The sequence below is a fragment of the Hydra vulgaris genome, chromosome 09, assembly GCF_038396675.1.
Source record: "Hydra vulgaris chromosome 09, alternate assembly HydraT2T_AEP".
In the NCBI taxonomy this organism is placed as follows: Eukaryota; Metazoa; Cnidaria; class Hydrozoa; order Anthoathecata; family Hydridae; genus Hydra; species Hydra vulgaris.
In genome coordinates this window covers 24,676,804-24,814,267 of record NC_088928.1, presented here as the reverse complement: position 1 = coordinate 24,814,267, position 137,464 = coordinate 24,676,804, and the positions used below count along the sequence as shown (strand labels likewise).

Genomic DNA, 137,464 nt, shown 5'->3' with positions numbered 1-137,464 from the left:
GCAATGGCAACTATAGTTGGTGATCGAAAAGGTGTTTTGATCACCAACTGATGAAGAAGAACGTGCTCGTTGGATTTCTATAATACCATGGGATAATTATTTGATAGTAACAATACTGTTGTATGTGAGCGTCATTTTCCACCCAATTATATAACAATAATTAGGCTTGGTAAAAAGAGACCTCGTGACTTCCTTCAGTATTTTCTTGTGTAAAACCCAGTCTTGTTCCTATAGAACTTGGTCCGTCTCGAATAAATAAAACTTTGTCTGAAGTGCGTAATAAAGTTCCAGATAAACTCCAACTTTTCAATCAACAAGACAAGGTAGTCAATTTTAAGCATCTTAAAAATAAGGATGAAACTACTAGTCTTGACTTTTTAACCCACTCTGTTTGGTACTTCACCAACAATTATGCATACATGATTCTACTGATTTTGAAGAAAATACATCAACACCTAGAGTTTTGATAAAAATTAAGAATGATTTGACTTTAGAAGGATTTTTTAGTGGTATAAAGTATGTGTTATTTACACGATCCAAAATTTATCAAAAACAAAGTAACCAAGTTTAAGTCATATTTACAACTTGAAAAATGTTGGAGATACCTTAATACTTTAATAAATAGCAACAAAATTAATGTACTTCAGGAACATTTTGATGCAATGAGTCCTGTTATCATTGGAAAAAAAAAGTATAATCCTGAAATAATTATTTGTGGTTTTGAGTATTATACTTTATCTAAATCCCTACATGACTGATTTTTTATTTTAGCAGACAAATCATTTGAATGATTGAATTCATAAATCTGATGGAGAGTTAATTGCTCTAACTTGTCACAACAATCTTATCAATTAATCTTATCAACTAGTCTTATCAACTAATCTTATCAACTAATCTTATCAACTAGTCTTTTTATTCTAAGTTTACTTGCAGAGAGCCATGGATAACGGAAAGAAATATATTTTTACTTTATGATTTTGTCCATTTGATAAAGACAGCGCAAAACAACTTGCTAACTGAGAAAACAAAAACTCTAAAGTTAGAAGATGGTGGTGAAATGAAATCAGCTTTTTGGTTTGATTTAAAACATTTACATGAAAGTTAAGTTAAGCTTTCAAAACTAAACGATGTCGGTAGCCTCAAAACCCATTGACAAACAAAAAGTATCTACTTGTCTCGACATATTTTGTGATGAAACATTAGCTGCGCTGAAGACATGTTCTTACATTGGTAATTCAGGTGGTACCATACGATTTATTGAATATGTTAAAGGACCATATGCAGACTTACGTTATCATGATGATGATAGAGCTGTTATATTTTCGGAAAATGATGAAAGATTAACTTTTATTAAGCAAAATTGCTTGTATAGCTCAGAAATTAACCAGTAGTCAAGGAAAAAGACTGTCAGCTCACACATGATACATGATCCAGAGTTAATATGGTAATTGCTCTTGCAAGTACCTTATTAACTCTGGATTTCGATACATGGTACTTTAGAAAAAATGTTTAGGAAGCTTCAACAAGGGTCTTATGGGATTTATCTTATAAACACACTGTAAATTTTAGAAAAAGTCAGAGTATTTAAAACCAAATTAATTTTGCAAGTGGGTATAAATATAGATGAAGTTTTTTATGATTGTGAAAAGTGTAAATATTTTCTGCTAATTAAGGTTTTATAAACTTGGTTTTTACTAAAGTAATGATAAATCAGTGTTTACACATTCAAAAAAACTTATTGAGTTGAGTTTATTAAATATAAGACTTAAAATAGCTATATTCTTCAATAGCCCCCAGTTTATCGGAAATTTTGTCCATTTACACGGCCTGTTAGTATAAAAATGGCCATCCCTTTTCCCAATTCCATTTGCGCACGCGAACGTGAGCACTTTTTTTTTTTTGCGCTGTTCAACCTTTATAGCCATGAACGTAAGCAGCGTTCACTTTTTATTAATGGGCAAGTGAACGCGAACTGCCACATCAATCCGTCAACACCTTTGCGTTTGCGCACATACATTTGTTGGGCTCCCTCCCCCTCCCCTTCCCTACTCCTCGCATACGCAATCGTATGCAAATTACTTAACTTGGGATACCCCTTCCCCCTCGGTGCGTACGCAATATATGAATGGACCCTAATAGCGGTTATACCAGTGAATGATCAACAGTTTATTCCTGCACTTTGCCCGTTGAAAGATTCCGCATTTTATCAATGTATTGTTATTTTTAATAAATCGAGCAAATCTGAAATCCACATATTTGAACTCTGTTTTGAAATATTTTTTCTGTTGAGAAAAAAAAGTTCGCTGATTGTGAAGTCATTGCTTTTTTTTTTTTGTTGAAGCAAGCAGCAAGTTATCGTTTCATTCAAACAGCTCCATCATCGCAGTTTGCGCAACATCACGACATCCTATTTCCCACTTAATAAAATTTTATTATTTATGAATAAATGCAGTTTGTTTTTATTTTTTAGATATAAATAAATAAACATTTGCTCTCTATTTGAAGTGCTAGTCAAGATTATTATTAAAGCTGAAAAATAATCTGGAAAAAAGTTTGAGTTTCTTAGCTATATAATAATAGCCCAAAGTGTTAATGTTGATATGTTTATATACATGCATATTATTTTTTACAGTGACAACTTTTTGGATTTATCTTTCAAAAGTTGGTCATCTCTGGGCCCTCCAGCGGCTGTGGGACCATTGCTACGCTACTGATTTAATTATGTTTTACTCAACAACATAATTAAACCCGTTATTTCGACAAGACCACAAGTCCATTAATTAACTCTTTTAATTCAAAAATGTAAATGTTTTTTACTAATCTAGTCCAATGTTTAGTCTCTCTTGCACATGTTTTTGTTGATCCTGAAATATTTTGAATAATATTTTGACTTAAGTCCTTTTTGAAATGACGGGTTCAATTGAATAAGTAGACTGATTGAATTTGTAGATTGATTCGATGGATGAGTTATTAAACAAAAAATACTACTTATAATTTCCAAATAGATGTTATGTGTATATTGTTTGACTATATGTAGACGAATTGATAAGTAAATATTTTTTAATAGATCAAAAATAAAAATAAAATTTATTTGTATTGTGTAACTACTCTTAAGTACAGACGGAGTGGTATTGTAATTAGGCGACTAAATGACACACAAAAAAATTAACTTGATGCATCTTTCACTGAGTCTCAATATTTTTATCATCGTCAGCAAAAAAAACAACTATTGTTTTGTTATCTTTTTTATATACAAGTTGTCAATTTAATTATTTTATTAGGCATTTGATCATTAATAGAGTTTCTGAAAATCTGGTATTTTAATATACGACGGATTAGGTTTTTGGATTTATGAAAACCCGCCAAATATCGGATAACCGATCAATAAAATTTCTAATATGATAAAAACAGCAAATAATGTTTAACATTACTTTTTATAAATCTTCATTCAATTTTAAATAAAACGACTTAAGCATTTCAGTGTTCAGTGCATTCAGATTAGCGCATTCAGTGATCAGATAACCATAATCTGATTTCGATGCAGAAATAACCTAATATTGAAAATACGCGCTCATAACGGTAGATATTGGTTTGATTGAACAAATAGCATCAAATAGGTTTTCCAAATTTTCGGTTCGTTTTCCAGTATTGTGAAATAATGTAAGTTCTTGTTTAAATTCTTAATATGGAATTGGTTATCCCTGATTTGTGGTTCTCTTGACAATGAGTTTTTTATAACCTTATCAAATTCTTCTTCTATAGTCTATTTCTTTAACAGAAACAATTTCACTGTTATTTTCTGTTTCGTAAAAATTATTAAAAAAATTCTTTGCATTATTTCGTTTACCAAATGTAATTCATTTTTTGATAGAGTATGCGATGAATCATTTAATGATTTTAGTAGGACTCATTAAATTCTTATTTGTTCTTCTTTTCAAGTTTTGCATTAACGTTCTACTTATTTTACTTTCAGCACGGCAAAGTTTATTCATCATAAACTCGATTATTGCATTTGCTGATGACAAAGAAGCATCTTATCTACTTAGAGAATCTAGATCTCATTTTATTGGTTTGAGAGCATTAATCAAATAAAAGGGTAAAGTTAACTTCTGTCAGCATATCTATTTTACTTAACTTAAGAAGAGACTCAGTAATATATTCTCGATCATTTATAAAACGTTTAATCATATTAATTAACAAGTTCCATTTAATTTTTACGTCTAGATTGAACCCAAAATAATGTCTTTATCTAAGCTAAATGTATGCCATGGCCGAAACATAACTGGTAAATTTCTGGGCTCTCTCCACCATACTTAATCATCATAGGAGCACCATCACAAGTTGACGCAACAATATCTCAAAAGAAATGTTACAGTTTTTCAAATGAATTTTAACTAGATCAACAAAGTCATATGCAGAAAAAGATAATAAAAAAAAATACAGTAACAAAATACAATAGTAATAAATATAACATTTTTAGTAAAATATAATAATATTAACAAAAGATAACAAAATATAATATTAATAAATAATAAAAATAAGATATAATAATAGTAATGGTTTAAAGTATACTAAAATATACTAAAAGTATACTAAAAATAGTAAAAAATGCTGATAATTTAAAATTTTTGAAAAAAAAAATTTATAAAAAATAATAAATCCAACATATTATACACCAAATAAAAAATTTTCATGTTTACTGTTTATGGTTTCGGTAGCCGATTTTCATGTTTATTGTTATGTTTTGAAATAATATCGGTAATATAAGTAATTTACTTTATTTGATTTGAAAATTAATGATTTTAAATGAGCTCAAAAATTTGCGGCATACTGAAGCATTTCATATTTTCCCCCAAAAATTACTACTTTATTGATGTTGTAAACAAATATTTTGTGGAAAATGCTTGATTTGTAAATGATTGAGGTCACGGGGTATAAGAAAAGTGTAATATCACCAGTAAAAAAGTTGACAGCGAGATCAGTTTAAATGGAAGTTCGTGTTGTAAGACAGCGCAATTTTATGGAGCCGGTGAGTCTGCCAATAGACAAGTTATGAAGAGATATGAACTTACGGGATCCACAAAGAATCGAAAAAAATTAGGAAGACCACACAAAACAACATATCGTCAGGATGAAACGCTCGAGATAATAAGCAACATAACCCCCATTTGTCAGCTACTGATTTAAATGAACAAATAAAACGTTTTTATGGAATGAATTGTAATATTTCTACTGCAAAACGTTGCTTGTGACATGCAAATGTGTTGGAAAACGCCTAAAAACCACTTACTATTACTTATTTTATAAACTGAAACGCTTGAGAAGAATTAGCATCACAGCATCTAAACTGGAGTAGTCAACATTGATCAAAGATTCTTTTTCGGGATGAAAACAAGTGTACGCAGTTTGGATCAAATGGAATCAAGTTTATATGACATCCAGTAGATACAAAATATGATCCCAAATCCTTACTGTTTACTGTAAAACATGGTGGAGATAAGATAAGACTTAAAATTCTTTCATTCAATTTAACTTTTTAATCTTTGATTTTTGTTTTTTCATTTAATATCAATTACTATTGATATTAAATTGTGCTACTACCTAGCTTTTTGTTTACTCGCTTAAAATTTTATCTAATTCATAGCATGTTAGCATTATTTATACCTAATTAAACTTTAGATTACGTATTTTATCAATTTTTTTTATTTTTCTTTACTCGATGTTTATGATTTTCATAAATAATTTCAAACAGGGACGCGCCAAGCTGGCTCGGAGCCCTGGGACAAAACTAAATTGTGAAACTCCTAAATGTCATCTATACAATCACATTGTAAATATGATTGTAATAACTTTTTGATATATAGTCACAGTGTCAAGAAATAACTTTTAATTCGAACCTCTTTTCCCAAGAAAAACCTTTGAGAGTATGATTGTACAAGTATGTAGGAGTATATTAGAGTTGGTTTTGAAATCTTTTATCATCGTCCGTGAAAGAACAATGGATTTGAAATTTTTGATTTTATTGTTCTGAACAAATAATAACTCATTTGTTCAGAGCAATATTTTCTATTGAAAACATTTGAATCTTGTTCTAACATATTTATTCTATAAACAAATTGTGTACTTACAACTATTTATTTATAGAATAAATATGTTAAATAGTTAAAGAAATAACAACAAACAAAAAAGCATTCAATTTCTTCAGAAAACTAAAAAAACGGAAGTGCTAAAAGAAGAAGCATGCTTTTATGCAAGTTGTTGAAGCAAGTTAACATTTTGTAAAAGTTTTCTGCACTCATTGTCTGAAAATTGTCCTCCGTGAAAAGGTTGTTGTCAAAAGTTCATCATTTTTGCCTTTTTTTGTTTGGGTACCTGCTACTTGGAAGCCTGTATAATCAGTTTGAATCGAGCCAAATTCTCAGAGCTCACCACTTTGATGAAGATTCTTTGACTCAATGTCACACCAGGTACAAATGTGAACACATAAGTGAAACTGCAAACACAAATAACGTTTGCAAGCTTTATATCACATGACAACACAAAAGGAAATCTCTCAATGCTTAATTTGTCCATGATCTGCTTTACATTGTCATAAATTTTAGAGAGGTTTTTTGCAATAGCCACTTGAAATTGATGCTTAACTCATGAGTCCTTGAATAGATGTTTCTTAGTCGGGGAAGAAGCATATAGTTCTATGTCAAGAACCCCTCGAGAGACACTTTCAGGAACCCCCTTCCTCCACTAATTTTCACCTTGATAGGTTTATTTGACTGAGGACCTCTGATCTGAACTAAAGTGTTTCTTAGAGCTTCAAAATCTTTGCAGTACACCAATAGACGTTTGGATTCTTTGCTACGACTTTTGGATTTGTCTGAAATTTCTGAGGTGACAAACAATTCAGAAAGGTGCTTTCCATGAACTTTTTTTCAACTACTCGCTGGGGAGCAACTTTTTTAAGTGTTTGAAAGCACAGTCTGGTTTTGAACTTGTAAAATTTGTTGAGCAGTCAAGGTGGGTGTAGATGCTATAGAAGTTTTTTTTGTCTTGATGACCCTGTTTATATTAATATAACAATGTTTCTAATATTATAAAGTTTTCTGTTGTAATAAAAGTCACTTTAACAAAAAGCATATTAGGCATATTTGATAAAAAGAAAATATTTTTCACCTAGAGTAACTGAAAGATGTCTTCCTATTCCTTGACTAAGACGCACAGTGCCATTTTGCTGCAACTTCAAGCAGGGCCTGTCGAAGCATTCCTTTTGTACAATAATGTGGAATCCATCTTTCAATTAGTGAAAAGCATACTGAACAACGTTTCTCAACAACTGGCTGTTCTTTCGGCTGAATGGTTGTGTTTGTTGTTCCAATCGGCTGAGGGCTTACACAGTTGGCTTTTCCCACATAATAAATCGTTCAATCACATGGGGATTCTCTTATTGCAGATCTTTATTGTTTTGGTGATTCAGTCAGGAAAATTGAATATCTTTACTATTGTCTCTTTTTTTAAGGCCTACTCCAAAGTTTTCGCAGATACCGATTGGGACTCTTTGATCTCCAAAGTTGATAACTTAACTAAAAGCTTCTTGACAGCGTTTAACAATAAAGTCAGTTAGTTGCCTTTTAGCTTTTTTCAATCAGAAAAAACAGACAGTTTTTCTGTTGTCATCATAAGTTTTTACTTGATTCTACATTTTAAATAGTTTTGCACTTGTATTTTGCTCAAAAGACACAATGAATCTGTTCGCAGACCTTTCTCGGAATTTGAATATTAATAAAGGGCCTAGGAACTCTTACTTAAACAAGTTGCTTATCTTTGTTAGTAACTTATGTGACAAAAATATACAATTACTTATGTGACAAAAATATACAATTTCTATGTAAAAAATGGTTTATTTCATTTGATTAATAAACTTGTTAATAGACTAAAATATCAAAGTTTTCAAATCGATTTTTACTTTCACGGACGATGATGAAAACAAAGTCTGATGCACTTCTACATACTTGTACTATTATATCCATGATGGTTTTTCCTTGGAAATAGAGGTTCGAATTAAAAGTTCATTTGTGACACAGTGATAGCAAGTATTTGAAACAGTCTCTATATCATAGGGATCTGGAAATAGATTGTCCCGTTGTTGGAGCAGCCCTTCTCTCATATTGTTTTGCACCATTATTATTTAAATAATATTAATATTATAATACAGAAATGACTTTACTGTCAGTTCAGGTTATTCTGCTACTAGTAACATGTAGCCCAGTACAATCTACTTTATGTCCTGCTGCCTTGTAGGATACGGCTTTTTAGGCAAAGGCTAGGAAATGCCAACTCTGACTTAAAACACCCCATGCCTTAGGACTCTTAGTTGAGTAAAGACTAGAGATGGTGTCTCGATAAAAATACTCATCTTGAGCAAATGTTAAACGCATCCGGCTACTGTCTTGTAGAAGGCCTCCTAAGCAAAGACTTAAAGGGTAAACAGATTTTATCTGTTGACCAGCCTCGCACCCCTTTTCAGTTTAGGATGTTGAATGCTGGATCTTCTTAACTCAATGCATGGGTTTTGCTTGTGTCTCTGTTTTTATGACTAGGCAACTGATACTATTATCTCCTAATGAGGGTACAGCTCTAAAACTCAGATTTATGGTTCTGAGGCCGACTGGTAGTCAGGTTTCCCGAACTCTGTGGTAGCGTTTTAGAGAAGCTGATTCCATCGACAGCCGAAAAATATCTAAGTATTAACAGTGCCATGTTGCGCATGGATGGTTCCCCTGTTTGTACTTTTGGTGTGCATTGCTGAGGCCACATTTGGTAATAGTAATGTGACAATTGCTTGGGCTATTAAACAGTGTTCTGAGTACTATCTATGCTTTGAGTCAAGTTCTTCAAAAACTTTAAAAATGAATATAGTACCAAAAACTATAAAACACAAAAAACCATCATCATCACCAAGTTCTCTAAACTTATCATTCACTAATATTCGCGGTCTTCAAAGTAACTTTTCTTTTGTTGAGTCTTATCTCTTGCAAAGTTCACCAGACCTACTTGCTCTTTGTGAGACTAATTTGAGTTCCGCTGTCTCATCTTGTGATCTTAGTGTTGATGGTTATCTTCCTCTGATTCGTAAAGACTCCAATAGTCACATGCTTGGCCTGGGCATTTACATTCGTAAGAATTCCCCCATTTGTCGTGAAACTAGGTTTGAATCCACAGACTATTCTTTCATGTGCTCATTCTTCTTTATCACCTGAATCCCCCTATTATTGTACCTCTTACAACTACCTTAAAGCTGACTGGGATTCTTTCAGCGATTTTCTTCGTGATGGCCCTTGAGTAGAAATTTTTCGTCTTCCTGTCGACAAATGGGCTTCTTACATAACTTTGTGGATTCGGGCTGGCATAGAATCTTTTGTTCCCTCTCGACAATTCCAGGTTAAGCCTCACTCTCCTTCATGGTTTTCAGCACATTGTGCTGCTACAATTGTCAATCGGAACCATTACTTCCATATCAATCAACAAAAAAATTCTCCAAAAAACAAACGTCTGTTTATTACTGCTAGAAATCATTGTAAAAAGGTTTTGTCTAACGCCAAAGTCCGCTACTCTCAGGTCATAAAATATCGTATTTCATCACAAAAATCAGGCTCTCGTGACTTCTGGAGAATCTTTAATAGTATTAATAATAAGGGCAAATCTTTAATTTCACCTCTCTTGTATGGTTCAGACTTTGTCACCTCACCTAAAGACAAAGCTGAATTGTTTGCTAAAAAATTTTCATCAATATCATCTCTTGATTATAATAGTTGCACTCTACCTGATTTTGCCAACAAACAGGTTGATTCATTGCTTGACATTTCTGTATCTAAAGTGATTTCCTGCTTAGACTCTTCTACAGCTTGTGGCCCGGACAGTATACCTATCATTGTCTTGTAGAAGTGTTCTCCGGAGCCGTCGTCTTTACTTTCAAAACTATTCAACAAGCGCTTATCAGAGTCTTGTTTTCTATCCAGCTGGAAAGCGACATCCGTTATCCGTTTTTTCAAAAATTTTGTAGAGCGATCTGATTCGTCTAACTACCGTCCCGTTAGTCTTCTTCCTATCATAATCAAGGTTTTTAAATCTTTAATTAACAAACACTTAATCTCTCATCTTAAATCGATTAACTTACTTTCTGACCATCAATATGGATTTCGATTTTCTCGTTCTACAGCTGATTTGCTAACAGTAATAACTGACAGGTTTTATCGTGCATTAGATGAAGGTGGAGAGGTTAAGGCCATCGCTCTTGACATTTCAAAAGTGTTTGATAAAGTTTGGCATGCTGGTCTTCTCCATAAGCTTTCTTATTATGGTGTATCCGGCAACATCTTTAAGATCATTGAATCCTTCCTTTCCAATCGTTGCATAAAAGTTGTCCTCGATAGACAGCACTCTTCTTCTTATTCTGTAACTTCAAAGTTCTATCCTTGGTTCTATACTCTTTTTAATTTACATTAACGATCTTCCAAATATTCTCACATCTGATCACAGGTGGCATTGATGTTTGTTGATGATACTACCAGTTATTCCTGTCATAATAAGAAGCCAACACTCTCTAATTGTTTGGAAGGAGCATTTGAGTTTGAAAAGGATCTCACTTCTGCTACAGTATAGGGCTTACAGTGGCTGGTGAACTTCAATATAGATAAAACTCAATTTTTTTCAGCCTATTGTTATCGCAATAATTTAGATCTTCCTATATTTATGAACAGTAATGTATTCGATGAGTCATCTACCCTTCATCTTCTAGGATTAACTTTTACTTCCAACTTTTCTTGGAAACAATTTATCAAATTTGTTGCAAAATTAGCATCTGCTAAGGTTGCATCTCTTTATCGAGCTCGACACTTTCTTACTCTGGATTCTATTCTCTATCTCTATAAATCTCCAATCCAGCCGTGTATAGAATACTGTTGCCATATCTGGGGCGGATCTTCTAATGATAGCCTTTCTCTTTTAGACAAGGTGCAAAAATGCATTGTAAACATAGTGGGACCTGCTCTTGCAGCCAACCTCCAACCATTATCACATTGTCGTAATGTTGCTTCTCTTTCTCTTTTCAACAAATACTGTAATGGGGACTGCTCAAAAGAGCTAGCGTCTCTTGTGCTATCTACTAAAATTTATTATCGTGCTACTCGTCATTCAATTAAGTCTCATCCTTTTTCTGTGACTGTTTCTAAGTGCTCCAAAAACTCTTATTCGTCTAGTTTTCTTCCTCGAACATCAGTTCCTTGGAATTCGCTTCCTTCATCTTGCTTTCCTGATTCATATAATTTGAAATCCTTTAAGTCGTCTGTCAGTTGTTATCTTGCTCTACAATCTTCATCTTTTCTTTCCCAGTAACTTCTAACTTTAATAAGTGGTTGCTTGCAGCCTTGTTGGAAGCAAAGATGTTTAAAAAAAAAAAAGTAATTGTTATTTAAATAAAAATTTAATTTAAATAAAAATAATACTAAAAAATAGAAAGCAAATATAAATTACTTCATTATTTTAATTACTATTTATTTCATAATAAATTATTCACATACTTTGACTAAATCGACTTTTAGTCGAGATATCGACTTGTATCGGTAACATAGATGTTTGTAGAATAGTGTCTTTCGTAACTTCTAACTAACACAAACAAATATATATTTTACAAGAGAAACGAGCAACTTTACATTGCCTAAAATACAACAAAATTCTCGCTACTCTTTTTTTCATATTTATAAATTACCTCAAAATACAACAAAATTCTCGCTACTCTTTTTTTCATATTTATAAATTACCTCAAAATACAACAAAATTCTCGCTACTCTTTTTTTCATATTTATAAATTACCTCAAAAAAAAAAGTAATAATACTAATAATAAAAATACGAATATCGAGATTTTAAACCATAAAATATGTCAACTTGAAAACACCTCATACTTAATACTAGCAATTTTATTGACATGTATTAAGATATATAATTATAAACACACACACACACACAAACACACACACACATACACACACACACACACACACACACACACACACACACACACACACACACATATATATATATACATATATATATAAAGATATAATAATACATACAATAAACAGTACAAAATAAAGATAGAAAAATTAGATTTATGCCGCTCTCAACGGTGTACTATATTTAACTAAAGAAAATCATTTACTAAAATATTTGTGTATCATTAACTGCATTTTATTTTCCACTTATGACTTAAATACCACTAAAAAATACATTATAATAATTATTAACCATTCAAAGAGGTAATTGATGATAAGACTAGTCTTCTACGAGTTTTTTTACAACCAGATATTTAGATTTAAAGAAACAGTTATTTTTAAAGAAACTGTTAATTATCATAATAAGAAATATTGTTATTCATTATGCGTTATTATGTGTTGTTTAATGTGCCAGTGCCGACAACACCAGAAGGGCAGAAGTACTTACTTCCCACTTTTTATCTAAAGGACCTTTATTATTATTATTATTTTTTTTTTAAGAAAGTTATTGATATAAGGGACTTTTTTTTAGAAATTCACAATTGTGCGTCTCCACTTCGATATCCGTGTTGTCGGCCCTGTATGCTGAATTGCGTTATACTATGTTATTTTTTATATTTTACATATTTATTATGTCATGAAATTGTAACGTAATGAACTGTAAGTAAAATGAAGTGGAGATAAAGTGAAAAAAAATAAATAAAGGATATATATTAAAAAAAAATTAAAAAGACTGACTGAAAGTAGGCCATATATCCAAGCACCGCTTCTCCAATAAGGTCCGACAAAATTTTAAGCTCGGCCTGTTGCTAAAATGTTGCAGGAAAAGAGGGTAATAAATCACACTTTAACAGAAATTGTTTCAAGTTGCTTAATCTATTATATAGTGTTCAAGGTTCATTTAGCTTAAAAATAGATTTCTAGATTGTTTTGGTTTGTAACCAATATTTAACCGTTGTTAATTCAACTTTAAAGATCTTAATCCACATTGTTAATTCCACTTAAAAGATTTGAGTTTTTCATGCAATTTTCCGATATTGCCAAAGTTATTGAAAAACTTTGTAATATTCATTATTTGTTTTTAATTTAAACGATTGGTTTAATATTGATATTTTAAATTTTCTTTTCGAGTTAAGTTGAAACAAACGTTGTAAGTATTTTTGTTTACTTATCTATTTCAGAGTCTCATTTAATGATTAAGTTTAAAAATAGATATTTGAAAACCATATGCAAGCGATTCTACAGCGTAACGATAAAATATTTAACATTTGAAAAAAAATAGGTAATTTTTATGAACTTTACTCTCTTTTATCTGTTTTTATAATTAAGCAAGAACCTTAAGCTCTTTTGCATCAATTAGTTTGACTCAACCTCTTTTTAACCAGGTATAGAAAGTACTAAGTTTTATATGGCTTTACATATATATTATTTATGTCTTAAAACCAATATTGATAAAAAAACTTGCAGCAGCAACGTTTTTTTAAAAACAGTTTTTGAAGTTAAGGATTCCTAAATACAAAATAGATAAAGGATCTAATGGAATGGGGAACCTTCTTACCATTTATACACGATTTCTTAGTTCTCAGCATTTAAAAACTTTAAGGTTGGTTTAATATAGCCATTCTTCTATTCAAGTATAGTCATTCCTCTATTTAAATCATGTGTTTATTTATGTTTTTCTTGAAAAAATGGTACTTAAGATTTTTGTTTTAGAAATTATGTATATTATGCTTTTTTTCCTTCGTGTGTTTTTTGTTTTGATTTTTGTGCTTGATTTTAGATTTTATTTCAGTGCCATTACACAGCTAATTTTTAATACTTAAGTACAAAGCGTTTTGTCAGAAAATAATCAGTTTTCCCAGCACAAAAAGTGCAATAACTTTAGAATTACCTAAATTCTAAAGTTTAAAAACAACTTATTTTTTAAGTTTTTTTGGGCTTTATACAATCATGTTAATCATATATAAATATGATGACAAAAAAAAGTCCTGTGGAATGGCTACATATGTAGCCAGGCTTTATTTGTCATATCAAACAATTGTTGAAAGGGTTTTAAGATTTGATAAATATTAATTTAACAGAAAAAAATTTAATATTTAAAGACTCGAGATATTAAAAGTTTTTAAATAAGGTTATTACTTTGAAAAACTCTGAAATTTTATAAAACTAGAAATCAAAAAATAGATTCAATATATTTATTTTTAACCAATTTAAAATTGGGATATAAAACAATGTCTATAAATATTTGAGCAGTTGAAACAGTATAAATTTCATCATTGGCCATAACTAAACCATGCTGCACCGTTGTTTAGTAAAAAGGTCAACATAATAGTAATAATAGTTATGATAATAACAGATTTTGGTTATACACATGCCAAAAGTGAGTCCAACAAATGTAGATGTTAAATTTTGACAACCTCTGCAAAATAAAGCTTGTTTTGTTAAATTTTTATTTCTTTGTTTGTTTTCAAAAAAATCCAACTTGTTCTTAAAGTTGTTTACATTATTTGATTTGATCAATTCTCCAGTTAAAGTACTCTATTTGTTAACATTTTGTTTTTAAAGAAGTTAAATCTCATAATAGAGCGTGTAAATTGCTTTCATATTTTCTATGTATGGTATTTTGTTATTGGGCATTTCTATTCTAGAAGAATGATTCCATTTAACTTTATCCCTATTTTTACTTATTTTATAATATTGAATTGTATTATGTCTTTTTGTTTTTAAAGTAGTCAAGTTAAATGTTTTCAGTCTGCCTTTATTGCCAACACTAAACACTTGTGTAGCTCTGCGGTGTTTTCAAGTTTATCAATGTCCTTTGGTAATAAGGATTCCAAATAGGTAGTAAGTGACTGGGGTTGATATTTGACCGGGGCCGGCTTTGATAAAATATAGCCGGGGTCAGGTTTTTTACCAGGGCTGCATAAACATTTACAAATCCTTAAGTATATATTTTTTATTCAAAATTCATGTTCTATTTTGTCAATGTGATCTTATAATCAACATTATTATTAGTAATATGATGATGATAATGATGATGATGATGATGATGATGATGATGATGATGATGATGATGATGATGATGATGATGATGATGATGATAACGATCATCATCATCAACAGCGTAAAAGAGGAACGCTAAAGCCTAATAATGATGATCATGATCATCATCATGATCATTATCATGATGATAATGATGATCATCATTATCATCATCATTATCATTTAGCCTTTCTCTATTATGCTGTTTCTTTAATATAAACAATCTAGAGCATTTTTTTTTCTTAACTAAAGCTCATTCATACAATATGTAAGGCTCAATACAATATGTAAAGCTTTCATACAATATGTAAAGCTCATTCATACAATATGTATTCATACAATATGTACTCTTTTTAAGTTTTCTTACTACTACCACTACCATTTTCTGCTGAAATTGTAATTCTTTTTTTTTTTAATCATTTTATTTTTCTACTTGTAAGATATTTAGACAGCATTTAGCATAAATATTTTGCTGAAATATTTCTATACAAAAAATAGATTTGTTTGTTTATGCGATATAATGATCGCAAAAAGTGACCAACGGAGTCGTCCAGTTACGTAGACCTGGTAGATGTGAATGTAGAAGTAGATTGTAAATGATGTCATTGGGTAAGAATTATGAATGAATGTAAAGACTATTTTGTAGGAGGAATAAAACTAGGGGCTGCAAGGAGAGGGTGAACAATAACTCATACTCTAGTCATCCTAAGCAATTGATAAAACACTGACCTTTTTTTTGTTGATTGTTAGTTGGTAAAAAAATAAACACTTTGCCCCCCTCCCCACACACACACACCAGTGAGACCCTTTCAGGACACCCCTGTTACCATTCTATCAGTTTTGATAAAATCTCTTTTAGGTTTAATACTGAACAATAAACAAAAAGATGAAAAAGTGGAAGAAAGAATCTTAAAAATGTTTTGGATGGAAAAGTCAGATATCTCTACATGCTTATACCTAAATTACTTTGATCTTTTCTAACAGACGTTGTTTGATACAGCATTTTTTCTAATCTGTCTAAGAATATGCCTCTTTTTCTTGTCTTGCTAGAGTCACACCACACATCCATCTGATTATCTTCTCTTCAACAAGTACTACACCATACAAAAACTAAAGTTTGTATAACAATGAAAGGATATTGTATGTCAGCATCTAAATAAATAGCAAACATATATGTTTATATCCATAACATGTATAAATAAAGTGCATCACGGAAACTTTTATTCCTTCTGGAATAAATGTTTGGAAGCTTTTATTACTTCTCTTCAGTTTTAAGTCAAGTGTCATTCTACTCCACATTTTTCACTATCTTGAGAAGTTGCTTTATTCATTAATCATTTTTTTTCATCTTTATTACAAGAACATTTCTTTATACTCTTGTCTTGACTAAAAATCTTCACTTTTTAATTGCTTAGAACAAGCAGCCAATTTTTAATCTGATCTCTCTTCTGTAACAGCCTAAGGCTTGCAGTGGCTGGTGGATTTAAGTTCTGTGCTTAAAATCCACAATTTTTGTTAGACAACAAAACTCATTTATTTACTGCAAAAAAGTATTGCAATATTGTTGGCATTCCTATATTGACGAATAACTAATCTCAGACAAAGTCTAAAAGCGCATTGTTAATGTAATTATGCCTGCTTTTTCAGCCAAGCTTGAGCCACTCTCCCATTGTTGTAAGGTTACATTTCTTTCTTTTTTCTACAAATACAATCATAGTCAATGCTCAAACGAGCTATCATCTCTATTACGATAAACCAAAACTCATTCTTGCTTGGCTTTTTATTCAACAAGTTGCATCCTTTTACTATATCTGTCCCTTAATGCTAAAAGACTTTTATTAATCCAGTTTTTTTTCTTGAACATCAAGAAAACCTTATAACTCTTACCCATCTTCATGTTTTCCTTTTTTATTTAACTTTTTAAGTCTTCAGTTATACTTTTCCTAGTATTTTAACTTATTCTCTATTTTAAAGTAACACATAACTTAATAGTGGTTGCTTGCAATTTTTTTGGAAATAAATTAGAGTTTAAAAATATATAAATGTGCGCCAGTATTTAATAAATAGTAAATGTAAGTATAAAATTATAATGTATTAAGTATTATAGATTTTTCTAGCCTTGACTATCAACCCCTGCTAAATCTTATAATTTTGTCGGGCTGGGTTTGCAAAAATTCACATTACCTGGCCCCAAAAATTCACATTTTAGCTGGGACCGGGCCCCTGGTCACTTACTACATATAGATGCTGGAAACAAGAGTGGACAAACTAATGACTTACTGATATCATTAGTTTGTTCGCACTTGTTTCAATGAATTTTTATTTAATTGACAAAAAGTACTCTTTATCTGACCAAATTTTTTATCAGTACTTTCTGGAATTATATTGATGTTTTTTCCCTATTATTTGTTGTTCAATATCGTTATACTAAAATCTCTATATCATGGTTTCTTGCTTAACTGAAACATTTTGCTGAATCATATCGAGTGTACTGCACATAACATGATTACAGTCAAGTTTCTTTTGCCGATATGCATAATTTTACATTTTTCTTTATTGATGTTGCATAGCCATTTTTGTTCCATTCAACCAGCTTATGTCTTGCTCTAAAGTTTGACTATCTTTGGCTGTATTAATATATCTTAGTTAAATAAAGAAATAGTTTAGTTTTACGTTTTAAATCCTTCATGTTTTTCAATGAACTACTTCTTTTAAAGATATGATCTGGGTCCTATTTAAAATTTAGTTTAATTAAATTAAAAGGCCTTTTTAATTATTTGTTTAATTATTGATATTGAACATTTGAAATAAGTATGAAGTTTCCACATTGCTTTTATGTTTCTCTAATCACACATGGTATTATTGTGAAAAAAAGGTTCAAATCACTTTGTGCATTGCTTTCACATATGTAAAATTTTATTTTTATTTTATTTTAGAAATAGTTTAGCTTTACGTTTTAAATCCTTCATGTTTTTCAATGAACCACTTCTTTTAAAGATATGATCTGGGCCCTATTTAAAATTTAGTTTAATTAAATTAAAGGGCCTTTTTAATTATTTGTTTAATTATTGATATTGAAAATTTGAAATAAATATGAAGTTTCCACATTGCTTTTATGTTTCATTTTTCTGTGACAATTAGTTTAATATTATTAAGGTAAGTATTACACTAATTAAAAAATATTAGTTTGAAGTAAAATGTTATTTTTATCAATTTTTATCCACTTTCATTTAATATAACCATCTTGTATTGTTTGATAACATTAAACATTTAAAAATTGCATTTTTCAAGAGTTACTAAAAATTATTGATCTTAAAAATGCCTTAGCAACAAAACAAAACCCCTTATTTTACCCCTTCAGTCTATGTTAAAGTGGCTTTTAAAACAAAGCAGTATATACCACTAAACTTAATTCCAGTATAGATTAAAAACCTGTTAATGCTAATTTATAAGACTTTGAAAGACAATCAACTACTATTGAAATGTCTCCTTGGTAAGTCACATAATCTGAATGTGTCGTTGAATGCCATCATATTGTTTAGAGTTCCAAAAAATACTTTTGTCAGAAAAAAAATAGTTGAAATAAGAACTTTATTTGCTTTCTTTATTTTAATGATGGAAGTAAAAGGTAAACGTTTAGGCATAATATATATAGCAGTTATAACATCTATTCAGCTTGATAAATCTTATTATTGTATAGAAAGTCCATACAAAAGTGTGTAAAGCAAAGTAGAAAGTTAAAATCAGAGCTTCACTCATCAAGTTCACTGATAAACAAAAATCAAATGAATCTTTCATGTTTCTCGTGGACATTAGACAAGATTTTATTTAAAAAAAATCTTTTAATGTATTTTTTACAACTTTTGATTTTTGTAATTCTAGGGTATCTTCGAAATGTAATTTTTACTTTACATTTAATCTTTTACTATTAATCTTTACATTAACTAATGATTTTTGACTGAAAGTTTCAGGGTATATTCAGTATACTACAAAAATAGGATTTTAAAAATTCCTGTTTACTTTTTTTTAATAAGGAAAATAGTTCACATGTCACATCACTTAGTTTTTCAAGCATATTTTCAATAATTTGTGATTAAATTTAAAATAAGACCTTAAATTAAAAATCCAGAATAAAACATAATCTACATAGTTTGAACGAGAGAAAAATTATATAATGGAAGATATTACATCACAAAGTTGTTTAATTTTAGGCATTTTTTAGACAGTTTTTCCCCCATAAAAGATGTAAAAAAAAAATTTGGAAAATTTTTTTTATTTTTTATCAGAAAAATATTTTTTTTGGCTTTATTCCAATTTTTATTATAAAAGTGTTTTTTAGTAGTTTGCCACCTTTAATTTAATTACAAGTTATTCGTTTTTTAAAAACACACAAAAAAGCAAATTTAATTGACCAGTATGTTTTTAAAAACATTCTGAATGTTTTTAATAATATAAACAATGTTTTTATTATTATTTTTTTTGATAAAATATTTTTATTTTTTTAATAAAATGTTTTTATTTTTATTTCTTTTACTGTAAATCATGCACGGAGTGTTGCTATATCAACTATCTTACAGCCTGACTTGCAACAGAGTGCTGCTACATCGACTGACAAATAGCCTGACTCGCAACAGAGTTCTGCTACATCAACTGACAAATAGCCTGACTTGCAACAGAGTGCTGCTACATCGACTATCTTTTAGCCTGACTCGCAAGGGAGTGGTGCTACATCGACTGAGGGTTTGGTTGGGGCAGGCAGTCTATCAAGTAATAAAAAAAAAATTCCTGTCTTGCATTTTAATTTTTACTTTTTTCAACAAAATATGGAAAAACTTTCTGACAACCAGTTAGGAGTTATATATATATATATATATATATATATATATATATATATATATATATATATATATATATATATATATATATATATATATATATATATATATATATATTTTTTTTTTTTTTTTTTATCCAGATTTTCTTGTTTAAAAAAAAGAGTTTTATTTTTCAATAACACTTTTATTAAACCAGTACATTAAAAAGTACACAGTACTTTTCAATGTACTGGTTTGATCTTTAAGATGGTACTATATAGCATACCATATAAATGCACAGTTATCAGGACAAGCCCCTCATAATGAGTTATATCCATACTATCTTTAACTTAGCCTTAGCTAAAAGTTAAATTCTGAGGCCACAAGCTTGATATTCACTCTGAGTTAGTATTCTTCCAATATATTTGCAATAGTCTTAAGTCTTTTTCTTATCAACATTTTGTTTGAAGCTTTTGTCATCAATCTAGATTTTTCAGTTAGTGCGTTGGTAACCCAATAAAATACAGCTTTTAAATCATTACATATATGCAAAATTTCCATTTTCTAATTAAGGTCCATTTTTAGTCCTTTGATTACTACATCAAGTTCAGACATTTTGTATGCATTGTGTCATCTTTTTTTAACTAACAAGCGTCTTCAATTATATTGCTGTCAACCTTGACAATCATGTCTAGTGTTACTGAGCTTGCATCCACCCAAATAATGTCTTCTTACCAAAAACACTCCAAATTCCTTTTTCAGGATTGTTATCATATATACTTTTGATCATATAGTTAAGCGTTTTTTCAATATAATTGTATTTTATTTTTTCATCTGTTTTTGTCAGGGTGTTTGCTGTACTTTTCAATCAACCGCAAACTGTAAGATTCCCTGTCGTTTTTCTGCACAAACAAAAGATGTTATGTCTTATTAGTGAGTTTGGAATTTCACCCTAATCATTATCTATTCTCCAACATAACTTTTTATTTTTAATTCCAACTTATAAAACCTTAAAACTCTTGCTCCTTCTCACACACTACCAGCTTACAGATGTAGATATTTCCAAATGGTCAAGTATGAAAATGTTTCTATTCTATTCATATATATATTCACAAAAATATCATCAATGTATGATGATGTTGCTTTCCAGATCTTTTTGTCTTGTGATAAAACATTGTCCAACACCGCTTTTGTGACTAAAGAATTATGCCACTTTTGTATTTATAAATAATTATCCATAATAATGAGTCCAATCTTTTTGGCTGTAATTGTAGTTCATATTGTAAGAAATCTTCAACTACTAATTTCAAAGTATTTATATTTTGCTTCGTAATCCCTCTTTTTTTGTTTGTTTTCATTATCTTTAATTTAAAAAAAATATATATTCCAAATATTCAGTTTTAAAAAACAGTTGATTTTGTCTTAATAAATACATTAAAAAGAAAGAAAAAATATATATTATTTTTGTATTTTTATTTTTTCAGATATTTAAATTTGATGTTCTAATAAAAATAGTTTTTTTTATGTTTATTTTTTGTATTTTTCTTATATATATTGTATAAAAATAAATGTTCTATTTTAAAAAGCTCTATATACATATTTGAATTTAAAAGAATACCCAAATATATAACAAAAAAAACCTAAATCAAACCAATCAATTGATGTATATACATTTTACTGCAAAGTTCCCTATTGTCAGTTAATACATGTATTTTTTTGTTTGCATAAAAGTTGCTTAGGGAGATAAATGAAAGGTAATAAATTGTATTTGGGCTGATGGTTACAAGGAAAAAAAGTTTACAAGGTCATAAAAATGTCCTTGTAAATACAAATATCCTTACGCCTGAACACATGAACAATTGCCAAGAAATATTATGATCATGAATTTATTTAAATATTATATTAAACATAAGTTTTTTATATAGAACAAAACATAAAGTGAATATTTTATGAATGATTCCCTTGCAATATCAATCATGGTCATAACCAGTTGGGCTATGTGTAGATGGTTGATTTAAATTATGGACCGTAGATCTGTTATAATAGTTCAAGATAATGTTAAGGTTTGATTAAAATCATGAATTTTTTAATTTATTATAAATTGAGAAGAAATTATAAAATGTTAATCATATTTTATTATTATTCAGAGTAAAATTCCATTCCTTGAAGTAGATTCATCTCCGAGTCCACCAAAGCGAACAAAGCATACTGGTATATTTATTGTTGTTATTAGTGTTAAATGAGTTTTTATTTATTTTTTATTAACAATCAGATCATTTTAGTAATTTTCTTTACTAAAACAACTGAATATTTTAGTGGGTAAAAAAAATTATTTGGAGGCCTATACCCACTTGTTTATAAATATCAAATAAATCTATAGGCCAATTCAGAAAAATATTCATGAAAAAAAAAATATATATATTTTGATTTTTCATGAATAAAAAAATAAATTAAAAAAATAAATCAATGATAACATTAATGAGGTATTTAAAAAATACAAAATAGTTTAACATTTTTTTATTGGGATTACTGTCGGTTAAAAGTAAGTTGTTAAAATGTAATAAATTCAATTTCAATTAATAGTAGTTTATTATAAATTACATATAAATACTTAAACTGATTTTTTTTTAAAATTTTTGAAATGATGTTCAAACCTTTTTTAAAATTATATTTTTTATTTAGTTGAACTTTTATCATTTAAAATTTCATTTAATATTTCTTTATATATATATATATATAAAAAATTAGGCTTGGACTATTTTTCTAGTTTAGTTTTGTTAATATGATAAAAACTCAGTAGAATCAAATAAAAAGTTGATAAACAAATGTTCAAAAACCATGATTGACATAATTTTAGTTATAATTTGGTGTAGTTTTTAATCTTTTACAAATGATTGATTAACTTGCTTTTAATGAGACTAATTTAAATTTAGTTTTATCTTCAGATTCTAGAGTTGCTAACTAATATCTTTAGATTTGCAAAGACACCAATAGCCACATGTTTTCATGGGTATATTAATTCATCTATTTGTCACAAAATGTGATTTAAATTCAGTTCATGATTTACTTCATGATGGTCTTTAGGTCAATATCTTTTACCTTAACAACTCTTGATTTAGACAGGCATAAAATCTTTTATTCTTTCTTGTTAGTTTTAAATCTAGCCTCTCTCTACTTCATTGTTTTCTCCTTTTTGTGCAGCTGCTAGTTGTAATCTTTTTTTGTATTTTTTCCACATGAAAAACTTTCTGGAGAACAAATATCTTTTTATTATGGCAAAAAGTTGATGCAATAAGGTACTGCCTGTTGCTAAGGTATTGTCTGTTACTAAGAAGTTGAGTTCTAGAGATTTATTGAAAATCTTCAACAAGTTTAACATTCCATCTGTAATACATGGGTCTGATCTTATAACCACTACCAAGGGCATGGCAGAGGTATTTGCAAAGAACATTTCCTATAACTTATCTCTTGAATCCAATGGCCACATTTTTCCTATCATCTCCCAATAAATAGGTTAATGCATTGTTAGACATCCAAATCACTCCTGATTCTGTTGCTTTAGTTATTTCCAACTTAAACTCTTCTACAGCTTTCTGGTCTAGACAATATTCCTGCCACAGTCTCACAAAAGTGTGTTCCAAAACCCTCTTCATTAATTTATTAGCTGAATCAAGTAAACAAGTGCTTAACTAGATTTTGTTTTTTATCCTGCTTGAAAATGGCATCTGTGGTTCCTATTTCTAAATACTCTTTTGAAATTGGTCAGACTCCTCTAATTATCGCCCAATCAGTATTCTCACTACTATCAGCAATATCTTTGAATCCTTGATTAACAAACTTCTAACATCTTATCTTGAGGTTAGCAATTTACTTTGAATTAACAAACTTCTAACATCTTATCTTAAGATTTTACTCTTGGGCGATCAATGCAGATTTTGATTTTCGTATTTTACTGCAGACTTGTTAGCCATTATAGCAGAAATATTCTATTGTGTATGAAATGGAATTTGTGAAACTATTGCTCTTACTATATCAAAGGTTTTCAATAGGGTTTGCAGGCTCTATTTTAAATAAAGAATACTTAATGTATTAGCTTAATGTGAATTTGACATCATCAAATTGTCTTTATTAATTTTTTTAAAAAACATTATCTTTTTTAAACTACTGCAATATAATAAATTATGGCAAAACAAGTTTAATTGAAAAATTAACTCAATTAACAAACAGTTAAGAAATGTTGTGTAAATGTATTATGGAATGTTTTTTTTTTAGCATTAAATAACTAAATTCAATATTAGATTCTTTTTAATATTTAATGTAAACTTTTGGGAGTATGCATTGAAAATAGAGTTTCCAAAAAACTACATTTATAAAAAACCGCATTTTTGGTTTTAATTTAAAAAAAATGTGGTTAACTGTGGTTATCGGTTTTTCTTGTTAAATTATAAAACTTATATAAGTTTATCTTGCATTGTTTGTTAAGAAAGTTATTTAAGCAAAGTGTTCTGACATTTTGTTTATATTTTTGAATTAAAACTTATGACTTATTTTTATTGTAAAAAAATTTCAAGAAAACTAAAAATTTAAACAATTCATCAGATAATTGTGATCTGATTTTTGTGCGGAAGCTAGTGCAGCTCGCAAAATGCGTTCGACATCTGTTGATGTGGGCTTTATAGAGAGAATTCCATTGTAAATTTTTTCAAGATTTTCTGTTCTTTTGCCTGTATTTTGATACAACAAAAACTCTTGTTTAAGCCATTTAAATTGATCAGTAGATTTGGCGATGCTATCTTTATTGTGTGTGATGCTATCTTTATTGAGAAGTGCATTTAATTAAAGCTTAAGAAAAGCAGGTGAACTTTCCGATGTTTTACATTGTGCTTCAGCTAGTAGTGGTTCCTCATCATTAGAAGTAAATTTAAAAAGCTTAAACACAAGTTTTCCAGCAAAATTTAAAGTATTTTTTAGTGGAACAACTAAAGAATCCTTTAGACATCTTAACAACTGCATAACATTTCTGTTAACTTTTTCATTGACGCGCTTTTTTAAATTTGAATACAATAAAGATGCGATTTCTGTATTGCGAATTCAAGTGCAGTATCTGCTGTCAATAATGTTGCATCTTCTCTGCTAAGGAATTCCACTGCTAGTTTTGCTGACTCTAAAGCTCTACCTTCTGTGCCTCATAGGTGTGTATTCATCATGTGTTAAGTTGAATTTATGTGCCATTTGAATTTTTTCGATAATTTCTTGTTTCATCACTTCCCTTTTATCAGAAAAATCTTGATGGATTAAATTCATCACAATTGTTGGATTTTATGAAGATGATTTTCTCTTTGTTGAATCGATGAGCAAATATATTTTTTGTTAGTTATTGGATTAATCAAAATACCATCCGTTGCTAGATCAGCTACAATTTCTTTAAGGGTCGTTTTTTGTAAATAACTGTCCATGGTTTTAATTTTTTTTTTCGGTAGTGGGTTTGAGCTACTTTTTGATTCTTCAGTCGAAGGACTATTGATAGTAATTTCATGACACAAAATATGATTCTCCAATGTAGTTGTGGATCCAATGGAGCATGTTACAACAAAACCGCATCTATTACAGATACCTTCAACATCTCTTGAATTTGAAATTTTATGCCGGGCAGCGAGTTTCCAACCTGATGACTAATGTTTTTGCGGGGGAAACACATCAAATGTAAAATTTCAGCCCGATCAGATAAATACCTGCCAAATTGTGAGTCTTAATACAAAATGCTCATTTTAAATTCATACTTTCAAAAATTCCTTTTTTTTCTTGCCATTTGTATAAATGAATTAAGAAATATTGAATTTTTTAATCAAATTACTTTAGATTTTCAAATGCCAATTAAAAATATATATCATTGAGCTTTCACTTGCCTTATGAAAAAAAGTTTAATGTACGTTTTGTACAAATTTTTGATGCAGCCTTGGATCACATTTGCAAGAAATTTATTATTTGCTGTAGTGGTGTAATGGTAGAGTGCTTGCTTCATAAGTGAGAAGTTCTGAGTTTGATACCCACCATGTCCCTGGTAGTACTGCTCTCAACTCGTTTCTCAGTGCAGTGGCCTTGTTTGTCAACATTCTTTTTTTTGGAGTTAAAGAGTTGAGAGAGGGTTGTAACCACAATAAAGCAACTTGACTGTAGTGGCCTTCTTGGCCAAGGGTGAAAAGAAGGAAAACTGAAAAAGATTTGCTAATAAAAATAAGTTTTTTTTTTAAGAAAAAACAAAATTTAATTATTGAACAATATTTAGTAATATTTTATAATAATATTGATATAGAAATTAAATTTCATTTTTAATTTTATTTGAATTTATTTCATTTGCAAATAGTGCTTATATTGAATATAATTCTCATTCAAACTTTTGTAACAAATATTTTATATAATTGTCATTCAAATGTTTAAGCAGTTTTTATAACATTAATTACTTTTTTTATCTTATTGCTTCAACCCTCGGAATTAGGGTCGGCATTCGGCAATGCCGACCTAACTGCTGACCTAAAGGTGTTTGAGGTCAGCAAAAAATTGCTGATCTCGTTTCTATGTTTTATGGTAAGACTTTTGTATCAAATTTCTCTAAAATATTGAGGTTGGAAAATTATTGCCAACCTCAATTTTCTTAATTCTGAGGGCTGCTGCTTAAAAGATATCTTAAGGTGAATTTGAATAAAATTTATAAAAATTGTACATAAAATTGCGTGCTGGGTAACACTTTAAAACAAGGCCTGGCACTTCCATCTAATTCACACAAGAGAACTTTTTATTAATTACGTTTAATAAGTCAGCAGTAGAACAAGTTGTAATTTGAAAAAATACATATTAATTGCCAAGAGTTTTTGCTGAGTTTTTGAAATGTGATGATGCTATTAAAAGTTCGTTCAACTTTAAAACCTTACTAATAATAAGAAAACTGGTGATAGGAAGACTGCGTCTAAAGTTTTTAAAATTGGACTTTATTATATCAACATTAACTTTCATGTTTCTAGGTCATTTAAAGTCCACAATCCAGCGTCCTTTTAAAAAAGATTTAGCAGAAGAAGGTGAAATTCTTTCAAGTCCAGAGCCAACGGAAGCTGAAGTGGTTATCAATCCCATAATGAGTAGTCCAGAGGATATTTTTGCAAGTTAGAAATTTTTTATTTAGTGGTGTGGTAAGGTCAATTGTATATTGTTTTTTTTTGTATAATAATGTACAAAACATTTTTTGTATTTTTAACAGTGATTAATATTATATAAACAAATGCTTTATATAATATAACCAATATATTTAATAAATATTCAAATGAAAAAATACAATAATAATCAAATTTTTATGCCTGGCGGTAATCATCAACCATATAATTTTAAATAAAAAATTAGAAAGCATGTTGCTTGTGTTTTTTTAATTCCTTGATTTGAAAATTAAATTTAGAAATTAGTTCTAATAAGTGATTATTTCAAATTTTTCTTGCAAATATAGCATACATTTTTTGTAAAACATTGTAGCCCAAAGCGGTTTTTAGAAGAGTTCAATTTAATCCAAAATTAATATTGTTTTATTTAAGATCCTAACTAATTTTGATAGCATGGTGTCTTTTGAGTATTTTTTGTATTTAAAAGACAGTTTGCAAGCCTTCTCGGGAAGTGTATCGCACGCCTTGTTTGTCCATGTTTAAAGTAGTTTTTTTAGACGCACTGACCACTGTAGTTCGCATCTTTTAGCATTTAAAGCGTTGTAACAATTCATGGCAAAAAAAATAAACTTATCTACTGAGGAAAAAAAAACCAATACAAAAAAAGAAAAAGAAAACAAAATTGTAATAAAATAACAAATTTTAATTAAATAAACTAGAAAAGTTTAATAATTATAAAAAAAATTTAAAATTATAATTTTTTTTTTTTTATAAAATGTTTATACAACTTTTGTATTCTTTTTTAGGGTGATTTTTAGCTACCAAATTTAATGCAAGCTGAGGCAAAAAAACATACTTTATAACAATTTTAAAACAATTGAAAGTTTTTATTTTTTTATTTTTTTATTCTGATTTACTCCCAAAAAGGTTGCAAGCAACCACTATTAAGTTGGGAGTTACTAGAAAAAAAGAATAGAGTTGTAGAGCAAAGAAACGGTTGACAGAAAACTTAAAAAGTTGAAGGTTGTATGCGTCAGGAAAACATGAAGATGGGAGAGAGTTCCAAAGTGTTGAAGTGCAGGAAAAAAAGCTGTATGTTAGAAAGTTTTTGGAGCATGCAGGGACAGATACAGTAAAAGAACGAGACTTTGATGAATGACGAGTCAAGCAAGAATGAGTTTTAGTTTTTTTAATCTAAGAAGGCTCAAAAAAGAGCTCAGTAAGAGGGTTGCCATTTATTAATATAGGAATGTTGACAGTACTGCAATAGTTATTTGCAGTAAATAACTGAGATTTGTTGGAGTTAAAATTGACAAGCCACTGTGAGACCCAATCTGTTACAGAAGTGAGATCAGGTTCAAGATTGGCTGCCTGTTCTAAGCGATCGAAAAGAGGAGACTTTTTGTCAAGACAGTACAAATTGAGTCATCAGCAAAAAGAGATACTTAAGATGTAAGGTTGTCAGGAAGATCATTAATATAGATAAGAAACAAAATAGGACCGAGGATATAAATCTGGGGTACCCCAGAAGTTACTGGAAATAAAGAAGAGTGTTGGCCTTCGAGAATGGTTTTAATAAAGTGGTAAAAAAGAAACAATTTGATAATCTCAAAAACTTTCCCAGATACACCATATGAAATAAGCTTATGGCGAAGACTAATATGCCAAACTTTGTTGAAAGCCTTCGATATGTCAAGAGCAATAGCCCTAGCCTCTCCGCCTCCATCTAATGCACAATAAAATCTTTCAGTCAAAGCAGTTAGCAAGTCAGCCATAGAGTGAGAGGATTAAAAACCATATTGGTTGTCTGACAGCAAGTTATTTGACTCAAGATGGGATGTCAGAAATTTGTTTATCAAAGACTCAAAGACCTCGCTAATAACAGAAAGAAGACTGATTGGGCGATAATTGTTCACCAGAGTTTTTGAAAATTGGAACAGCAGATGCCATTTTCCAGCAGGCAGGTAAACAAGACTCAGTCAAGCACTTTTTAAATAGTTTAGAGAAAGTTGAAAAGAGTTCTGGAGAATAATTTTGTAAGACTGACAAGAATGTCGTATGGACCACAAGCCGTAGTAGAGTTTAATTGAGATACGACTTTAGAAACAGAAGCTGGAGTGATTTGAATGTCCAACAATGGGTTAACCTGTTTAATTGAAATGGAAGGAAGAGAATGGCCATAAGATTCAATTTCAAATTAGAAGAAAAGTTATTTGCAAATAGTTCAGCCCTATCCTTAGGTGAGGTATTAAGATGTTAGACCTTCCTTTGTTAAAAACGCTGTTGAAGATTTTCCTAGTCTCTAGAGCCTAACTTTTGAGATAAGATACAAGATTTAGTGAAATGAGAATATTGGAGCTTAGCATCTGACAGCACCTTTTTACATTGATTTCTTGCAATAATAAATAGCTGTTTGTGCTCAAGAGAGATGTTCTTTTGAAAAAGATGAAAAAATAATGATTAGATAAAGCATTCAGTCCTGCCTGAATCCAGGAGATTACATAAAAGGCGCATTTATCAGCTGAGAGGGAAAAGACATCAGCCCAAGGGCCATCATGAAGAAAATCACGAAAAGAGTCCCAGTCAGCTTTAGTGTTGTGACCAGAGACCAGGCATAAATCAAGGAGTGAAGGGAAATGATTATGGCTGTCAGGAAACCTAGTCACAATGCTAATTATCTGAGTAGCAGATTGAGAAATGCAGAAGTTATAGGCTTTATTACCAGCAGGGTTAGTGGCATTAGAGCCACTAACCCTGAGAGAGAGAGAGTATGGTTAATTTGATCAGAAGTTATATCTAAAAGAGTGCAGTCTTTAGTAAAAGGAGAATGATAAAGAACAAAGGTGAATAGAGTGAAGAGAAAGAAGAAGAAAAGTGATAGAGTGAAGAGGTGCTAAGCGGAAGCACATAAAGGAATGGTTAAAGAATTCAAACCTGATTTCATGATAAGTAGGTGAATTAATGAGTATGTATGCCCCTAAGCCAACCATGTGACTATTGGAGTCTTTGCGAATCAAAAATTAGTATCCATTAACACTGAGATCAGAAGAAGGAGTAGCAGAATTTAAATTAGTCTCACAAAGAGTAAGAAATTCTGGTGAATTTTGCAAGAGGTAAGATTCAACTGATGGAAGGTTGCTTCACAGACCACAAATATTCGTAAAAGTTATATTAAAACAGTTAGGTAGTGGGGATGGTTTTTTATGTTTAATATTTTGATTTATTTTTGGCATAATTTAAGTTTAAAGAGAACTTGGTTTATTCATAGATAGAGCACGGCCTCCCAAGCAATGAAGTATGCAATTTTCTCAGTCCAGTTAATTTACCCTAAGTCATAACACAGGGCTCCTTATAATGGCCTTGTCAATGTGCACCAAAAGCATTAACAGTCACACCATCTATGTGCAACATGGCTCTGTTAATACTCTGATATTTTGCAGATGTGTATGGAATCAGCCTCTTTTCGAGCTACCACAGACTTCAGGAAACCCTTCTACCAGTCAGCCTCAGAACCATTAAACTGAGTTTTAGAGCTGTACCCTCATTAGGAGATAACAGAAAGAGTTGCATAGCCACTATCAAGGAGGCACAAGCAAAATCCTATGAGAAAAGTCAAGAAGATCCAGCATTAATCATCCTAGACAGGAAACAATGTAACACAGGTTTACATCTACGTAAGCCTAATAAATGAAAAAGGGGGTCGAGGCTGGTCAACAGAATTATTCTGCTTAGCCCTAAAGTCTTGGAGGCCTCCTACAAGACAATAGCTGGATGCAGTTAACATCTGCCCGGAATGAGTGTTTTTATCAAGACACTATCTCTAGTCTTTACTCAGCCAAGAGCCCCAAGGCAGGGGATTTTGTCTGAATTTGTTTCTCCTAGCTTTTGCCTAAAAAAGCACACTACACAAGGAGCAGGTCATGGGGCAGGTGGTACTGGGTTACATAATGCCAGTAGCAGGGTGATCATTATGATCCTGACCTGGAGTAATTAATAGGAGCTACTTCCTGCAAACAGCACCTTAAAACATTGGACATGATATTTTGGAAATGCATTAGGAAAAATATTACACCCAACAAAATGCTAGAGGTAAGGGTGAGCGTAGGTTTAATAGTTGGAGTGTCTAGTTAGTTAATGAGCTCATCAAAACAAATTTTAAACATTTAAACAGAACGCATACATACATAAAGTAACTTACGAGTGAGTAAACACCGCGCCAGATGTTCAGACAGAATTGTATTCTGTCTGAACATAGATAAAAACATAAACAGACGGAACACAAACATATGTATAGCAACTTCTGGTGAACACAAACATAGATATAAACATAAACAGACACAACACAACATACAGATAACAACTTACGGGTGAACACAAACATAGATATAAACATAAACAGACCGAACACAAACATACAGATAACAACATAGAGGTAAGTCAACACTGTGCCAGAGTATTAGACAGAACACAAACATAGATATAAAGTAGATTGCAGGTGAGCTAAAGCACCTCAAACTATATTAGAGACAAAAAAAAATAATAATAATAAAAAGAATTTAAAAAATTAACATATATGTATATATTACTATAGGCATATATATATATATATATATATATATATATATATATATATATATATATATATATATATATATATAATATACATATATATTTATATACATATATATACACACATGTACATTATATTTATATATATATATATATATATATATATATACATATATGTATATACACACACATATATATATATATATATATATATATATATATATATATATATATATAATGTATATACATTAAGTTGTATATATATATATATATATATATACATATGTATATACATACATATATATATATATATATATATATATATATATATATATATATATATATATATATATATATATATATATATATATATGTATGTATATACATATATAGATATACATACACACATAAGATAAACATATGTATATATATCTTATGTATTAATCCAACTCAAACTGATAACACACACTGATATGCACTGTATTCATAGTTTTTATCATTCTGTGTAACTAAGAAACTAGTTTCTATAAACGCTAGAACTATGAGAAATTTTGTTAATTTTTTTTTCTTACATTTATTTTTTTTTAGGTTTTTACACTTTTAAAAATGTTTTTGCTACTTTTGACATTTTTTCTCAATATTTAAATAGTAGAAAAATAAGGAAATAAATTGCTATTTATTTGTAAAATATATTATTTGATTTTTTAAATGTAACAAGATTATAATGTAAAAAATAATAAAAACTCATTAAAACTAACAATGAATAAAATTAATAAATCTAAATTATTTAGTTAAAATCATTGGTAAGTTCATCATTGTCCACAAAGTCACTTTCTTGTTTATCTGACCCAGATATACTATCGTCGTTGGAACTGTTATCACTGTTGTTGGATTCAAGAAATTTTTTATCTATAACCGATAGTTCATTTTTGGAAAAACTTATTTCACTTTCAACTGGTATAGAATGGATATTGATGTCTTAGTTCAATATGTCTGGTTGAATAGGAAATTTAACAATTCAACATTTTTTTTTTAAATATATCTACATACCCTTTTTTTTATATTTCATTATGTTGGTCATCCATTCATACATGGCTATTTCCAGCAATCAACATGTATTGTTCCAAGGTACTATATTTCATACTAAGTTGCTGATTTGTAAGAATTGTAGTAAGCATTTTGAAACATCTTTCTACTGCACTTTTAGACGAAGATATGCAAAGGCACAACTCCAATTATAAAAGAATATTTGGAAAATCATTTTTTTAACATGTAAACAGTTTTTCCCATATTTCTAAAAAGGAGAGTTTTTATAAAATAATCTTACAACTAATTGTAAAGACTTCCATTTTTCTTCCATTCTAAAAGTTTGCATTTTCAAGTGGTTTGCGAAAATGTTCCATTAGATAATTTATATTTTCCAACCCTTATCTTGATCGTTTGTCCAATATTTAGGATCAAGCCATGTCATAGACATAAACACAAAATTATCTCTGAATATTGAGAATCGACTAAGTTAAAGGTATCAATACATTTATGCAATCTTTTTGTCGCTCCAAAGCTCTTTTAACATCCTCATGCTTTGCATTTATCATGCCATCAAGTTTGATGTCAACACATTTCTTTTCTTTTTTTTTGTTTTCTTTCTTTTGTCACTAGCAGTGATATATTCAATGGTAACAAGACCACCTTCTTTGATGACAAAATTTCTCGCAGAACTACTATATGCTCCCTAAGCTTCCTTTACAGCCAGTGCAGTCAACTGAGTTATTGTCACGGCAACTTTTTTTGCAGATCAACTTCAAAAGCCAGCAAAACATTTCTTTCAAAGAAAAGCGACAAGGGACTCATTACATTAAGCAAATCCAGATAAACACCGATTTTGCATAAGATGGCATAGTTTGTAAATTTCCTTAAAAGCCCCTCTATTTTTGCTCTTGTTTCCTTATGAAACTCTTCATTGTTTGCTAGTGCATTTGGTAAACAACTAGATTAGCTGGCCAATTATGCAATTGGTGGTGTAACCTTTTACACTATGTGATGCAAATTGAGTTCCTTGAATTTTATTCAGGGTGTAATACGTAGTGTAGCAGCATTTTAACTCTTTCAGCTTACCTAAATTTCTTAATAAATAAAATAGAGTTGTATAAAAATTATCACAATCTGTAAAGTCTTTAAACCGCTTTATTTCATCTTTTATTGCAAGTTCTAATCTGTGATTAACACAGTGTATGTTAGCTAACCCATGTAAATGGCTTATATGTTGCTGATACCAACATTGTATGGTAATTCATAATCGAGAGCGGAATTTTACATTTAGTTATGGTAATTTCAATGAAAATACTGTCCAATGCCAATTTTAAGGAGTCAGCATCAACTCCTCCAAATTCAGAAGTTGCGAATAAATATATATATATCAAAAAATGTTTTTATTTTTGTTATATTCTTATCTGGCATGAAATCTCCATGGTTTTCCTCACTCTGTGCTGCTGCGATTGCCAATCGAAACCGTTACTTCCATATTTATCAGCAAAACAATTCTCCAGAAAACAGACGTCTGTTTATTACTGCTAGAAACAACTGTAAAAAGGTTTTGTCTAACACCAAAACCCGCTATTCTCAGGTCATGAAATCTTGTATCTCATCTCAAAAATTAGGCTCTCGTGACTTCTGGAGAATCTTTAATAATATCAATAATAAGGGCAAATCTATAATTCCACCTCTCTTGTATGGTTCAGACTTTGTCACTTCACCTAAAGACAAAGCCGAACTGTTTGCTAAAAACTTTTCATCAATATCATCTCTTGATTCCACTAATTGCGTTCTACCTGATATTGCCAACAAACAGGTTGATCCATTGCTTGACATTCATATCACTCCAGCATCTGTATCTAAAGTGATCTCCTGCCTAGACTCTTCTACAGCTTGTGGCCCAGACAACATACCTGTTATTGTCTTGCAGAAGTGTTCTCCGGAGCTGTCGTCTATACTTTCAAAACTATTCAACAAGTGCTTATCAGAGTCTTGTTTTCCAGCCTGCTGGAAAGCCGCATCTATTATCCCTATCTTCAAAAATTCTGGGGAGCGATCTGATTCGTCTAACTACCGTCCCATAAGTCTTCTTCCTATCATAAGCAAGGTTTTTGAATCTTTAATTAACAAACACTTAATTTCTCATCTTGAATCGAATAACTTACTTTCTGACCATCAATATGGATTTCGATCTTCTCGTTCTACAGCTGATTTGCTAACAGTAATAACTGACAGGTTTTATCGTGCATTAGATGAAGTTGGAGAGAATAAGGCCATCGCTCTTGACATTTCAAAAGCTTTGATAAAGTTTGGCATGCTGGTCTTCTCCATAAGCTTTCTTCTTATGGTGTATCCGGCAACATCTTTAAGATCATTGAATCCTTCCTTTCCAATCGTAGCATAAAAGTTGTCCTCGATGGACAACACTCTTCTTCTTATTCTGTAACTTCAGGGGTTCCTCAAGGTTCTATCCTTGGCCCTATACTCTTTTTAATTTACATTAACGATCTTCCAGATATTCTCACATCTAAGGTGGCATTGTTTGCTGATGATACTACCATTTATTCTTGTCGTGATAAGAAACCAACACCCTCTGATTGCCTGGAGGGGGCATTTGAGCTTGAAAAGGATCTCACTTCTGCTACAGCATGGGGCTCACAGTGGCTGGTGAACTTTAATTCAGGTAAAACTCAATTTTTTTCAGCCAATCGTTATCGCAATAATTTAGATCTTCCTATATTTATGAACGGTGATGTACTCGATGAGTCACCTACTCTTCATCTTCTAGGATTAACTCTTACTTCCAATCTTTCTTGGAAACCATATATCAAATCGGTTGCAAAATTAGCATCTGCTAAGGTTGCATCTCTTTATCAAGCTCGCCACTTTCTTACTCTGGATTCTATTCTCTATCTCTATAAATCTCAAATCCGGCCTTGTATGGAATACTGTTGCCATATCTGGGGCGGATCTTCTAATGATGCCCTTTCTCTTTTAGACAAGGTGCAAAAACGCATTGTAAACATAGTTGGACCTGCTCTTGCAGCCAACCTTCAACCATTATCACATCGTCGTAATGTTGCTTCTCTTTCTCTTTTCTACATATACTATAATGGGCACTGCTCTAAAGAGCTAGCGTCTCTTGTTCCATCTACTAAAATTCATTCTCCTGTTACTCGTCATTCAATTAAGTGTCATCCTTTTTCTGTGACTGTTCCTAAGTGCTTCAAAAACGCCTATTCGTCTAGTTTTTTTCCTCGAACATCAGCTCTTTGGAATTCGCTTCCTTCATCTTGCTTTCCTGATTCATATAATTTGCAATCTTTTAAATCGTCCGTCAATCGTTATCTTGCTCTACAACCTTCATCTTTTCTCTTACAGTAACTTCCAACTTTAATTAGTGGCTGCTTGCAGCCTTGTTATAAGCAAAGATGTTTTAAAAAAAAAAAAAAAAAATCTGCTTTTTTCCTCGACTTGTATCAATTTTGGTAGTGGAAAATAACAAATGCCCTAAAAAAAACAGTAAAACATTTGGGTATATTTTTTTAATTTTAAATTTGTTTTTAGTTTTTTTTTTAGATATTCTATTTCGTATAGTATTCATTTCCTTTCATTAAAAGTTTTTTCTAGATTTATTTTCCCGCAAATTCTAATAACACTATAAAAACGTAGTCAAGTTGTCTAATTTTTCTAATGTCTAAAAATTTCTTTAAATGTGGACAAACAAGGTGTGCAACCACATGTGCTTTCTGGGAAGGCTTGGCTTATGGTTGGCATAATGTTTTTTCTATTCACCCTCGGATAAGCAGATATACTGTTTATCAGGATTATTTTGTGAGAATACAATGCATTTGTAAATAACATTTTTTTGATTAACATTTCTTTTCATTGGGCAATCAGTTTTTATTTTACAATTACAGTTATTAGAAATTTCTTTCTTTTAGAAATTTATTTTTATTAATTAATGCAATGTTATGACCATTTATAATTCTTTCTATATTTTTTGTACAACTCTAACTTACTATGATAGTATTTTTATTAAAAATTTTGTGCAGTGTATTAGAGAGAGGGAAATTTGTCTACTAATTTTAAAATAATTTTTCTTATGTTTGTTAAATCATTTTTTCTGTACAGTGGACTGAATCATTTTATTGTAGGATGTTGATGCTAGAGCTTGTTTGAATGGTGTAGTGGTAGAGTGTTTGTTTTATAAGCAAGAATTTCCAAGTTTGATCCCCACCATGTTCCTGGTAGTACTGTGCTTAACTTTTTTCTCCACATAGTGGCCTTGTTTTTTCAAGGTTTGTGTTTCAGTGTTAAAGATTTGAGAGAGGGTTGTAACCACAATAAAGTAGCCTCTTTAATGTTATTTCCCTCCCTTTTAAAATTTTAGTAAGATTTTGGTGACTAGTTATTGGCAGGCTGCTAAAAATCAATTGTTGATCACAATGTTGTCTACTGTCTGCCTAGGCAACATTGATATGTTGATGTTATTTTTGAGTTTTATCAGCAGACTTAATAACTTAATTTTTATATTTTAGTATTTAATTTAAATATTCACTTAAATAGGTTAATTAATTAGTTAAATTATTATTTAAGATTTTCTCTTTTTTCTTTTTATTACAATAGTAATTTATAAAGTGCATATTTGTAAAATTGTTGTATAATATATTTTTATATTATATTTTCAATGAATTTTAAAACTCCTAAAATAAACTTTAATTTAGTTAAAAAAGATTTTATAACAAAATTTAATTTTGTTAATTTAAAATAAAGTCTTTCCTAATTGTGTTCTAATTGTCTTTTAAGTATATTAAAATTGAAATTTTTAAATGAGGAAAAAAATCAAAAAAGTAGAAAATAATTTTTTTTTATGTAGGTGAATCCAAACTGCAAAAGGTTGAAGAAGAAAAAAAGCTCTTAGGTGTTTCCGAAGATTATAAAAAACAAACTGTTTTGAGTCACAAAAAGTTGATTCTTTCAGATGACTCTGATCGTCTTAGTGATCATCTTGAAACAAGTGTTAGGAGCAGAGTCAATACTAATAGGCTACATCAAGAAAATTATCACAAAGAAAAATCTAGCTATAGTGAAGAGCATCGGTCTAGTAAAATTTATAATTTGTATGAAGATAGTACGAGGAAAAGACCATACAATGTATCAGATGAGCGAAAAAATCGTTCAGATTCTGAATTATTAGATCATGGACATTTTCAAAAGTATAATAGCAATGATTTAAATGCACGTAATGTCAAACAAAAAGATAATGAGTCTGTTAAGAAAGTCAAAAGTGAAGTACGAAAGAAAGAAAAAAAATATAAGAAATCAGAAGAAAAATACCAGAAGAAAAAAAAAAGTAAAAGAAAGTTAACTCCAGAGAAAATTCAGCATCACGAAACTGTAAAATTAGAAAAGTCTCCAAGTATGGATTATGCATTTATTAGAAAAAATGGCGATATTGAGCCAATCACTTCTGACTCTTCATTAGATTCTTTTTCCAGAAGTCCTTCTAAATCTCCGACTCCTCTTCGTTCTCGATCTCCAAGTCAATCTCCTACTCTCTCAGATAATAGATCTGATAGTGAATCTCCATCCCCATCGGTAAGTCGGTCTCCTACTCCAAAATTATCACCACCTCCTCAGCGTAAGCGTACCTATTTACCAGCTATTGAAGGATGTAGAAGTGTAGAAGAATTTACTTGGCTAAATAGAATTGAAGAAGGGACTTATGGTGTTGTTTATAGAGCTAGAGACAGAAGAACAGGTTATTTATGTTTTTTAATTGCTTGTTTTAGCATATGCATAAATATTTCAGTGCAGCCTTTACTTTTTAGGTCCAATTTATGATTGACATGTGTGTGTGTATATATATATATATATATATATATATATATATATATATATATATATATATATATATATATATATATATATATATATATATATATATATATAGTATGTCATATGTATCATTTTTATGCGTATTTTATTCATATGTATCATTTTTATGCGTCATTAGATTAAAAGTCATTTATAAAAGCAAACAAAAAAATGTTAATTTGATTGATTTTTTAAAACAAAACAAGCAAGAAAATTGGATCGAAACTTTTAAAATCCAACTTTACCAATTTATTGCTTTTAAGTTAGCTATGGTAAAAAGACAAATATAAAAGATAAAAATTATTTAAAATTCTATGGAAAAAGAAAGGAACTAAAAGAAGAATTTTTTTTGTTGTTGATATTTTAGGTGGATTTTTTTTAATTTGATGAGTTAGTTATATTAGTCAACTTTAAAGGTTTTGTAAGAAAGTTCGTTAAAGTGTTGTTTAAAAGCGTTTCAAAAGTTACATGACTAGTTTACTTGAACATTACTTGTAATTATTATCATTTTATTATTTTACATTAAATTGATTGCTGGTAGATACCTCAACTTTAGGTAGTCAGTATCTACCATTAAGGTTCTTAATTATCATTAAGGGTAGATACTGAGTTTTACCTAAAGAATAGATATTGAGTGTCTACCTTAATGGTAGATACTGTGTGTACATCTAAACTTTAGGTGTACACTCAGTATCAGTTAAAAAATTTAAACCATTCGGGTAGATATTGAGTGTTTACCTAAAGGGTAGATACTGAGTGTCTAAATAAAAAGGATAGAATGACTAAAACTACCTGAAAGGGCTGGCTTCAATACATCTGTTGCTTATCTTGTTATTTCTATGCTGCTTATCTTGTTGTTGCTATGTTGCTTATCTTTTTTATAGATGAGGTTGTTGCATTGAAACGTCTTAAAATGGAACGAGAAAAAGAAGGTTTTCCGATTACATCACTTCGAGAAATAAACTGTTTATTAAAAGCACAGCATCCTAACATTGTAACAGTCAGAGTGCGTCTAATTTATAAATATTTTTAATGTGGCTTTAGCTTTTAATTTTTTGTTTTTAACATTAATTTAAAACAAAAACATAATTAAAAACATAACCTACTAAATTATTCTAATATATTTTTTGATTATTTTACATATTTTTGTTTAAACTGTCATATTTAAAAATATGTGAAAATTTAATTATTCAGATTTTCTGTTACTATAATTTAGGAGATTGTTGTTGGAAATAATACTGATAAAATTTATATTGTTATGGATTATGTAGAACATGATCTTAAATCACTGATGGAGACCATGACACAACCATTTCTTGTTGGTTTGTTCTACTTTTTACTTTGTGATTTACATACATTAATGATTAATTTAAAAATATGATTTTAACATATCAGTATATATAATTTTACAAATAAGATACCAATATTCTTAAAAAAATAAATTCTTAACTTTAAATTTAATTTAATTTTTTTTTTTTTTTTTAATTAATTACATTTGATCGAAGGTTATTAAGAAAAATTTTTTTTTTTTAAATTTGTTATTTTATTTTTAAAAAAAAATAATAAAAAATTTAAGATTTTTCAGCCAGATTTTTGTGCTCTTTTGTATCTTTCTTAAGATTTATTTGAACATTCTTTATTCTTTATTTTCATAATTTTTTTGACATTAAAGCATGAGTAAATTCTTTTAAAAAAGTATGTAGAATTTAAAATTTACAGTTTTTTTAAAAATATTACGTACATTTTTCTAAATATCTAAGTACTTTGAGAACACAGTATGACACAAAAATATCTAAATGTTTTAAGAACACAGTATGATACATAAAATTCTGATATCTGGAAATGCTTCTGGTCTTAATTTTTTTGGTTTTTTAAAAACCCTTAATCTGTTTTTATCACTAAACTCAATAGTTTAATAAAATAATATTAATAATAGTTTAATAAAATAATATTAATAATAGTTTAATGAAATAATAATTAATAATAGTTTAATAAAATAATAATTAATAATAGTTTAATAAAATAATAATTAATAATAGTTTAATAAAATAATATTAATAATAGTTTAATAAAATAATATTAATAATAGTTTAATAAAATAATAATTAATAATAGTTTAATAAAATAATATTAATAATAGTTTAATAAAATAATATTAATAATAGTTTAATAAAATAATATTAATAATAGTTTAATAAAATAATAATTAATAATAGTTTAATAAAATAATAATTAATAATAGTTTAATAAAATAATATTAATAATAGTTTAATAAAATAATATTAATAATAGTTTAATAAAATAATAATTAATAATAGTTTAATAAAATAATATTAATAATAGTTTAATAAAATAATATTAATAATAGTTTAATAAAATAATATTAATAATAGTTTAATAAAATAATAATTAATAATAGTTTAATAAAATAATATTAATAATAGTTTAATAAAATAATATTAATAATAGTTTAATAAAATAATATTAATAATAGTTTAATAAAATAATATTAATAATAGTTTAATAAAATAATATTAATAATAGTTTAATAAAATAATATTAATAATAGTTTAATAAAATAATAATTAATAATAGTTTAATAAAATAATAATTAATAATAGTTTAATAAAATAATATTAATAATAGTTTAATAAAATAATATTAATAATAGTTTAATAAAATAATAATTAATAATAGTTTAATAAAATAATATTAATAATAGTTTAATAAAATAATATTAATAATAGTTTAATAAAATAATATTAATAATAGTTTAATAAAATAATAATTAATAATAGTTTAATAAAATAATAATTAATAATAGTTTAATAAAATAATATTAATAATAGTTTAATAAAATAATATTAATAATAGTTTAATAAAATAATAATTAATAATAGTTTAATAAAATAATATTAATAATAGTTTAATAAAATAATATTAATAATAGTTTAATAAAATAATATTAATAATAGTTTAATAAAATAATAATTAATAATAGTTTAATAAAATAATATTAATAATAGTTTAATAAAATAATATTAATAATAGTTTAATAAAATAATAATTAATAATAGTTTAATAAAATAATATTAATAATAGTTTAATAAAATAATATTAATAATAGTTTAATAAAATAATAATTAATAATAGTTTAATAAAATAATATTAATAATAGTTTAATAAAATAATATTAATAATAGTTTAATAAAATAATATTAATAATAGTTTAATAAAATAATAATTAATAATAGTTTAATAAAATAATAATTAATAATAGTTTAATAAAATAATATTAATAATAGTTTAATAAAATAATATTAATAATAGTTTAATAAAATAATAATTAATAATAGTTTAATAAAATAATATTAATAATAGTTTAATAAAATAATATTAATAATAGTTTAATAAAATAATATTAATAATAGTTTAATAAAATAATAATTAATAATAGTTTAATAAAATAATATTAATAATAGTTTAATAAAATAATATTAATAATAGTTTAATAAAATAATAATTAATAATAGTTTAATAAAATAATATTAATAATAGTTTAATAAAATAATATTAATAATAGTTTAATAAAATAATATTAATAATAGTTTAATAAAATAATATTAATAATAGTTTAATAAAATAATATTAATAATAGTTTAATAAAATAATATTAATAATAGTTTAATAAAATAATATTAATAATAGTTTAATAAAATAATATTAATAATAGTTTAATAAAATAATAATTAATAATAGTTTAATAAAATAATATTAATAATAGTTTAATAAAATAATATTAATAATAGTTTAATAAAATAATATTAATAATAGTTTAATAAAATAATAATTAATAATAGTTTAATAAAATAATATTAATAATAGTTTAATAAAATAATATTAATAATAGTTTAATAAAATAATATTAATAATAGTTTAATAAAATAATAATTAATAATAGTTTAATAAAATAATATTAATAATAGTTTAATAAAATAATATTAATAATAGTTTAATAAAATAATATTAATAATAGTTTAATAAAATAATATTAATTTAAAATAACTATTAAACTACTTATAGTTTTTTAAAACAAAACAAAAAAAAACTCAATTTATTTTAAAGTATTTTTTATCATTACTTTTATTATCATTTAATTAATTTCTAATTTTTCTAATTCAAATTTTTTAATAAATAATACTTCAAATTTTACCTCTAAGCAAAAATCGATTTTAATGTTTCATACAATGCGCAAATAGCTTTAGTAAATTTTTTATTGGTTAATTGTTAAATTGTCATGCAAATTTTTTGAACCTTACGTAGATTTTAATTTTTTCTTATAGTTTATTTTTTTTATTTATAATATATGAATTTACTGATGTTTAAGCAAACAATAAATTAAAATATGTAAGTTTTGACTGTTGTTACGTTTACAGTAGTAAATTTATTGTTTTGTTTTTTCATTAATTTTTGGAATATGATAAATTGAGCATTACATTCAAACAGTGTTGACAGTTTTTAAACTGAAAACTTGAGGACCAGAAATATTTCCAGATTTTACAATTTCTGAACACTTAATCGGTGGCTTGATCACAATATTACACAAAAATATACTTTAGTACTTTGAAAACACGGAGAATGCAATATGACACAGTGTTACAAGAATGTTACTTATTACTTGCAGTTTTTTTTAAAAACCAACTGTATTGAGGAAGTAAATAAAACTTAATAGATGTTCAGATAAATAATATTTATATATTGATGTTTAATATTATATGATATTGATGTTTAATATTAAATCATAAAAGGGCTCTGAATTTAAAAGTAATCATACAAGTTTTAAAAAAGAATATTAGAAAACACAATACTATGGTTAACAAATGTTAAATTTAAGATGAACTTTCATTCACCGATACCTAAACAAAAACAACAGCAAACAATTAGTTGAAGTATAACAATTAATTGTAAGTAACAATTGATTGTAAGTGTACGAAAACTAAGTGAATTAATTGAGTTATAAGATTTTATTACGTAGATGATATTTTTATCATGAAATTTAAAAAAGTAAATCTTTTGCTTAAAATATGCTAAGATCATGGAAGAAATTAACAATTTGAATAGAATTTAAAGGAAAAAAACACAATATATAAAGTTTGACCAAGTAGGTATAAAGGGGCCTGGATTTATTTATGGATTTTTCAGACTAAAAATACATTTTTTGGTTTCAGTGAGAATGGAACCTTAAATACTAAAACTTGATCACCTGATCATTCATAGTCTTGAATAGCTAAAAAATCATCAATCTTATTTATTCAAATGTGAAAACATGTTTAATTATTGGAAATGTGAAAACATGTTTAATTATTGGAAATGTGAAAACATGTTTAATTATTGGAAATGTGAAAACATGTTTAATTATTGGAAATGTGAAAACATGTTTAATTATTGGAAATGTGAAAACATGTTTAATTATTGGAAATGTGAAAACATGTTTAATTATTGGAAATGTGAAAACATGTTTAATTATTGGAAATGTGAAAACATGTTTAATTATTGGAAATGTGAAAACATGTTTAATTATTGGAAATGTGAAAACATGTTTAATTATTGGAAATGTGAAAACATGTTTAATTATTGGAAATGTGAAAACATGTTTAATTATTGGAAATGTGAAAACATGTTTAATTATTGGAAATGTGAAAACATGTTTAATTATTGGAAATGTGAAAACATGTTTAATTATTGGAAATGTGAAAACATGTTTAATTATTGGAAATGTGAAAACATGTTTAATTATTGGAAATGTGAAAACATGTTTAATTATTGGAAATGTGAAAACATGTTTAATTATTGGAAATGTGAAAACATGTTTAATTATTGGAAATGTGAAAACATGTTTAATTATTGGAAATGTGAAAACATGTTTAATTATTGGAAATGTGAAAACATGTTTAATTATTGGAAATGTGAAAACATGTTTAATTATTGGAAATGTGAAAACATGTTTAATTATTGGAAATGTGAAAACATTTTTAGTTAGTTAAAACTTTAAATGATGAGCATGTTTTAGCTATTATTTCTTTCATTTAACTAATTTTCATTATTGCAATTGGAAAATAGTTATTGCCATGTTGGTTTATTTATTTAAAAACTATAAGTTTTGAAATAAATAAACGATTAAATAAATCAGTGTAAAAAAAAAAAAAAAGAAATTAAATGATAAATGAAATTTTTAAAAGTATACAAAAAAAGTTTTCGGCTATAAGTAGCATAGGTAACTATGCTACTTATAGCCGAAACAGTTGATTTAATGCTTAACAAGCATTAAATCAACTGTAGCCATTAAATTAATTTTAATTATAATAATAAATAAGCCATTTTCATTAATTAAATTAATGATCATATTGTTTCAGTAACTAGGATTAACGATCCTTACATAATTTTTTTTTCTACATATTTTTATTTAATATTTAATAATTTTAATTAGATAATAAATACTTAAAGTAGTATTGTGTTAAGGACTCAAACAATAATCTGAGGAGTAATAACTTTCATAATTTTTTTTTTTCAAATGATAAAATGTAAAACTATAAGGCTAGTTATTACGACTACTGTTGTAGAACTTATAATCACTTTTAATATTGTATTACAGGTGAGGTAAAGACATTGATGCTTCAACTCCTGCGTGGTGTGCGCCATATGCATGATAATTGGATACTACACCGTGATATCAAAACATCAAATCTTTTACTCAGTCACAAAGGAATATTAAAAGTATACTTTGTTTGCACTTAAATAAAAATTGTAGGGTGTATCAGTGCTTAGCTTTGTAACCATTGGCCAAAGCCAATTATTTTTGTCTAAACATTTCAAAAACACTGCTGTTTTTGCTTTTATCTTGTATACAACCATAAAGTAAATAATTTAAACACAATATATAAGCCTAAGTTATTATATAGACATATGTGCAACCGCTAAATCTTTTGAAATCTTATTACTATCAACATTTTGATTGCTTGTGTTATGTTAAAATAAAATATAAATTTTAAATATTGCAATGCAAAGTATTAATATGTATTATTGCTTTATAGCTAATTATAGATTTATTTTTTTATTTCTCCAAAACTTTTCCAATTTGCATGGACAAAAGAATTAAGAGTTTTGGCCATGTTGACTGTTACATATATCAAAACTAAATAATCTTTTTTCTAAACATCCAAAAAGGCGTAGCTTATAAAAAATTTCTAGATAAGCATGGCAGGTCAAAAATAATATTGCTACTTATGAATATTTTTTTGTAATTTCTACACTTTTTATAAAAACTTTTATTTTTAGGCAGAACAGGATAAACTCAAGTTTATTTCATCAACTCAAACAAAAAAAGTTGTGAATAATAAAAAAATTATATTGCAAAAAATCTTCATTTTAATAATTTTATTTAGAGAAATCTTTTGTTATACTTTCTAGCATTTAAAATATTGAGTTCCATCTTGTAACTACTTTCACTGTTTCTAAAATTTGTATATCCATTAGGGTGGTCCTTTAAACAGTATCTTTGAAAATAATCTGCTAGTCCCCCCTCCTCTAATGTTTTCAATATAATAAAGTAACAATGGATTTAAAATTTTTGAATAGAAAATATTGAACATATGAGTTCCTAATATTATTGACAAAAAAAAAGTTCAAAAATAATGTCAATCTGGAATTTAAGTAAAGTAAAATTATATTAAATTTCAAAAAAAAATTTATGCATAAAAAAAATGATTTTTTTAACTAAGAAATTAGGGATTGCATCTCTTCGAGAATTCCAGAATTCATTTTCGTAATATAGTTTTAAATTCCGAAAATTTCCCGGCAAATTCTGAAATTAAAATTGATTTTTTTATGCTCTCCAACTTTTAAGTTGTGTTTTTGTTTCTGTTCTTATAAATATTCTACATTCTAATTTTATAAGAACACATACAAAAAAACAATGCTAAATTAGAGTTATTCTGCATAATACAAGTAGATATAAAGACAACATTCCTAAATTGCAGTTAACGGCTTCATGTCTTTATATCCATATGTAATAATTTATATATTTTGTATAACTTCGTGCTCATTTCTTATATTTTACGATTTGCAATAGTGTTGAAATTAGTTTATTTGAGTGCAGTGTGTATTGAATTATTTGGATCGATAATTTTTAAATAGGTAGCATCAATATTTAATAATTACGACAAGTAGGTAAGCAAATAATAGCAGTTTTAATTAACCAACATTATTTGATAATTATTTATTTTTGTTTTTTGTTTAACAAGTTAAATTTTATCAATAACAGGCCTTGTTTTAAAGCGTTACACATAGAGCGATTTACTTATGCTTTAAGTGATTTTACGTAAGCACTAAGCGATTTCGGTTAAGCAACTTTTTATCATTTTTTAACTTTTAAATTATTTAATAAGTGGTAAGATAAAGGAAGTAATTAGTTTTAAAACAATCACATTAACTTTTGAATGTTTATGTGAAAATATTTGTTACAAAAGTTTGAATGACAATTATGTTTGATATAAACGCTATTTACTAATGAAAAAAACTCAAATAAAATTAAAAGTTTATTTTTATTTTGTTTTTAGTTTATTGTAATGATTGATTTTTTAAGCTTGAAGCAAAGATCATAAAAACATAATTTAGTTCTGATTAAAAGTATATGATTTAATTTAAAATTAAATTAATAAAAGTTATAATTTTATTCTGATAAAAAAATGTATATAATTTAATTTTGATTTTAAAAATATATTTAAGTTTGTTAAAATTAAAGTTATATAAATGTCAAATCTATTTTAAAATGTTACTAAATATTGTTCAATTTTTAAATTTTATTTATTCTTAAAAATAGTTAGCTCATTTTTATCGCAATTGTTTTTTCAGTTTTCCTTCTTAAACATTTTTTTTTTTACTCAAAATTAAGTTTTAAATAAATGGCTGCATCAAAAATTTGCACAAAACGTAAGTTAAACTTTTTTTTATATAATGCAATTGAAGTTTTCATCCAACATACCGTCCAGCTCAACTCAACAAATAATAAATTGGAGCTTAAATTCAAAATTTAAATTTGAAATAAAGTTCTTTAAAGAGAACGGCAATTGTTGGAAAATATTAGAGTCCGTCTACTCATTTTTGATTTTGATTCCCCCATCCAGAGTGGAGTCTGAGCGATCCTTCTCAGTTGCTGGTAACTTTAGTACAAAAATTTAATCGAGACTCAGAGATGCAGCTTTAAGTTATCTCTGCTTCCTCAAGACATATTTTAGGCAAATAAATCAATAATTTTATATTTTATTTTATTAAATGATATACAGTATTAGAATGCTTCTGTACTGATTGAATTTGGTATAATTTTATGTTCCATTTTTATTTTTTTTTAAAGTAATTTTCATGCAATAGATAATAATGAATTATCTAAAATAAGTTATTTGTATTATTTGTATAGACATAAAAGTATTTAGTTTCGAATTCCAATTTTTTTATTTTCTTCAAAATTTGCATTGGCTACTAAAAATGAACAAAGTGAATTTTTACAATTAAAATTTTCTTTTTCATGTAGTGAGTATTAGTTTTGAAATTTGATTTAAAAATTTTTCTTTATTTAAAAGTATAATTTTTATTTATTTAAGACCCAAGAACTTTTTTTTGATAACGTTAGGGACCCTTCAAATATTTTTTATTCAAAAAAGTTTTAAAATTTAGTCTTATTTTAAAATAAAGAAGACCTTAAGGGGTGCTAGCAAATACTTTTCAAAAATGTTATCTTAAGTGCCAGCCTAATGTACATAGAAAATAAAGAATGGTATAAATGTGAAATTTTGATATCTTTACGCCTGTGTGAGAGCCTGGGTGATACCGGTCTAAAATATAATGCCTAAAAAAAAAATACAAGCTCACTGGATTGATATTTAAATTCAGGCCTAGTTATGCCTAAATTTTAAGAATATTTTATGTTCGAAATGACAACTTCACCTACATATTCAGCAATTTACATTTAACAAAAGCTTTATTAAATTAAAACATTTAAATTGTTTTTTGATAATATTTATGAAGCGTTTATTTGCATTAAATTAATTATTGTAAAAAACATGTTAACTGTATTTGTTTTTATTTTAATTTAATTTTTTAAATAAAAAAATCAGACAGTTAACTAAGTTTTCTTTTTAATATAAAATTTTAAATTAAATATGGTTTTAAAAATTAAAAGTTTAAATTTAGCTTTAAGGAATGTAAAATGGTTTTGCAATACTTTTTTAAAAAATTTTCTTTTTATTTGCAAACTAATTCGTTACACAAAAACATTTACAAAAGTCTCAATATAGATTTGAATGTGTAAAAGCAACCATAAGACATCCTTATATATTCTGAGACAGGAGGCATTCTTGTTTAAAATAATTTTTTTCACCAATGGAACTAAACCTTTTTATTCTTAATCAAAATCTTAGTAAGTTCGCAATTTTTAGTGATATAAAAATCATTCACATAATTAAAATTCCATAGTTATATAAAAAATTTAAGTAAGCAACATTGATAATGTTCACACTATAATTATAATTATAAAACATATTGCACTGTTAACCAAAATGATAATTTTTTACATGATTATTTGCTTTTATTTAATAATTTTGGACTTTATTAATATTGAAATTTATAACTTATGAAATTTTTGAGTTTGGGTGCATTAGTTTGGGCATCCATACCACTTAAACGGTATGGGATTATGTTTGGGTATGGCACTGGTAACTATTGAGTAAGGCTAAATATCTACACTTCTCTGATGAACATAGTTATTTTCTAAACTCTCAGTTCACTTGGCGCCCATTTCAATATTAAACATTTCCTAATATTATTAAATTGTCCTTAAATTGATGTATTTTGTCTACAGTAAATGCAATATTGCTATCCGCACTTCGTTGTTATCACATTTTTTACTAGTTAAAGAGGTCTAATAGTTTAGAACTTTGAAGTATAAAAAGTCCTTTTAAATTCTTGAAACTTCTGAACTTGGATTGTTCATTATTGATTTGTTTTTAATTATATTATCTATAAATTTCTTAGAATATAGTTAAAAAATCACAACATTTATACTCTAAAAGCATTTTATTTAAATTTGCAATTTAAATAAAATGTTTTTAGAGTAAGTTTAAATAAATGTTTTTTTTTTAAAAATTAAATTAATAATTTAAGAAATTATCAAAAACTTAGTTTTTTTTTGTTTTTTTTACATTATGTTTATTAGTTAAATATGTATGGCTTTATTCAGAAAGTAAAATTTGTTTAATGCACAAGTTCTGCAAACCTGGCTTTTAAAAATAAAAATAAAACTTTTAATAAATATAAATTAGCTATAAAAATATGTTCATTAAATTTTTTATATATTTTTAAAAATAGTTTTTATTTTAATTTTTTGTAAATTTTATATTTTTTCTTGTATTGAAAAATATGGTGTACAAGCAACTAACATTATTTCATAAAAATTGCTTTTAGATAGGAGACTTTGGGTTAGCTCGTGAGTATGGTTCACCTCTAAAAAAATATACTTCCATTGTTGTGACACTATGGTATAGGGCACCTGAACTACTTCTTGGAACAAAGGTTCTGACTTTATTGATAATTATTTCATATATTTTATTATTGTTAAATGTTTTTGTTTAGAATTTATTGTTAGAACTAATGTTTACTGAAGTGTTATTTTATTTTAAATTAAAATAAATTGAGAAACAACAACTTTTGTTAGGAATGTAGTTGGTTTGAAATTGCGCAAGTTTTCACTCTTGACTTCATGTACTTCTTTTCTCAAAACCAATACTTTAAAATACTGACTTCAAGTTTTTTTATTGACAAAATTAGAAAAAGAAAGTCTCTTAATTTTTTTATTATTTAATTGAGCTCCAATTATCAAGCCTTTGATTCAATAAGTAACTTAGCTTTGATAAATACATTAAAATAAAAAATGTTCATTTTAATTTTTTAATGCTTCTAGACCAACTCAGAATGCCACAATATTATTTTGGTATTCTGGAGATAGTAGCATTTTTGAGTTAAAAAACTGTAAGTATATAGGAGATGATCAGCAATTATTACTTTATTTTAAAAGTTTTTGTTTCTTGTTTTTACTGATGTATAAAAATTTGAAAGTGGAAAGTTGTTTTTGTTTTTATTTTCAGGAGTACAGTACCGCAATTGATTTGTGGAGTTGTGGGTGTGTATTTGCTGAATTACTTACAATGAAAGCTTTATTTCCTGGAAAATCTGAAATTGACCAAATAAGTCGCATATTTAAGGTTTTTTAATTACTTTTTTTTTTCAACTTTTTGTTTTACTTTTTGTTAATGAACATACTGTTAGGATGTGGATCAGTTTACTTAAATATTTGAAAGTTTTAGAGGGTTTTTGGGTTTTCATGGGTGTAGAGAATTTTTTGGTGTGAATATGAATGTAAAGTTTTTTGGTGTGAATAGGAATGTAAAGTTTCTTGGTATCAATAAGAAAGTTATTTGAATCTTGAAAAAAACCATTTGTACTTTTCATGTACTTTTTATTGTTTTTATCTTTTTTTTTTTTTTTTTTTTAAGGAATTAGGTACACCAAATGATAAAATTTGGCCAGGACCACCTGCTTATTCAGAAATGCCTCAAGTACAAAAGGCAAGTTCAATGGAGGGCTTTTTACTTAATTTTTAGTTATTTAAAAGTTTTGAATTGTTTTATACATTTAATAGATTTGAGATTTAGTAAGTTCTATTGGTTTGATAATGTAACAAAAATGTTGATAATTTTATTATGAACACTTTACAAAAATCACATTTAAAAGAAGAGTTTTTGAGGAAAAAGAGAAAAAAATTTGAAAAAGAAACTTTAAAAGTTTATATTACAAATTTATTTTACATTTTAAGTATTTTACACAATACTATTGGTCCTGATTTTACACAATACTATTGGTCCTGATTTTGCACAATACTATTGGTCCCAATTTTAACTCTAGTATTGCCTTTTCTATTTTAAAAAACTCCTTTAATGTTAATTCATATCTTGGTTTAAATATTAGAAAAAATCGGAAATAATATAATTTTTTTTATACATGACCCAATAAATTTTGATATACATATCCAGGTTTTAAATCTCTATTTTATCTATTTTTTCCTGAGTCTCTAGGACTCAGGAAAAAACAGATAAATCTTTGCCACCATTATACATAAGGACTTCAGGTTCAAAATTAATTGTTCCTTAAACCAAAAAGTTAATTTTTTTCCCCAAAAGTAGCCCATGAGCTTTATTACATTTTTGGAGCTTCTGGACCTGAAGTCCTTTATGAGACACCACATTCCTGTACATAACATTTAAATATCTAATAAATTTATTATACAACTACCAATGTACATTTCTCATATATCAATTGTGTTGTATTGTTAAAATGAATTTTAGATGAATATTTCTCACCATCATTATAACATATTGCGTCAAAGGTTTGGTGCAACTCTTACAGATATTGGATTTGACTTAATGAACAGGTTTTATATTTGTTAAAATCCTTCTGACTTTTTGAATGTATACAAACTAGAGTATGTATATGTATTTGTATTGTACACGCATATGCACAGTTTTTCTCACTTTTTAATTTTTTCACTGCGGGTGCAGTGAAAAAATTAAAAAGTGAGATATTAAGGTGCTAATTAAGAGAATGTGAGATCTCAGTTAGTTAAAAACCATAAACACTGTTTTAATAAATGGCTCACTTTATCGTATTGCAAAAATTAATGAAATAACTAAGCAAGCAATTTACGGCTGCAAAATTAGTCAAAACTGGCATATTCGAATTAATTTTTTGTTTAAACACCAGTTAATTTAAGTATTTTAAATAAATAAAAAAAATTACTGAGAGGGATCCCAAACCTCCAAGACATTGTGTTGGCATTTTGATTAAAGCAAAAAAATAAATGCATACCAAGAAAAACTAACTTTTTTATTTAAGTTGAAGCTCGCCTTCTCCGTTTTGTTGTTGGTCAAATAGTTAGCATAATATATGCTGCAATCTTCAGACTTGATAATTTATTTAAGGGCGTTTTAATCCTAAGAGTTTTAGTACATGATGTCATTGATTTTTTTGTTTGTGTAAAGATCTATTATGTAAACAAACAAAAAAATCAATGACGTCATGTTCTAAAACTCTTTGGAATAAAATGCGCATAATTAAATGATCAGGTCATAGATTGCTGTGTATATTATGCGGAGAAAGCAAGCTTCGGCTAAAATAAAAAAGTTAGTTTTTCATGGTATGCATTTATTCTTTTGTTTTAATCAAAAAAATTTAGTCAAAACATTTTTTTTTCATCATTTTCTTTAATACGAACACAGCATGTCTTGGAGATTTGGGATCCCTTTAATGTTTAAAAGATATGCATAGTAATTTTAAAATCAACCAATAAAATATTAAATAAACTAAAGCTGTTTGAGTATTATATGAAACAATAAAATCTGATTTTTGTTACACGGAAAATTTGAAGAATTATTAATTTAAAAGTTTTAATGTTTTAATTTATACATTTACTAGGCTACTAAAAATTTGCACAAAATTTGAATGTTTGAAACTCGCAAACAAATTTGAATATTTCTGCAGTTCGAAGTTAAATATATTCACTGGACATTCTTATTTCATAATCTGATACTGATTTTGGCAGTTAAAATTTTATATAAAATGGATGGAATTAAAGAAAACGACAAACGAAAGCTTATCGGAAACTTCTATTTAGATAACATAAACAAAGCGAAAACATTTACAGTGCATCATTTTATGCAAATGAAAGTTGCAAGGCAAACAATTTATAATATTATTAAATAAGTTGAAACAATATTGACCTTAAAAGAAAGTTATGAAGCAGCAGAAAACCATATAAAATCGACATAAGAAAAATTAATTCACTCATTAACAAGGCTAAAAATAAAGTTGGAATCTCCCAGAGAAAAGTCCTATTTTACATTGAGCAGCCAAAACACACCAGGAAATGGTGGCTTTTATAGTCAAGATTAAGACAAAACTGAAAATAGTATTAAATGTAAGTTTAATAAAATAATATTAAATCAAAGTTTCAAGTGAAAGTTTTAGGATGGATTGCAATCAGTAGATTTGGTAAATCAAAGCCTTTCTTTGCAATTAAGAATAATGCCATTGATGCAAAAATATATTCCAAAGAATGCATTGAAAAGAAATTTTTTCCCTTCATCATTTCGCATCACAAAAATATAAAATATATATTTTGGCCTGGCGGTGCAAGCTGTCACTATGCAAAGCTAACAATTGAAACTTATAAGATGTTTAATATAACTTATGTTTCTAAGGATGATAATCCACCAAATGTACCGTAATTAAGGCCCATTGAGACACTTTGGGTTCACCTAAAATAGAGAGTCTATTCCAACGATTTCAAAGCAAAAAGTCTTAACCACTTGAAAAAGAGAATTCAACTTAAGTTATGAGATTTCAGTCCAGAATGCTTTAAAAACCTTCTTTGCTAATAAAAATACTAAAAAAGACTAAAATTCGCTACGCTGTTGATCATGTGACACTTTCAGTTATAAGATGATCTATTATTGCTATCCTCGTTAATTTTTAGTAGCCTCGTATAATTAATTGGTAATAAAAGTAATGATAAAAAGATGTTTTAAAATCTTATTAGAGTTTTTTTACTGTGTTTTAAGATAACTATGAGTGATTTAAATTATACGTTTTTTAACTCCTCTGTCTTTTACTTTATATGAATATCTGCATTAGAGAGTTATAAGAAAATATTGAAAAAAAAATTTAAATAATATATAAATTAGTTGTAATTTCTTTTAAATATTTGATCATCTTTAATATTACATCATACTGTATGCTTTATTTTTCTAGTTTTATCTGATGATTTATTAAATGAATTAATATATTAAAGTTTAAATCATAATTTTTGATAATAGTAATGATAATAACTAACAGTAAACAACCCATAATACACGTTATTAATAAATAAATCGCTAATAACAACTTAACTTGTGTATGTATTATCTAAAAAATATAATAAGATACAAATTCCTCTATATACAAGGCTGCCACTGTGCCGGTTTTTTTGCAGAAGAACGCTATAAAAGTTTAGTGCTGCGCTTACCTCTGTAACAATGGGACGATGGCAGCCCTATCTATATATAATGTAATCTTTTTAGTTTTGCTGGCTTTTGTTTGTCTTGGCATTTAGTTAACAATATAAAAAGACCACATAACTTAAATTATTAGGTTCTTTTTTATAGCAGCTAGCACTAGAGAAGGAAAACCAAGTGCAATTGACAATATCTAAACAAACAAAAAAAAGATTACAGAACTACAAAAGCATTATTTTGCATATTTATTATTGTGTTCTAGAAAATAAGAAAAAATGAAAATAGTCAGCTAATATAACAGCCTGGTTATATTAGCTGACTATTTTAAAGCACACACAGTGAAAGTCATATTTTAGTTTATCACCCTAGTTCTACACAATAGTAACTATATTGAGTAGATTAAAATTTGATCATTATAATCAAATGTGACCAATCTTTTGGCAAATTATTAGTTATTAATATTTTCAAAAAATTTAAATTTTATTTGAGAAATCTGTAAGAACAATTGGGATTCATAAATCATGAATTAAAGCATAAAACATTTCTTAAACATGGTCATTATCAATTATGGTACCAAAAAATACATAAGAGCTTAGTAATAACAGAGCGTACCAATAATGCTCCTCTTTATTAATAAATCTTCATTAAAGAGAGAGAAAGGGGAGGCAGACTGTTTCAAAAGCACTATGTTAAAAAAAAGTTAAAAACGTACAATAAATTATTATGATCATAACATAAGTTATTATTTTTAATGACAATTACAGAAACAATATTTAAAAAAAAGGCTTTTTAGTATTACCACTAAACAAAATTATTTTTACCTCAATAGTTTAAAATTCCAGTTTCTTCATAACTGTTTACTAATGATGAACACAGTAAATTTCATATCATACAAATTTTCTAAATTAAAACCATGTTTCAACAGTAAACAAACTAATAAATGATTTATGTAAACATACTTATCATACTATCAATTAACAACATTTGAAAATAAATTTGTGTATTTTTGTCACACCACTATATTGGGTTGCAGATGAAAGTAATAAAAAGATATGGTTTACCACTCCTGGACACAACCTTGGTCTAAGATTATGATTGTTACCAAGGTTGTTTACATCTTAACATCTTTACATCTTAACAACAATTGTTATGTTAGAGAATGTTTACCCAACTGTTTATATATAAATAACGTTACTGAATCGTATTCAAATGTTGCGCGGTGTATAACACTTTGTGGTAACTTGTATTGGAATATAAAACTGAACTCTCGCTATATTATTATAAAATATATTTATTACAAAATAATTAGTACAATATAACTAAAAAAATATAATTCTTAGTCTCCAACAACCAGGATTATACAACTTGTAGTGACTGGTAACTCTTTCTAGACTGATCATTGATAACTCCCCAACTCCAACTCTTTTAACATTCACAAACCCACGTTTTTATATGTTTTCCAGATGCTAGACACGTTTTAGTTCTTAAACAAGTTGTTTAGTTCACCTAGTTTTCTAGCATTTATGCCAAACATTTATATAGTTCAATTAACTCAAGCATTCTCCTTGAATGGTTTGTTTGCAACCTTCGTAACAATATGCATCAGCAGCATAATGAAATCATTTTTTTTGTAAAAGAACAATGTATATGTATATATATACATAATATATACATAAAGAACAATGTAAACATATTTTGACACATCGAAGCAAATTTTTTAGTATATAATGTAAAATAGTATTGTTTAATGGTTCAAGAATAAAAGCATTTATACTCTAAACATAATGATGGGGAAGGTTAACCCAATGCTAATGAGGTATGTTGGCCATATGTTAAAACTGATCCTCAACAATTTTTTAAATTAGTTTGTTTTTATTTTCGATAATAATAATTTGTATTTTGAAATGTTTTAAAAATAAAAAAAATCTAGGCTTTTAAATAAATAAAGATTTTATGTTTTTTAATATTTAAAGCATTTTATACTCAGTTTCAAATTTTAAAACCAAAACTTCAAATTTCAATTATGAAATTTTTTAACTAAAAAAATGAAACATAATGCAAAAGAAAAAAATTGAGAAAATTTAGTTTGCCCCTGTTTTATAACCCTGGGTTGCTTACCCTAACAGCAGGGCATGTTAGCTTATTATACAGAACCTAACAAAAGCAATTTAAAATTTAAGACCCTTGACTACATATAAATAACTATAAAAAGAAATTTTAATGTTATTTATATGTAGTCAAGGGTCTTGTCAACCTTTTTCTTTAAAAAGTTAAAATAAAACATGCTAAAAAGTTACCCCTAAAAATATTTCTAATTCAGAAATTTTTATAGTTTTTTATTCAAAACAGAAAAAAGCACCTTTTTCACTGTGTCTGATTTGTGCATCAAACGTTTTATAATTTTTGACCCACATTAATATATATATATATAATATATATATATATATATACTTGTATATATAATATATATATATATTTTATATATATATATATATATAATATATATATATATATATTATATATAATTAATATATATATATATAATAAATATATAATTTTTGACCCACCCTAATATATATATATATATATATATATATATATATATATATATATATATATAATATATATAATATATATATACATACATACATACATACATACATAAACACATACAATTACAATTCGTAATTACAATTAGAATTGTAATTATTCTTGCATAAAATATTCATGCTTATATTTATAAATAGATTATTAACGTATGACCCAGGTCGAAGGATAACAGCAGATGATGCAATGGCTCATGCTTACTTTAAGGTAAGTTTAAACATCTTTTTTTTTTAAGTCACTTCACTAGTCATGTCACAAAACTTATTTGATTTTTAATCTAATTTTTTTCCACAAATGAAACCAGTGGTTCTCACAAGTGGTAAACTACTGTACTCACAAGTGGTAGACTACTGTACTTTAAATTTAAATTTTTTTTATGCTCATATTTTTTTGTTTTTTTTTGTTTACAAGAGTTTTATAAGAGTTAAACTATTGTAAAGACATAAAATTAAAATTACTTTAAATAGAAAAAAAGAAAAAAGAAAAGATAAACATAATATATGTCATAATAATTTAATAAAATAAAATTTGGAGTGTTAAATTTAAAGTTTAAATAATACTATTTTGAAAAATAAATAATAAATTACACAATAATAAAAAATAAGACCAGGTGTTGTAAAAAGCTTTTAATAGGAAGGTTTATTTTATTTGTTAAAATATTTTGCAAGTTTATTATATTTTTTTTTGCAAGAAATACTTACTAGGTATGGTTTACAAGGTGTTTTTTATTTTTTGTACCAGCTTACGGAGTATTTACTGTGTAGACGATTTTTTTTGGTATGTCAGATCAAGCTTGTCAGGCCAACCTTAAACCTTTGTCAGGTCAAGCTTGAACCTCTGTCTTAATATTGTAAGGATCTCCCTAATTTAAAATGCTAGTATCGTTTTGAAACGTTTTATAGCAGCAACCATATTATCACCATAAATCCCAATTTGTTTCATCTAAACATAATTTTTTTTGTATAACTAAGTTAAATTTAAAAAAGTTATTAGTTGCCTGATATGTTTGTAGCACATTTTGTGCAGAAATATGCTTTGTAAATATTTAACTCGCAAAGATTTTCTGTTTTTTTTTAATTTTTCTTTACATAGTTTTATAAATATTAATGTTATAACAATATCTTACAAACACCATTGTACTATTGACTATTTTCTATAAGGTTTTTTGTTGACGCATCATGAATTTTATATGCTTAGTAACCATTTCTTGCTCTGTAAACTTCATCTTTTCTCTTCCAATAACTTCCAACTCATATAGTGTTTGCTTGCAGCCTTGTTGGAAGCGAAGATGTTGAAAAAGGAAAAATAATTTGGGCTTGATTTTGACTGTGGACAGATTTAAGAACTAATTAAAAATTTTGTAATTTTTTTTTTTTTTAATTTTAACTTTCTCTCGACCCTATCCCTCAAAAATACGTGAAAAAATAAATAAGGCTGAAAGAAATAAAAATATATATATTAAGAAATAAATAAAGAAACAATATACTAAAGTAATAAATCAAGAAATATTGAATATTTTCGAAGAATAAATTTAAGGGTTCACTTTACCCATAAACCTTGGGGTAAAGTGAACTACAATATTTATTTTATGTTTTAATCTTTATTTTTATTTTATTTTTTATCTTAATTTTTATTTTATTTTGAATTTTTCATCCTCTATCTTTATAATGATTTTATTACCATTGTTTGTTTTTTTTGACATTAATTTTTCTTTTACTATATCCATTACGGTCCCATTTTCATGGTTTGGGCATTTTTGTTATTGCTAAAGTTTTTGTTTAAAAAATCATTTTTTTATCCATTAATAGCAATATTATATGATATATATATATAAATTAGCAAAAACACATCTAATTTTTGTCTTCTACAATTTCTCCATGAGTGAGTTTTTATTAATTCCATATTAATTCCAATTATCAAATATGGGATCATACAAATATCCAAATATAGCAGAAGAACCAAAACTTTCCGTTGATAAATTTGTACTTACTTTTTTGTTTTGCAGTTTCTTTACATACAGCAAATACATCTTTTATTAGTTTTATAAGAATACAACCTAGCTTAAGGAAAACTGAATTTGGCATGTTTTTATGAACCAAATCCATTACAACACAACATAAATAAACCCTCTCAAATTGAGAGGGGTTTAAACTTTATATGGTCATAATTTTTGAACGCTTAGAGATAATACTATGAAACTTAAAAATTATCGATGAATATAAGTCTAATTAAGAAAAGTACAAATAATATTTTATCAACTTGTTGCTCTCACGTTTGGAGCAGGTGTTGCAAAAATTTTGGGACTTTTTTGTTCCCAGCCTCAAATCATCCCAATTTTTTGCAAACCCTCATTATTTGACGCAAGTATAAACATATAAATGTTTGGAGTTAGCTCCATGTCTGGAAGTGAGCTATCTCAAAGATCAAAAAATGCTGGATCCGCCACTGATAAAATTGTACAATACAACAACATATATGTATATACACAAATATAATCCAACAACATATATGTTTGTTAGATCTTTGTGGCAAAACATTCTCTGCCTATATAAATAATAATAATAAAAAAATAATAATAATTTTAGGAATCGCCACTTCCTGTTGATTCTTCTATGTTTCCAACATGGCCAGCAAAAAGTGAATTGGGGCATAAAGCTATGAAGAAAAATGCAAGCCCCAAACCTCCTGAAGGCGGTCAGTTTAATGAAAAACTGGTAAGTACATATTTTTCTTTCGTTATTACGTTTAAATCAGATTTAGTTGATTTATTTTATAATCATTTCAGGGAGAAGATGGTGGTTTTCAAATGAACTCAGCTACAAAAGGTTCCGCTGCCAAAGGAATGGGATTTAGTCTTAAATTTTAAACTATCGGCTAACAGAATCTTTTTTGTTTATTTATCAAGAAACTTTATAAGACATTTTTAACTTATTAATTTAAGAAAAGGCACAAATTTTGACTTTTTTTTTTTACTTCTTATGAGTAAAGTTTTTGTCCCGCGCTTCAACTTTTTTTTTAATAGTTTCGAGTAAATTTACACATCGAAGTAAACATACTAAACTTTCCATATACTTATCTGAAGATAATGGTTTACATTTGTCTACTAGATAGTTAACAAAACATGCTTTTAAGCATGAGAACGAGAATTACTTTCTTTCTAAAAGTTTAATAGCATAAAAATGTTGTTTTTATTAAATTTTGTTTAGAAAAAACAACATTGTTAACATCGCAAAATTGTTTGTAAAAATAATTATGTTATACTTGTAAATGCTAATAAACTACCAAAATACTTATAAACCACCAGTCACAAAATAATTGCTTGCAAAAAGATCTTAGAGCAAGCTTATTATAATCTACACCGACTAGTCAAACAGTCATGAGTTTCTCATTAACAGTTATTAGGTATATAAATTTTTGTTCTGGAAATCGATTAGGGATCATCTATAAAGTGTCACGCTAAATTTTAAATAGAAGGTGATCATTAGCTCTTTTGCGCAGAAACCTTTAAAATATTGTAGCGCTTTATGTTCACTCCTCGCATTATGTACTTTCTTCAAAATAACTTGTTTTTCCTTATATTCAAGATGGAAAAGTATCATTCTTGAGGAGGTGAGTATATTGTAAAAGTGATACTGGGCAACTAGCTAATTGAAAAAGTAGTAAAAAATACTTAAAACTTGAAAAGTAGAAAAAAATACTAAAAACTTAAAAAGTATTAAAAGTAATAACAAAAAAATTAATATGAAAGTTAATTTTTTTTTTACCATGATTGAATGATGAGACGCGTGTTCTCATTATTCAATAATCATCAAAACAAAATTTTTTTTTGTTAAAAATCAAAATGAAAAAAATTCTAACAATCAGTAAGTTTTTCGGATAGCATTTTTAATTTTGATTTCAAATATGCAACCCATTTTAAACCGTCACGTCAAGTTGTAAAGATATTTGGGTTTAAATTAGCAATTGGGGTAAAATACTTAGCATCATCATAAAATTATTCCAAAATCAACCGCGGTATCAAAAGAAGCGTATTTTTATAGAGATTTTACAACAGATTTAAACCCAAATACCTTTTTTTACTTGACGTGATTATGAAAATAAGTTGCGTATTTAAAATCAAAATGAAAAATGCTACACAAAAAAAGTATTGTTCGCTAAGAAACAGAAAAAAATGTTTTGATATTATTATTAAATAACGAGGACACGCGTCTCACTATTCAATCATATCAAAAGTTTTTTTTATTAGCCAGAGTAATCATATTGTAATAAATAAACATTACATAACAATTATGTAATTATAATAATATAAAACCATACATAAAAAAACATTAAAAATAACTCGTAACAAATAGCGTTACGAGTTATTTTTAATGTTTTCTGATGAATTTTTTTTGAAATATTTTTAATGTTTTCTGATGTTTTCAATGTAACACATGTAAAAGTAATTGAAAGTAAATACTTTCTCGACTTAAAAAGTTCAAAACCCTTTAACTTTGCTAAACCTTTACATTTAAAAGTTTTTTTAAATCAAGTAACCTCAAGCTTCCATGTGGCTTCTTCTCATTTGCTTACAAGTAGCGTGCCTCAATTTTTCATGCGATCAATTTTATTGATAATATATTGTAATGTGTTTAAAATAAGAGTATAGATAAACGCCTAATGACGTACTTCCTATTACCAATTTATTTTATAGATGTAATGTCATTTCCTTCTATAAAATCAAAATAACAGTTTTGATGCAAAATTTTAAAACTTTTATTATTTTAGCAGACGAAACTTTCTTTTATATATAATAATTTTATATGACAATTTTCTTATTTAATCTCTATATTTTTTTACGTTACGTTACATTTTAATTGGTTACACTTTTACATTATACGATACGATATAATATTTTTTACGTTATGTTACTTTTCGAATGGCTTTGAAGTTATTCAGTACTTAATTGTGATCTTCAAAACCCTTATCTCAAAAATACCTGTTTAAGTATTTAATTTACCATTTTTTCTATTTAAAATACCATTTATGAATGTGTTAATTCAAAACGCGCTGAAGTCAAGGCTGATAGGCTCAATTAGTCGGGCGCCAAAGAAGAGTGTTGTACCATCACTTGCACCTACGTCTGATAATGATGGTACGTTGGATGGCGTTGCTTTCACCAAATACAGTGGTTTTAACAAAAAATGTTACACATTTATAATATATTATTTATTTTCTCTGTTGTATTTGACTCCTTTGTAATAAATTTTTTAACTATAGGCTTTTCTTGATGAGCATCAACAATCAGAATAATTTCAGAATATATGAAAACTACAAATAATGTATTTCAAAAATTTTAAACTATTTTCTAGTTGACACTTTTAAGAGCAATTATTATAAAGATTTTTTAATGATGTTATTTAGATGGTTTGTTATTTAGGTCTAATATTTAAGTAGTAGTAAAAGAGTTTTAAATTTTATATATAAAAAAAGAAATGTTTCTTCAAACATTAGGAAGACCTGAAACAAAAAAGGTACAAAGCCCTTGTTTTGACGTAATCAGAGTTGTTAACAAGGCCAATAACAATAATAAAAAGGACAAAGCCACATTACCAGACGAGGGACTTAATTTTTGTCAGGTTATTTTGTCAGCCAAGGTCAAGGTCTTTTTTTGTTTTGTTTTAGTTTTTAAAAATAATCCACTTTCTTTAATGGTATTTAAGTTATTCGATATTATTATAGCTTTTTTAATGTGGTTTACTGCACAACTCGGGGAGGTTAATTAACTGCACAAGTGTATGAAACGTAATTAAAATAAATATTTTACAAACGAGTATATAAACGTAAATAAAATATATATCTAGCCTTAATAATAAAATTATATTTCACCTTAAGTGCTGTGTAGTATAAACAATGTTAATGAAGTTAAAAAAATTTGCATGCAGATTTTTTATATCATTTTGTATAGATTAATAATCTATTAGTATATTTATATCATTTTGTATTAGATTAATAATCTAGTATATGCAAAAAAGCACTTGGAAAAAAAACTTTGAATAAGATGAAGTTTTAGTATAATTCCGTTATATAGAATATTTTAAAAGACGTTTTAGTTCATAAATTAATAATTAATTAGGTTGGTACCTTCTCTAGTTTTATTGTATTTTTAATTGTCGTTACATAAAAAAAAAATACATTTGTATAGCCTGAAAAAAAAATAAATGGTGCGAGTATTTACTTTAAAGCCACAGTAGTATACGTTACATTGCTTTAAGAATAGATTATATTGTATGGTTATATTGTTTATTGTGTCATTTCTAATTAAGTATAATTATTTGATCATTTAAAACAAACAATTAAGTTTTACTATGAACAACTTATTTTTAGAGAAATTATAGAACATGATAAAAACTCAGGTATACAGTCGTAAAAAAAAAAAGATTGAAGCACTGTTTGGTTTAAAATCTAAATTTAATTATTTAATTATATTTAAAAATTAGTCCGTTCTCTTATTATCTTAAAATAAAAAATGACTTAATATAATAATGAATTAATATAATACTGAATTTGAAATTGAAATTTTGTATGCTTATTTCTTGAACATTAATAATTTACGACATAAATATTTTAGTAGTTCTACAGAAACATGAATTATTTGTGTTTTGAGATTTTTCTTTTTTCTTTTTTTTTTTTGTTTTGATTTGTTTTGTTTTGTTTTGTTATGTTTGTTTACGTTTTAGATTAAAAACAAAATGGGTTTTATTATTGCTGCCGTCATTCTTATTCTTATAACATTAAGCATTGCTGTTGGCTTAGCTGGTTTAATTATAGGCTGCGCTGGAAGATCGTGGCTAAAAACTCCGTTCTGGGATCAAGGATTATGGAGTTTGGATGCTTTCGGTGAAACGTTACAAAGAAACAATATTTTTCGTTTTAAAAATTCTGACGGTAAGAACAATAATTGCTGTGTATTTTAAAAAATAAGTTTACTAAATATAACTTTGACTTTGCAAGTAAAAATGATAAGCCAAAGAAATGTGTGAAATGTTTAAAAAAAAATTTCTCTACTTTAAGAAAATAAGATTTTTTGCTAACGAGAAAAATCATATTAAAAAGTCAAAGGTTCGTTAAATATTTTACATGTTGATTTTCAAATATATTCATTATTTTTATGCTTCTTCAAATTAATTATACATTTTTAACTTAACATGTTAGCCATATTCAACATGTCAGCCAAGTTCATTAAAACTGCATTTTTTTTTTCAAGTTGAGCTGAAAAACTAAAACTGGATTGTGGAACAATCTGAAAAAATAAATCTTGAACCTAGCTTGAAACTATCCCTGGGTTTTAATAATAGTCCAAATAAATATGCAGTTTTAATGAATTTAACCCTTTTTTTTATCAGAGAAATGATTAGTGGACGAAAATGTAATCTACTTTTACAATTTTTTCAATAAGATTTAATTTGAAGGGGAAAAAAGATCTATACTCGTGGCTTGATTATTTAAATCATCGTTATTCTTATCATCGTTACTTTTTTCAAAAAAAAAAATGTTAAACTTCAAAATTAGTAAAAGCAAATAATTTAATTAATTACAAAAACAATAACGTGAAACTTTAGCTCCAAGAATAACTATCATCTGTAACAGTAGAGTGACCCTTCATATTTTGCACATTAACGCATATTTTGAAAATGCAACGCTTCTTCAAAAATAATAAGTATATTAAGATTAAAAAAAAAAGTATATTAATTATGGCTTTTCATAAATGTATTGAGTGCTTTTACTCTCATATTTAAATGATTGTTTCTTATCTTTTTAAAACAGTATTTTTTTTTCAAAAAATAAGATTTAAAAATTTTTTCACACTATTAAAAAGCAGTTGGCTACATTTGGTGTGGTCTATATTAATGGGGTTTACTTTTTATATTAGGCTGGGTGAATAAAAAAAAGCGGATGTTTTTACTCAGTAATTGGTCAGCTTTACGTGAATAAATACTTAAGGAATTTTGATCAAACTTTTATTCACGTAAAGCTGAACAATTACTCAGCGTTTTTAAAGTAAATTGCTTAGTTTTACGTGAATGAAAACTTCACGGAGTTTGCTAAAATATTTATTTACGTAAAACTGAACAATTACTCTAAAAACGCTGAGTAAAAGCAATTGCCTTTTTTTTATTCACCCGGCCGATTATCTTTATAACGGTATTCAGGCGCGGATGTAACGTTTTTTGATGTTTGAGATACCCAACTTCCAGACATTGAACAAACTCCAAAAATTTAAATGTTTATACTTATATTAAATGAGGATGGTTTGTCAAAAATTGCGATGATTGGAGTCTGGAAACAAAAAGCCCTAAAATTTTGGCCACAACTGCCCCAAAAAAGAAAACAACATGTTGATAGAATATTTTTTTTTTTACTGTTTTTAAATAAATTTATATTCATTGATAAGTTTTAAATTTCACGCAAAAATCTCTTAGTGTTCAAAAGTTATGACTATACAAAGTTTGAACCCCTTTTATTTGAGGGAGTTACAAATTTTATAAGCTCAAATTTTTGAACGCTAAGAGGTTATTTTACGAAAGTAAAAATACTTTTTTTTTTACTAAAAAAAATTTTTTATTACAACAAGGTAATAAAAATTTTTTTTTAGTAAAAAAAAAAATTTTATTACCTTGTTGCTCTCTTGTTTGGGGCAGTTGTGGCCAAAATTTTAGACCTTTTTGTTTCCAGGCTCCAATCATCGCAATTTTTTGCAAAACTTCCATCTTTTACATAAGTATAAACATATAAACTTGTGGGGTTTGTTCCATGCTCGAAAGTTAGGTATTTCAAACATTAAATAGTGCGAGATCCGCTCCTAGTATTGTATTTCTATAACATACATACACATTTAGAATGGTCTATATTAATGGGCCTTACTTTTTATATTACCTTGATAACGGTTTTATATTTCTTTGGCATACATACCTTTGCGTTTTGGACAAATTTTCATAATGCCATATTTTATTAATATATGACAATAAAAAAGTATATAAGCTGTTTACAACCGGATATTTTTCTTGTGTTCGTTTGTTTTGCACACTAAAACTGATTACTTTTACATGCAATATATATAATATTTTACATATAAAAATATTTATGCATGATCCACTATATATTTATATGACTACTATATGCTACTATAAATACATTATACTACTACTACTACTGTCAAAAAAATAGTAGTCAAAATTATGTCAAAAAATTAGTGGTTCATATGTCAAAAATTGAGTAGTAAAAATTTTGTGTATAACTTATAGCAAAATTGTCGTTTGTTTTGTAAATTAGTTTTAATATGTTTGACAACATTTTACTCTTCATTTAAGTAATAATTTTTTTTTAATGGTTATTCAATTTTGTTTGTATTTTCATTATTTAAACCAAAACTAATTAATTATAAAGCCACATTTTCTGTTTCGACAATCTTCTACTTTTATGGTTTTGGTCAAAATTTTGTGTTTTTTAAATATTAGATAACTTTTAATATGCTTGTAAAAAAGTTAAATTGAAACCACAGTAATTGATGCAAGTTATAAATTTCAAACTATTTAAGTGAAGACCTAAACAACACAACATGTTAAACCAACGAAGAGACAACATTGGCCCAAAAATTCCAAAGTTGTTCTGTCGTAGACCTGTAGTGTACGTATGTAGTGTGCTGCTCGGGTGTTTAGTGAACAACCAAAATCCATGATTTCAAATTGTTCAGTGCCTAATTTTACAATAAAAAATAAAAATTATTTGTAGAAACTTTTTATCGTTAAAGCCAATGATTCCAAATACGCATCTTGCAATACTTGAAAAGTTGTTTAGTACACAAAAACATTTTATGTACTGGACAATCCAAAACTTTAATCAATTAGCTTTCAACTAATTTAGCAAATTAGCAACCAGAGTTTTCTCAAAAAATATTATAACAGAAAATATTTTATTGATAACTTAGTAAACTAAAAAAACACATTAGATCAAAGTGGCATTGGGCTGGAATGTCACAATTTACATTTCTAGATTGACAGCAATTCAAAAATTGATTCAAACGCAAAAAAGGTCTAAAGTTACATAGGTATTATTTGGAACGATACTACCACAGCATCCTCAATATAAAAAGTTTTTAATGAAAAGTATGACAGAAAGTTTGCCGGATCAGTTTCCATCTGTTTTTACGCTTTTTGATCGTCCTTTTTTATTTTGGTTGTTATATTTTAAGTTTAATTAAAAATAACATTTTGCTTAAAGCATTATTCAGGAAATTGAGAGTATTGCATAAGAGGTAGTTAAAAGAAAAGATCATAGTCTGGTTAAGAGACAATGCGGCATGTATACAAGCAGCTTTCTGAGAACCAGAACGTGTCCAAAAGACAATGCGGCATGTATACAAGCAGGTTTCTAAGAACCAGAACATGTTTAAGATACAATGCGGCATGCATAAAAGAAGGTTTCTAAAAACCAGAAAGTGTTTACAAATCTGCTTAGTGTCTGAATTATTTATTTCAGCCTGTGAGTTGAAGTGAATTTACTCTAGAAGCAACAAAAGATTCAAATAAATAATTCGGAGAAGATCAAGCTTAAAAATGATTTTCCTACACGCTGAAAGAATTATGTATTTGAATATATTTTATTTACTACAACATTCCTAATCTTTCTTCCAGTAGCATTCGATTCGCTGAAAAGGATTGAAACCTGTGAGTAAAATTGTAAATCTTCATTTTAGCAATTTTTAAGGAAGGCTCCTAATTACTCTCTAAAAAAGATGTTTGCATGCATTCATTTGTGACTGTCATTATGAAGTCGTTTTGTATTCCTTCAAATGACAAAGAAATGATGGTTAACAAAAAAGATTTGAAGAAATAACGGAAGCACAATTTTCTGACCTAGAAACAGTAAATTATTTGACTTGTTTTGATTTTGTTTATAATTTCACTTAATTTTGGTTTTAGTTGTATTTTACTAAACGGAAATTTTGGTACTTTTGGTTTTGGCTAACATTTTGATTTTGTTTGTCTTTTGGTTTATTTCGGTTGATTTTAGATTGTGCATTATTATAAAGTAAATATAGTTAAATATAACAAACAGTTGTCTAAATAACAGATCTACTAACATTTAAAATATTTTTTTTTAATGTTTATAAAAAACTATGATACAGTTTACAACTACACTTTTTTAAAGATATTTTTTTTAAAGAATACAATTACTCCGTAACAAACTAGACAATAAATAAACTAACTTGTTTTTCTGGTTCTAGGAAATGATCCCCTCAGGAAAAAATCCCCCCAAAATAGTCCCCCCGAGAAAAACAACTCTGGAAAAATGCCCTGGCGCTCAAAATATATATATTTTTGAAAAATATTTATTTTAAATTGATATATTGCCTGCCCAAACAAAACCTTCAATCAATGTAGCGGCAATCCTTGCATGTTTTACCTATTTGTTAGTCGATGTATTTACACTCCTTGCATGTTTTACCAATATGCATAATTTGTTGTAACATAATATGCTTGTATGTATAAAATATTTATATTATAAATAACTATTTTATTGATATATCGTAAATTTAATGTCTTTAAAACAAACAAAAAATAAAAAATTGTGTGTAAGTATGTGTGCGAGGGGTTTTTTTTCTTGAGGAACTTTTTTTGAAGGACTATTACAGGAGAGGGAGGATTTTTTCCTGCCATCTTTTTGTATCAAGTGTTCTTTTTTTTGCGCAAATTTTGATAAGAGAATTAAGAAAATTATTTTTTTAGTATTCTAAATTGCCTCTTTTTTCTAAAACGTTTCCTCCCCCCTCCTTTCCTTTTTAATAAAAACTCACTGTACAATCCTGTTTTTGGTTTTGTTTAATTCTTGTTCCGATTCTCATTTTTGTTTGCCAATGTAGTTTTGTTTACACTCGCATTCTATTAGATATAAACCAGAATTATTTGATTGTAGTTTTGTTTTGTTGCGTGAGGATAGCGAAGACTTCAGATTTGCACTAGATTTAAAACTTTGCTGTTACCTGTTTTCCTAAAGAAGTTTTTAAGTTTCGGTGATAATATTTGGATTCACAACAGTGATATAGCTAGCATGGATGCTTTATTGTTATATGAGTCTATTCAATTATTTGAGTTTTTTTAAAACAATGTTTGCAAAGTTTAGTAATTTTTTTTTTTGTATCCGTTCTAAGCAAGTACATCTATTAAGAAATCGATTTCTTTTATTTACAAATTTTTCAAAGCAAATAGATAAAGCTCAATAAATAAATCCCTTAAACGTGGCTTCTAAGATTTTAAGATCGTGATTTGAATTGTAATCGTGATTTGAACTGTGTTTGACCAGAATATTTGGCAATACTTCTTTTAAATATATTCCAGTGGACGTCTTTTGAACGTTCAATAGACGTCCAAAACGTTTAAAAGACTTTTAAAAGACGTCCAAAACGTTCTAAAGACGTTTAAAAGACGTCTTTTTTACGTCTTGTCGGATTAGTAAACGACCGGGGCTATGGCCGGGGCCAGGTTTGATACATACCCATAGCCGCGACCGGGGATGAGTTAATGATCAGTGCTGCATTAATATTGATAGATCCTATAAAAGTGTCATTTTTAATTGAAATTTATGATATGAGTTATAATTAAAAACAATACTTTTATAGGATCTATCAATATAAATGCAACCCGGTCATAAACCCGGCTGGGGCTGCATTAAAATTGATAGATCCTATAAAATATTGTTTTTAAATAAAATTCATATCATAAATTTTAATTAAAGATAACATTTTTATAGGATCTATCAATATTAATGCAGCCCTGATCATAAACCTGACCCTGCTCATGGCTATGTGTTATCAAACCTAGCCCCGGCCCTGGCCCCGGCCCTGGCCCCGGTCGCTTACTAACTGGGATGTTACCTCTTTGACTGTTATTTGGATATCTAAAAAAAAAATATTTTGTTTTTATCTTCCAATTTGATTGTGTATTTAATGGCATGATGTTGACTGTTTAATATTTGTTGAAAACGGATGGCATTATCTTATTATAGGTAAATCATGGGTGGCTATCTTCTACATAGGGGAGACCGGGGCTAGTTGCTACAGGGTATGTTGCAACAATGCAATTTAAAGAATGGTTTTTATATTTTATTCCTAATTTTTTTACATTATACAACTATAATTATAATAGATCAGTTATAAAAAAACTTATAAATTAAAAACTTCAAATGTTATTGATAATTCTTTTCGATATAAAGTTCTAATTTTCGTTTTTAAAGTTTTCTTTGGTTTTACTGTAAACTTAGAAACATATGACCATAATAAAATAAAGTCAAGTTCAAAAAATCTTTTTCACATACAAAAGTTAAAAAAAAAAGTAGATTTATTTAATGTAAATAGTTATACACATTGATCAAAGTAATCATGTCTACGGGGTAAGTGGCATCAACTTGCTTGGGGTAAGTTGAATCATAAAATAACTACAGGTTTTATTGATGTTTCGCACTTTTTTAGTTATTTTTAAAATAATGGAGATTTTTTAAACGAAAAAATTAGTTCTAGAAAACAAAATTTGAAAATACTTCTACATTAACAAAAAAAAAACATTTAAGAAATCTAATTATTGAATTGATTATAATTAATTCTTTAATACTTGTTTTTTAATGAAAGTTTATTGCTAGGAAGTTGTGTTGTTAGGGGCCGTCCATAAAGGACGTCACCATTTATTAGGCATTTTTTGACCCCTTCTCTCCCCCTCCTTTTTGTCACCGATTGTCCTTTTTTCCTATACCACCACCCCCCCCTTAAAAAGGACGTCATAAAATTAAGCCCCTCCCCTATAAATATTATTCAGAACTTGATTAGGTATTTCCACGTATGTTTTCGTTCTTTCGTCTTTCTGAAAAAAAAAATTATTTAATATTACTTTAGTCTTATCCGACATCAAATTTAATCAAAGTGTATCATGGGAACTTGTCTCACTCATCATCTATCCAAGGATTTTTTAAGTGATCTTCAATTGATATGATTGGAAAAGAGCAGTCCGGTTCGTCTGAAATAGTTGAATCATTCGCAATATAAAGGCCCTCCGTTTCGATTTCGTCCTCATCAAACCATTCAGCAAAGGCCGCGTTCTCTTCTACTGCAACTACGGCCATTAACTCTCTTTTGCGCTTGACGGCAATGCGAACAGACCTGACTTGCAAAAGAGGAATAGCTATTCGGTTAATAACATTGGAATGAGTAAAGTTGACATTTGAGCATGACTTGGGAGGCCAAGTACAAGTTACAGTGCTTGCAGATTTTCTGAGACAAACTTGATTGCATAGAGGGACAAAACAGATCGTAAGGAGGGGGTGTGAATAATTTCAATGATCGAGGAATGGTGCTCTGAATATTGGAAGCGATAAGAAAAAATATAGAAGGAAAACGATTCTTGCTGGCAACGTCTGAAATGGATACAGCATTCAAGCCATCTTCTGATTGGCTGATTGGAATAGGTGGAGGCAGAAATCGTCCAGGAATAACATGGATGTAAGAGCTCCTTTTCAAACCACAACACCCGGGATCTTCACATTTTACAATTTGTGTGAAATATTGACTGGTGCACACATGAGAGGCAAACCAGACCTAATCCTTTGATAAGAGACGATGGACATCGAGCTCCGTCTTTTTGTCTGGATCGATATACTCGGCCACCGTTGGAAACTGGTCAATCATCAGACCTGAAAAGACCGAGGCACAGCTCTTTCCAGCAAGTTCAAAGTTCTGTTTCTCCAAAAGAAGATCCACTGTCCTGCCTTAAATATAAATCGCAATGCAGATAATTAACTCTTTAAGCCTGGTATATATATTGTATTTTGATAAACAGTTGATATCAAAAATGAATTTGAATACCTTTAGAGTCTAGATGGGGTCCATAATGATCATGAGGTAGGATCAATCCCGCTAACTCTTTACTCAGTGGAGCCATCCTTTTTTCGGTTCGATTGAAAGCACTCCGTCCTGGCGCATTCGTCATGATGAATAAGGCATCCAAATTATTTGTAAGGAAATAATGAATTGTTGTAAACAAAATAGATCGCAATAAAAAATTTGAAAAAGAAGGCCATACCAGTTTCGATGACTTTAGCGTATCGTAGATTTTCATCTGGTCACCATCAACACTGAAGACAACCACTGGCTTGACCAACTTGGTCAAAGGATCTTTTGTGATAGAATCAAACTCTGGCAGAGTCAAAAGTCGTTCAAAGTCCAATCCGTGAGTAAACGCTGTCGATGATAAATGCTTTCCAGATCGAATAGCAACATAAGTGGGACCCGAATAAGTGGGACCCGAACTGCGTCAGATTTTCCAAGCCCATCTGGTTTGATTGCAATACCTGCGTAGACGGACGGGATGAGTTTGTGCTTTGCAGCGATAACCCAATCATGATCAGAAAGAGAAACTCGATATTCCATATGCATCAATATAGGAACTTGTTTGTTGGCAGCGGTGATTCCAATAGAGATCCGAGCTTTATTGTCTTGATTTATAAAGCACACATCCTTGGGGCCCAAAAAAGAGCAAACTTCTTCCACATTCTTTATAACTGCTGTACAAAATGGACCATCCACGTGACTTGAATGGAAGTCATTTTGAGCCCGCATCAACGTAACTGGAACCGTGTGGACGTGTCTCTTTCCTTCAAGCGAATCGCTCCGTTTTGGCAGCAAACAAGTATATAAAGCACTTTTGCTAAGGTTGTAACCTCTCTTTTCGAGCTCGGCACCAAGCTCATCCAACAATTTGAGGCAATTTAAAAGTAATTAAAAAATAATCAGTGAATAAGTTCGAAGGCTGAAAAGTGATATTGAGACCTAAAATAGTCCATTAGAATTATTTATTATCTAAAGTTGTACTCTCACCCTATACACTTCAGATTGTCTTTTCTCGTGGGCAGCAGATCCATGTTCAGCAAGTTAAATGATGACACGCAATATCTCAGATTGTTCTACCTCAGTAGTAGGGCGAACAAGTCACGTACTGTAAGAGCTTTTTTTACTTATGGGTGGTAAGCAAACACCTACAGTACCGAAAGAACTATACAAATAAGTTAGTGTTCATTTTCTATAATATTATTATTGTAACTTATTATTATATGATGCAATAAATATTGCCTGATTCATGACAGTTTTCTTTTCAGCCCTTGATTTTTGTTTTGACTTCATATTTCCAATCTACTTGTTTAGATTACTCGTAAGCTCCTGGACATTGACCTTCTTCTTTTTAATGGTTTCTTCTTCAGCATCGGTCCATAAGCCACTTTTTTTTCTGCTCTTCATAGCAATTTTTTCTTGATTCAAAACAACGATCTTTGCTTTGATTGTGTCTTGAGCATGAGTCTTGGCCTTTTTCGTCTTAATTTGAACTGTGCTCAGAATGTCGTGTTGAGAGGCATCTGACGTGGTATCAACGACATCTAATGGCTCAATAAATTGATCTGAAAAAAGCTGGAGCTCTAAAGAGGAAGAACTAGCATGGGAAGGAACAGATTGCTTGGTTGTTTGATGGGCCCAAAATAACATTAAAGAACCTTTTTGTTTCAAGATCATTAAGGTATACTTTTGGATCAAAGTCTTTACTTGAACCTCCAAATCTTGTATTTCCTTGATCTCATTCCATATTTTTAGGACTTTTTTTTGACTATCGACTTTTTTCTCGAACGGATGGGCATTATTGTAAGATTTTATAAGCAAATTTAGAAGACTATTTTTATCCATCTTTTAATATACAGACAACAATGATCTTTGACACTTTTGCCACACATTGAAAAAATAATAAAAAAATATGCTTTATGTAATAATTGCTGTACAATCAATTGCCTTTGGATAATCATTTGTAATATTCGCTTTAGACAATCATTATTAATTGCAATTCCCTTCGGACAAATATTTGTAAAACTCTATTTAAAAATCATAAATGATATCAACACTAAGTCCTTGGGGACGAATTTCGCAAAAAGAATTAGCACGAAAACCCGTAGCGATCAACTAATGATATATATGATACGAGAAACTACCAAGAGTTGAGCAATATATAATTATTTGTAATATATTCAATATATTTATATATACAAAAATAAAATTTAAACAAATATCAACACGAATTTCTTTCCTATATTACGATAAATAAAAGCATAACATTTCCTTACGTTAACTTTATAAAAACAAGGGGAGGGGGTTCTTTTCTGATGACCCCCCTCCCCTTGTCCTTTTTTGTCCTTTTAATTTGGACCCCCCCATCCTTTATGGATGGCCCCTTATCTAAGTTTGATTTTTGTTTATTTTTATGAAACTTTGTTGAAGATTTATTTTTTTACATTTTAATTTGTTTTGTTTTTTAAATAAAATGTATTTTTATATCATTAAACATTTTTCCAACTATCCGAAAACAGAACTTAAATATCCATAAAACCTCTCTTGCAGTTTTCTAAAATTTTTTATTGACTAAGAGAATACTTTTTTTCAGAAATAATTTTTCAGTTCAAATAATAAATTAATTTAAATAACAATTCTCGTTATTTAATTTCTTCAATCTTTAAAGTCTTTGAATGTAATTACCAGTTTACAAAATGAGTCAGGTGTATGGAAGTCTCGCATAAATATTGCAGCCCAATGAAAGTAATACTTTCTTTTATTGTAATTATAGAATTTATTGTAATTCAAAATTTTACTTTATTGTAACTATAGAATTTTTGTTGCCAAATAGAAATTACAGATTAACTAGAATTTTTTCTTTGAACTTTGCAAAGCTTATACTTTCAAAGTATTGTGTTTCAGCTTACCCTGTTTACTGTTGCAACTTGCCCCGGTGCAGGGTAAGTTGAAACATTTTATATTTCATTTTTGTTGTTCTATTGCGGAATAACTATGCTTTATATTATATTTGTCAATGTTGGATTAATACGTCACTAATATCTGTTTTGTAAGCGCCTAAATAAAAAACGGAATAAAAAAATAACAAAGTTATAAGAGGTAAATACAGTTTTTAAAACTTTGTTGCAACTAGCCCCAGTCTTTCCTACCTCAAAAACAACTTTAACTCTATTAGTGAATTGAAGTGTCGATTGCTTTATTTTCAAAACGTTACACGAAACCTTCCACAAGTATGATCATGAGTGAAAGTCCTATTGGACATGAATCCATAAGATTGTGAATTTTTTCATTCCATAAAAAATAACATTTAGATTAACACAGTTTTATTAATAATTTTATTTGTGAGATGCCTAATTTTGTCAACTTATTTAAATTTGGGAAGATTAAACAAAGAAGTATTTTTGTGGCCTCTCCCAGATGGATAAATGGCTATATAATGACATCACGGTTGTCGTAAATTGACGGTTAAGACAACGTCTTACGATGGTGTCTTAACCGTCAATTTCATCGTTTGATATATTTCATAGTTAAGCTGTTTTAACAAAAGTTGACAAACTTTATAACTTTTTTATACTTTTATTTAAAATCGGTATATTTGTTAACTATTGTTGTATTCCATTATTTGGTGTCCCGATTGTTGAAACTACTAATCGCATAAGCTTTTTCTGCACCTTAATTACACTATACCATACATGGCGGTATTGGTTTGCTTTGTTGTTTGCTTGCTTAATTCAAAATGTACAAGATTTCTTCATTTAAAACACACACACACATATATATAAATGTGTATTTTTTTTAAAAACTTGTGCAGAAGTTGTACTAAAATTTATGGTTGTAAGCTACTATTCAAAAACTTTTTTTAGATACCATATTGGTTCTAATTATAATTGGAGCTGCATTTGCTTTAATGGCCTTTGTGTGTGTGCTGACTATTTGTTGCTGCCGAAAAAATCCATCACGACGAAGAATTTGTAGTATAACGTTAATAATTCTAACATTTTTTACAGGTGAGTTTGAAAACATTTTGTAATGTATAAGTTTGCAAGTAAGTTAAATATTTTGTTTCTCTGTAAATTATACAACATTTTTTGCTTTCTATTGAGAATTTGAATTACATATTAAATATTTAATCAACCAAACCACTAAAAAAACTCTACTAGATTTAAAAATCATTTTTTTCATTTTAAATTTCAAGTTGACAATTGTTAATGAAAATATGGTTCATCAATAAATATTGAAAATGACAAATGTTAAATATACATATGTCAAATGGGTAAATATTTTTTCAACTGAAAGCATTTATTGTAAAAATTTTTAACATTTTCTGATTTTTACAGACATAATAACTAAACTCAATAGTATTCAGTGAAAAAAAGTTGTTGATGAGTACAATTTTACAGACTTAATAACTTAATTAGTATTCCGTGAAAAAAGATGGATAATGATGGTTAATATATTTTATGATGATGGTCAATATATTTTATGATGGAAAAAAAAAGATATTGAGTTATGATGATTTTATGATGGAAACAAATATTTTTTATTTACTTTGAAATATTGAGAGAAAACTTATGATGGAAACAAATATTGAGAGAAAACTTTTGATGGGAACAAATATGAGTATTGAGAAAACTTTTGATGGAAACAAATATGAGCATTGAGAAAACTTTTGAATAAATAGAACTTGTAAAAAAACATTCTTCAGGAAACCTCTTTTGCAACATGTGACGAACTTGGCCATTTTATCACAGGGAAGTTTTCCGGCGGACCGGTCAAATAAAAGGCTGCAAAGCCTCTGAACTATTATACAATAAATTATTTTTTCTGTTAAATTAAAAAGTAAAACAATATATTTGCATATGTATATAAAACATTTTTTGTTCGAATTTTGAGTAAATATAACAAATGAAACCAAATTAAATGAGATTATGCTTTCCTGTGGCAAGAATTAAATAAAGAATATTTTATCAAGTGAAGGCCGGCAATTTCAATGTTGTAAACATGTCGTTTTAAAGTTATCAAGAATTATATATAAATACAAAAAAAAAAAAAAAACATTTAATGTAATAAAAGGTAAAAGCCGTTTCATATTATCAGTTTCAATTTCTGCTATTAACCTGATGATTTCGGCCAGTAAAATTTAGTTCTCATTTTGTTAGATATACAAAAAGTTTTGTTTTTTTTTGTTAGCAAATTGACTCCTCGCAAGACCTAACACAAAAAGATCAGTGCTTAATGTGTCATATAGTTATTACCTTTATTAAAAATAGAAAGTTAATATTAAAAATTATATCTGTAACCCGACAGACGGGGCAACAAACATGCATGAACAGTAAAGTAGTAATACTAGTTGGCTAAGTAAAGTATTGCCTTGGCTAGTTCACATTTAATGTTAAGCCCACGAACTGAATTGGGTTGTTACAGAAGCTACTAGTCATTGAAAATGTCTATCACTTTCAATTGCTCAACTTGAGCGCAATATTTCATAATTTTACCAACGCACAAAACACCAGTGGAAAAAAAGTGTTAGAGAATTAACGTTTTTCGGTGAATCAAGGTGGAGCAAAAAAAGTCGCACTTAACAAACGTGTAGACATCAAATCAACAGACAAAGCCCACTATATATTGATTTATTAATAACATTAAATTTTTTGGAAGAAAGTGTTTTACAAAGTCGATAATGTGTCTAAAAATTCATTAGACAAATAAAAAATAATAACGTTTAACGTAATTATCGATACAATAATAAGTTCTATAAAAAAGTGTTTTTAAAACCATGGAAATTATATGCTGATTTAGCAATACTAAACTCTTAAATTTTTCCGACAATAGATGTCTGGAAAACAGATTAGAGGAGCATTCGACAGCATTAAATTTAAAGGAAGAATTGAATGATTTAATAAGATGGAACCGCCTAAAAATATATACGTGAGATATATTTAGGAGGGTGAAAGACAAAGCAATCTAAATCTGAAAACTAACTTTTGGGAATAATGAGTTTTTTTATGAAAGAATTTCGCTTGTATTATATACTACTATAATACAATATAATAGTAATTTTAGTATAAACCAACTGCAGAAAAAATTTTTTCACTTTGTCTTAAGATGAGGCTTTCTGACTAAACACCTAACAACAATCAAAAACAATAAACTGCTGCTATCATATGACTTTATTGTTAAACTATGGCTTTGTCATAGTTCACTTTGTCAGAAAGTAAACCTGTTCATAAAGATTTTATATATAATTTGACCTCAAATATAAAAAACATGACTTAGACTACTTTGCCTTTCACCTGTCTATATAATACTGATGAATTGAGTGATACTGATTTAGAATTAATTAACGAAGCATGTATCTAATTTTCCCAAGTTGAAATAGTCTTGATTGAAAGTTATGAAAAATAGACTGAGAACTTAATTGTCACAAAATAATTTGTTTTTGATGCTTATGAGATGTTCATTTTAATTAAATTTCATACAGGCAAAATAACAGATACGATATAAGAAAATGCTCCATGTTTGATTTAATACTTAGATGGTTATTAACTTTCATTACGTTATCAAACTATATAAAATTTAATTTTGTATATTTTTTCATAATAAACATATATGCTAAACACTATGCGTCTAAATTTTTATTTAAGGCCAGTCCACCTGGGTTTTTCTAGGCTACTTATTTTTGTCAGTCTGCTACTGTTTTTTAAATACTTGGTATAAACAATTTAACTATGTTTAACACTTTGTTTAACACTTTGCAAGTTATAAAAAAAATGCATGGTTATATGTAAAGTCATGCAAATTTAAGAATAAAGGACACAAAACATTGTTTAATGGGTTTTTAGACCTTACGTTTTAATATAACCAAAGTCTACAACAATGTTGCACTGCGAAAAGAGAAAAAAAAATGACAAATGCGAAAGCATAATAAATAAGAAACATGGGAGCTTTGCACTATTGGTAATCACATTTCAAGGTAGTATGAAAAAAGAATATAAAATGTTTTTTTCAAGATTATTGAAGATATATGTTGAATAGAAAAGTCAATCTTTTGTCTCAATCTTATTTTCATATCTAATTTTTAAATAATTGAGATTTTTTACAACACGTCTCTAGTATTAATACTATACAATACCAGAAAATATGCAAGATATACAAAAGCAGAAAAGTTCATGTTATAATTTTCTGGCCTTGTTAATTTCAATGTTATTTTAATGAGGAACTAATGTTCATATCTTAATTCTTAGTCTTAACTTATCAACCATAACTTCTTCTTTTGCTGGTATCAAATTTGCTCTCAACTTAACCAATCTTTGCTCTCAACTTAAAACAGGAAAAATTGAATTACTTCTATGGTATTTAATTTTAATATAACAAATGAATTTAAACTTAATTTGTTGATTATTGTTTCTGGTTTCAATGATAGGTGGTATTTCCTTCCAGTTCTGGTTTCAATGATAGCTGGTGGTTCCAGTTCTGGTTAAAAAAGTGAGTTTTGCCTAAATGTTTACGACGGTCAATCACTAGTTATAGTTGACTTTCTTTCAAAGTAAACTTTATAAAAACATTTTACAGAACAGTTTTTATTGATTACGTCGAATAAATTTAAATGCTTTCGAAATCCGTTCATTGTTTTATTTACATTTTTATGTGGCCACAACGTGCATATAACGTCTTTCTTATTAAAGTTCTCCAAAAAGAGCAAGTAATTATGTCACCAAGTAAACCGGAAGAGAATTTATGAGAAAGCCTTTTCTATTCGTAATCGTGCTTCCGTTCTTTTGATTTTGCTTAAAGCTTTTTGCCATAAATTTCCCAATGCTCATGTATGTCTGTTGTCAGTTGGATCTTCATTTTGATTTTTGAAGTGAATGAAAGATCATGTAATTTTTCTAAAACAAATTATATCTCGTTAAACATTTTCAATTCAGTTTTTCTATCTTTTTTCATTCAGTTTTTTATACCTAAATACTTCAGAAATTATCTGTCAACAATTTTTAACGTACATTTAACAAGTTCATTCAAACAATAAAATTTGTTTAGTAATTAGTAATTAGGGGTTTCATTATTTTTACATCTTTATATATTAATATTTATATTAATCATCTAGATTATTGCAATAATGATTAGCTGGAAAAAATTGAGTTTTATCTGAGTTAAATCTCACCAGCTACTGGAGCCATACGCTGTTGCAGATCAAGTGCCTATTTCCAGCTCAAAACTATCCTCTAAGCAATCAGAGAATGTTAGTTTTTTATCAAGACAAAAATAATTCGTAGTATCATCAGCGAACAATGCTTCTGTACTTCTGGGAGAGTTAATGTAAATGAAAAAAAGTATAGGGCCAAGGATAGAACTTTGAGGAACCCTAAAGTTACAGAAAATGAAAAAGAGTACAGTCCATTGAGGCTAATTTTTATAATACCATTGGTAAGAACAGATTCAATAATCTTAAAGATGTTACCTGATACACCTTAAGAAGAGAGGTTATGGAAAAAACCAGTAAGCCAAACTTTATCAAAGACTTTATAAATGTTGAGAGCAATAGTCCTAACCTCTCCACTTCTTTCTAATGCACAATAAAACCTATCGGTTATTACCACAAACAAATCAGCAGTAGAACAAGAAGATCGAAATCCATAGCGATAATCAGAAAGTAAGTTATTCGAATCAAGATCAATTGTTTTTAAATTAAAGACTTAAAAACCTTGCTAATAAGAGTAAAAGGGCTAATGAGACGGTAGCAAGACGAGTCAGATTGCTTTCCATAATTTTTGAAAATAGGGATAACAGATGCCGCTTTCGAGCAGGCTGGAAAACAAGACTCTGATGAGCACTTATTAAATAGTTTTGAAAGTATAGATAACAGCTCCGGAAAACGCTTCTGCAAGACTATAACAGGAATGCCATCTGGACCACAATCAGTTGAAAAATCTAAGCAGGAAACCAATTTAGATATAGAAGCTAGAGTGGTACAAATGTCAAGCAATGGATCGACCTCTTTGTCGGCATGTTAGGCAAGATTTGAAAAAAGGAATCTAGAGATGAGGTTGATAAAAAGTGCTTGCAAACAATTAAGTTTTGTCTTTAGGCGAGGTAAAAAAATCTGAACCATGCAAGAGAGTTGGAATAACAGATTTGTCCTCTTATAGACACTGTTAAAGATACTCCAGAAGTTTCCGGAGCTTAACTTTTGGGATGAAATACGAGATTTCGTTTACAATTGTTTCGAACAATAGTAAACAGACATCTTTTTTCTGGAGAATTATTTTGCTGATAGATATAGAACTAACGGTTACGATTGGAAATTGCAGCAGCACAAAGAGAGAAAAACCATGGAGAAAAAAGAAACTTGACTCGAAATTGTTGAGAAAAACATTCCATGCAAACCTGAATCCAAGAAGTAGATTTGTAAGCTGAAAGACAAAAGATTTCAACCCAAGAGCCATCATGAAAAAAATCAAAAAGGAGTCTTAGTAAACTTTAAGGTAGTTGTAAGAGGTACAATGATAAGGGGATTCTAATAATGAAGAAAAATTATATAATAGATTTAGAGAGATCAGACCGTGATCAGGAACAACTAAGGATGAATGTGGATAAACTGAGCACTGATTAGGATCAGAAACAAAACATAAGTGGAGTATAAAAATAAATGATTCGGATTATCTGGAAAACGAATTGGAAATTTGTGTTAAAGATTGAGAAGGGCAAAAGTTGTAGGTCTTAACACCTGCAGAGTCACTGACACTGGAACCAAGCCATTCAGTGTGATCATCATTAAAGTCACCAACAACAAAAACACTGACTGAAGTATAAAGAAAAAGGGTTAAGTTAATTTGATCAAAAATAACATTGAAAAGAGTGCAGCCTTGAGATAAAGGAGAGCAATATAGAACAAAGAGAAAGGTGGTAAAGCGAAAGCACTTAAAAGAATAGTGTGTGGATTCAAACCTAACTTCCCGACAAATGGGTGAATTCTTACGAATGTAAATGCCCAGGCCAAGCATTTAACTATTGGAGTCTTTACAAACTAAAGGAGGATAACCATCATCACTAAGATCACAAGATAAGACACCTGAACTCAAATTATTCAAGAGATAGGACTAAACAGAAGAAAATTTATTTCGAAGACCTCTACCCAAATTTGAAGTTCCATTATATAAAAAGAAAATGCTGACTAAAAATTTGAAGTGGTTAGAACTTGGGAACAACAAAAGCTTCGAAAACTATGCCACCTAGACTCTAGCCCCAATTGTGAGGGAAATTGCTGAGTTTTATACTACTTCTAAACTAAACTATGTTCATTCAAAAAATTGATTTTTATCTAATAATGTTTTGTTTGAAAACTATGAGCAAGTAAAGTTTCCCTCTAAAATGAATGGTTGCTCCTCGGTCCGAATTAAATGGTTGCTCCTCGGCTCTAATAACTGGTATTGTTTACAAAGCATTATTATTTTATATAACGCAAAAGTGGAGTAGTGGTAGAGCGCTCGCTTCGTTACCAAAAAGTTCCGAGTTCGATCCCCTCCACGTCCCTTGTAGTACCACGCTCAAACTGTTTCTCTGCGATGCTGCCTTGTTCAACAAGATTCGTGTTTCGGATTTAAAGAGTTAAAAGAGGGTTATAACCACAAAAATAAAGGTTAAAAAAGTAGTATCCTTAACTGTAATGGACCCTTGGCTTTAGGGAGGAGAACAACTTAAAAAAAAAGTTTATATCAATTTATCATATTCCAATATTTTAGGCAAGATGAAAATTAATTTAAAGACTTAAAACTTGAAAAATATTGTTATCTTTAGAAATTATATCCATATAAAATTGGCAATATTTTGGTGTTTTTAGTTCCCTTGCTCTTATCAATGCAACTTTTAGTAAAACATTTTTGTATGACGTAAAAGATAATGTACATATGTCTGTAGTTTAGAAATCGAAGTTAGTTAAAAACCTAAAATTCCATGTTTGTATATAGTTAGGTAAAACACAAATGATGTTAATACCTATCGTTAAAAGTTAGCTTAAATATTATCATACAATTATATTTTACAAATATATTTAAGGAAAATAAATACTTTCAAGTAAAAAGACCGAAATATTAGATATGCATAATTATTACACACATTTTATAGTGAAACATGTATAATAATATATAATAAAAAATTATTTAAGAGTGAAAAGGTTTTAGATTATTTTATTGATTTTTTTCAGCTGGAAGCGGCTTAGCTGCGGTTATATATGCGGAAGTACTTTATAAATCTGCATGGAGCATAACGGGATATAGACATGGATATGCTTTCATTTGTGCTTGGATTGGCGCATGTGCATGCTTTGTTTCATTAGTGCTATCTTGCATTAATATTTGTATAAATCCATCTAATACACACTCCGTTTACAACAACTATCCGAAAAACGAATATAAATCCCATAGCGAAAAAGTTTTGCAAATGGATAATCTTGGTTATCGATAGTTAAAGACATGTTTAAATTTTAATGAAAACAGTTTTTAAATTATCATAAACATTTGATATCAATTTGTAATTTGATTGTCTATAAACACGTTAATCTTTTTCTTTCATACTAAACATACAAAAAATACAAACTTTGTAAACATACAAAGTATACATACTTTGGTTTAATGTTGAAAAAATCAAGTGAAAAGTGATTTTTTCATAAGCTGTCTAATCAAGTGATTAGACAGCTTAATAGCAATTTTTAAACAATTTGTATACAGTGGTTGACCAAATTATTAGTTAACTAGTGAAAAATATTACCCATTATAAACTTTTTTTATATATTCTTATATTAAATATTTACATTAATGTTGGTGTTTTTAGCTTGAGTAATTTTTTAAAAAAAAAACAAAACAAATATTTATTACTATTTTTGACGATTTATTCAAGAAAGTTGACAATACAAAAATGCTTTTAGTATTTTTTTTGGGCTATCTTTTGCTACAATTACTGTTTGAATCCTTCATAACATACTTCGGATGGAATTCTTTATGTTTAATTTTAAATCCAGGCCATTATGTTCCTGGCCATTATGTTCCTGGCCATTATGATATTATTTAGTGACACTATAAGATATTTTTTGTTGGGGAAAGTATCCTTTCCAATTTTTTGCTTAAAAATGTCTTGTGTGTTCTTTATTAGGTTTAACTCCAGAGAATTGCCTGGCCATGGTAAAACACTCATATTTTTTGTTTTTAAATATTTTGTCCGAAACTTAGTTTTATGGTATGGGGCTGAATCATGAATAAAGATGTATTTGGATGAATCAAGAAATCAACCATGCATCTGAGGAACTAATACTGTTGCTAATATTGTTGCTAATTACACATTCTGGGTCTCCATAACACAGTCTGGATTATATATTTCTTTTTTCCTGGATCTAAGAAAAGCATCAACATTTCGAATTGGGATTTACCTGAAAAAAATTTAAAAAAATAATATAGAAACTCTTACGAACATCTTAATTAGTCACAATTAGTTAATTAGTTATAATTAACAATTATATAAATATATCCTTACTTTTTTCTAACTTTTAGCAGACATGTTAATGTTGTTTACAGGGCCGTCAAGAGAAATTCGGCTCCCGTGGGCTACTAAAAATAATGCGCCCCTTTTCCTAAGAAAATACGCAGAATGGTAAATGGAAGCGGTGTCTCCGGAAAAGTTATACAAAAGTGTCATAAAAAATCTATTTATTGCTTTTATACTAAACAAAAATGAAATTTAATTAAATCAAAAAGCATTTAAAAACAAAATCAAACTTTATTCTAAACAAATGTAACTTATATATTTATTTTCCTAGCTTTTTCTATGTCAAACAGATCGATAATAACACCAGTATTTAAATTATCAAATAGATCTCTCTCAATGGATAAAATACTTAAATCATTGTGTTTGCTCTGTCCCAATGAAGATCGTAAGTAATTTTTTATTCTTTTGATTGCTAAAAATGATCTTTCGCCACTGCAGTTTGTAGTGTCAGTATTTAAAAATATGCGCAGTGCTGTGGTTACGTTCGGAATGTAGATTCAATTTTAACTTGATTATTGTCTTTGAACTTAGTTCTGCGGTAGATAAATTTTTGGTAGTTTCCAATAAACTAACATGTTTAAAATGTAGACATTCTTCAATAAAGTTATTTTCTAAATCAGTCTGATACATTTCGCACAACTTTGCAGCATTATTTCAAATTATGTCTTCATTTATATTTTTTAAATTAACTAGAAACCCAAATGTTGAATAAATGTTATCTTATGCGCATTTTCTCTTTTGTACTTCTGCTAGAATTTTATCAATAACAGCATAATATGTGTTTATGCGGAATTCGTCATTTGCATCTAATTGTACTTCTTCCGACGTATTTTCGTCGAACTGTCTTTTTCTTTTCCGTATCCGTTTGTATTCATCACAGCCAGATAATTTTATACCTTCTGATTTGTAATGGTTAAATGAATCTATATTTCGTTTCGATTGTACACATTTTTCTAAAAAAGCATATAATGTAACAATGCATTCAATTGTAATATCAACTTTTTGAAGCGATATATTAGTTTAATCTATGGTTTGACAACCTCTGAGCTTTAAATTTTGTTGCAGGCTTTTGAAAATTATATTTATTATATTTCAAAATATTTTTCAAAATTTCCCATCTTGATGTTGACGCAACAAAAAAATGATATAAGTTATGTAGACATAAAAATAATTTAGTTGCTTGTACGCAGCATTCAGCTGCCAATTGTCCGATTAAATTTTAAGAATGTGCAGCACAGGGCACGTAAATTTAATGCGTGCTTGGAGGCCGCTATATATACCCGACATATTAGAGGCATTATCATAAGATTGTCCTCGACAATCTTCCAAACTAATATCTAAATCAGATAATAGCTTTAAAATACAGTCTTTCATTTCTGCGCTCTTATGGCCAGTATTTTCTAAAAATTTTAAAAACCTTTCAACGGGTGTTCCATTTTTATTGATATATTACGACAATGGTTAATTGATCCATACGGAAAATATCGGGCGTCGAATCTACTATAATGGAGTAATACTTTGCGCCTTTTAATTCCGTGATAATAAAACGTCTAACATTTCTGCCCAATATTTTTATAAACTCATCGCAAATATTTGCAGATAAATAAGAAATATTCCAAGTACCTTTATTTGCAAAATTAAATATATGTTGTTACATCAAATTTTGCTAAAACTTCTAAGCACCCTAAATAATTCCCATTATGTTTATCACCAATAATTTGATTTTCTCCCCTAAAAGCCAAACCACTTGAACTTAAAAATTTTATGACTTCAACGATACGTTCTATAATATATTTTTCTACTAATTCGTATTTTTTTCCATTAATATAATAGAATTTTTTAGATGCAGTAAAGTCTAGTTTTTGAAGATCTACCTCTACGTTAGATATATTCTTCATTATATCTATAATTTTATCTCCGCTTAATCTTCCTCATAATGCAGGATCAGCATAATTAACACTCAACATATTACTAAGTTCATCTTCATCTAAATATTCTTTTTCTTGATCTTCTGGCTGTGGCTGTTGCAGGTTTTGTTGCGCCTGGTCCTTTTGTTGTTGCGCCTGGTCCTCTTGTTGTTGTGTCTGATCCTCTTGTTTTTCTTTCACATTTGATTGCTGGGCATTATTGTCATACTGTTGTTGATTTTTTCTTTTCCTTCTTTGTGTTGCTCCTCGCCTTTTTTAAAGAAATTTGTAGGCCTTTTTTCCAGGAAAGCTTTTTGCCTCGCTTCTTTCTCTTCTTTTAATTTACAGTCGGCGGAACCAGATAACCTTTTCGTTTATGTTTCATGGTTAGTTTTCCTACATAATAGAATAAAAAATTGTTTTTATAATTAACGCTAAGAAGTAAAGGTTGCATTACCAGTTACTGTACAAATTAAAAATGTGTGATTTAAGTAATTAATTTATATGAAATATATTGAATCACTAGATTTAATAAAAGTTCATAATTTTAATAAAAGTTCAAATATTTTTCAAAAGGGCAGTTTAAAATTATTACATATTCACCCTTTAACCGTTAATGACGAATATATACGTCAAGACAAAACTTTCGAAAAACGGCGTTGTAGTCAACTGTAATCAAATGAAGATATTGCTGATTACATGTTTAAAAGTGACTGCAAAATATTAGATTTTAATTATAGTGACTTAGATAATCTGATAAATGATACAGATATCTCCTTTGAAATGGATAATTATAATGTTATAAAATTATAAGTTGCTGAAATTGATCAAATTCGTGTTACCCATTCGTGTAACCCAGCTTATTTTGGTTGCTGTTCCAACCAATAAGACAAACAGCAACAAAAGTTATTGATGTTAGACAGCAAATAAATTTTAAATACAAGGTTGGCTTGTGGCATCTATAACATATGCAGTGAGTATAATAGTTCAAAAGAAAAACTAAATGAACTTTGTTAACTCTGTGTCAAATGAGATAATGGACTATGCGTTTTGCCTTACTCTTATAATTTTCACACTGTATTAAGTTGATTTTTAACAGTATTAAGGTCTATATAGTTTAAAATAAGTTTAACTATGATTTTTATGTAAATTAAGATTGTTTTTGAAAATACATATCTGATATTTGTATATCTATATCTGATATTTGTAGTTTTTGCAAACTAACCCGACGCTGTAGCTATTGCGAACAAAAATTAGGTGACGGGTAAAGGGTTAATTCGTTTATTAGTTAAATATTTTGTTAAACTAAGTTATAGTATTGTAAAAATATATATTTATCATTATTAATTAATTTTTAGCTAACATATATGTAAAAGGAAAAGTACTTACCTTAAGAATATAATAGTTTAATTATTTCCACTTAATTTTCAACTTTTAATTCACCTTATTCAGTTGACAAATACTAAAATACTAAAATTATATCAATTTTATTTTTGTCGTGTAATCTTCATTAAGGTACGCATCAGTGACCCATCGTACGTTCCTATCTTTTTATTAAATAATACAATTTACGTTTAGATAAATAAATACGCCCGGGTGGCGAGTATACGTAGGTGGTCTGTTTACATTTAAGCCGTCTATCGAGGTTTAAGACATCCTAAATTATTGTAATATCGTTTGTCAGCACATTTGGAAGAAATAAAAATCAGTTAAATATTTTAAGAAAGGGTTTTAATTTAAAAATAAGTGAAAACTAATAAAATGAAAAATTAATTTTTATAAAACTAATAAATAAATGACTAATAACTAAATAACTAATAATAACAAAAAAAAAATAGATATCACAAATAAAAATTGTCGCCTCTAAAAGGCTTGCGCCCTAGGGCTATAACCCATTTAGGCCTGTGGTTAGGGCGGCCCTGGTTGTTTAGCCCACTTTAAACGCATTGTTCTTATTACTAGAGTAACGTTAGATTTCTTTACGAGTCAGCACCATTTGAACCCCTGTTCTGCTATACGACATCTTGCAATCTTTTGACATTTGCTTTTGGTTTTGCTTTTTCCATACAATTTTTTGTTTGTTTGCTTTTTTCTTAAAAAATTCATTTTTGTGATGGTTATTATAATTTAAGAGAATAATTAAGTTTTTTATTTTTTATTTATTTACTTTTACTTCTTCAAGTATACCATATAAAGATACATTTATTATCGTGGGAAAAAAAAAAATATTTATATAAAATTATTACGTATCAGATTAATAAAAATACATTAATATAATATTGATACAAACTTTAATATAAATTTCGGTACAATAGCAGTTATATATATATATATATATATATATATATATATATATATATATATATATATATATATATATATATATATATATATATATATATATATATATATATATATATATATATATATATATATATATATATATATATATATATATATATATGTATATATATGTTTATTTTTCAAAACTATAATATCTAAAAAAGGAAATCAAAGAAGATTCAGTGAATACCTATGTCTATGTAAAAAGTTAATTTAAATAAATTTGGTAATAATTTTTTTGTAACTTTTTTTTTTTGCCAACGGATAATATTAATCATACAAGTTTTAACATGTTACGAATTTAGCGGCAGGACTAGAAGGTCATGAAGATCATGAGGCCCTTTACAATGTTTTCTAGTATCGAGTATAAATACTTAATACTATAATGAAGTTATAAAAATTTGTAAAATAACAAAAACAATAACATAAAGTTTAACAAAACACAGTAATAAAAAACAATAAAATCCATTAGATAGGTAATTTTGCATTGAAGTCATGGAAATATTCGTAAATAATAAAACAGAATACAATAAAGTCTAATATACCAGCAATAATAAAAAATAAAAAAAATTAGTTTTGTAATTTTTATTATGCTGTTATTAATCTGTTTGTTTTTTTTATTAATATGTTTTTTTCCTTCCTTTTATTTATTGCGATCATTTTTACAAACCTAGAATATGCAGCTTTGCTTGCCGTTTAAACGACGATACTCCATTTAAGTTTTTTAATTTTTGAAAAGTCAGAATACTGGGTTTTAGTTTTTTTGGATATAATAGTTATGGAAACTTTTTGATCGCAAATTATAACTTTGAAAAAGTAATGACGAAAATATGTCTAAAATTGAATTTGGTAGCATTATTTTAATATTTGAACATAAAATCTAATATAGATTAAGATTTTCTAAGTTTAAGGTGGTAGCCCTATAAAAAATGATGAAATAAAGATTTTTCCTGAAATTTTTTTTTAATTAAAACAGCATCTTTTTTTCCCAATAAAATTAAATCACCTATCATATCTATCATACCTATCATACCAATTATACCAATCATACCAATCATACATTTTTTGTCAGTTTTGATAACTTTTAGGCGTTCCATTTTTGGAAGTTTACATAGCATCGCCCTTAGTTACCGTCCAAAATGATTATAATCTAATATAACTCCTTCAAGTAGTTCTTTTAACTTTTACACTCGAGCTTGATTAACAAATCAAGCTCGAGTGTATTGGTTTATAGACCTAAATATTGATTTACAGATCTAAATGTTTCAAAACATACCACAAAACTATTGAAAACCAATAGGTTCATCAAAAACCTTAGGTCCTGAGAAAAAGTTTGTTTTTTACTTTTTAGTTCATTTCAAAAATGCTGTTTTTTAAAAATTTTATAAATATATTTTTTAACGATTTCTTTTATTTACACTAAACTAAAGTTTGTTTTGAGAAGTTTGTTTTAATTACTTTTTTAAATATTTTCGAATATTAATGCTGAGCTTATTTGGTTTGCGCAAACGATAAAATAAATAAACCGATAAGAAAGTAAATTAACAAAAATGTTGTGATAAAAAGGAATGCAAACTGTAATCAGTAATGACCTTAATGATGAATTAAAATTAAAAAAACTTCATTATGTAGAGTTTATGTTTCCAGAAACGAAAATATTGTTTCATACTGTTAATTTGAATTTGAATATATTTTATTGAAAATCTTAAAAAAACTGTCAGGTTCTCAGAGAAAAAAAAATTAGCCAAGGACTCTGAAGCAGCCCATGAAGCTTTTTTAAGTTAAGTTCCAAAATTAACACATTCTTTTCATTCTCCAAGCTCTTCAAAACCTTGTGAATCAAACATTTTTTGCGATGAAAACTCCTTAAAAATATCTTGAGAGACCTCCACCCTGTTTTAATCTAACCAAGAGGAAGATAATATGAGTAACCCTCAGTTGTGTAGTTCAACTTCTTTAGCTAGTTTTGCCACATGTTCAGCAACTTCATCCATTGGACATTTGTAGCCAAAAATCTTAGGAAGCATCATAGAAAAGCAAAGCACCTGAATGAAATTTAAAGCTATAATAGTTGAAACAGATGATAGTTTTACAATTACAACAGGTTTTCGCACAGAAGTAACACTTGTAGATTTTTAACTAATGACTCGTCCAATTGGTGGAAACGGCTGACTTTAAGAGAGAGAGACTGCATCATCAAAACGAATCCAATAGCATGTGGTTCCGAAAAATCTGGACAAATTAAATTCTAAAATATTTTTAGAAAGATGACTTATTTTTTAAGTTTTGAACGATGTTTCAAAAAGAGCAATGTTCATAGAGTAATATTGCAAAAAAATTTTTATTCCTTGTCTGCGAACTGTATCAACTCTTGTAAAACTCTCCTTACCAAGTCGATGTACGCGCTCAATGTCAACATGTTTGAAGCAGTAGTTGATACGATTCCTCAGTTGGATCAAATTTTTAGCTTCCCAACAATTAGCATATACTGCTCTCTTGATTTCATTCCAAAAATCTTCAATAGGTCGCAATTCTGGTACGTTTGCAATATTTTGACTTCTGGGCACATATTCGACATTTTTGGACCTCAAAAATTCTTGAACTTTTTTTGAGTAGTGAGATGATGCAAGGTCAGGCCAAAAAACTATTTCATCATCTTTATGAACAGTCTCTATAAATGGGAGCAAACATGATCTCAAACACTTGTCTATGTACACATTTTCATTGACAGCTTGACCGGAAGGTGCAACATAATGTTTTGACAATCCCTTTGGAGAAATTGCAACCCAAACCAATAATTTTTGTTTAAATTTTGATTTTCTTTTTAATTTAACATTATTTGGTGTCATAGTAACATCTGATGAATAAAATCCACTGTTTCCTGAAATATTACAATTACCTAATCCAAAATATGATTCATCGTCAATGATCACCTGTTTTTTTCGAAAAATTTCAACCAATTTAGAGCACTTTGGACGAACAAGAGATTGTTGTTCAGGAGTTCTTTTTGGAGCCTTAATTTTTTTATGATAATGAATGATTGTCTTCTGCTTTATCGTTTTGCATATGTATGATTGATTGACATTGAATTTTTCAGCAAGAGAACGTTGACTGATTCCATGTTGATGGTCGATTTTTTTTTCCAATTGTTTGATCTTCTTTTTTGTCATCTTAACTGCTTTCCTACCGCATCCAACTTGTAGTTCAGGTAATATGTTGTTGTCTTTTCGTTTTAGAATATTGTAGAGCGTAGATCTTGGAATACTTTCCATCATAAAATGTTTTACAATTGCGTTTTTGGAAAGTTCTGGGTTAATTTCAATAAACTCGTACACTCGCTTTCTTACGTCATCTTGTTTCGAAGTAACTTTTTTCATCATTTCAAACTTGTTGCTCAGTATAAAATTAATGAGTTTAATAGAGAATTTAATTCTCTACAAAATGGCGTGCGAGCCAATCAAAATTGATAAATTTACACGGAGAAAAAATGGCAGGAAGTTTGTCCAGATTTTTTGGAGTCACATGTTACCTATTCTAAAGAGTAATAAAGAATATCCTAATCCCAAAAAACGCAATTTCTGAAATGAATTTGGATTCAGGGTAGCAAGAAATGATAAACAAGTAAGAGGAGATGGGTTATACACTCTCGAGAAACTGATTCAACTTTGACCCAAAGTCCGAAATCATATTTTAGGAAAAAGAAGGTTTCAACAACTAGAAAAAGTTTACAGAGCAAGCCTAAAAAAGACATCTCCATCTCATTTAAGTTGTTCTGAGAAAAGGATTGAGGCAACAATCAGGATAAAAAATGAACAAGCTTTCAATCAAGGTCTTATCCAACAAATTAACAATGAAATAGAACGGTGGAGAAGCATTCTTAAGAAAATAGTGTCATTGACTATGTATTTGGTGGACATAATATTACATTCTGTGAAAGTTCTACAAAGCTGTGCACCAGAAATAATGGGAACTTCCTTGGTCTTACTGCTTTATCATTATTGATTATTTGGTCAAACTAGATCCAATTTTGATGGAGCATTTACGGCGAATTGAAGATGGAGAAAAACGTTCACAAATGCTAAGTGTCAATATTTAAAACAAAGTCACTAACCTCTTACCTTTGCATATAAAAGAAACTATTCTGAACGAGGTAAAGTGTCGAAAGTATTTTTTAGCTTAATGGATTGCACTTCAGACAAAGCCACAAAGGACAAACTTCTCTAACCATCCGCTATGAAAAAAACGAAGCAATAGTTATCGTCCAAGATAACTTTGTTGGATATGCAGTGTGTGAAGAGTCGACTGGCTCATTCTAACCTTCTAATTGAAGAAGTAAAGTCTTGTATGCTAGACCTAAACAACTGTAGAGGTTAAGGCTATGAAAAAGGATCTAATATGATTACAATTTAAAAAGGTGTTCAAGCTCGGGTTTCAGGAGAATACTCACAAGCCTCATTTACAACCTGTTGCTAAAGCTTGAACAAAGTTATATCAGACGGGGCCAAATCATTTGGTGAAATCTATATTGCTGTTAGGATTTTTTTTAAAATCTATACAAATTTTTTTGCATCAATCAAGCATTGACCACTTTTTTCTTGCCCCTAATTGACACAATTGAATCATCTTTAGAAGACAGAATGAACAAGTTCTCCAAATGCGAGTTAAAAAGTGGATTCCTATTTGACCTTACTACCACCAAAAGACAATGTTAAAGAGGATTATAAAATGTTACAAAAACACCTGACAGTGAAAAATATTTCAGATATAAATGAGAAAGAACTGCACAAAGAAAATTCTACACGTCAATTTGATAGCTACTGTTTTTGACAAATGGTGTTAGCAGAAAGCAGTAGTCGGCCAACAAAACAGTAGAAGCACCCAAATATAATCAAAAATACCAACAGAAAAGACTTCTTTACTAATCTGTGGATCGCATTATGTATATTGCTAACAATTTCAATGTCAGTGGCCAGCAGTGAACGTTGTTTCAGCAAGTTGAAGTTAATTAAAACTTACATACATCGAAGACGCAAAAAAGGTTGACGTTGCTTGAATGTATATATATATATTTATCTTTATAGTTGATTGGTAGGTGGTGTAAGTATTAAAGTATTGGTGGCAGCACAAAAAGTTTATATACGCGACTATTACAGGAGAGAGGGGGCGTCGCAAATACGTTTGCCCCGGGTGCCACCAACCCTAGGGACGGACCTGTATATATATATATATATATATATATATATATATATATATATATATATATATATATATATATATATATATATATATTTATATATATTAGGGCCTTGTGCATCGCTTCAATTCGATTCTATTCGCGAATCAAGTGTTGCTTCGATTTAAGATTGGATTCGAAAAAAATGCTTCAATTTTTATCGAATCATTTATTTCCGCATATTTCCGATCCATTTTAAAGATATCCGGCGCTATGGTATTATAGAAATAATTCTATTTATCCAAAAATACCTTTTAAGCAAACGCTAAAAGGCTAATCAGAGTGAGAAGAATACTAAAAACAATGTGTTTTAATTTTTTTTGAAATGTGTGTTATAAAAAAATGTTTCAACTCGGTTTTCCTCAAATTACTGATTCAGTTCGTGATTAGATTCAATTCGCAAATCATGACCTGCTTCGATTTAAGATTCGACTCGAAATTAAAAAAGCCGATTTGCAGGGCCCTAATATATATATATATATATATATATATATATATATATATATATATATATATATATATATATATATATATATATATATATATATATATATATATACACACACATATATATATATATATATATATATATATGTATATATATATATTTATATATATCTATATATAAATATATATATAAAATAAAGTAGTAAAATAATAAAAATAAAAAAATAAAACAAAAAGCAACTATTATAGGTGCTCATAAAATTTGAAGCAATTTTTATGCCGTTTTTGAGTTTTCTCGCCGTTTTATGAGTTAAACCTTTTTTTATTCACGCCTTTTCTCTTCTATGAGCAATTGCTCAGGGTAAAAGCTTTCGCAAAAAAAAGCAATTGCTCAAAATTTTTATTTATTAAATTTGAGCAATTACTCCAAAAACTCGGATTAAAATCAATTGCTCATTTTTATTTACCCGGCCTGTAGCTTTGCTATCACTAATGATTTTTTAAATAGAGTATTACAAATATTTGTCCGAAGGGAATTGCTTGTGTAACAATTGTTAATGATTGTCTAAACCAAATGTACAAATGATTGTTCAATGGAAATTGGTTGTAAAACAATTTTAAAATTTTTAAAAAGCTTCAGATGTCACCCGCAAAAATCGTTTTCCTTCAGTATTTTTTCTGATCGCCTCCAATATTTAGAGCACCATTCCTCGATCATTGAAATCATTCAAACCTCCTCCTTAAGATCTGTTTTGTACCTCTATGCAATCAAGTTTGTCTCAGAGAATCTATGAGCATTGTAACTTGTACTTTGCCTCAATTGCCATTTGGTTAATAAAATTGTAAAAGTACTGTTGTCATGCTCAAAAAGCATGTCAACAGTAGTTTTACAATTTTATTAACTAAATGGGTAATATCCTTTCGCGAGTTAGACTTGTTTGCAATGCCAACAAGTGCAAAAGAGAGTTAATGGCCGTAATTGCAGTAGAAGAGAACGCGGCCTTTGCTGAATGGTTCGCTGAGGACGAAATGAAACGGAAGGCCTTAATATTCCAAATGATGTGACTATTTCAGACAAAATGGACTGCCCTATTCCAATCATATCAATTGACAAACGAATTTATTTAAAAAAATCTTTGGATGGATGAGGAGTGAGGCAAGTTTCCATGATACACTTTGATTAAATTTAATATATAGAACAAGCGTAATTAATATTTTTTATTTCAGGGAGGCCTACAAGAGCAAACAACTGAATCAAATGTGAATGTACCCAATAAGCTACTGAATAATATTCAAACACAGAAAAATTTAATTCACGCGAAAAATTTCAATAAAAATGCTTAGATTAAAAACGGATTTTGTTTAAAAAAAAAGTGGAGGGGGTAGTCCCAATTGACATTCTTTTTAAGGGGTATAGGAAAAAAGAACAACCAGTGACAAAGAGAGGAGAGGAGGTCAAAAATTGTTTAAAAAATAGTGACGTCCTTAATGGACGGCCCCTTACGTGTCAATGCCAAGAACATTGAAAACTTGTTGGAAGACTATTTAGGGTAACTGATTCGTAAAAGTTGCAAAACACTTAAAAATCTAGGAAATAAAAACCTATTTTTAATCATTTAAGAAATTTTTAAGAAATCAAAGGTTGAACAACTCAAAAAATTTAGTAGATAGTTGTTTAAATAGTAGATAGTATATAGTAATTCTTTGTGTTTAGGATAATATTTATTTTTATCATATTACAAAGGGTTACTCAACAAAAGGGTAACATTTTTTATGCCAACTTTTGATCAAGTTTTAATTTTGTGAACAAATTTATGTACACTGAGTTAAAAATTTATTTAGAGTTAAGGTTTTGTACAGCAATCTATAGTAGTGAACAGCTTAATCAACTTTAGTAAATTTTTTCAAAACAGAGATCTGGAAAAAAAAATTATTTTTACTTATTAAGACTTTGTCACAGAGCGCCACGAAAAATATTTTTGCGAGGCTAAGGATTTACAGGCTAGAGCCGGCATTAAACTTCAGGTCGCTTGATCTGGAGTTATGACTCTAATCACTGCGAAACAAATGTTCAACTGTACAGCAGCCATTTACAATTGCACAGCAGCCATGTGTAATGGTACAGTATAATGCATATATGTATGGTACAATACCCTATAATGCAGTAGAAGTATCCCTTATATTTATATGTTGTGAAAATTTTTTCTAGAACTAAAAGAAGCACCTTTATCTTCTTCTGTTTACGCCGCACAGTGACTCAAAACAACAAAAAAATGGTAATAAACCCCTCACAACTTTTCTATAAATTAAGTGCCCTTTTTTAAATAATATTAAATTGCAATGATTTTTTACTTCAAAAGTATAAATAACTTTTTCATAAAATTTTTTTGTATTTTATAGTAAAAAGAAGTGAAAAAATTTGTTATTATTTTCATAGAACTCTGAAAAATGTGAGATTTTTATTTAACTAAAATAGAGTACTTTTAATTTAAATAAAAGTGTATATTTATTTTGAAGATAATCTTTTGGCTCTATATATTTCAAATTTACTAAAAAGAAAAAAAAAAGTCTGATTTTTTTGTTTAAGTTTAAAGACTTTTTTTAAAAAAAGGAAGCAAGTAATTGTATTTTTTTGATTTATATATCAGCTAAATAGAAGGTTCCACCGAGTTCCAAAAATATACATATATTTTCTAGTTAATTAACATTTCTACTTTTAAAATATAAAGGGATTACTGCGGTCTCCTCCGGTATTGGAAGTTATTAAAGAAATACAAATGTTATTAAACACATAAAAACCTTGTTTTCCCCCATTTTTGAAAGTATTTTGTTATAATTAAAACAAATGAAAATGGCGGGAAACTTACATTTTAAATTTTTACTCGTATTACTTATCCAGAGAAGAAGAATCGGATCTAAAAAGTCAAATAAATACCTTAAAGACGTTTTGCAAAGTTTTTGATATTGCCGGAAGAAAGGTGACTTTTAATATCAGCTAGAGAGTTGATCTTACAATGTTTGATAATAAAGTAGTTAACGCACTTACAAAATTCACTCGTGCAATGCTAAACCCAACGAAATGAACAATATTGATTTATTAAAAGCAAAAATTGAGGATGGGTCAGCCTTGGGGCTCGGATTTTCAGCTTTGCATTGCTGGATAAAATGCTTGTAATTTATTCTTCATTTGAGTTATAAATTTGAAATTAAAAAGTATAAGCCAAAAAATATTGAGGAAAAGTTATCTGTAGAGTTAAAAAAAAAAGAGATTCAGGTACTCTTAAGAGAACGGTTAAACCTATATGTTGACATGTCAAAACTGGGTCTGGAAATACCAATGACGGCAATACTGCCAGAAGAACATTTAAAAATAGTGATGTTTTTTTTGAAATTACTAAAGTTGGTTGGGATAAAATTGAAAGATTGCATAATACTCTCATAACCATATCTTATGGATATCCTATTAATATCAATGAATTAGATTTATACTGCACTGAAACAGCTAAACGTGAAGTGAGTTTGTACTTCTGGTATCTTATGCCTCCTCCTGTACATAAACTGCTACTGCATAGTTCTTCTATATCACATAAATTACATTTGCCAATCGGGATATATTCGGAAGATGCATTAGAGAGTTTAAATAAACAGATAAGAAATTCTAGACTTAAGCACACGGCAAAAATATCAAGGTTAAACACAATGATGAATCAGATGCACTACCTTCTAGTAAGATCAGATCCAAAAGTATCAAGCATATCTTTTAGAAAACATAAAAGCTATCGAGTAAAACCGTCACCAGACGAAGTTATTAAACTAGTTGTAATGTAAATAATAAAATAAATGTAACAAAATATAGTTTTTTTTCTCTATGTATCAACATCCTTTAAAAACCTTTTTTTTTTAAAATATCAAGTAGAGTAATATATCAAGATAATTTGTCTTGAAGATTCTAAAACTTAAAGAAAAACTTTTTTGTACGCGTATAGTCACCTTTAACGCGCGCATACGCGCATTATACACGTCGAAACTGCGCGTAAAAAAAATTTCATCAACAAATAGGAAATCTTTGACCCAAAAAACATAATTTTGATATATAGCATTATTTATTTACAATTTATGTCAAATTTTATTTAATTTTTGCCGTTTTTTGAACGTCCTGAGTCACTGTGCGCCGTCGACAGAAAAAAAATGCTGAAAGATTGCTAATTGCGTCATCTCTTGATGCTTTCATTTATTTTTAAAAAGACAAAATATTTTGAAAATGACAATTTAAAATGAAGCAGTGAAAAAAAGGTAGATATATTTCAACTTACAAAAATATACAGCATCTGATCAAGAAAAAATAAAATTTTAAAAATAAAATTATTAAACTATGGTATAGAACGAAACTGGAAATGGTCAAACTCCTTACAGACACCATTTTAAAACAACTAAAAATAAGGGTACAAAATGCCCCTATCTAGGATCTGCTATTCAGGTGATTTATATATATCATGGTAAATTAGCAGTCATAACCGATTAAATAATAACGCTGTTGTTAAAATATGTTTAAATTAAGATATTAGCGGTTGCTATATTTAACACGTTAATTAAACCCCCTGTAACAAGTATTTTATTACAACAAGTTTTTAAAACTTTGAAGTAGAGTATGTTAGCTGAGACTTTTTAGTAGTGTTTGTTGCGTACATCAAAATCTTAACTCTTACTTGTAAACTGTAGGCGTACCTCTTAAGCTGTAAAAACATTTAGTACTCATCGTCAAAGCTTCGACCTACTGCGCTAAGAACGTGCCATCTACGAACCGGTTTTCCTTTTTCGTGTAGCATTTCTCGCCAATGTTTTAACTCATCTTCAGATGTGTTGTCCTTGCCCAACGAAAACCAACCAAGTATTTCTTTTCGTCTCATCTTCTTTATGACAATTATAGAAAACATCAGACTAACACTTGATAAATCAAACTCTATTATTTGAAATACAAAAGTTTCTTTATAGTCTGGATCGTACATTGACCGACGAATCGAAGTTTTGCTCTTGGCGAGTTGATGGCCTATCGCGTTGAACATCGAAACTTTGACGTAAGTGTCTGAAGTAAAGAGAGAGTGTGTAAATCGCTTATTTTGATAAAACAAAATTGAGCCTTTATAGATTTATTTTTTTATTATTTAATACATATTTATAAAAATATTGATAAAAGATTATTAAAAACCAGAAAAGAACTTATACTACATATATATGTATACATATATATTTTTTCATTTTTAAAATAATAATTATAAAATCGACTCTAAAGCATGCAATACAGCAATATTTCGCCCTAATCATATATATGTGTGTGTATATATATATATATATATATATATATATATATATATATATATATATATATATATATATATATATATATATATATATATATATATATATATATATATATACATAAATACATACATATAAACATGCATAAAAATTATTTAAGGTATTTAATTATTTTTTATTTTTTTTGTAATTGTAAAATTAAAAAATATTGAACTTTTATTACTGTGCTAATGAGTAATTTAAGGTAGTAAATAAAATATTATATATTAATATAAAAAAGATAAAATTGTTCTTGATTTCTTAATTTTCTTTGCTAACTATGTGATGGCTAGTTATTTTTTCTTCTTTTTTTTCGATCATTTCTTCCCAATGTTCAATCTCGCTTATACCTGATGCTTCTTTACCCAATACACACCAGCCTACCGTACTTTTTTTACGTGTTTTTGATACATATATCAAAGAAAAAACAATAGTAACTTCCCGCAAATCAGACTCTGACATTTGGAAAATAAAGCTTTCGTTAAACTCTGGATCGATCATGTTTCGACGTGTTGTGGTTTTACTTCTTGCTACCTTCTTGCCACGTGCCGAAAGTACTTCTATTTTTACGTATGAATCTATATAACAACATTTGAACTTTTTGGTTTAAATCAAAAGTCACAGTAAAATGGATTAAAAAACAGCAGTTTGTTTAATATATATATGACGTTTAATACATACGAATAAAATATAACAACTTATGACATTAAAATTAGAAAGAATGTTATCACAAGGGAAAAATCTTTTTAAAGCCATTTCTATAGAAATTATCAAAGTTCTTTATAGAAAATTAGAATTTTTATTATTTTTATGGAGTAGATTATTTGAAGAAATAATCTGCTTGTCAAAAAAAGTGTAAACAAATTAATTTAATAAATTCTGGTTCCGGACAATAGACACAAAAAAAGTCCCTTCAATATTCTAAATATAAAAAAGCATCCAAAATCTATATTGTAATTTCTTCTAATAATTGTTATTGTTTATTTTTATATTTCTGTTGTAGGTCATCTCCATCTAGGTCAATTTTTAAACAACTTCTTACAAAAAAAAACTTTTAAAAGCACTTTTTCTTACTACTAAATGTTTGCAACAGTTATCTATGAAGATTATTACAATAAAGACTTTACTCTCAGACGAAATATAAACTTGACCAGCAAATTGTTGTTACCCTAAACCTGATGCAGGCTGCTCACTCAAGCACTTTGCGTACTGTTTTTGGTAACGTGGTTACCTGATCAACGGTTAGGTCCAAATCTGCACCTAATTGTTAATTTTTTATCTAACTTATACAACGGTTACCTTGTTTCAGCGTTAACTTATATCAACGGTTATGTGTACCGTTTAGCATTATAAAAAGCTACTTTTATAAAGACCTCGAAAAGTTGGGTAATTTTATCTGACGAATTTCATGTATCTTAACTTGATTTAACACTTTTATATGTATGGGCATAACTGTTTGTTGATCATGCATTTACGTAACCAAGCACGCCGGTAAGCTTGAGGGAAGGAGTCAACCAGAAAACTTTTACTTCAAAGCAGTAATACAATCATTAATGGTTAATTAGTTTATCAAAATCTTTTCAGTAATAATTTATTCATGTTTAAGCCAGAAATAAATTTTAATAACTAAGAAGATGCTTTTTCCTAAAGTAATTTTGTCAATTAATATTTTAATGATTACTTTAACCACTTATTGAATGTTTACATTTTTGAGCAATTTCTGGTGGATATTAGCAATCGTTGTATTATTAAAAAGATTGTCATCAGTTTGCCATCTTATAATACTAAGTACTTCACATCACAAGATATAATTCTGTGGCTTCTAAATCAGTACATATTAAATAAGTAAATAAATTTTAAAAAATGCTTATTTTACCGTAAACACTTAATTTACTTAATAGATGCTGCTCCCAGGAAAAAAAGTTCTATAGAACTTCTATAAACTTTTGGAACATATGGCCTATATATATTATATAGAAATGCTATAAAATTTCTATAGACCATATGTTCCAAAAGTTTATAGAAATTCTATAAAACTTTTTTTCCTGGGCTTACATTTGGTGAGAAGTTCATGTTATGATAAAGCAAACATAAAGTTTTATATTTGTTTTATCCAAATCTAAAAGTATTTTTTTTTTTAAATTATATTTTTGTATATATATTTAAAGTTTTATAACAAACAAACAAGTTTTAAAAAAAATTTCCCAACTGTAAATTTTTAATTTTCTCTGCTTGTTCCAAAAATGTAAAAAAAGTTTCTGTATTATTGATCGTATTAATGTTATAACGTTATTAGTACCTGTTATCAAATAAGTATTTAATGTTTTTGCCCTTGACCAAAGCAATCCGTGTTATAAGCATATCCGTATTATAAAGTAATCCGTATAAATATTATAGGCTACTCTAATAACGTATCTAGTACACATTATATACGCATTTAGGCCAACTACATAGGTTCTGAACTTTTAAAAATGGCTATTATAGAATGACAAAATTCTCCTGATATGTCTTGCTATTGCTATTATATTTGCGAAAAGCAAGCATTACGTAAAATGGCGAAAAGTACCAACTATATCGTGGATAGCGTACGCAAAATATTTTGCAATGCTCATGAGTGATAAGTACAAACAATAAATATATATATATATATATATATATATATATATATATATATATATATATATATATATATATATATATATATATATATATATATATATATATATATATATATATATATATATATATATATATATATATATATATATACACTGCAGGCCAAAAGTTTCCGGACACTTGATATTTTTATATAAAAAGCTTAAATCTATCCTGTATCATTAAATTAATCAATAATATTAATTTATAATACTTAAACTTACTAATTTTAAGTGTTTATTTAAGTTTGAGCTCAGTTATTGGGTATTACTGACCTCAAACTTACATAAATAAGTTTGTTTTTTTATTTGTTTATTTTAACTTGATATATAGCGTTACATTACTCTTAAAAGTTTGGTCTTGTTAAAGTTATTTATTTGTTGAAACATGAAGTAAATATTTATAATATAATGATAGCCGACTAAAATGATTAAGAATATTTAGTTTTGTTTAGTTTTCATTTGGTATTAATGACGGTTGCATTAAATAATCTTGAAAAAAATTTTAAAATTTTATAATTTGACTATTTAATTAAAAATATGGGTAAAAAACCTTCTTTAACGGTTGCAAAACGTTCTGAAATAATTAAATTACATAAAGAAAGTTATTCAGTTCGTAAAGTTTGCAAAAAGTTAAAAGTTGCCAGAAGTACTGTACAAGATACCATCAAACGATGGAAAGAAACAGGCATTTTTAAAGACAAAAAATGATCTGATAGACCGCGGAAGACAACAAAAGCAGAAGATAATAGTATAATATAATATTGATGAGTAAAAGAAATTGAAGACTTACGGCCCCGGAAATAACTTCAGGCTTTAATAGGAGTCATTCAAAATCTATTCCATTAATCACTACGAAACGACGTCTTAGACAAGCAGGACTTTCTGGCCGTATAGCGGTCAGGAAACCGTTGCCATTGATTGGAAATAAAAAGAAAAGGTTACAATGGGCTATAGACCACCAAAATCGGACAGAAGAAGACTGGGGAAAAGTACTATGGACCGACGAGTCCAAATTGGAACTGTTTGGGCAAAGACATAGAACTTACATCAGAAGAACAACAAAAGAAAAAATGATCCCAGAGTGTTTAGTGCCGACAATCAAGCATGGTGGTGGGTCAGTTATGGTATGGGAATGTTTTTCTTCAGCTGGTGTAGGTGACCAAGTTATAATTGAGGGTAGTATGAAAAAAGAACAATACAAAACAATTCTAGAAAACAATGCTATACCTTCTAGCTTAAGAACTATTGGTCGTGGTTTTGTTTTTATGCAGGACAATGACCCTAAACACACCTCAAAATTATGTAAGAACTATTTAAAGGAACAAGAGGATAATGGTGTCCTCAAAAACATGACCTGGCCGGCCCAATCACCAGATTTGAACCCAATAGAGTTACTGTAGGAAGAATTGGACAGAAATGTCAGACAAAATTGACCAACATCCAAAGAGCACCTGAGACATATATTAGAAGAATCCTAGTTATCAATTACACACGAAATAATAAATAAATTAATAAATACAATGCCACGGATTGCAAAAAAAGTGATAAAAACTCGTGGGTTATTCTTTAACAAAAAGACAGTTTAATAATAATAGTGTTGTTAGTATTTTTTCATTTCATTTTTTGTCTTTTTTTTCTTAAATAGTAACTATATGTATCTTTTATAAAATCAATATGATATTTGAATTTTTTTGAAATATTTATGGGAGTTTTAATTAAAAAATTAAACAAAATCCAAGTGTCCGGAAACTTTTGTTTTCCCATTCTTCCTGGTTGATCCTTCCTGATAAACTGATGGTGAAACAAGTTGGTGAAGAAAAAAATTAGATAAGTTTTTTTACTAACTTATTATTGTTCTGTTCTTTAAGAATATTGAGCACTCTATTTGTAGAATACACTAAGATAATTTATATGCATACATACATACATAAATATATACATACATACATACATACATACATACATACATACATACATACATACATACATACATACATACATACATACATACATACATACATACATACATACATACATACATACATACATACATACATACATACATTCATACATACATACATACATACATACATACATACATACATACATACATACATACATACATACATACATACATACATACATACATACATACATACATACATACATACATACATACATACATACATACATACATACATACATACATACATACATACATACATACATACATACATACATACATGCATACATACATACATACATACATACATACATACATACATACATACATACATACATACATACATACATATGTACATACATACATACTAGTGGTTTAATATTATAATATTTACGTAAGATTTTATTCAAGATAAATAGTTTTGCACTCACAACGTTGGGTTGTATACATTGTATTAACGTTGGTTCATATATATTGAATCAATGTTAAGTTATATTCATTGGGTCAACCTTAATCTATATACATCGTATCAACATTGGATTTGTTTAAATTAGATGAACGTTGGGTTAAAGTTGTAAAAACAATCAAGTTTTGCGATGGTTTTACCTTGGCCCAATGTATATGTGCAAACTATTTTTAGTTGGGTCGGTATCCTTTTATCTATATTATTGTTAAATACATGTCATTGGATCAACGTTGGATTTGCATCAGAAAAAACAGCTGACATTTGCGATGGTTTTTTATATAACTATTCAAACCTTCAAAACTTGTACAAATTTCATAAAACAGCGGGATAAATTATAAAACTATCGTTTTTCCATTTAGAGATAAAATGAAGTCGTTTACACTTTTGCGTAAGTTACCATTAATTCTAAAATATAAACTGATAGAAATTGTTTTTAGATTTATGGTACTCACATTTAAATGAAATAGTTTCGTCAGCTAGTTATACCCAAATAAGTTGGACTTACTTTCTTCAGCAAACAAAAGAAAATCAACAAAAAGTCTCATTGTTTACTATTCTTGATCTTTAATATATATATTTAAATGAGATTTGTGGTATTTTGCTTAGTAAAAAAGTCATATTTAGTTTCTTTTTTTTTTCACTTTTATGGTAAAGATAAAAAGTGTTTTAAGACGTAAACATGGATACGCATTTGCAAATTAAAAACTTTCTCCATCATCTTACTTGTATATATAAAACTCAACAAAAAATAGCTTAGTGTTAATAGTTCCTTAAGATTTCTATTTTTCTAGTTCCAGTTTCTTTTAAGTTTTTAGTATAAAAAAATGAAGAAGTTCTTCACCTCTGATAACAGCATGCTAATACTCAAAAACTTTTACATATATATTGTTTTGTTAATGGTAAACATATGTACAAATTCTTAGAAGTTAATATTATAATTTTTTATAAGCTTTATATCATTTTAGAGGATATTAGGTTTCTGAAACAAAGGAAAATTTCAAAGTGATCACAAATAATTCGGAATAAAACATAACTTGAAACTCAAATTGGTGAAATCAAATAACACAAAAACACAAGTTTTTGAGTTATGCAAATTTTATTGTATAACAAATAAACATATATGTATGCTGTATATATATATATTTATATATATATATATATATATATATATATATATATATATATATATATATATATATATATATATATATGCAGCCCTATATATATATATATATATATATATATATATATATATATATATATATATATATATATATATATATATATATATATATATATATATATGCAACCCTATATATTTAGGCGGCCCTCCAGCTGTTAAATGTGGCTTGCGAGACACCGTAGTAAGATCGGATACCTTAATTTAAAAAGTATTTTGTATTTTTATTTAAATAATTAAGAACAAACAATTTCACCCGTCACATTCTACTTAATTAAGAATTGTTATCAAATATTTATCAGCATATCCTTTTTTAACATTTTGTTTTATTTACACGTATCTTGATGTTCATACATTTTTTATAATAAAAACGAATATACATATATATATATATATATATATATATATATATATATATATATATATATATATATATATATATATATATATATATATATATAATTAATATTTAGAGGTTTAAAAAATGATAAATTTTGATGTTTTTAATTATTATAGACATTAAGATAAAAAAAAAATAATAAGATTCTATTTAAGTTTTTACTTTAAATTAATATTATTAATTACTATTATTATATTAAAATATTAATATCGTTAGAAATAAACATATTTAATGTTTTCTGTTGAACCGATATTTAGAAAATACAAAAAGAATTAAAATGTTTTCAAATAGCTTCAATGGTTCTTTAAAAATTGTTAATTCAATTTCGATTTTGATTTAAAAGTTAACTTTTGAGTTTATTTTATTTTATCAAACGTTTGAATATTTATAATGTTTAAAAATAAAATTTGTATTTGCTATGTTTTATTTATATTATTTATGCTTAATATTATTGTTTTTTGATTTAGCTTTGTAAGTGTAGGGTGGGAGGGGGTGAAAGGGGGTTATATTGTTCAATTTCAATCACTAGTACATTTCTACCCAATATGTCCTACATTCTTAATTAAGAAAAACAGAAGTTTCAAACAAGTAATTAGATTCACTCTTTAAACGTTGTTGACATTTTATTAAATATATCAACAAGTTAAATTTACTATAGCATATATATGATATATTTCATGTTGATATTTACTCGCATGGGACAAAATAATAATTCCCACATGGATTACATATGGAAAAAACCCATGCGTATCCCATGTGCGCTTTTCACTGGGTAATGTTGATGAAATATATCAACAAGCTCTATGTATTAAAGTTAATAAAAAGAGTCTTGCTCAAATAAAGCTAGTCGTCGAGTTTCTATTACTTATTGTCAGAAATACGTTAAACGTATACAACCATATAATTTAGCACGGTTGTATTCTTTTCTGTAAAAACGGGTATTTAATAAAAAAATTTATAACAATAACAAACCTGGAGCCCGTTGAAGTTGAATAACTTTCAAATTTGTTGCTTTTAGTACTTCGACTGTAAGTCTCCCAGTGAGAGATGTGTAACATAATGAAATAAGCAACTCAGGAGTATTACCATGGCATCCGGTGTTTGTCGTTCCGCTTCCCCCATATAATGAAGGATTTGATCCAAGTTGTGACCCAAAGCTTGTGACACTGTTGGTATCAGAGACATCAAATAATGAATCTGAACTCTAAATCAAAACAGCATTTTCATTTTAAAGTTACGTATACGAAAACAACTTTTTCAATATTTTTTTAAATGCCTCTAAAAGACGTTACGGTCTTGTCACAGAGCACCACAGAGTAGCATTTACCTAAACAATTCACACTTCCTTCCTTACCGATGACGCAAAATATATCCAGAGCTTGAGTTAATCCCAGGATCTCTTGCTTTTCATTGTGTCATTGCGCTGCAACTGCATCCAGTCTACTTTTAGAAAGATGTGTTCAAGTATTGAAAATGGTAAAATTGTCAGTGAAAACCATACCCTAACCAAACCCTAACCCTTAACTTAATCTTTATGCTATAGTTTTTAATAAAATAATCCTTATGGTTAGGGTCAGTGTTGGGGTATGGTATGCAATAATACTCGCTTTGCGGAATGATTTTTGCGTAGTTACTGAAAGGAGAGGGGGGGGGGGCCTGAAATACACACCCTCCGAAAACATGTAACAAAGTTTCAGTCTCATTAGTTTCATGTCATAATTTTAAAATAATTTGTAAATTTTGAAAAACATACCGTCAGAGTTTTAGGCTTTAAAGTTTTCCACATTCTTCTTTCGTCTTCTGGCTTTTGCGCCAATAACTCCAACTCTTTCAAAGGTATAACAAGTTCACCTATTACTCTACCTTGGTTATAACGCTCTTGACCATAAATTCTTAATCTCAAAGATGATTGGTTTATTATGAATTGATCAATACGTTGAAAAATAAAGGTTTCATTAAAAACAGGGTTTGCAGCTGGTCTTACTTTAGTCTTAAATCGATGATGTTTTGCAGGTAAAAGAACTAATCGGACTTGTACAGCTGAAGAACCTCCTCGAGCTCTTGAAGGTATATCAGCAGCCTTTATAACTATAATTACCATTTGTTGTGTTGATGGAGAGTAATTAAAGTCAAGAAATATTTTACCACCATGTTTATAAGCATCATCTTGCCTAAAGCTTGACCTTGCATTCATTTGGTCACTATATGTAGATGCATCTTCACCTATTTGTAATTCACAGCCAGATTGACTTGCTGCAATATCACAACTACTTCTTCTGCTACTACGACGACTACTTTTGCGACTAATTGGATCTTCATCTGTAGTAAAAGCCTCATTTTCATCAAGATCGTAGAAATTCTGAACAATTTCTTTGTAGCCATTTTTATCTTTATCTTCACTTCTTCCACCAACCTCAATTTTGCAGCACATATCTCTTTGAAGAAGTTGGTAGACAATTACAAGCACAACCATACAGCCGCATATTACACACAAAAAAACGATAGCGGGAATTGGCACTAAAAACAAAAAATAGTACTGTTTAATTACATATTGCTTTAATTACTTACAATTACTACTGGTAAAATGGTTCATCAAACATATGGTTTTAAAATACAATTTTTTACATATATTTTAACTTTTTCCCATATGTAATTAAGTTTTAACATGTATTAAATAGTATTTTTTATACTTTTTCACATATTAAATATATTCTGAATAAAATTGTTACATCAAGGATATTTACAAATAGTAATAAATACTAATATGAAGTAAACACCTGTCAAATTAAATGATAATAAAAATAGTGGTAATAATTATTATTATAATACAAGTGGGAATAATGTAGAAATTATAAAAAGTATATATTATGCTATAATAATAATAACAATAATAATAGCAATAATAATATTAATAATAGCAATAATATTAATAATATAACAGTAACATTAATAAAACAATTACAAAAATATCAGCAGTAAGAATAATAATATTTATTACGATAAAATATATCAATAATAACAATAATAGTTATGAAGAAAATACTAATTGAAATATTTCAGTTTAAGTAAGATTAAAAAAATAAAATTAAAAAAAGATATTTAAATTGATATTAGAGAACAGAAAAGAGAAAAATATTAAATAAAAATATATTATATATTTTAAATATATAATATATTTTTATATAAAAAAATATTGGGTAAGTAGAAGTTCAGAGTTAGGGTTAAAATTATAAATTGCAGAAAGGTATAGAATTCATACACAATATTTTTCTAAAAAAATGACAAAACTTTATAAATATTTTTCTCAAAAAAATAAAATAATAAAATAATTATTAAATTCTAAAATAATTTCGACACATCAACTTATCGATTTCTAAAAAAAGTTGAACATCTAACGTTTCCCAAAAAGTCTGTTCGATTCATATTTAGATTGCACACTCATTTGAAAAGAAACAAATTCTATTTATTCGGCTCGAGCATTATAAATTTTGCCTGTGGTCAAAATAGTTTGTAAAAATTGAACTAAATATCGTTTCATAATTGTTAAAATTACAATTTTAACGATTATAAAACGATAGCGCAAAATTTTAATGATTATAAAACGAGAACGCATTATTTAAAGTTATAAATTAATCAAATACATTTTTAACAATTATAAAAACGATTATATACAATTTTAACAATGTGTTTTTTATTTGCAAATGAATTAATTGCTACAATATTTTAAATAATATTTTTAACTAAAACCAAGTTGCCAAGATAAAAAAAAAAAGAACAGAAAAGAAACGTTTATTATGTATACGAAAAATAAAACAAACACTGCAAATGATTATAACAATTAAAACTATTATAACAATTTTTTGTGCAAAATAAAATACCGCAGACCAAAATTGGAGTCTATACTAGTTACCAAATAGAATAGTCTTAACTTATAAAATAACAAATAACTTGGTTAAATCATAGTTTATATGAGTTTTTTTTATTTGTGTATCATACTATAAATAGATTTGATAACCCCTTACAGTTCAAAACTGGTTATAATCTATATTAGACAAATAATAGCAGTTATACAGAATAAGTCCGACAAAATAGTTGTAAACTTTCTTTTTGGTTATTCAGAAAATTATCACTTAATTACTGACCTTATTTATTCATACTCGTTAAAATACGGTCGTATAAGTCAAGGATAATTTTTATTTCCTTGTTACGTCGTTGTTCTCTACTTACGTTACTTTTTTATCAACTATTTTAACCAACCAACCGTTAACAAAATGCGGTTCAAGGTATAAAAATGATAATCAATAATCACCAGCGGAAATAAAATTGAAAAATTTAAGTTTTAACAGCCCTTTGGATTGAAACGGAACATTCGGAAGTTCCGTTTCGTCGTTAGTCACCAGTTAAACGAGCTTGTTTTAAAAATGGAAATAAAAATGCAGAACATTCAATAGATAGAACAAACAAACTACTTACAATTTTCAGTCATGGTCATTTACTAAAAGTATTATAGAGGAGGCATTGCCTCGAGCTAAGCAAAAAGTTTATTAAATTAAAGCTCAAAATTTTTATGTCCTTTCTTGTTTTGTTTTTGTAAACATTAAAGGTACAAAAAATAGTAAAAACCATCTGCTCATTCTATTCTCTCCAATTTTTACGTAAAGAAAGTGTTCGTCGTTTATTTTAGAATGTGAGCTTATGCATTATTTATTTATATTATTTTTAAAATATAAATTATTCATTTGATTGCTTTGTCGTTTAAAAGTAATAATAACTTATATAATAAAAGAAAAGTGCTTTGATGATTGAAAAAAAGATTGCAGTGACCAGGGTTATCTAACCTGTAATCAATTATTACGACATTTCGTCGTGTTTGACTTTTATTTAAACGCGTAATTTATACCACATAACTTTTACACGCCCTTCAACCAAAAACTTTAAACTACGAGGTTAACTCATCATTGGGTGACAATTGTCCCGGTTTTTACATAGAAGAGCATAGCGCTAAACTAATTAAAATTAAACTTTCATTAAGTTCTCCTACGGAAAAAAAATTGCAAACCTTATCTGCATTAATATTATGCGAACTTAAATTTTTTAAACTTTATTTATAACTTTTGAACTATTCAAAAAATATCATTTATAAAAATATTAATGTTATAACTGTTATCAAATATAACAATATATTATAAAAGAAAACTTGTGTTTATAAAAAAGGTATATGAATGACAGATGTGAAGATACCCAGGTTGATCTGAAAAATAATATGTTGTTGAGGTTTTTCTTTTAATTTAATGCTTTTTTTTTCTGCTGTTTTGTGCATACTGTTAAAATCTGTAGCACTCTACAGTCCTACTAAACTTTGACGTTTATATAAAGTCGTATAGACGTTATACGGGCGTCTGTACCCACTGGGTATTTTTATTAAACATTTATAAAATCTTCCACAATCCTAGTAAGTAGTAAATGTAGTAGTAAATGATTAGTGTTTTAGGTATGCTTAATTATGTTAAGTCAAATGTTTAATTAATCCTCAATTTTTCAAATTTTGTGTGTCCCTCATTTTGAGGGGTTTATGAATTTTACATGGTCATAACTTTCGAACGCTGTAATATAAATATATGAAAATTTATTGGTGAGTATAAATTTAGTTATGAATTGTAATGGTATAAAACTGAGTAAACAATTGCTCTACCATTTGGGGTTGGGGAGGGAAACAAGTTTGCAAGCAAGTAAATTTGTTTTAAATGTTTATTTATTGCAGTAAATTTAATTTATTAATTGTTAGTTGTTGTTTTTTTAATATTATTTGACAATGATTGTATGGCTGTAAAAGTTGTTTTAACAAATTAAATGATAAAAATGAATCAAAAGGTTTTGTAATTTTTTATACAACAAACAACATTAATAAATCGTTCCGAGGCATCAGTTGCAAAAACTTGAGCCAGTTTTTGCAACTGCTTTGCTCTTATCCTAATTTGCACATATACCAGTTAGAACTTATGCCAATGTTTGCAAACTCTTTTTGCGCACTTATGCCAGTTCGCACTTATACTAGTTTGTACTTATGCCAGTTTTTCCAACTGTTTTAGCAGCTAAACAGTGCAAAGCAGTTACAAAAATTGGAATAAATGCGAATCGACATAAATGCGAATTAGCATAAGTGCGCCGAATAAATTTGCAAACATCGGCATAAGTGAGAATTAGCATAAGTACGAACTGGCATAAGTGTGAAGCAGTTATAAAAACTGGCAAAGTGCGAAGAGCGCCGAATATAATTTCAAATAATTTTGGCATTTTGCACTAATGTCAGTTCGCACTTATGCCAGTTCGTACTTATGCCAATTTGCACTTATGCCAATATTTGCAGATTCTTTCAGCGCACTTATGCCAGTTCGCATTTGTGCCAGTTTTTGCAACTGGTTTGCTCTTATGACAGTTCGCACTTAAGCCAATTTACGCTTATCCCAATGTTTTCTAATTCTTTTGGTGCACTTATGCCAGTTCGCAATTATGCAAAATTTTGCAACATCTTTGCACTTATGTCAGTTTGCACTTATGCCAGTTTGCACTTATACATTGTCCCATTCAGCCTCTCGTAAAAAAAGTAAAGATTTACTAGCCATAGCAAGATTTTCTTAGTTAATGTTAGTTTGTAATTTTTTCCTTCTTACTGGTATTTAGGTAATTAATTATTTTATACAAACAACTTAAGCTAATATAAATAAAAAATATAATCTAACTATAGAAATACTTATTATTTAGTATATATAGAGTACTAAAGGTAGTTATAAGGGGTATCAAAGGTGGGTTAATTGCAACACCAACATTGCAAAAATGCGAGATTATCGCAAAAAAAAAACTGATCGAACAAAATACATACTAACAAAAAATGTAAACAATAAGTTTATTTGCTTATCCAAAATGTCAAAATAATATCTAATTTTTACATGCATTAACTGGCAATCAATCAAAGAGTTAAAAGTTATATAAAATGGTTACTTAAGTGTTTATCTTTTTGACTCTATTAAAAAAAGATGTAGACTTAGCACAGATAACAAAGGTGGTCACCTTAAAATATTTAAAATAAAATATTTAAGTTTTCGGTTGAAGGCCGTATTAAAAATAAATTTACAAAAATAAACACAAGAGCATTTTAAATCTATAGTTATTTGTGATTTTTTTGAAAAAAAAATTTTTTAAACCACAAATAACTGAGAAACTGCAAGTTTTGTTCTGAGTCAAAATTTTTCATCACTATTGTACATTGCCCCTATATACAATTCAAAATTTCACGATACTTAATTGAATATGTAATTACATATTCAATTAAATATCGTGGGCTTGAGGAAAAAATTTCCTAAGGTTGTAAATACAAAAAAAAATTTCCTAAGATTGTAAATACAAATAAAGTTGGTAAAGAGCAATTTAAAAATGAAATCAGGTTTTTTTATTTATGAATTTTAATGTGTTCAATTTTGAATGCTTCTTTAAAACTAAAATTCAATTATAAAAAACAAGTCACAGAATATATCAACACATTTTTCATCAACTTAGTTATGTTGTAACCTTTAATCTTGAATATTGTTGTTGAAATCTGAAAATAAATCTGAAATAAATCTGAGTGTTATTATTAAAATTTAAAAAATTTGAAAATCATTGAATTTTTTTTTTTAACTATCAATGAATTGTTATTTATTTTACTTTTATACAAATGGTTTTAAACACATACATATTTATTACAGATTTTGTAAATCAAGTACTCTTTTATTTTTTATTTTTTTTACATGAATATTACTTTTTACTTAAATGAGCTGGTGAGAACTAAAACGGTGTAAGTCAAAAAAAAAAAAAAAAAAGGTCAAGTTAATATTTATGATTACAAAGCATCATTATGTTAAACTTGAGACTGGTGTAAGGTGTTAGTTTACTCTCTACAGTAAATCTAATTAAATCTCATATTGAGGAAGCGTAAACTTAAACCATTATGATTCTCCCAGGCTCAAATCTATACTTAAATCTTTTCCTTAACCAACCACGAACTGATATACATTTTACTTTTATATTTTTCAATAAATAGGTTGTAAAGTATACGTAGGGTAGATTAGTGTAATATGACCATACTTAAAGATTTTTTAGATGTAAGCAGTGAAGTTGAAGTTGCTTTGTATTTTTTGAATCGACTTTATGTGGTGATGACAGGAATCAGTACAATAAGCGTAAAATTATATGCAATAATTAGCGGCTATCGTCTAATTAAAACGCTATTAAAATTTTTGCGTTGTTAAAATAATATCATCACGCATGAATAAATCTGTGGAGCGAAATTTTAGTGCTAAAATAATGAAGTTTATTTTTTCATAAAGAAAAATATGTTAGCTAAAAATCCAATCCATTTTTGTTTGAAAAACAACGCATAGAAAAATTTAGTTTTGACTTAATTTAAAGATACCATTTTTGTGTAATATGAGCATGCTCAATTTACTCAGTGTTTTTCATTGAAATTACCTAGTTTAAAGTCTTAAAATAGCAGTGGTTTTTATTGCTTTTTGAATAAAAACAAAACATAGTAAAAAATTTTAATATTTTAACAACACTAAATATTTTTCTGTAACTTAAAATAAAAAAATTTGAGTTTTTATTGTTCAAAAGTTTGAGTAAATAAAATTAAAAAATAAAAGAGCTAATTTTTATGCGGAAAACATAGTAAGTATTGTTTTAACAAAAAGTGGCTTAAAACTTGATCTTTTGATGATAAGTTTTGTTAATAAAGAATCATTATATTCCAAAAATTAGTTCTAAGTGTCAGGTTGGTAGTTTTTTTACTTAATTAATATTATTTTTTTGAGCTAGTTTAAAATGCTCATATTACCAAGTGGTCTTGGTAATATGAGCACTTTTGCTACTTTTTTAAAACCTCTGTGTTTTTAAGAAAAAAATTTCAGGTGCCCAAATTTCTTAGTGGACCATGAGTAGGGATCCCTAAAAATTGTTTGTTCGTAAAAATTTTGAATCCAGCATAATTATTTTTGAAAATATTCCAATTCTGGCTAAGGATGCCCATATTACTCTTATCTACCCTATATACAGCGCCGGTTTTTATATATTACGGTTTTTGTAAATACATGCTCATTTTTTTATATATGTATATATATATATATATATATATATATATATATATATATATATATATATATATATATATATATATATATATATATATATATATATATATATATATATGTATATATATATATATATATATATATATACAGTATCGGTCAAAACGAGTGCATCCAAATAATGCTAATTTAGTTTCTTTATATAAAAGTGTTGCATTTTTTCAATTTAGAGAAATAACTATGTAACTGTTTAGAGACAAAGTTCTTCAAGTTTTATTCATCACAAAGTTCATTATTTGTACACGAAAATTAATAAATTAATCAAAAGTATTTAAAAAAAGTTGATTTCCTTCTGGAAAAAACAAGTGCAACTCGACAAAATGTTGACCAAGCTGTATTTCGCTATCAATATTTCGTGGCGAATCCTTTGTTGTCGATCACAGCCTTGCATCTTCGAGGCATAGATTCGATCAGGTGACCAATGAAACTTTGTGGAATTGCTGCCCAGGCCTTTTAGACTTGTTCAAACAGTTGATCCTTATTACGAACACCTTCACGATTAATTCTGCGGTGTTTCGGATCGTTGTCTTGCTGAAAAACCCATTTTATTGGCATATTCCATTCAGCATGAGGTAACATAACATCTTTCAGAATATTTTAATACATGAAACGGTCCATTATTCCATCGTTTCGATGTATTGGACCTAGACCGTTAGCAGAAAAACACCCCCGGACCATTACATTGCCTCCACTATGCTTCACGGTCTTATGGCAGTAACGTAAATTGAGGCGTTTTCCGGCCGGTCGACGTACACGGCAAATGCCATCGCTCCCAATGATGTTGAACTTCAATTCATTACTGAACAGGACAGTTCGCAATTTCTGCACATTCAAGTCAATATGAAATGTAGCAAACAGGAGTCTTTTCTTCTGGTTTTTTAGTGAAATCAGCGGTTTCTTTGCAGGGCGTCGAGAAAACAATCCGGCTTCAACAGCACGTCGTCTGATTGTTCGGTCCCATACAGGCAGCTCTAATTGCTTTTGTATCTCGACTGATGATATCCAGGGATCCTTCTTGACGGATCTGACGATCATAAAATCCTCTCTAGAAGTGGTGGGACGCGGTCTTCCACCTTTGTTATCTGCTGCCAACTTCCCCGTAGAACGATATTTGGAACATAGTCTTGATACGGTCATTTTTTCACGCGATATTTATCACAAATACTTTTTTGTGACATTCTACTTACGTAATCGCCAATAATTTTCTTTCTTAGTTCCAATCCAAGACTGTCGGGAGCCATTTTTGCACTTGAAGTCATAAAAATAATAAAAATAAATAATCACGCTTCTCAAGGCTTACCGTGTTACATTTATCTTGTGATGATACAATAATGCTCTGTGGAACACAACGTCTTTGTTGGATGTGGACTGTATTGATGTAATGAAACACTTGTTGTATTTGACTTCTTGTATTGATGTTCTTCGATAAAACACTTTGATAAAACTCACTTCGATAAACTGTCTTGATAATACTGACAGATTGACTTCCATATACTGACTGAATTACATGTCGATTTACATGTCTCTTATATAGTAAAATGAACCTGAGTGTACCTGTTCTGGAAGATTCTAGATGCTTCTTTTCGATGCTTCTGGAAGCTTCTGGATGCGTCTGAATGTTTCTGGATATTTCTGGGTGCTACTGGAGGCTTCCAGATGCTTCTTCTGGAAACTTCTGGAAGCTTCTGCATGCTTCTGGATACTTCCTTTAACTATTAAAAAACTTCCATGACGTTGACACGGACCAGACTTAAGAAAATGAAACAAACCAAAAAAGTTGCACTTGTTTTGTCCGCTGCAAAATGGCACTTGTCAACGAAATTCTGCATGGCATGCTATGACTCCAGACTCCTGAACTGTTTGCTGTGGTAGTATAGTTCGTTTCGTTTTTAAGACATGTAAAATTAGGAACACTTTTTAGCATTGTTCAATGTTGGTTGCAAATGTTTTGTCCAATACTGTATATATATCAGAGGCGAATCCAGCATTTGTTTGTGTTTGAGATAAGTAACTTCCTGACATGGAGCAAACACCAAACATTTATATGTTTATACTTATGTCAAATAAGGATGCTATGAGCCTGGAAACAAAAAAGCCCTAAACTTTTGGCCACAACTACTCCAAATAGAGCAACAAATTGACAAATTATTTTTTAAGAGCAACAAATTGACAAATTATTTTTTTAATTATTCTTAACTAAAGTTATATTCATTGAAACATTTTAAATTGCATACAACAAACTTTTAACATTCAAAAATTATGACTATACAATATTTGTAACCCCCTCAAATAGTGGGGAATTTAAATTTCATATGGTCATAATTTTTGAACGGTAAGAGATTATACTATGAAATTCAAAATGTATCGATGTATATAACTTGTTGCTGTCACGTTTGGGGTAATTGTGGCCAAAATTTTAGTGTTTTTTTGTTCCCAGACTCCAATTATCGCAATATTTTCCAAACCATCCTTATTTGACATAAGTATAAACATATAAATGCTTGGAATTTGTTCCATGTCTAGAAGTTAGTTATCTTAAGCAACAAAAAAAGGGTCCGCCCCTGTGTATGTGTATATTTGTATATATATATATTTGTATATATATATATATATATATATATATATATATATATATATATATATATATATATATATATATATATATATATATATATATCAAAAATTTTTTGTTTAGAACTTTAACTTTTTGTAGAACTAATCGAAATTTTTTTCACCTTTACCATGTAACAACCAGTTGTTATCAGAAAATAATATTGAAAAATTACAATGACATGTATTTATGTAGTTTAAAATTTTTGTGTCACATAGCTATCATATGTGAACTAAAGCAAAAAATATTTACAAGTGAAATATATTGTTATTAAATTAACTGAACCTTTTGTGGAACTACTTTTAGTAGGTTGTTAAAAGCTGACCTAGCTGATTGCTGTTTAAATAATTATACTTGTTTATTATTACTATTATATATTATTATATTATTAGTATTATATATTATTATTATATTATTATTACTATGTTTTTTGTTTATTATAAAATAATTGACTTGAAAATCGGGAAGACTATTAAAGAAAGAATTGCTAGTATTCCGGGTACGGCAATTCTGAACATCTTGGAGAAAATAAGTAAATAATAGACTTGTTTTTCTGAGATGCTAGAAAAGTATGGTCATTAGATTTAAGAGATAAGAAAAAATAGTTTTTTAATAGTAGTATTTTTGGAAGAAATAATAAAATCAGACCCGATAATAAAATCAGTACGAAAATGTTAAACTTGCTATTGTTTACGAGTCTATTAAAATTTTTCCACAAGCCTTTACAACAAAACTTCGGAAACAAATTATGAAATGTAGTAACTTAAAAATAAATGGATCGTAGCTTTGAACTTTTTTCCGTCAATTTCTTTTCTAGACAAGAAGAAAAGAAGAATTAAATTTGTTCTTAAAATTAAATAAAAATAAGAAAACTATATGTTATAGTTAAAATGTATTTAGTTATGAAATAAAATTACAAAAATACATAAGAAAACTTTATCTTTTTTTTTTATAACTTACAACCTCTTTAATTTTTTAATAAAAAACTAAAAACCTAAATATTTTAATAATCTAATAACAGTGTTAACATTAAAAAATAATTAAAACAAATTAAAAAAAACTATTAGTGAAGAATAAATGAAGACAATAACATCAAATGGTCAGATGATATAAAACCATTAGGTAGCTGTCCCATTGACTTTAAATCAGATTCTGAAAGTAAACTTAATACACCCGACAAACACAAGTTTTTTTGAACTGAATTATTTGATGAACTTGAGTTCTTCGACTCTTGATTAGAAGAATAAAATATAAAATCGACTGTAGAACAAGCACGATTGTGGCTCGTGGTCACTTCTTTAGCTCCATCAGGTAAATAGTGCAAATAACTACTGTTTAAACAAAAATCATGTGATAAAACCCCTGAAAATTCACCTGACGGTTTCGCTTGTTTATTTTGCATATGATTATCAACTATAGGAGCAACATTTTTCTCTCCTAAATGGAATTCATTAAGGCTGATGCCATGTTTCCACTTACAGTTGCTGGTAAGTCTTAGCGCATCAGGAAATATGGGATCTTTTACAATATTATTAGTATTAAACCCATATGAGGACTCATTTTGACCGGATAAAGCAGCTTTATTCATATTATTGTAACATAACTGACCTTTGGTGATAAAATGGTAGAGAGGACTAAATGGTAAAGAATTAAAATCCCCACAAATAACCAAAGGGAAACATGAACCAAACTTTGCAGATTTTTTTAAACGATCAATTTCAGCAAAAATATAGCTAATCTGAGCAAGTTTTATGTCACCCCGATTTTTGTTAAACAGTAAATGGGTATTACCAATGCATATCGGTGATTTATTCTTACCATGATTAGATCGAGGAGTTAAAAATAAAAGAATGGCAACATTGTTTCTATCCATTAGAGGAATATTTGGGTGATAAAAATCAAGCAATTCAATACTGTGAAAAGAAAAACGATTTAATTTAAAGAAGGTGGCACAACCATCACGTTTGTCACCTGAACGCCTTTTGTATATACCATCATACCCTAAAAGAATAAAAAACAAAAATTGCTCACTTTAATCATTTTTACAAAAAATTATAACAAAAAAAAAAAAAGAACAACAGCATTAAATAAAATACAATATAGAGTTAAAAATTATAAAATGATTGCATATCAAATACCGAAATCTTTAAGACGTGGATAAAACCAGTTGTAGTAGTGTTCTTCTTCAACCTCTTGCAAGCAAAGAACCTGAATACAAAATAATTCAAAATTTTTTTTTGCGTAAACATATCTAAAATTATTATTATTTATTTCAAAACGAGTATATATATATATATAATTTTTTCTTAAACAAATTGTTTCTTCGTCAGTAAGTTCATCGGGAAATTTCCTGATGAACCTACGGATAGAGAAATAATTTGTTCAAGAAAAACTTAGATGAGTGTTTTTACTAATTTATAATTGCTTTGTTCTCTGTTTGTTTTAAGAACATCAAGCACTCTGTTTGTAGAATACACTAAGATAATTTATATCTACACTAACATAATATAAATATTATTATCTATATCTATATATCTCTTTTGATTGCTGCTAGATTGACCGATAAATAGGTAGAAAATGAGATAAGTGCTGCTACATCGACTGACATATAAGTAGAACTTGTGAAGAGTGGTGCTATATTGACTGAGAGTTTTGATTTGGGCAGGCAATCTTTCATTAAAAAACTATAAATGCGTTGAAAAGTTTTTAGAAAACAATTCGCTTTTGTCTTTAGGTGAGGGGTGAGGTGCAAAAGTCTGAACCAAACAAGAGAGGTGGAATTAAAGATTTTCCCTTATTAATACTATTAAAGATTCTCCAGAAGTCACGAGAGCCTAATTTTTGTGATGAAATACGAGATTTCATGACCTGGGAATAGCAGGTTTTGGCGTTAGACAAAACCTTTTTACAATTGTTTCTAGCAGTAATAAACAGACGTCTGTTTTCTAGAGAATTGTTTTGCTGATAGATATGGAAGCAACGGTTTCGATTGGCAAACACAGCAGCACAATGTAAAGAAAATCATGGAGGAGAATGAGGCTTGACCGGGAATGTCGAGAGGGAACAAAAGATTCCAAGCCAGTCTGAATCCACAAAGTTATGTAAGAAGCACACTTGTCAACAGGAAGACAAAAGATTTCTACCCAAGGGCCATCCTGAAGAAAATCATGGAAAAAATCCCAGTCAGCTTTAAGGTAGTTTTAAGAGGTATGATAATAGGGCGATTCAGGTGACGAAGAAGAATGAGATATTAGTTTTAGAGAGATCAAACTATGATCAGAAGCACCTAAGGGTGAGTGTGGAGAAACTGAGCACTGACTAGGATCAGAAACAAGACATAAGTTGAGTAAAGAAGGTAAATGACTCGGGCTGTCTGGAAAGCGAGTTGGAAAGTTGACTATTTGAGTTAGGGATTGAGAAAGGCAAAAGTTATAGGCTTTAATGCCTGCAGAGTCACTGACACTAGAGCCAAGCCATTCAGTGTGATGAGTATTAAAGTCACCAACAACAACAATATAGGCTGATGGATAAAGAGAGAAGGCTTGGTCAATATGATTAGAAATAACATCAAAAAGAGTGCAATCTTGAGATGAAGGAGAGCGATATAGAATAAAAAGAAAGGTGTGAAGTGAAGAGTGAAGTGGTGCTAAACGAAAGCACATAAAAGAATAGTCTGTGGATTCAAACCTAGTTTCACGACAAATGGGTGAATTCTTACGAATGTAAATGCTCCAGCCAAGCATGTGACTATTGGAGTCTTTACGAATTAAAGGAACATAACCATCAACACTAAAATTGCAAGATGAGACAGCTGAACGCAAATTAGTCTCACAAAGAGCAAGTAGGTCTGGTGAACTTTGCAAGAGATAAGACTCAACAGAAGAAAAGTTACTTTGAAGACCACGAATATTAGTGAATGATATGTTTAGAGAACTTGGTGATGATGATGGTTTTTTGTGTTTTATAGTTTTTCGTACTTTATTATTTTTAAAATTAGATTAAAGAACTTGACTCAAAGCATAGATAGTATTCAGAACACTGTTTAATAGCCCAAGCAATTACCTCATTACTATTAATAAACTCTAAGGCATAACAAAGGGCTCCAAATGTGGCCTCGGCAATGCACACCAAAAGTATGAACAGGGACACCATCCATGCGCAACATGGCACTCTTAATACTTTGATATTTTTAAGCTGTTGATGGAATCAGCCTCTCTGAGAGCTACCACAGAGTTCGGGAAACCTGACTACCAGCCAGCCTCAGAACCATAAAACTGAGTTTTAGAGCCGTTCCCTCATATGGAGATAATAGAATGAGTTGCCTAGTCATAAAAACAGAGACACGAGACATATATACATATATATATATATATATATATATATATATATATATATATATATATATATATATATATATATATATATATATATAGCCCTCAAAATTAGGGTCGGCATTCGGCAATGCCAACCTCTAATAGTTTAAGGTCGGCATTTTATTGCTGACCTCATTTTATCTAATTTCAAGGGTTGTATGTTTATTTCAAATCAATAAGACTCAAGAGAGTAAAAGAGTAAAATACTTCATTCATACTTCTATAAAAATTGCACTAGTTGTGTTAAAATAAAACTCAGCAAGAACTCAGCTTTATTAAGGTAATAATGTCATAAATTTTTAAATAAATCTTTAACGCAATAAAAAAAAAACGCTTATATATATATATATATATATATATATATATATATATATATATATATATATATATATATATATATATATATATATATATATATATATATATATATATATATATATACATATCACTCTTATATATCTTATATATACATATCACTCTTATATATCTTATATATCAACTTAGTTTCTCCGCGCAGCGGCCTTGCTCGGAAAGGTTCGTGTTTCGGAGTTAAAGAGTTGAGAGAGGGTTGTACCACGAATAACAAAAAAAAAAAAAAAAACCAAAAAAATTTGTTGCCCCCTCGACTGTTTTGGCCCCCCCCCGGGCCTTGGGGTTGTTTATAATAAAAAAAAAAAAAAAAAAAAAAAAAAAAAAAAAAAAATATGTTGTCCGAAAGTTTTTTCCATATTTTGTTGACAAAAAGTAAAAATTAAAATGCAAGACTGAAACTTTTTTTTTCTTGATTGATAGACTGCCTGCCCCAACCAAACCCTCAGTTGATGTAGCAGCACTCCCTTGCGGGTCAGGCTAAAAGATAGTAGATGTAGCAGCACTCCGTTGTGAGTCAGGCTATTTGTCAGTCGATATAGCAGCACTCTTTTGCGAGTCAGGCTATAAGATAGTGGATGTAGCAACACTCCGCTCATGATTTACAGTAAAAAAAATAAAAATAAAAACATTTTATTAAAAAAATTAAAAAAAAAAACATTTTAATAAAAAAAAATAAAAATAAAAACATTGTTTATATTGTTAAAAACATTCAGAATGTTTTAAAAATATTCAGAATGTTTTTAAAAACATTCTGGTCAATTAAATTTGCATTTTTGTGGTTTTTTTTTAAAAATGATTAATTTGTAATCAAATTAATGGTTTTGACTTTCGTCTAACACGCAAATGTTGGACGAAAGTCAAAAGTAATTAAAAGTGGCGCATATGTCGGCGTAAGAATCACTTTTTTCCTTCCGTGCTTCCCAAATGCAACAAACTATAGAACTATATATATATATATATATATATATATATATATATATATATATATATATATATATATATATATATATATATATATATATATATATATATATATATATATATATATATATATATAGGCCTTGTGATGAAGCAGGAGCGATTGCTTTGCGCATGTGAAACACGCTCGTAAACAACCTTCGGGGCACGATAAATAGCGCTCACTAGAAAATATCTTTAGTAAAACTTTTTTGCTGAAGTCAAAATGTTTAAACAGTAGAGTTTGCATATTGATAAATAAAGAAGTTATTCTCGTAATAAAGTATGTCATGCATAATTTATGCATGACTTACTTCAATTTTAATTTATGCGGTATTAGTTCAAATTAAAAATGATTTATTTCTGCTATTTGAAAGCTAAATCCAGCATGTGCTATTTTTAAATTCCAGTTGAACTTTATCATACTAAACGCTTAATCGTACCCTGGTTAAGTCGAACCATTCGTTAACTCGTATATTTTTTTAGGGTCCATTTGACAAAAAATTTCGCTTAACTAGAACTTTTACTTTGAATTGCATAAAAGTCCATGTAATAAAATATTAAAACTTGCAACAATTCAATGAAAATTCCAAACTTAAATGTAAAAAATTAAATATCTAGCATAATATTTATAAATATCTAGCCTAAAAAGTTTATCTAACTAAAACTTCACTTAAAGCTTCGATTTCGTACAGGTTCGATCACATTCTATTAATTAGTGACTAATATATTTAAAATTCAAAAAACATCAAAACGTTGGAATATCAAATATTGTTTTGTCAAATATAAGTTAATATAAAACTAAATATTTTCACTGGTATCTTCAAACCAATTAAGCTTATATTAAAGTCTATTTATTAAAAAAGTTGAAGCTAAACTCCACTTAAAATTAAAAAAAAAAAGTTACAATAAACAATACCTATAGCAAATATATTTGTTACATAACTTTGAATTGAAACATTTGGAAGCGTGCTCACAAACAACAAAAGAAAAAATGTTGTCACTAGTTTCACAAACGCATATCTCAAAATATACGTCAGCATATTTTGAGAAACGCGTAGAGGAAACAAATATAATATATAAATATATATATATATTAATATATTATATTTGTATTAGTATATTTACACTAATATATATTATATTAGTATAAGTCTATTATATATTTATTAAGTATATAATCAAGTATATAAAATATTATTCACTTGATAATACTTAAATGGCGTATTCAGTTCTAATTAGAAAGCAGTTTTTTATTTTGCACAAACAATAAATGAAAAGTTATGAAATCATTACTGCCAACAGATAGAATGGAATGTTTACTATTTTCAAAATATTTCATCCCAATGAGAATAGAAAATTTAAATTAAAATATTAAAACTTGATTGAATTTAAAAAAATCAAAAGTTTTAATCCATAAGATTTTGAAAAAGATTCTTTTGCTTTATTGTTTTTTATTTTTCACACATCTTTTGTAAATCAAAGAAATATTCTTAATCTTTTTTTTTAAACTATTATTTATTAAAATTAAATTAAAAAACGTTTCTGTTGTTTAAAATGTCTGCATTCAAGCATGTTGATTCAACTCCAAAAAGGAAACAAAGTTATGTAGTCATCTTTTAGTAAATGGAGATATTTCATTGTTTTTATTTAATATCAAAGCTGCAGTAACATATTTTTTCCGGTTGATAGACAAATGCATTAACTAAAAAACCAAAGCTATTTTGTCTGATTTCCCGGACTTCACAAGAAAATTCAAACAAAAAATTATCCACCTTTTTCCTTGTACGCACTGGTACGCTTTTGAGTGACCCTTTCCACATACTTACATATGTAATGGATGGTCCCATGGCCATCACTCTTAAAGACTTGATGTGCTGAGCTCACATAATCGCGCTCATAATACTGAAATAATGTATTTCAGTATTACAAACCTGAAATATCGTGCTGGGCGATTTTATTCATCACATGCACTGATATATATATATATATATATATATATATATATATATATATATATATATATATATATATATATATATATATATATATATATATATATATATATATATATGTATGTATGTATATATATATATATGTCTATATATTAGGGTGCATCAAATGCCCCATACTTTTAAAAATTGATCTGTACCTATTCCTAAAAATTTTTATTGGTTCTCACAAGACACTCTGTTAAACTTTTTTAAAACTGAATGAGATTTAGGGGGGCCACCTAAAGTCTGAAACTTGCAACAAAACCCTAAACAGAAGAAAAAAAAGCTTTTCAAATGTATGTTTTGTTGGGTCTCAAAAGAAGCGAAATTTTATAAAAATTTCAAAAAAAATAAAAATTTTATACAATAATTATCATTGTAAGTTTTATTGCATAAAAAATCATTATTTTTTAACAAAAAATTAAAAAAACCCATTTTTTCATGGTTTTTTTCGAAATTTTTTTTTAAAAAATTTTTAACAAAAAATGATAATTATTTTTGAAATTTTTATAAAGTTTTGCTTCTTTTGAAACCCAACATGACATACATTTAAAAAATTTTTTTTGTTCTGTTTAGGATCTTGATGCAAGTTTTAGACTTAAGGTGGCCCCCCTAAATCTGATTCAATTTTGAAAAAATTTAACAGAGTATCTTGTGAGAACCAATAGAAAGTTTTAAGAATAGGGACAGATCAATTTTTAAAAGTATAGGGCGCTTGATGCACCCTAATATATATATATATATATATATATATATATATATATATATATATATATATATATATATATATATATATATATATATATATATATATATATATATATATATATGAGCGTTACTAAAAAACTTTTTTTGAAAATGTCTGCTAACACCCCCTAAATGTGTTCTATATAATAAAATAATATTGGATTTGAAAAGTTTTTGAATAAAAAATATTTTTAGGCGTGCCACAAGACCCTTAAACATCAAACAGGTCAAATGTTATCAAAAAAAAAAGTTTTCTAAAAGTATGTCATGTTGGGTCTCAAAAGAAGAGAAATTATATATAAATTTTAAAAATAATCATTATTTTATAAAAAATATCCACAAAAAAAAAATTATAATTAAAAAATCTTGTTAAGTTTTTCGTTTTTAGTTAAACGTCATTTTCTGCTCACTAAAATCTAAAATAATTTTTTTTTTATGAAATAATGATTATTTTTTATATAGTTTTGCTTCCTTTGAGACCCAACAAGACATACTTTTTTCAAAAGTATGTCTTGCTGGGTCTTAAAAGAAGCAAAACTATAAGAATATATACATAACATTTATCTTGATAGTAAACCATCTATCTTATACAACACATATCTTGGGTCAAGACATACAAGAAAAAAGTATGTCTTGGGTCAAAACATACTTTTTTCTTGTATGTCTTGACCCAAGACATACAAGAAAAAATATATATGTTTGCTAATTTATTTACTTAAAGTTACAATAAATAAATAAAATAAAAAACAAAAAAGCTGTGACATTACAGTGTATAGAGTCTAACAACAGTAGATGTCAGACTGTAACAGATTTTCACAGTTTTTCATATAATTGTCATAAAAGGTTTTGAATATATTTAAATTTTTCCCATCCACAACATCTTGTGGTAAACGGTTCCATTTGTCCACTATTTTATTTATAAAAGAATTATGTCAACCGTTTGTTATTTTGCTTTGTTGTCTACATATTCTTTTATTGTGCCCTCTTGTAATTGAATTTTCTATAAATATAGGATTGTACCAATTAATTTCATCTAAGTTGTTCATAAACCTGCATAGTTGAACTATATTGCCCCTTGACCTTCTATTTTTAGTTTCAAAAGATTGATTTTATTTATACGAGTTGCTCTTTGTTGGACTTGTTCGATCATATTGATATGTTTTTGTAAATTCCATAATGGTGATCCATATTCAAGATGAGGTCTGATTAATGAAGTAAATAGTAATTTTATATTTCTTTTATCTAAATATTTAAAAGAGTATTTTATTAGACCTAATTTTTGGTAAGCCTTATTGACTGTTAATGCGTTTTGGCAAGCCTTATTGATAGTTAATGCGGTAATAATTCCAGTTAAGGTTGTTTGATACATATATACTAAGATCTTTATTATAAAGTTGCTTTTGTTACTTTAGTGGCATTTATTTAATTTTTGGAATTATTAGGCATCAAGTATTTGTTTTATAATTATTTTTACCAATATGCATAACCTTGCACTTGTCATTATTAAATTCTACTACCCAGTTTTTTGTCCATTGAACCATTTTGTTCAAATCTTTTTGTAAATCTTCTGTATTGCTGTTATGATCTAGTATAGATATTAATTTTGTATCATCTGCATATAGTTTACATTTGTTTTTTATATTTAACATTATATCAGTAATGTATAAAATAAATAATAATGGTCCAAGAACTGATCTCTGAGGAATACTACTTATAACATCTGTCCATTCAGAAATATTTTCTACAAGTACAACTGGTTGTAATCAATTTTTTAAAAAAGCTCTGCGCCAGTTTAACAAATCACCAACAATACCATAGCCAACTAATTTTATACACATTTTTAATAATATTAGGGACCTGTTTGATGTTTAATGGTCTTGCGGCACCCCTAAAAATATTTTTCATTCTAAAAATTTTCAAATCCAGTATTATTTTATTATATAGAGCACATTTAGGGGGTGTTGGCAGGCATTTTCAAAAAAAGTTGTTTTTAGCATCATCTTAATATGTATGTATGTATGTATGTATGTATGTATATTTTTAAACAACTTTAAAATGTATTCTACAAAATACAGTGCTCAATGTTCTTAAAACTATGTATGTATGTATGTATGTATGTATGTATGTATGTATGTATGTATGTATGTATGTATGTATGTATGAATGCATGCATGCATGAATGTGTGTATGTATGTATGTATGTATGTATGTATGTATGTATGTATGTATGTATGTATGTATGTATGTATGTATGTATGTATGTATGTATGTATGTATGTATGTATGTATTTATGTATGTATGTATGTATGTATGTATGTATGTATGTATGTATATATGTATATATATATATATATATATATATATATATATATATATATATATATATATATATATATATATATATATATATATATATATATATATATATATATATATATATATATATATATATATATATATATATATATATATATATATTGATAACAATTTTTTTACCATTTAAAAAAGCTAGAGAATAATATGGACATAAAAAGAATAAAAACTCTTTTTTTTCTTTTTCAAAACACCCTCTTTAGGATAGATAAGATCACAAATTGTTATAATTTATGAATAAATGAATACATTTAATATAGCAACAACAAAAAATAACTCTAAACATATGTAAAAGAAATATAAAGTAACTTAAACATTAACAACAATACTTAATAATAATACACTTACATCTGCATCAGCATAGATAATTTCTTTTAATAAATTATGCTTTCGATAATTCCAATCAAGAAGCCAGGGACTGTTAATACTTTGAGCATTTCTGTATAGATAAGAATGTTCCTTCAAAAGGCAATCTGCTAGAACATTGTAAGAAGCTACTGTGAATTCAAAATTTACATCAGGAGATTTAGAAAGATGTTCAGGTAGAGGTCTTTTTACCCAATTACGTCCAACACAACGAAAATTTCTGAACAATGGCTTACTACACATTTAATTTTTATTGTATTATAGAATAATATTCCTTCAGATTCATAAAGATTGTTGTTTTTTTAGAATGCCGAAGTAATAATTAGAATTCGCCAGGGAAAAGTTTAAGCGTAATCGATGTAATAAAAAAATCGACGTTGTAAAACTTTTCGTTATAGTTCGTTTGTTCAAATATATTTTATAAAAAGCGTCGTTATTAATGACGCTTTTTTTTAAATTAACGTAATTAGGGTTAATTGTAAATAAACAATTTACTTATGGAGGAAGAAAACTGATTTAAAATTTGTTTTTATATCTATTTCAAATCCTATATATCTTTAAATATTTGGATTATGTTTTTTTTAAACTTGCTCTGTTTTCTTGGCCGTTAGAACTTCGTAATATTAACTAGCTATCTTAAGTTCAATAACGTAATAATTCAATAACGTTAAGTACAAAATGTCCACCGCCCTATCTGACTATGTTTGGAATTTAAAAACCAAATTTGGCGAAACCTTTATTGTTACATGGTCTTTCGTGAAACCTGTACCTTTTCAAATTTTTCCAAACTATACCCCCCTTCCCCCTACTCATAGCTATTTCCAATCAGGGCCGTCCAGAGGGGGCACTTGGTACATTTTATCTAAGCACACGGACAATGGAGCACATGCAACCCTCAATACAAGATTTTATTAAAAATTTTAATAATCATAAAGAGAACTACACCTTGGAGAAATTTAAAACAGAATCTAAAAGACTCTTTTAGATTCTGTTAGACTCAATTAGAGTTACTACAATAACTTCTCGAAATATCACACTCAAAGCGGAATCATAAGAACTGATATAAGTGATCATTTCCCAATATTTTTCACATCAAATTCCATATACAAAGAAAAATCAATCAAGGAATCAAACAAATTAATAGGCGTTACAAAAAGAAAGATAGATAAAAATACCATCGAAACCTTTCGTAACTATCTATCACTAGTAGATTGGGATCAACTCATCAACTACAAGGACGCAAATAACGCTTATGAATATTTTAACTTAGAGTTCAGTGATGCGTATGAAAAAGCGTTTCCAAAGCAAGAAAAAATAATTAAAATTAAAAGCTTACAAAGTTCATGGATTTCCAAAGATTTTATTAAATCTTCCAAAAAAAAAACAAAGACTCTATGAAAAATACTTAACAAAAAAAACTTACAAAAATGAAAACAAATACAAAAATTATAAAAACCTCTTTGAAAAAATAAAAAAACAAGCAAAAAAAAAATTATTATTTTAATTTAATGCAAAACAATATCGGAAATAACAAAAAAACATGGGATGTTATAAAAGAAATAATAGGAAAATAAAAGATTGACTCTGGTAATACACTGCCTAAACGTTTAAATACTAATGATAAAAACATATTTATCAGTGATAAAAAAAAATTGTTAAAAGCTTTAACAATTATTTTATAAACATTGGAAAGACGTTAGCAAATAAAATAGCTCAAAGTAAAAAACTATTTAAATCACACTAAAAAAAAGTAGACTTTACAATGGATGAGTATGACTTATCTCCTGATGAGCTTTGGAATGCTTTTGAAACCATACAGTCCAGAAAAAGTTCTGGTCTTGATGACATAGACTCTAAAGTTGTTAAAAACGTTTATGACGTTATTGAGTATCCCCTAATGTAGGGGAAAGGCGCCTATGATGGGATACTTAACTTTGAAGCTTCATTATTCAGTATTCTGTAGGACCAATAATAAAAGTTTTGATATGAATACATTCCTTGTTACATCTAGAACAATAATTACTCTGGGAGTTTTCATCAGTTTTATTTTTTTTATAAGTTATTCTTATTGCAAAAAAAAGTACAAGTATGCCATCATAGGCAAACACTGCTCCTATGATGGCATAGGGGAGGATGGGGCTAGTTAGGATCGAGGGTAACTTAATGATTTCATTTAACCTTAGAGTCTTCCCTCAGAAAAGCCAGAAATTACTCGAAACCATCCTAATTTACCATTTCATGCTACACACCAGCATTGTAAAATTTTGCGCATGCGCATAGGATATATTGCGTTTTACGTATTTTTTGGACCAAAAAAAAGTTTTGGAGCATCGCTTTCTTTTAACTTTACTTAAAAATAAGTTTTTATTATAAAAAAAAAAAGGTTTTCCCAACTTGTCAATATTTCAACACCCCCAACTCGTCAGTATGCCATCATGGGTAAAAGTCATCATTTTCATTAAAACAAGCTGTGTCTGCTTTGTTCAAAAGATAAAATTAAAGTAACTATTTCAATAAATGCGCAAAACTTGAATATAAAATACATGAAAATTTCATTTCTGCACAGTTAATAGTAAAATCACAATCTTAAATATATGAAGGAAATAAAACTACAACAGCACATCCCAAAATCGATTTTTGTTGATTATAAAAACAATACTTGTGCACAAGGGACGTTTTTTCACTAAAACTAATGTAAAGTCAGTATAGTCATGTAGGTCTAATCATTTTTTTACCAAAACCAATTTTAATGAAAATATGACCGGTATGCCATCATAGACGCTATGCCATCATAGGCGCCTTTCCCCTATATCTTTAATCTCTCATTAAAAAATGGAGTTTTTCCTGACCACCTAAAATTAGCACGCGTAGTTCCAGTATTTAAAAGCGGAGATGACTCGACTTTATCTAACTACAGACCCATCTCCATATTCCCATGCTTCTCAAAAATATTGGAGCGCATAATGTATAATAGACTCTTTACATACCTTCAAAATCATAACATCCTCTACAATAACCAATACGGATTTAAAAAAGGCCACTCAACTGAACATGCTGTAATAAAATTAGTTAACGAAATTTTAAGTGGCTTCGACAAAAACAAACACACCCTTGGAGTATTTATCGACCTTTCAAAGGCTTTCGATACAGTGGACCACGAGATCCTTCTATACAAGCTTTATAATTATGGTATAAAAAATAATAATTTAAAATGGTTCAGTTGCTATCTAAAAAACCGTAAACAAACCTTATTTTACAATAAAACATACACTCCCCTTGAAATCGTCACATGTGGTGTTCCTAAGGGGTCTATTCTAGGACCTCTGCTTTTCCTAATCTATATAAATGAAATATTTTTATCTTCCAGTATATTGAACTTCATTCTTTTCGCAGATGACACTCAAGCTTTCTATACCCACTCTAACATTACTACACTTTTTAATACAGTAAATCAGGAACTTGAAGAGTTGAGCGATTGGTTTAAAGCAAACAAACTTTCTGTCAACATTTAGAAAAGTAATTATATCTTTTTCACAAAACCATACAATTCAGACAAACTACCATTAAAACTTCCAGATATTCTATTAGACAAAGTTAAACTAAATCAAGCGTTCTCAGTTAAATTTCTCGGGGTATTCTTAGATGAACATATTAGCTGGAAAGACCACATTAATATATTAAAAAACAAAATATCTAAAATCATTGGAATTATGCATAAAACCAGGTATATTTTAAATAATGCAGGCCTTAAAAGTTTTTATTTTGCATATATACATAGCCATATTAACTACTGCAATGTTGCCTGGGCTAGTACCTACCAATCAAAACTAGATTTAATAAATAAAAAAAAGAAACTAGCATGCCGTATATTAACAAACGCAAATAGAAATGCCAATTCTAAACATTTAATGAAGGAACTGAGAGTTCTTAATATATACGAACAAAATATCTATTGCATTCTTCAGTTCATGTTTAAACTCAAAAATGATCTGGTCCCTGAAGTCTTCCATAACTTTTTTCGCCTTATTAATCACAAATATCAAACAAAATACTCTATCAAGAACTACTATATTCCGAAAACCTCTTTAAGACAATCTAAATTCTTAATATCTAGCAGAGGACCCCAATTTTGGAACTCATTTCTAACAAACAAAATAAAAACGATAAACTCATTCCAACATTTTAAATGCGTAGTAAAACAACAGCTACTAGACCTCAACATTAATGAAACAATCACTTATTTTTAAAATTTTTCTTTTTTTTTAAATTTTTCCTTTTTCAATTTAAATCTTCACTTTTTCTTGAAATTCTATTATATTACTTGCTTGGTTATTTAATGATGTTCATTGTAGAAGAAGTAAAAAAAAAAAAAATTATATGTATTATAAATATTTTATTATATTTGTATTTGGTTTATATTTTTGTTATATTTTGTCAACGACAAAAATGGGGCAAGATGATAAGACTATTGTCTTCTACTGCTCCAGTCATACATTTCACGGTAAAATGTTGTACAAACTTATGTTAATAATGACGAATATATATATATATATATAAAAAAAAAAAAATACAACAGACTTTAAAAATTTATTATTCTAAATTTAATTAAAAAAAAAAAAAAACGTTGTTATTATCACTAAATTAATATATCTTATTAAACATTAATATATAAAATGTGTATGCATTAATATATATGTATTTCTATATTACTTTAATTTTGAATCAGTAGAAAGATACCATAGTTTTGCGTTTTTTTAAAGACATTTTTATATGTATTTTAAAATGGATTATGTATTTATTTGCTTTTATATAAACACAGGCAATATGCAAACGGGGCTCGGAGATAAGACAGTTTATGTCTTCTTCTTACTCCGGCCTAAATTTTATATTTGTAGTATGTATTTATTGCAAATTTGTGAAACTTGCAAATTTGGCAAATTTGAAAAAAAATAAATAAAGATATTTCTATTGCAGAATACATTTTTTTGAAATCGATAATGTATAACTGGTTTCAGCTGAATCATTTTAAATACTCCTGCCTGAGATTGTGCTAATAAGTCTAGTACTACTGTAAATTACTAGAAATTACCAAGTATAACTTCATTGCTGTATTACTTTGTTCATAATCGAATAATCATAATTTTAAAACGAGATAGTTTAAAGTAGCAAATAAATATATTTCTCGATTTTTATTGCAAAATTTATGCAAAACAAAGGGTAATTGTAACAAAATTCGGCGTTGATCGCACCCACCAACTCCACCTGCAGTACGGGCTTGTAATATTTTGTGATTGTTTTAACGATAGTAATAATTGTCAAGAGAGGGAAAAAAAGGAAGATTATTGGCATAATTTTAAGCAAATAAGTAAAGACAAAATAGAAGATTTTTTTTTTTCTGTAAGATATTTTGTAAGATTTTTAGAATTGAAACATGAAATGAAATTGTGATTTAGTTTAAGTTAAATGGAAATTTCACAATTTCTATTTTTTCTATGGGTCTGATTGCAATGGCTCAAATTTAAATGTAGTTAAAATTGCAATTGCGTAACACATATCCGAACAATGGGCTTGTTTAAAAACACCATCAATGATATGTTACATAATAACATAAATCAGTTAGTTTACTCTCATTCTAACACTTTTCAAATATTCTTTCTCGATAAATTTATTTTAATTAATCTGATATTGTGAAATTGCATTTAATTCTTTTTTTCTTTAATTCCATTGAGAATGAAATTCTATATAAAAAACTTATTTCTATTTCGACACAAATGAAAAACTTTTTTATTTTATCTAAAAATACGCAACACACATCTTAGAGTAAAAGCGTCATGTCCAGTTTTCGAAAGTTTTTTTTATGCATTGGGACCCTGATTCATAAATCAGGGTCCCAATGCATAAAAAAAACTGTAGAAAAAGTTGTAAAATAATACAAGAACAAACGCATATTGGAAGAGTGTGGCTTCGATGAAGTTAAAAAAAGAAGCCATCTAATAACTCTACGTCCGACCAAGTAGTCCGGGTATAGGCTAACAGCTTTATTTTTTTATTCACAATCTCATATTCATAATTTATTTCCAAATCTATAATAACAATTCTTTTTTAGACGGACCATGCTACCAACAGCGTTGATGAACCCTTGAGTTCAAGAAAACCATCTTCCCCTTCAAGGATTTCAACGGTCTCTGAAGAAGAAGATGACAATGAGATGAGTTTGGTACGCATTCTTTTTATATGAAAAACTTGCAGATATTAATAACATATAATTTAATATCTGCAGATTCTAAAAATATCCCACAATTCTCAAATGCTTTTTTAAATATAAAGTCAAGAGGCGATTCAAATAGGTGATCAAGCAGTTAGACCTCGCCTTGTGGAAGAGGGTTTTATCAAAGTCGAACGTGATCTAGTCATACTAAATGGACCATCTCAAAATCCGCCACTTTTTCGTTGGGATTCTACAAATAAAAAAGTGCCTACCTTCGTTTTATACGAAGCTTCTCTCAAAGGAGAAAAGATTAATAGAGACTGGCTGATCTCTCCATCTAGCTTCGAGAAATCTAAGTTTTCGAGGTGTGTCATGTTTATGTTTATAAAATAATTTTAATGTTGCTTGGAATACTAATCTAGATGTAAACTTTATTCAATATTATGTTCATATTTGTGTAGGTTCATCAAACATGCTGGACGAGTATGATAATGGTAATTTTTGAGCCGCTCTTGAGCTGTTGGGGAAACACAATAAGACACTTCAGTTCCATCTAGAAGAAGTTTATCGACACCAAAAACAAGGTACAAGAATACAAGTGCACTATTTGAGCTGGAGAACTCAAAATGAGTTCATTATGGCATGCGGTGAAACTGTTTTTGCTGCTATTATCGAAGAGGTCCACACAGCAATTTATTTTTCCATTATTGTTGACGGAACTCAGGACGTGTCTCATACGGAACAAATCACTTTCGTTCTTTAATTTGTCCGCCTAGGATCTGACAACCAATGGATTATAAAAGAGCGATTTCTGAAGGTAGAAAATCTGGGGAAAAAAAAGGGTTCTGACATTGCAAAGCTAATTATAGACATTTCGGATCAAAGTTGCATTGATTTAAAGAACTGTAGGGGCTAGGGCTTTGATAACGGGGCTAATATGCCCCGTGTATACAAAGGAGTGCAGACCATCATTCTCGAGAAAAATCCCTAAGCTTTGTTCATGCCTTGCAGTGCGCATAGCCTCAATCTAGCTGATGTTCATTCTGCAGAATCCTCTACTGTAGTCAATAACTACTTTGGCAATATCCAATTGTTATATTACCTTTTTAGTAGCAGCCCCATGCGCTGAAAAATATTGACTGAAGCAACTGGCCAGTCCATTCACCAAACGTCCCAAACAAGATGGAGTGCGCGCGTAGAGGCTGTCCGACCATTGTCGAAACGACCAAAAGAAATACTGAAGTCCTTGAAACGTCTTGAAGAACTTGATTTAGAAAACCATTAACTGACTTTAGTTAAGAAACTCAAAAAGTGGATTTAATCATTTGAATTAATTGTCTTGACTTCTTTCTGGTTCAAGGCTCTCCTATGTGTCAACGATGTCTGCCTCCGTCTTCAATCAGAAAGCATTTCTTTGGATGATGAGATAAAATTTTTAAAGACTCTAATCGATGATCTTGACCGACTACGTTCTTCTTGGCCCCAAATCCTCCAAGAAGCGAAACTGGTTGCATCTGGGTTAGCTTCGTTTGGGTTTCAAAATGGTTTGTTCGTTTGAAAAGAAAAGGACAAGTAAAAAGGAAAACATTTCACGGCGAG

The 137,464-nt window shown here is 28.1% G+C and overlaps 4 protein-coding genes across 5 annotated transcripts; 2 read left to right on the top strand and 2 right to left on the bottom strand.

The window, feature by feature from the left end:
• Nucleotides 1-21,806: 21,806 nt before the first annotated feature.
• On the top strand, nt 21,807-60,244 carry LOC100213084 (cyclin-dependent kinase 11B). The gene is made up of 14 exons (XM_065805124.1): nt 21,807-21,961; nt 22,046-22,109; nt 26,918-27,055; nt 37,524-38,408; nt 39,409-39,530; nt 39,741-39,846; nt 45,177-45,298; nt 50,039-50,146; nt 50,719-50,835; nt 51,127-51,198; nt 51,976-52,061; nt 57,426-57,492; nt 59,871-59,999; nt 60,071-60,244. Exons 1-14 carry the CDS (start codon nt 21,920-21,922, stop codon nt 60,149-60,151), a joined length of 2,139 nt encoding a protein of 712 aa, XP_065661196.1. The 5' UTR covers nt 21,807-21,919; the 3' UTR covers nt 60,152-60,244.
• Nucleotides 60,245-63,932: 3,688 nt separating this feature from the next.
• On the top strand, nt 63,933-84,110 carry LOC124811368 (uncharacterized). The gene is made up of 3 exons (XM_065805123.1): nt 63,933-64,212; nt 76,060-76,203; nt 83,400-84,110. The coding sequence occupies exons 1-3, from the start codon at nt 64,017-64,019 to the stop codon at nt 83,657-83,659; spliced, it is 600 nt and encodes a 199-aa protein (XP_065661195.1). The 5' UTR covers nt 63,933-64,016; the 3' UTR covers nt 83,660-84,110.
• Nucleotides 84,111-98,946: 14,836 nt separating this feature from the next.
• LOC100208962 (synaptotagmin-16) lies at nt 98,947-111,336 on the bottom strand. Of its 2 annotated transcripts, none has more exons than XM_065805120.1 (4): nt 111,158-111,336; nt 108,438-109,201; nt 107,657-107,888; nt 98,947-99,746 (listed from the first exon to the last, which is right to left on the bottom strand). In XM_065805120.1, exons 1-4 carry the CDS (start codon nt 111,174-111,176, stop codon nt 99,409-99,411), a joined length of 1,353 nt encoding a protein of 450 aa, XP_065661192.1. In that variant the 5' UTR covers nt 111,177-111,336; the 3' UTR covers nt 98,947-99,408. The 2 variants fall into 2 exon arrangements, with proteins under 2 accessions (XP_065661192.1, XP_065661193.1); XM_065805121.1 differs by lacking the exon at nt 98,947-99,746 and adding an exon at nt 100,195-100,596 and having other exon boundaries at nt 111,158-111,318.
• Nucleotides 111,337-119,353: 8,017 nt separating this feature from the next.
• Nucleotides 119,354-130,066, bottom strand: LOC100205507 (protein angel homolog 2). The gene is made up of 3 exons (XM_065805119.1): nt 129,640-130,066; nt 120,613-120,682; nt 119,354-120,475 (listed from the first exon to the last, which is right to left on the bottom strand). The coding sequence occupies exons 1-3, from the start codon at nt 129,898-129,900 to the stop codon at nt 119,538-119,540; spliced, it is 1,269 nt and encodes a 422-aa protein (XP_065661191.1). The 5' UTR covers nt 129,901-130,066; the 3' UTR covers nt 119,354-119,537.
• Nucleotides 130,067-137,464: the final 7,398 nt, after the last annotated feature.

Excerpts from the sequence above, each read along its gene's own strand:
- LOC100213084 (XM_065805124.1), top strand. The coding sequence starts at position 21,920 with ATGGACCGTAGATCTGTTATAATAGTTCAAGATAATGTTAAG. Across the intron at positions 52,062-57,425 it reads GGATTTGACTTAATGAACAG|ATTATTAACGTATGACCCAG; the intron begins GTTTTATATTTG and ends ATTTATAAATAG. Across the intron at positions 57,493-59,870 it reads TGGCTCATGCTTACTTTAAG|GAATCGCCACTTCCTGTTGA; the intron begins GTAAGTTTAAAC and ends TAATAATTTTAG.
- LOC124811368 (XM_065805123.1), top strand. The coding sequence starts at position 64,017 with ATGGGTTTTATTATTGCTGCCGTCATTCTTATTCTTATAACATTAAGC. Across the intron at positions 64,213-76,059 it reads TCGTTTTAAAAATTCTGACG|ATACCATATTGGTTCTAATT; the intron begins GTAAGAACAATA and ends AACTTTTTTTAG. Across the intron at positions 76,204-83,399 it reads AATTCTAACATTTTTTACAG|CTGGAAGCGGCTTAGCTGCG; the intron begins GTGAGTTTGAAA and ends GATTTTTTTCAG.
- LOC100208962 (XM_065805120.1), bottom strand. Across the intron at positions 107,889-108,437 it reads TAAAGCCTAAAACTCTGACG|AGTTCAGATTCATTATTTGA; the intron begins GTATGTTTTTCA and ends GTTTTGATTTAG. Across the intron at positions 99,747-107,656 it reads TCAACTTCAACGGGCTCCAG|ACACTTACGTCAAAGTTTCG; the intron begins GTTTGTTATTGT and ends TCTTTACTTCAG.
- LOC100205507 (XM_065805119.1), bottom strand. The coding sequence starts at position 129,900 with ATGTGTAGTAAGCCATTGTTCAGAAATTTTCGTTGTGTTGGACGTAAT. Across the intron at positions 120,683-129,639 it reads TTATCTATGCTGATGCAGAT|GTTCTTTGCTTGCAAGAGGT; the intron begins GTAAGTGTATTA and ends TTTTGTATTCAG. Across the intron at positions 120,476-120,612 it reads TCCACGTCTTAAAGATTTCG|GGTATGATGGTATATACAAA; the intron begins GTATTTGATATG and ends TTATTCTTTTAG.